At 47.6% G+C, this 141,241-nt stretch overlaps 4 protein-coding genes across 12 annotated transcripts in view; 3 read left to right on the top strand and 1 right to left on the bottom strand.

The window, feature by feature from the left end:
- The window catches only part of PPA1 (inorganic pyrophosphatase 1), a 20,301-nt gene extending 468 nt beyond the window's left edge, over positions 1–19,833 (top strand). Inside the window, exons 2-12 of one of the 2 annotated variants that reach the window (XM_077350474.1) lie at positions 5,050–5,114; positions 8,643–8,723; positions 10,932–10,985; positions 12,772–12,891; positions 14,191–14,277; positions 15,759–15,885; positions 17,041–17,168; positions 17,551–17,636; positions 17,825–17,894; positions 18,605–18,644; positions 19,454–19,833. In XM_077350474.1, coding sequence (XP_077206589.1) covers positions 5,050–5,114; positions 8,643–8,723; positions 10,932–10,985; positions 12,772–12,891; positions 14,191–14,277; positions 15,759–15,885; positions 17,041–17,168; positions 17,551–17,636; positions 17,825–17,894; positions 18,605–18,644; positions 19,454–19,485 — 890 coding nt within the window. In that variant the 3' untranslated portion in view covers positions 19,486–19,833. The remainder of the gene's footprint in view (positions 1–5,049; positions 5,115–8,642; positions 8,724–10,931; positions 10,986–12,771; positions 12,892–14,190; positions 14,278–15,758; positions 15,886–17,040; positions 17,169–17,550; positions 17,637–17,824; positions 17,895–18,604; positions 18,645–19,453) is intronic. The other variant, XM_077350475.1, reaches the window with a different exon arrangement.
- Positions 19,834–23,866: 4,033 nt separating this feature from the next.
- Positions 23,867–35,278, top strand: SAR1A (secretion associated Ras related GTPase 1A). 3 transcript variants are annotated; one of them, XM_077350471.1, is made up of 7 exons: positions 23,867–23,944; positions 25,609–25,683; positions 26,666–26,785; positions 27,919–27,984; positions 29,606–29,709; positions 31,154–31,285; positions 32,659–35,278. In XM_077350471.1, exons 2-7 carry the CDS (start codon positions 25,626–25,628, stop codon positions 32,773–32,775), a joined length of 597 nt encoding a protein of 198 aa, XP_077206586.1. In that variant the 5' UTR covers positions 23,867–23,944; positions 25,609–25,625; the 3' UTR covers positions 32,776–35,278. The 3 variants fall into 3 exon arrangements, with proteins under 3 accessions (XP_077206586.1, XP_077206588.1, XP_077206587.1); XM_077350473.1 differs by lacking the exon at positions 23,867–23,944 and adding an exon at positions 23,948–24,049; XM_077350472.1 differs by lacking the exon at positions 23,867–23,944 and adding an exon at positions 24,161–24,248.
- A 2,802-nt stretch (positions 35,279–38,080) lies between these two features.
- On the top strand, positions 38,081–43,899 carry TYSND1 (trypsin like peroxisomal matrix peptidase 1). 6 transcript variants are annotated; one of them, XM_077350469.1, is made up of 4 exons: positions 38,355–39,542; positions 40,447–40,577; positions 41,667–41,889; positions 42,760–43,899. In XM_077350469.1, the coding sequence occupies exons 1-4, from the start codon at positions 38,407–38,409 to the stop codon at positions 42,785–42,787; spliced, it is 1,518 nt and encodes a 505-aa protein (XP_077206584.1). In that variant the 5' UTR covers positions 38,355–38,406; the 3' UTR covers positions 42,788–43,899. The 6 variants fall into 6 exon arrangements, 4 of the variants coding, with proteins under 4 accessions (XP_077206584.1, XP_077206583.1, XP_077206585.1 ...); XM_077350468.1 differs by having other exon boundaries at positions 41,667–41,902; XM_077350467.1 differs by having other exon boundaries at positions 38,364–39,542; positions 41,667–41,852.
- Positions 43,900–63,111: 19,212 nt separating this feature from the next.
- SPOCK2 (SPARC (osteonectin), cwcv and kazal like domains proteoglycan 2) lies at positions 63,112–140,141 on the bottom strand. The gene is made up of 10 exons (XM_077350466.1): positions 139,661–140,141; positions 91,193–91,238; positions 88,296–88,410; positions 85,665–85,779; positions 78,119–78,233; positions 76,765–76,884; positions 72,337–72,555; positions 71,599–71,661; positions 70,631–70,768; positions 63,112–69,486 (listed from the first exon to the last, which is right to left on the bottom strand). Exons 1-10 carry the CDS (start codon positions 139,874–139,876, stop codon positions 69,341–69,343), a joined length of 1,293 nt encoding a protein of 430 aa, XP_077206581.1. The 5' UTR covers positions 139,877–140,141; the 3' UTR covers positions 63,112–69,340.
- Between the last annotated feature and the right edge of the window lie 1,100 nt (positions 140,142–141,241).

Below are 141,241 nucleotides of genomic sequence, written 5' to 3'. Positions count from 1 at the left end.
AGGTTGACTACCCCTGTTTTAGGGGAATGTCTTTCTGGGGAGAAGGGCTTGAGGGGTGTGCTCGGAAGCAGGACGCTTGGGGTCCTGCCTCTGCAATAGAGGAGGGGGAGAGTGATGTAAATATAGAGTCCCTAAATGCTGGTGTGCTGCTTGACCTTCTTTAAAATGTAAGCTTTTGAGGATGGCCTTCTTTTCTTAGACTTCAGGTGTTGTGGGCTGGGCTGGGGGCTCTGTGGCTTGCAGTTGCCTCTGTAAAGTGCTGGAATAGAAGAAGAGCCCTCTGGGATTGAGCTACTTATTTAGTTAAGAAAGATTCTTAGGACGGCTTTGCTGAAATTCTAGACTACATTTAAAAAAACACGTGACAAGTTCTGAGTCTGTGATCAATCAATAGTTTATCATTGGAGCCGAAGGCACAACAACCAACCAAACAAAAGCATAAATAGTTCTGAGTAAGTGCACAGAGGGACTTCCCATGCTCAGGACACACCACATCCTCTGAGAGTTGGCTGCATGTCGGAATATATGGCTTCCAGAACGGGCTTCATCCCTGCATCCTTAAAGATGGTGCCTATGTCATTGTTCTATTAGGCTTCTTACAAAGAGAACAAGATGCTTCATAGTGCCTGTTAGGGGAACTAGAGGGCGATGGGAGAATGGAGAAGGATGCTGGTCCTCTGGATCCCTAGGGACTTGCATCTGTAGAGCAAAGTAGTTCTTCTCTGGGATATCTGCAAGTAATGTTAAATGTGCCCAGTTGCATCTTAAAGCTGAACACAATTTATTTCAGATTATTATTATGTTTTTGTTAGTGAAAGCTCACTTTGTCTGATGGATGTGAAACTATGTGAAAAGCAGATGTACCTTATGCAGCAGGTATATCTATCCAGAGTTTTGTACCACATGAATGTGGACTTTATGCATCTGGAAAATTAAAAGCTTTCTCAACCACGGTTTCATGAAACCTTAGAGTTTTGTAATGGCCCTGGAAGAGTTTCTTCAATAGGTGGGAGTTAAGTAATATTTTATATATTTTTTAAATTTGCTAAACATTTATTGTGTGATATGACCACAAATGGTCATGTTGAGCCACCACCACCCCTCCCAAAATGGCAAGTGATGGGCCTGGAGGGCCGTATTAACCATATCAACCATATTCTGCATGATCCTGCCATTTCTGGGGTTTCTCAAAGCCTGAAGAATGTTTCAGGAGTTTCTCAACAATAAAAAAGTTGAGAAAGGCTGCTCTATCTCATGACCTTATGCTGGCTTAAAACTTTGTTGGGCTTTAAGATACTGCTGGACTCTCATTTTTTTGCTCTCACAGACTAGCACAGTTCCTTCTCTGGGGAAAAATGGAATGAACCCAGTGTGGATTGGCATATTGAACCTTTGGGGCTACATACATAAATGCATGCATTTATATCTCATATATTGCCTAACACGAGATTATGCTTGCCCTTGACTTTATGCTGTCAAATTGTAATTGTAGTGAAAAGGAAGGAGCTAAAGGGCCACACAACCATATTATGTAACCTCAGCCTTATCTTTGAGTGTTATCTTGGTATTAAAATGTCTGCTTTTATGGGAGGGCTTAGACTGGATCAGGAGTTATGCCTAGTTCTGGGGTGTTTTTAAGAAGTGGGCTAGCAGCTGCCCTTGGGGAAATAATGGGGTTGTAGTGTGGTCAATAGAGTTTTGAGGAAATGTCTTTGCTTGAGGTGCTGGGAACTGGCAAATGAACACCTGGGGAGTGGCTGTCATTCAGCTCTCCCCCACAGGACAAACAAAGCTGAGTTTAAAGTCTGCCCAAGCTGCCAGATACAGTCAGTGAATGTGGCTGTAAAACCAAAGCCTTCTACAGTATAATCCTTTAAGGCGATTTTCTTTCCTCATTCGTGATGCCCCACCCCAAAGGGTCTGTTTTCACTGCACAGGTAAAAGTGGCTTTGTACAGCAAAAAAAGGATATTGGCCAAAGTTTACTTAATTGTTCTTGTCTGATCTGGCTTGTAAACTGGCCTGCTTAAATGAAGGACAGCTTCAGACAGCCTTGCACAATCTCTCTTTCCCCCTCTTGGCATGGTGAGATGAATTAGTTACTCCCACTTCTGTCCTGCAAACCAGGATTCCCTTGGGTCTTTGAGAGAGAAGGGGGCATTAAATTGCAAGAAGTCCTGGGTTTCCTTTCCTTGAGTAATTATTCTTGGAAGGCATTCTTACCTACTCCCTTGAACAGGCAGACTGGAGGAAAATGAAGCTGACAAGCAGCTGTATTCAGAATGTGAAGGCAAGTCCTTGTATATGCTCCTCACTGTTCATCTTGTTTCGTGGTGCACATACCTGTGGGTTTTATTGAGAGCTTGGGCTCTGAGTTCCTTAAAAAAAGAAGAAGAAGACTTCACTGCCACCACATACTGAGTTATTTTCAACAAGCCACCCCCCTTATCTTTCAGTCTCGACCAGGTCCAGCTCCACCAGCATATGTTGGCAGTTTGCCTTATACTTCCTGAAGCTGAAGTTCATGTGCTGCCTTGTTGCCTACTGACCAGATTTAGAGAGAGATTCCAGGTGGCTCTTCCTAATCAGCCTTGGCTTTCTCCCCCTTTCTAAATGAGGGTATACCATAAAAGTTTCCTTATGGAGAGTCTTGGTTCTGTAGCATCCGAGTACCTGTGACATGCAGAATGCTTCACAAGGTGATCATCTTATGCTCATGGGAATTTGTAATTTAGAATTAGAAAGGATTAATAACTTTTCTGTTCTTTCTTTCTATGACTACATCCTTGAGCAGATTATTGTTATTTTTTATTTATCATATTTTTGCTTAATTTACTGTTGTCTGTTCCAAGGGATCCTGCATTCAGTTAAGCAAAAGGAAACAATCTCAGACATTTTTCTGCAGGGATAGTGACAGATTTGAACTTGGTAGGACTTCACCATTGAAAAGTATAATGCCTATTGCTAATCAAGAACTTTTTGTATTAGTTAAAAATGCAGTGGGTACAAACAAGTAATTTGAATATTCAGTATACTATGAAAGACATTGCACTCAAAGCCTCATTTTTGAAAAACAAAGCAGCTCCATCTGATAACATATCCTGACACTGTATCAACTCCCTTCCTCCTTCACTGCTACACCGGCTCAAATATTTTATTTTTTGCTATTTTTAAACACAGGTTTTGGATTGGCTTTCCAAAGCCTTTTGCTCAGAGGACTTTCACTTTCCTTATGAACTGCATGTTCCAGTAAACATGACTAAGTGAAAGGAGGAGTGGAAAGAAATGTGCACAGGGGTACTTTCTTATGAGCCAAGATGGAAGACTCTTGACAGAGCTGAGAATTCTAAAAGATAGTTATGAGCCTTACAAGTCATTGTTTTACTTGGCTGCAGAATCAGTGAAATATTCCAAGTGGCTTTATAGTGAATCAATCCATTGGTCCATCCTGAAAGGCCTACATTGGACAGATATTTCCAGGCATTAGAAATGCCAGTGATTTAAAGGATGTTTCTGCTACAGGCAGCTGAAATTCCCTTCACATGCATGAGCCACATGGGGGTGTTTTTGTCTGGTGATAACCTATGTGGTTAAATCGCCTGTGAGTTTTTTAACCGCATTGAAAGTATCAACTGCTGCGTATCTCATACCTGTTCTGTACCCTACCAGGATCCATAGTGAAAGAGTCCAGTCCCAGTCCTTAGGATGTGACTGGCAAACTCACAGTTGCTTATGGTTTTCTTGGACAGAAAAAAGGTAGTGGAATTGTGGCATGTAGTTGTGTCTACACACATCTTTAACATTTTTAACACTGTCTTCTATGTAGAAAGTCTTTCTGTAGATCTTCACGCTGTCACAGGGCTGGTGTGGTATAGTGGATAGAGTGTAGAACTAAGAGGGCAGATGTCTGGGTTTGAATCTCTTGCTTAACTGCGGAAGCCTGCCAAGTTGACCCTGGGCCTATCACAATCTTTCAGCCTAACCTACGCTTGCAGGGCTGTTGTTGTGTGGAAGAAAGGGGGTGCTGGATCAAGGAGAAAAGAGGGATATAAATGAAAAAATAAGGTGATAGCTGGCTGGAATGTTCTTGTACCAGTTTGGCCTCTGGCCTTGACATTCATCAAGATTTAGCATGTGGGTAGGTGTGTTTTATATTTGACCCTCCCTGTGGAACTCTTGAAATGCCTGGATGAACCAACCTCTGTGCCAAAAGAAGAGAAAGAAAAGGAGCAGTAGGCAGGCTTACCTTAAGCCTGACAACCGCCTAGTGTTGGGAGGCTAGGGGTCACAACTTAGGCTGTGGGTATTGGAGCTGGTCTGTCTGGAAACCATGGTGGTTATGGGAAAAGATACTTGAATATGGGTTGCAAGTCACACATAAGTGTCAAAGGACACCTGTGCTGAATTTTATCTCTGATTGGAAGGAACCTGATTTAGAAGCGGAGTCTAGAACAGATGTCCTTAAGGTGGTTGTGAGCTGTACAGCAGTACTGATTCTAGGGGTCCTGTGTAAGATGGGAAGGGCAGAGTAGAGCAGTTTATGGAAAAAATACTCTATAAACATTTGCCCTCCATAAGACATGCAATCATTGCAATAGTTTTGTTGGTGCTAGAATTCACTGATTTCATTGGTCAGGTAGAGCTTTGCCATTTCAAATTCTGTTGGCTTTCTAACCATGGTAAAGGTATCCCCTGTGCAAGCACCAGGTCATGTCTGACCCTTGGGGTGACGCCCTCTAGCGTTTTCTTGGCAGACTCAATACAGGGTGGTTTGCCATTCCCTTCCCCAGTCATTACTGTTTACCCCCCAGCAAGCTGGGCACTCATTTTACCGACCTCAGAAGTATGGAAGGCTGAGTCAACCTTGAGCCGGCTGCTGGGATTGAACTCCCAGCCTCATGGGTAGAGCTTCAAACAGCATGTATGCTGCTTTACCACTCTGCACCACATGGCTCTTCTAGCCATGGTACTTGGGTCCTATTTTACTGTTGCAATGTATGACTATAACTGAGGAATTGCTCTTGATTGCTTTTTTGTTTTTGTTTTCCAGAGGATGATAAAGGAGAATACATCTCTCCATTGCATGACATCCCAATGTATGCAGATGCTCACAAGGTAATAATTCTGTGTTTATACTAGAGCAAAATTTTGGGGTCTCTTGCAGAGTGCATACAGGGGATGTTATTAGATACGAGTTTGTTTTGGTTTACCTCTAAAGGCTGAATGCTGTTTCTCAGGTGTGTTCATACTGGCTAAATTTAAACCAACTAACAAATACATAGTCAACTCCCTGCATTTTCCTTAAGTTATGCTGCTTAAACTACAGGTGACAAAGCAATGAACAGCCTGAATACAGCTTGAGAAATTAGTCCTTTATTACTGGACTTCTAGCTGTTGGTGACTTCTTCAGCTCCAGTTTTACTTTTTACTCACTTCTTTGAACAAGCAGTTCCTACCTCACCCTGCATTTCAATGGGAGGAAATGTGGAACATTCTAACCTTCCTATAGTGCTGGGTGTTTCGTGTCCAGTTCTTACAGCTTATATTCCTCCCACACCCTCCTGTTCTTTCCTGGCCTTTCAAACTTTGGTTAAGACCTAATCAAGTTCCTGAAGGCTCCTCTCTGAGAAATTGATGTCATGCAGACTTGCAGTTACCAGGGAAATAAGGGATGAGATGGAGCCAAGCACAGGTGTAAGTGAGATCAGGTCACCTGGAGCTTCAAGGCCAGAAACCCAGAGGGAGTTTCACACTCACGTTCCATCTCATTAGCACAAGGAACCCTGTGGGCAAGTTGCTTGATTGTGAGTACCTGCTAGCTGTGGACGTATGTGGCCATGTGTCTTCGCAACACATCTAATTAGCTGAAGAGGATCAGGCCAGCAAAGGGTAGTCTGGCATTTTAAAAAAGACCATTGGTTTTAGTTCGTTCCTTTGGATATTCCATCCAGCCATCCTCTTGACTCTAGGCTGCTTCTTGGATTTGGGACTTCTTCTGTATGGACTGCCTGCCTTCATCTGACCAGGTAGCATCTGGGTCAGGGGACTAAAGCCGGAATAAGTATTCTGAGATAGTTATTTGGTTTTATTATTTTCTTCTCTGTTTTACATTGCTTCTGGATTTGTATACTGTTTCATGTTTCTTTTCAATAACCCGTATTAATTTTACTCCTGTGGTGATATTTGACATAAACCCGGGACCGTGGCCTGTTTTAGCTACAGTTCCCAAGTAGTTGTTTGTGGAACTCAACTTGCAAGGGCTTACCTCTTGATTAATACCTGGCAGAGCAGGAGGCTTGGTCCTTCGTTCTCACAGAGGAGGGTTAGCATTAGAGGGGCTGCTGGTGGCTCATGACTTTCACCCAAAGTCACCTTCTTCCTGCTCCATTTGGGTGGTCCTAATGTTACTGAGAATGAGCTCACCCTTCTCACCTGAATGGAGCAGGTTGCTAAAACCCTTTAATGGCAGGGCAAATATTTATGTACATGAGCATGTAGCTGGATTCTAAATTGTAAATGTCACAGGAATGGGATAGCTTTGGTGCCACTTTCTTCTTGTCTGTGAACATGTAGACTCAGTTACAGACCAGTAGCAAAAGAAAAATAGGACAAAAGAACTTGTATTCTAGGGTAAAAGACTGAGTGTAGGATTTAAGTGAAAACCATGAGGAAAATGGTAGGAAAGCCAGCTGGATTCAGAATCTTGACTAAGGGCAAACTCGGAAGTTCCGTCAAAACAGGAGTTGTACATCTTGTTGGAAATTAGGGCTGGGTGGAATGTAGAGAGGAAACTGAGATTCTGGCTCTTAATCTAAGACTCTGCAGGCACAGCATTTCTGCCATGGTTTTTTATTGATAATTGCACAAGAAGATGGATTTAAAAAATCCAGGCTGCATTCAGGGGTTTCAGACACTTATTCATCATGCCCTGGAGCTGTTTTAAAATGCGGAATTGTACACTCGATTGAAGGCAGCTGAGATTCTGTGTGATTGATCTGATTAGGAGTCGTGCACTGCCCCACTTTGCCTCTTCCACCTCGCTTAGTTTTCTTTATTGTGAATTTGTATGATTGCAGGTGCACATTCATTCTTCTAGGCACCCTGTCAATTTTTGTCCAGCAGTTCATTTTGGTGCAGTGAAACCTTGTTACTCCTAAAGACTATCTCAAGATTCTCCCTCTTCACCTTTATATCTGTTTTAAATATATGGGAGTAACTACGTGAACTATAAACCGGCTTCAGTGTAGTGGCAGAAAGGTGTTATGCATATCCTCCTGGGCTATGTGATTTTTAAAAATGATTTTTGCATTCAGTTCTGCCAGCAGCTGCTAGTGAGTTGGAGCAGAAGTAAGGAACCCTAACCAGGTTGTGCATTTCTTTTACTGGGAAGATGTTGGCAGCAGCATATTCCTTGTGAAGGTTTGTTAGACCCTTAAGATCTGGACTTTCTGAAACAAACCTCTGTAAATTAAATGTGTTCCTATATAATTTTATTATTATTCATTTTGAAAATGAGCCTTTAGTTAAAATAAGCACGTATGTATGTTACAAGCACCTCTTACCTGTCAGAATCCCTGTCGATTCCCTTTCCAATTAGAACATTTGGCATAATAGCAGAAATGATTTATTGAAGAAGTAGTACAAGGTTCATGATTATACTTGCTGAAACTGATTTGGTAAGCAATACATTCATTATTATAAGCCCGGGTTCCCATCCCCTACTAACATACACATTTCTCAATTAGAGCAGGTGGAACTACAATCTTTCCCAAAGAAAAGTGCATGGAACAGTGTCACGCCCAAGTGCACATTGCATCATTTGTGCCAAGATGGCCAAGGCCAGGCTCCCCGATAACATTCCACCTTCCTTTCCCCCATGGGCCCACCCCCTGTGAAGGAATTGGCTAATTAGACTACACAGTGAATGAAGCAAAACAATAAAAATGGTTGCAAGCAGTTTTCACGCCTGATCCCTGCCCCTTGTTTCACTAACTATGAACAATTGGCATCAACAGATTACCACTGATGCCTCACAGAGAACAATATCAGATGGCCATGGCAGGAGGCCAACAGGCAGATCCTGGCGTAATTTGACACAGGAGTTGGGAAGTAACATTTCTAGGCCCAGCCCAGTGATTCATCTTGATAGCAAAAAATCAGGTGAATGTGCAGGGAAAGAGCAAAGAGCAGAGTTGTTCTGTAGAGTTGCGACAGTAAGGATCATGAGTAATAGGTGCATATCAGGTATTTAGAAATGTGGTTCGTCACAGTGTGTCCAAAGTTAGATTAACTATCATCAAGATAACTTCGTTGAAAGAAATAAACTGGCTTTATAGATACATCTGGTGGCTGTGAACAATAGCCAAAGGATTTGCCAGAGCTTGCCTGCTGCAGGGGCAGCCATTGACTGCACTGGGTGCCAGAAACCTGTGTTTGAGCTGTGGGAATGAACCCAAGGGTCATCTTTCGGCAGCCGAACTGCCTCCGTGTATAAGAAGAGCTTGTTTGGAGAGACCTGCAGCTTGCTTCTCTCTTTGAGATGGGAATCTGAAAGATAATGGCTGAAAGCTAGCATTTTATTGTTCTAGGGACTAAACAGTGCACCTCAGTGCTGGATTTCATTTTTCTCTCTTTTTATTGCAGGGATGGCTCTCCAAGTCAGCTTCCAGGGTTCTGCACAACCTCAGTAGCAGCCTTGTTAGGGAGAACAGTTTAGGGCAAAAGGTTGCGTTATTCCCTCTTGTCTCTGATGGCTAATTCTGGTATTTTCAGATCCCGCGAGGATTATAAAGTATCTTGCAGTTTGCTAAATCTATCAGTACTGTGACCTTGTTTTCATTATATTTTTTAAGTATATGTGGTTATATGGTAACCTGTCATATCTTAGAATTTAGCGCTTGCCCAGAGCACAGCAAAGCTAACCTGCTTCTTGTTGTATATAGGAATGCTGATATTTGTATATTCTCGTCTGGAAGTTTCCTTTGCCTCCAAGTAACAACCACAGTCAAGACTATTTTGCCATGCATTCTTGGCTTTCCTTCCCTGCAGAATTCCCTGCATCCATATGCTAGTAGAAAGCTCATCAAGTAGATTAAACATAATTACCTATAATTAAAGCATAAACCATTAAAAGTGTGTATAACAGATAAGTCAAGCTCCTTGAGATTTAAAATTTTACCAGCCAGCTGGGGAATGTAATGCTCCAGGAACTAAAAGTAGTTCAAACTTCAGCTTGATGAGTAGCATAACACTGGGGAGGAAAGAACCTTTCTTCCTTCAGCAGGGGGAAAAAAAGACAGCATCCATAAGATTGTACAGACTCATGCCTGTGTACTCCTACAGATGCTGTCTTATTTTTTTCCCTGCTGAAGGAAGAAAGGTTACCCCCCCCCACCCACCCAATGTTATGCTATTCATACAGCTGAAGCTAGTTCACCCCTAATTCTCCTGTTTCATTCTGTGGATCCACATAGCTGACATTTGTGGCTGAACCTCTAAGAAATTAGCTGGACCTTAGTTAGATTGGAAGTCAAGGGCTGCATTTTGTTACTGAGTCTTTGTGTAGCTCAAAAGTTGTGTCTGAGGCCTAGGGTTTTTTTACCTTAAAATCTGAAAACATGGCAGCCAAAGTAGGACCAGTGTGGTAGAATTGTTAAAGCAGTGAGGCTGAGGGGCTAAACGTGGCTTGCTAGGAAGAAAACCAACTGGCTACACACAAGAAAGAGCAGAACTGTCACAACAGAGGTAGCCACCCAGGAAAAGAGCACACTGCCATGGGGTGGTGGTGGGGGTGGTGGTTTTAATTCCCTTCCTCCATTACCTGCTTGCTCTCTCCTGGGACACCCTGACAGTCTCACCCAACCTCCTGAGCTTCATGCCGCAGAGAGAGAAGCCCTTCACGGCAGATGCAAAAGGGCTGGCTAGTCAAACAGTGGGGAGGGGAGACCTTCATAGAAGTACCCTGGTCATTTAAAAGATTCTAGTTACATGTTTAATATTACAATAAAATCAGAGTCCAGTAGCACCTTTAAGACCAACAAAGATTTATTCAGGGCATGAGCTTTCGAGTGCAAGCACTCTTTGTCATGCCCTGAATAAATCTTTGTTGGTCTTAAAGGTGCTACTGATTTTATTGTGCTACTTCAGACCAACACGGCTACCCATTTGAATCTATGGTTAATATTAGCAACTGAATTTTATTGTGTGTGTGCTTGGGGTCGAACACAAGGCTTCCAATGCTCATGTGGCTCTCCTGGTTGATGGTAATAGCAAATATGGAATGAGCGGCATGGTGTTAGATGGTTGGGCTACAATCTAGGAGACCCAGGTTTGAATCCCTACTCTGCCATGGTAATTCACTGGGACACCTTGGTCCACTCACACAGTATTAGCCTAACCTAACCCACTAGGGGTTTTATGAAGTAGTAAGTCCGTGTCAGGGAGGAAGGCAGAGTATACATTGTCTGGATAATCTAAATTCCCATTATCTCTGTTAGGACTATTTCTTCTGTCACCTTTATGGCATGGTTCCTTAGGGGGTTTACTGGGGTAGCCAAACTATGGCTCTTGGCCAGCTTAAGAAGGCTAATAACAGAGTAGCTTATAGTCTGAATTTATTATGGGAGGAGCAGTAGAAACATTCTTTCTATCCCTGCTTCTGTCAACAGTATAAACTGGAAGGAACTCAAAAGCAGGATTATCCATCTATACCCCCTAGTGATCAAATAATCCAAATTTTTAAAATCCTAACCTTTACTGCTCTTGGAAGTATAACCTGTACACACTGCTTCCCTATATTCAGTTAATTACTAAATTAAATCCGTTCTACTGTGCAAAGGAAAAATATATCAATTGTATGGGATCATCATGGAATTATGTGTTCAGGTCTAGCTTGTAGTGATGGTGTATGTCTTTCTGGCTTGTCCTTTTCAGGATGTATTCAACATGGTCGTGGAAGTACCCCGATGGACAAATGCTAAGATGGAGGTAAATTTCTTGATGAAATTGTACTTTGTGCCTTGACTTTCTCTTATTCGTAATCCTCATGGAATATTTGATTTCGCTGTTCAAGGCTGCATCCACGGGGGGGGGGGGGTGTTACAAGAAAAGGGAGTCCTGCAGGAATGTGTGAGAATGGCATCTACCCCCTGGTCCTGCTTCTCTTCTCCCACTGTTGTTTAGCAAAGTGCAGGGGAGTTGGCACTTGCACCTCAACCCTTCACTGGACCCCTGAGACCCCGTGTGGCTCAGCAGGGAAGGGGAAGCCTTTTAAAGGTTGTGGGAAAGCTGCCTTACAGCACTCTGAAAGTGGAGCTTTGCTTCCAGTAGGGCAGTGAAGGGTGTGTCCACTCTATGGCCACTCTGAAGACTCCCTTTTAAACAAAGGAGAATTTTTTTTTTGATATTTTTGGCTAGCCAAAATGACCAAGTCTGATACCACCAGATAACCACAGTTGAAGTGCATTTAAAGGGCAGTCCCTTTAAATGCTTTCAGATTGAAGTCTCACCTTGGAGAAGGCATTTAAAGGGACAGAATTCACTACTGCCATTTTTGCAAAAGGTATTTAAATTTTAAAGGGACCGTGTTCCCTTTAAAGTTTAAATGCCTTTCCCCCCCTCTATTGGGCTTTTAGAATTGGAACATCTGGTCCAATCTTTTTCAAACTTGTGTGTGTGTGTTTGGAGGAGAGATTACAGCAGTATGCTGCAAATTTGGTTCCTTTACCTAACCCCCTGCCAGATAACCATGGATTATAGCCTCTATTATAGCCTAAGGCAGGGGTAGTCAAACTGCGGCCCTCCAGATGTCCATGGACTACAATTCCCAGGAGCCCCCTGCCAGCATTCGCTGGCAGGGGCTTCTGGGAATTGTAGTCCATGGACATCTGGAGGGCCGCAGTTTGACTACCCCTGGCCTAAGGGGACCATTAACTATTACTAGAACCATCCCCATAGTCTATAGTGGAGATAAGAAAACCTGGCATTACCAAATCCAAATACCATTCCCGCATTGGGCTTTGGGAATACTGGAAAATATCTATATTTTTCAGGTTCAACATACCTGAACTCCAAAAATACCCTTTTTTGGCACACCCCTTCTCCAGGTAAAAGGGAAAGTCCCTGGGAGCATCAGGGAATAAACACAAAGTCCTGTGGACATTCCCCCTTAACATGGGGTGCCTCTGCTTTCCATGCAGGGAAAAATGCCCTTGTGGAAACAGCCAAATGTGTTTGTTGGATAAAGTAGTATCCATTTTAAATCAAGATATCAGATCTTAAATGCTATGAGAAGAAGAATCGTGGACAAGCCAATCTTGCTTGCAGCCCGTCCTAACTGACCCGGGAGAGTCATATACGCTCTTTGAAGACAAGGCAGAATGAAAATATTCTAGACAAGTCAAAGTGCTAATGCTAGCAGTTTTTCTAAGGCTGTAAACATATAGGAATAAATCTGCCACACAGTGGGATTCCCTTGAGAGTAAACATGCATTGGCTTGCACTACAGGCTTGTTAATATTGGGGGAACAATACAAATAATGTAAAAGTAATGGGAGTACAAAATACGGAAGGTGTTCTTGCAGACAGATTCCTCCAACAGTCTACATTATTTGAGACAGTGACTAAATTTCATAGTTCTTGTTCATATGGCTATGCAATGTGGAAAGGATTAACTGGCACATCTGTATGAAAAGTCTCAGCCTTGGATTGATTAAATGGATTTATTTGTAGAATCTTCTGTAAGTACCACACTAAGTGAATGATTCCATTTCAGATTGGGACCAAAGATCCTTTAAACCCAATTAAGCAAGATGTGAAGAAAGGAAAGCTACGTTACGTTGCTAATGTGTTTCCTTACAAGGGATATATCTGGAATTATGGTGCTATCCCACAGGTATCTTAATACACTGTGCCTGTTCTCTGTTTTTGAAGTTGTTGAGCATTAATGTTCATTGTGCTGCCTCTAGGAAGTGTTATATTTCAGGGAATTACGTTAGTAAAATAAAGTTTTATCTACCTCTCCCCCCCCCCTTAATGCTAATGAGGGGAAATTTGTTTTTCAGCACCCAGCTAAGTAGTTTGCAGGCTGTCCAGAGAAAGGGGAGAGTGTGTTGTAAACAAGGAGATTATTGGATCCAATCACTTTATCCCCTGATGGGAGAAAGGGGTGGGGTGCCATCCAAAAGGCTGTGTTTGAGTTCACAGGATCTGCATGGATAAAAGCCATGTGGGAGTTGTAATGAGGAGCTGGCCAAGATGGGGTGAAAAAGCTGCTTGGATTCAATATACTGTGTAGTGAAAGCATTTGCACTGCGGTCTTTTCATGACAGTATTGCTGTTTTCTACCTGCTGTAAAATTCTCTAATGTTTTGTTGGAGAAAGGATTAGGGAAAAGACATTGTCAGTTACATCTTTGCCCTTGGTTGACATTGTGCTTTCCAGCTTCTGCAGGTCTCCATTAGACCTCTGTGCTTGTCTTCTAACACATGTTCTGAAGCTGCCCAAGTTTGATTGCAAAATTGCCTCTGGCTTGCTTTGCTCATGTTGATTTTGTTTTGTCTTGATCCTGTCAGGAATACTCTTGACTGCTTTCAAGCCAGTAGCCTTAGGATTCCAGTTGAATGGAGCTTGCCAGGATATTTTTTAAAATGCTATTGTGTAAAATGTTCCGGAGTTGGTGCCCTGCCAAGTTCATAATGATTCTACTTCTGACCTGGAGGGAAGTTGGGTCAGCTTCTATTAAAGCAATCATAAATGGCAGCTTCCCTCTGGCATGTGTGTCTGTGGCTTCCCTACAAGCTGCCACTCTTCTAATTGCGCCGATGTTTGACTCTCCTGGCCTCACCTTCATGAGAACAGGTCTGTGTTTGTGACACATGTGCAAACTTCAGATACAGGAAAATCAATGTTTTGTGCATTTGATTAAATGGCCTGGCACTAGTCTGAAATAATCTCCTAAATCCTTCTATTATTTCTTTTTCCTTTCAAGAGAAATTGATTCTGCCAGCTGTTCAGAATGGCTGCTAATTTTCAGCAGCCAGTTTTGAGGCTGCCTTAGAAGGCCTTAAGGAGGAAAATAAATGTCATTTATTTTTTCTTTAATAATGTAGGATCATAATTTAAGCCTTCCAATGTCAATGATGAGGCGGGACACAACTACGTATTTAAGACTTTGCTCTTTTCCTCCACATAGACATGGGAAGATCCTGACCATAGAGATGAAAATACTGGCTGCTGTGGGGATAATGACCCAGTTGATGTTTGTGAAATTGGAAGCAAGGTAAGTTATTAAACTGCAAGATAATCTGTGAACTTCGGCATCAGTGAAACTTCTGATTCATAACTGTTTAGATCAGGGGTAGTCAAGGGCATTCGCTGGCAGGGGGCTCATGGGAATTGTAGTTCATGGACATCTGGAGGGCCACAGTTTGACTACCCCTGGTTTAGATGGTGACTCTTGATTGGCTGGGATGATCCTTTCTCCTTTGCTTTCCCTGTCCTGTTTTGATTGCCTCCTTTTCTCAGCAAATGAGAGTTTCTTGATATCTGTGAGCCAGCTAAACTGTTGCTTTGCAAGAATGGGGGACTTCCAGGAAGAAGTGTAGAAGTGGGTGTGGAGGGAGAATGTCATGCAAGACTAGAGTTCTGGAACAAATGACCAAAGCAGTGATTTAAGCATTACATTACATCTGCACTCATGAGATCATATTAGTGATTGATGAGTTGATCTGTCTAGGAAACCATACTGAAAATCTCTGAATGTTTTTCTTAAGCTGCTTAAGTGAGAATTATTTGCATTGCTTTCATCATGATGGGTGATAGAACTTCTGCTCAGGGAGGTTTCTTTTACTTAACTCTGTTCGCTAATTCTTCCCTTCCATGCATGTTCTGCATTGGCTCTTTGGTACATGGTCACCGCAGCTGCCGCAGTGACTCACCACCCCTTTTGTTGTTCAAGCATACACTACCACACAATAGCAGCTTACAAATAAAATCCCTGCAGTTGTCTTGAATGCTCTCCTCCCCGTTCTTTTCCAGACAATGGGGACCAAAGCTGCCTGCATCTTTCCCTTTATATCATCACAAAGAAAGACTGCAGACGTTCATATTTAAAAAATGAAAACTGAGTTCAGAAGAATTAAAATAGAAATAGATAAGTGGTCATAGACTGTTACAATGCAGTAGTGATTTCTGTTGTTTTTTTAAAGCCCACAAACATTACAGCAGAGCTACTCCTGGCACCCTCCAACACCTTTCCAGCTTCCAGTCTGGAGAACTAGGTTTGATTTCCCTACTCCTCCCCCACACTCAGTCAGCTGGATGATCTTGAGCTAGTCACAGAGCTCTTTCAGCCACACCTACTTCACAGAGTATGTGTTGTAGGAAGAGGAAGGCAAGGCAAATGTAAGCCACTTTGAGACTCCTTTGGATAGTGAAATCGGGGTACCAAGAACAGCTCTTCTTCCTCATTCCTCTTTCCACTGTTTTTCTAAAAATTTCTACTTTTGTCCCCCGTGCTTGGGCTTCCTCTCCATGTGTGACTCCACTTCCCATGATAGCCATTTTGTGATTGCACCCACTCTATTGTGTCCGTATTTCAAAGATGCCACGCAGGCTCAGAAAGTCTGGGGACACCTGCTCAGGCAGAACTAATAACAGCTCAGCAGATTGCTGAATGATGAGCTATACTTCTCTCAGCTTTATCTACTGTAGCTTTTTCGGCTTAGGAACCTGACCTTCGGGTATGTGTGTCTCCTGTAGGTGTGCAGCAGAGGAGAAGTAATCCAGGTGAAAGTCCTTGGTACGCTGGCCTTGATTGATGAAGGCGAGACAGACTGGAAGGTCATTGCAATCAATATCGAAGACCCTGATGCTGCCAGTTACAAGAGTGAGTATCACAGAAGGAGAAGGGTTTATACATCTTTGGGTTTTGCTTTCTCCCTATTGGAAAACCCCTTTAAATCCTCACTGTGGTAGGTTGAGGGCTTTGTGCATAGCAAGGCTGGCATGATGTTTGTTTAATGAGAACAGCATATTCCCAACCGTGTAGACACTGGCAGGCAGACTGTTGCCACTGCAGGAGCGCAAATCTTATGGGAAGGGGATCACAGAAATTTTGCTGCTCTTGAATTGAATACGAATTTGCATGCATAGACCAAAGAAAGCATAAGAAAAGTCTGTTGAATCCCCATAATTGAAAACGTCAGCTCTGGAGGACTTCAGCCAAAGGGTGGTTGTAATTGAATTTTAGGTTTCGTATTTCAAAGGACAGAACCCAGATCTGGGTTGTTTGCTGCCGTCAGCATCAAGCAGTAATGCCCTGAGACTCTTCTAGAGGGAGGCCAATCAGAAAGAAGGGGCTTGGGGTATTGTCCATGGCCTCCATACCCAATTGAACAGCATTGGCAGGACTTCCAAGTACCTTTGTAAGAAGCAGCCCATTTTAAAATTATCCTTTGCTGGAGGTGCTTGCTTCTTGGGTTTCAGCACTTAAGGATATATTGATATGGATCGTGTGTGGCTGGGTGCATTATGCATGGCCTACATATGGTGCTCAAGCAGGACTGACAAATAACATGGCTACCTTAGAGTTTTACCTTCTGGGGGGCACTTTATTTGTTTTTGAAATACTTGTGCTTCCGAAGTTCTACAAAACTGTTAATCCCTTAAACCAGGGGTAGTCAATCTGTGGTCCTCAAGATGTTCATGGACTATAATTCCCATGAGCCCCTGCCAGCATTTGCTGGCAGGGGCTCATGGGAATTGTAGTCCATGAACATCTGGAGGACCACAGGTTGACCCCTGCCTTAAACACCACCAAGTTGCGGTACAAATGGCCACTCCAGAGGGTCAGGGTATAAATCTTTTTTAAAAGGGAGGTATTAAGAAACACATTTTTGGTGCGGAATGTATTTGAGTATGGGCCACATAACCTTTAGTTTACAATCTCCAGTATCGTTAGTAAGATGCTTAATGTTACATTCTTTTGGACTAGAGTCTGAGTATATGCTTCTCTCCCCCCCCCCCCCTCTCTTCCGGACAGATATTGATGATGTCAGGAGGCTTAAACCTGGATACTTGGAAGCTACAGTGGATTGGTTTAGAAGATACAAGGTGCCTGATGGGAAACCAGAGAACAAGTTTGCGTTCAATGGAGAATTTAAAGACAAGGTTTGTGTTTGTTTGTGTTCCCTAAAGTCAGTCAAAATTTGACAGGTTAAGCCTTTGCTGTTTTGCATTAGTAAAAAAATGAATACAGAATCAAAAGCATAACATATGTTTGTACATACAATCCATGAAATAATGTATGCTTCTGTGTGGGGTGCTTTCTGTACAAGCTCAGAATCCAAAAGAACAAAGCTTATATGTACATAAAACAAAGAAAGCTGGAAATTTCGGAGAGGAATTTGAATGGGACAGTGTAAAATCCTCTTTGTCCAGATGTATTTTAAGGTTTCCTTATGCTAGGAGAAATTCTTAACGCTAGGCACTGCTGGCATCTTAAGCATTTAAAAGGGGTGCTGAACTTTGTTTTCCTTTTCTAAAATCTTAGAACTTTGCATTAGACGTCATCAAAACCACTCATGAATTCTGGAAGGCTCTAATATATAAAAAGAAAGAAGGGGGAGAAATGAACTGGTAAGTTATTCTTCTTCTGCAATTGCTGCCAAAGTTGGAAATGAAATTGTGTGCACAACTGTTGCCGTACATTCTTGCATTACTCAGTACAAATATTTGATCGTGTCTTGATAAATATTATAGGCATTTTTTTCAAGATTCTCATGTTGACTAATGCACTCAAGAAATGTGGTTATTTTCTCTTCTAGCACAAATGCAACTTTATCAGACAGTCCTTTCCATCTCAATCAAGCAGCTGCTAAAGCTATAGTGGATGCAGTAAGTAACTCCAGTTAACTCAGATTCACCTGATACGTTGGGTTTCTGTTCTAATTGGCAGGGGTTGGCTCTGTTCTGTCTTCCACTGCAGTGCAGAAAATTTGCAGATTGATCATTTTTTAATAAAGCAAAGCAAGTTCTAGTTTTTATGGCTACAACAGTAGGCTTTAAGGTATATTCTCCAGATAACACCCATCTAGAGGATGTTGAGTAGAATTTTGGTGATTTAAGAAGTGGGCCTACTTATGCCCTGGAGAGAACAAACCAGGAATCCCTTAGTGCCGCAAGGATGTTCATTACAACAGTAGCTGAAAACTCTAATTTAGAATCTGGTAAGCACAAGAATCAAGAGACAATATTATGATTCTGTTGCCATTAATTTATTCTAGGAAAAAGAAAGAAAGAATCTGTCTCATGGCTTAATTAAAGAGCAAAAGTTTAAGGGTCTCTGTTATCTCTTTTATTTATTTAGACTTGGACTCTGCCAGAATGGTCTCCAGATTATATTCCATTTTCAGTGCTTCTGTCAGTGGCAGAACGAGTCCATTCTTGTTAATCACTTAAAAATATAATTAGGCTGCCGCTCTTCTGGTATGGAGAGTCAAGGCTGTAAGCTAGCTATAGTTAATGACAGATCAGTGAGAGACTAACACTGTTACCCCTTTAGAACAAGAATTCTGTATGTGACATGATCTGAATCTCGATTTCAGCTACCAGATTGTGGACCTGCCAATCCAATACCAGCTGATGGTAAGCTTCCTTAATTCAGACTCTTGAGAGTGGCATGAGAGACTGTTGTCTATGAGAAATCCTGGAATTAATGATAACCATGCCGCATCAGAACTTATGTTTGTTTATGGTATTACTTACACCAGGAATTGCCAACCGCTCAACGTTTCCCTTTTAATAAACTAAGAAACAGGGTCCAACATTAAAACACTTTATATTATTGGTCTAGGACCCAGTTTCTCTAGATTAGCGATCCCCAACCTGTGGGCCGCGGACCACATGTGGTCCTTCGACTAATTGGAGATGGGCCCCGAAGGACACCTTCCCCCCCCCCCGGCCCTTTACAACGCACTTCATTGTTGTGGTGTGTCTGTATCTTATTTTGAAGGGATGTTTAAACATTACCATAGCGATCAGAGAGCGCTAGGGCAGTGGTTGAGAGTAGAGAGGAGTAAACCACTGGGCCTCAGTAAAAGGCGTTGAGTGGTCCCCGGCATTGAGTGGTCCCCGGTAATAAAAAAGTTGGGGATTACTGTTCATGTGTTTTGGGAGGGTGTGAGGGGGGGAGTATAGCTCATAGTAATGTCAGATACAGGTTTGATGTGTGCTAAGCAAAATTTCCCTGAAACTGTTCCAGGATGGTTCTTTTTATTTTGCCACTTTATGCCTCCATGGGACACATTAATTTAACTCTCCCCTATGGGATGTAGATTAACAAGATATTTGGCTCTGCTTCTGTGAAGTCAAATTGTGGCTCGCAATACCTTACAAATGTTTACCATTGATACTAAAGGTGTTTTTCTATCTTCATTTTCCTCCGCCAACCCCAGTGGACAAGTGGTTTTACTATGAGAAACAGTGAAGTGAAGCCAGACGTTGCAGTAGCTGCTGTCCTATTACCCGGAATTCAGCTGCGCAGAACTAGATGAAGAAGGATAATATTGGTGTCAAAACTGATGTTCTAAACATGCACAGCTTACAATACAACAGATGCTGCATACTTAACAATAATGTGTGCTCAAAGTGTATCCAGGTCCTACAGAATCTGAGCAGTAATTTTGTAAAGTATTAGCTTGACAGTCTTTGGTTAAGTATCATGGCATTAATTGTGTACAAACACACTCATGTTTGTTGTTTACTGGATACGAGTAATCAGTGAAGATACCAGTGAATTCCTGAATACCAAGAAAAAAAATTATTTTGAACCCTATTTGGCGTTTTCTGTCTTCATTACGATAAATCAACATATCTAAACATGGATACCTAGGAAAATGAATCTGGATCATCTCTTCTATATTCTTTCCTTTTTCTGTAATTAAAGTATTTGTGAAACTGGGAAAGGTCAATAAAAGTGGTGTGAGTGGTAGAGCAGAACCAAGATATGCTTTCCCCCTCCCTGTATTAATGCTAAACATGCACATAGGATTTACAGGGACCCTCATCAAAAGGATTGGATCCACACTTTGTTTCTGCACTGCAACCTCCGATGCTCCTGGTTAATTTATTCAAGATAAATGTAGAGCTGAGTGACAGGTCATGGGAAAACCATTTCCATATAATCTTTAACAACTAGCTATAGTTTCTTGACTGACCATGAGATATAAAAATAGGAACTGTTTCTCACTATTTACTTCACATGGCTGAATTCTGAGTACCTGATACACATTTGCACGTGCGTGCGCACACACACACACAATCCTTAGCCATTTCTTTCAGATTTTAACAGTGATGTCTTTTAACATCCGCTTAATCTCTGCAGTCCTTGATGTGGAACTGCCCTGGGTGTCTGAGGTCTTCATAGAGTGAAGAAAAAGACTGAAGATACGGACCTCTCCAAGCTGCAGTTGAGTGGCAGGAGCCCAACACGCAGTTATTGCCTACATTTGCATAGTAAAAGTCTTAGCTGCCTGATACTGTCTGTCTGGGTAGCAACTGTGCCCAGTTTGGCAGCCAGACTCCCAATTATACAACAGTGTGTGCAGAAAGTGGCAGTTCGAGGAAGAGCATTTATATGGATGAGCATTTATAAGGAAGAGCATTTATATATCTACTTTGGAGGTTCTTGATTTTTATGTTATACTAGAAATTACAGTGGAGCTATTCAAGATAATTTTGGAATATGGGCTGAATATAATGCAGCCCACTAGTGATGGTGGAAAATGTACCCTTACTGTTTTATTCATGAGATACAAAGTTTTCTAAGGTCATCGACTCACTCAATTCCGTATTGGTACTTTCATAACCATTTTGAAATCTAGAAGTGTTCACACAAAAGACGACAGCATGGTGTGGCAAATAGAATGTTGGGATTAGAATGATCCAGGTTGAAACATGCATTTAAAAAACAAAAACAATAGGAGAGAGAAAAATCCCAAAATTGAATTATGAACCAAAAGTTTAAAGAATTCCAGATCTGGGAACCAGCATGGTATAGACTCTAATTGTGAGGATTGCCCTGTAGCCTCGTGATCTGTAGAAATCAGAATTCTTTAATGTGAAATAGCGAAGCAACAGCACACATAGTTCTTGCTTGAATTGGGAGAATGCCCTCAGTTCCGGTCTTAAATACCTTTTGGGCAGTCTATCCCCTCTCCCCCACAAAGTAACACTTTGCCTGGAATTGCAGGTGGTTGGCACAGCAATGCTGGGGGCTGGTCACTCGGTAGGAAGTAGCCCATGGGTATGTGTGGGGCTATGAATGACAAAAGGTGACTGGGAGGGTGTGGGAACTTGCAGAAGACGAACAGTGACATGCGGAGTGTGAGAGGCATGTGAAATTCATAGGGCTTAATGGCTACCTGCTTGCAAAACCAAACCGAAACAGAAATACAACATGGCAAATACCACAGGCACTAATCTGGAGAACCCAGCTTGGGTCTCAGCTCTTCCACATACAGCCAGTTGAGTGACATGGGCTAGTCACAGAGCTGTTCTTGAAGATCAGTTCTCTTCAGGCTCTTTCAGCCTCGCCTCCCTCACATGGGGGAGAGGAAGGTTAAGTCACTTTTGGACTCCTTTGGGTAGTGAAAAGTAAGATATAAAAAAAGATTTAAAAAAACAGTTTGTCATTTAAGGCAGGGGCTCATTTAAAGCAAATGCTGGCAGGGCCTCATGGGAATAGTACTCCATGAACATCTGGAGGACCACAGGTTGACTACCCCTGATTTAAGGGATCAGTAATACTGTGTCTTAATATATGTGTTATCAAATATAGGAAAATACATGTATTTATTAGTGAAATAAGTTTTTGTAATAAATACATGTATTTTCCTATATTTGATAGCACTTTTGATATACATTAAGTTGATATAACTTTACTGGGCCCTTAAGATTTTGAATTCTTTTACCCTTTTGATTCTAACCTTTATTCTGCCATCGCTGGGGGACTTTGGGGCAGCTTCTCAGTTCCAGATAGGGAAAATAATTATACTGTCCAGAACTCTGTGGACAAGATAAATATGCACTAACTAGGTAGGGGGAAAGTACTGCCTTTCTTTAATGGCTTTTATATACTCACAGCTGTAACATAGAGGTCTTACATTAGTGTAAGTGGCCACTAGTATTCTTACAAATGAAACAAATTAACCAAGACAGAATTTAGATGTACAGCGAGCAACGGGTTCAGTTTAGTAAGAAAAGTAACTGATTTCAAAGCATTTTCAGCACGTGTCCAGAGTTGCCAGTACTCTTCTGTGATTAATGGTCCTACAAGAGCAAGATAAAAGTCCACTAATGCTTTTCTCAGTTGAGAAGTCAGCAAAGTCTAATGACAGCTTCTGTAGATGAATGGAATCCACTTTCATCAGACTCTAAAGTTTTTGGGCCTAGATGTAGTTGCCAACTTGGGAAATTCCTGGAGACCTGAGATTAAAGCCTGGGAAGGAGAGGGACACCAGTGAGGTACAATGCTGTAAAATTCAAACTACAAGGCAGCCATTTTCTCAAGGAGAACTGATCACCGTAGTCTGGAGATCCACTGTCATTCTGTGACCACAAAGTGACCAGACCCCACTTTGCAGTTGAAATGAGACCAAAAACATCCACAGCTTGGGATAAGGTGTTTGCCCATGGAGGTTTTAAAGATGTAGATATTAATTTTGGACATTAGTCCTGACGAGGTTTTGGAAACTGCTATTACCAGAAGCTGGTTTGACTGCAACTGATTTATTGATTTTTCTGCATCACCTCTCCTTGGAAAAAAAGAGCAGAAAAATTTTATATTAATTTCTCACCAGATAGCTTCTCTTTCATTACAAGGTTTGGCAAGTTATGAAAATATTCACATTAGTCTTTCAGATACTATAAATACACACAATTTACACACATTCAGGTTGCTTTCTTGGATCAAATTCAGAGTTGAACTTGAATATTTCTTTTAGAGGTTCTCTTATAAGGTAAGGTAAAGGTACCCCCTGTGCAAGCACCGGGTCATGTCTGACCCTTGGGGTGACGCCCTCTAGCGTTTTCATGGCAGACTCAATACGGAGTGGTTTGCCAGTGCCTTCCCCAGTCATTACCGTTTACCCCCCAGCAAGCTGGGTACTCATTTTACCGACCTCGGAAGGATGGAAGGCTGAGTCAACCTTGAGCCGGCTGCTGGGATCAAACTCCCAGCCTCATGGGCAGACAGCTTCAGACTGCATGACTGCTGCCTTACCACTCTGCACCACAAGAGTCTTAAGCCACCTGAAATTTTCTTGGGAGTGTAGTCTAGGGTCACTCCCAGTTCATCCCAGATAAGCAGTGCCCACTTCTGTCATTATGCCTGTTGGGCCAGCCACACTCTTTGAAGACCTAATGTCGTATACCCCACTTTTCACTACCCGAAGGAGTCCCAAAACAGCTTGCAAACACCTTTCCCTTCCTCTCCTCACAACAGACAACTTATGAGGTAGGTGGGGCCGAGGGAGCTCTGCGAGAACAGCTCTAAGAGAACTGTGACTAGCTGCTGCATGTGGAGGAGGGGGGAATCAAACCCGGCTGCCCAGATAAGAGGTCGTTACTCCACACTAGTTCTCAGATTGGCCCACCTCACAGGCTTGTGGGAGTAAAATAGGACCGGGGCAAAAGGTCGACCACTCAAAAGTCACCCCCGGCTAACTGACTCCCTCCACCGAAGCCGCGGCACCAGAGACCACGTGAGTCGCCCAGGGGGCGGGGCTTGAACGTCACCGTTGTCGTCATGGCAGCGTCCGCTGGACACGTAGCGCGAGGCCCGGCGGCCAACGCAGCGGCTGCTTTGCTTGCCTCCCACCGGAAGTAGCGGCGGGAGGGGACCTACGTAGTTCCGGCGTGTCGCTGGCGGCCGAGCAGCGAGCGAGGTGAGGGGGAGACAGAACGAGCGCGAGCCAGAGGGGGGAGCAGCCGTTGGGCCGCGGTCGTCGCGTTCGTGGCTGGGAAGAGAGCGGGGGCCGTCGCGGGGGCAGGTGAGGGGGAGGCGCGGGAGGGGGCCCAGACGGAGGGCGGCGCTGATTGGCCCGGGCCTGAGCCGGTGGGAGGGGGAAGAGCAAGTGACACGCAGGCGGGGTGGGGGCGGGGAGGAGCGCCGGTGGCGGGAGGAGGGGAGCCGTGGCTGGGGGGTGCGCGCCTGACAAGAGCCGGCCTTGCCTCTTTCCCGGCTCCCTGGTGAGGGTTGACGCGCTTCCCCGGGGGGGTGGGGGAGGGAATCTCTCAGCCATGACCGCGCGACGTGGCTTTGGACTGGAGCCCTCCCCCGGTTCTGCCATGGAGGCCCGCCCGACGCAGCCCCCGCCGCCCCGGCCAGATCCAGGCTCCGGGGTCGTGTCTCCACTCCCCCCTCCTCTTCCTCGATAAGAGCCCCCTTGGGGGAGGCTGGGTTTACACCCCCCCGTCTCCTTAGCGGCCTTCCAGGGCAGGTTGTGCGTGGGGATGCCAGATCCTCACTTGGTAATATGCTTTCTGAAGGCTAGAAGTATTTCGCCACCCCAGGTTGATTTTCTGTGTCTCCAGTATTCTAGGACTACCATCTTCCCCTCCGTAGGATTTCTGTACCTTTGAAAGGTGTGGGGAAACTTTTACCAGTACTGCTTGGCCTTCGGTTGTTAGTCATCAAGGTTGTCGGCAGGGAAATAGAATGTGAATTTGCTTATTGTGGATGCATTATAACTTCCCGAAGTGTTCTGAGTTACTTATAAAAGAAAACCTATATCAGAATATGAAGCCATCTAGATTTATCATGCTTATCAGTTTCCATGCTCCAAACTTTTAAAGTGAAAACAAGCTTTGGATATGGGGAGGCTGCTTGTATTAAATTTCTGGTCCTGTTTGGTCCATTAAATAGTGTTGACGGAGGGAGGCTTCAGGTCAGCATATCCAATTCTGTCTTGAGAGAGAATGGTGGGTGGGTGCATTTTGTTGGAATTAACAAGTAGCTTTCCCTGTCAAATAAATCCATTTTGGGGTATATGAAGAAGTTGTGAGGCAAATGCCAACCAAATCACCTTCCCGATGTTAGAGTCCACCAGTGCTCTTTGATTTTTGGCTGCTTACACATTGAAAGATCTTTAGTGTTGCTATTAAAATGATAAGTAAAGCCATTTTATGTCTTTCTAATCCTTTTAATTGTAGTATGTATGGTTGTAATCAGAGTGGCTCCCCTCAGTTGCATGTAGTAAGCACACTGTTCTATAAAAAGAGTAGTGAAGTAGTCTTATTTATTTCCTTGGAACTGAATGTTTCTTTCACTTATGAGATTATTTTAGCCACCTTGCATGTAAATTATACTAGTACAGAGAATTGAGAACATAGAGGGTATTGTGTGAGCTGCTGATGGTTTTTCCTTCTTGCGTCGAGATGTGTTGATTTGTTCCTCCTATCCTTAAATCTGAGCAGAACTACGTTTCAGCTTTTTTCCTGCTGGTAGCTGGATATCAGGCTTAGCAGTGTTTTAGAATATAAGTAAATGTGATAGATAAATGTTCCAATTTACAGCAAGACACTCAACCAAATACGTTTCTTCCCCCAGGCAGTTGATCTCCCACAATGTCGTTTATATTTGAATGGATTTACAATGGATTCAGCAGTGTGCTGCAGTTTCTAGGTAAAATTTTAGAAGTTTTCCTATGAACAGATCTTGAGTTTAATATTAAGACAAAAATGTATGCTCAAATGCCTCTAATAAGAGTGTGCCTATACTGGTATTTTTATGCAGGCTGCTACTGATGGCTATGAGGAATGATGCATGTCTAATCACTGATTCCCCCATTCCTTTTTGTTTTGATTATAATCTTGCAACATCGTTTGGTCTTTCATTTATCAGTTGATTGTATGCCATTTTAACCACACGCCTAATCTGCTTTGGACGCCATGCTAAATTTTTAATACTTAAACCTGGCTAATTTATAATCCTTTCCTAAGCTTCTCTCTTCTGTTCTAAGTGTATGTTATCAAATTGAATAAGGGTAATCACGCAACCACAAAACCAAGACCTTGCAGTCTTGCAGCAGAACTCCACACAATCTAATACCAAGGAAGCAAAAAGTAAATCCTAGATAATAGAATAGGGCTCATTTGGGTACATGATAAGAGGAAATAGCAAATCCCTGTTTCCAGCCTAATCCTTCTACATGGAGCAGCATCAACAATAGCACTGGAGATGAGGCTAACAAGTTATCTTAGGAAATAATTAGTCTTCAGTTCCCCCTCTCCAACTCTTGTGATATTCTTTTTGAGTTACGGTGACCAAAACATCCAGTATTCCTCATGAGGCTGCACCGTAACATTGTACAAGGACATCACAATATTGACTGTCTGTTTTTCAGTTCGTTTCCTAGTAATTCCTAACATGGAATTTGCCCTCTTCACTGCTTTTGCACACAGCTTTCTGCTACAACCCCAAGTTCTTTTTGTCTGAATTGTTCAGACTCCATCAGCATCTATTTAAAATCAAGGTGCACATTATTTGCTATGTTGTTGCCCTCTCACCCAATTTAAAGATCATCCCATAATGCTTCACAGTCTCCCCTTGGTTGTTTTCACCATCTTGAGTAACATTTTCAGATATGTACCATTCTCTCTTGCAGGGTTATACAAGAAGTCAGGAAAGTTAGTCTTCTTGGGTTTGGATAATGCTGGCAAAACCACTCTTCTGCACATGCTAAAAGATGACAGATTGGGTCAGCATGTCCCTACACTTCATCCAAGTAAGTTTTGTCTAGTTTATTGTTACAAAGTAGAGTCCTCCTGCTTTTAAAAATTCCAATTGTGGATCAAAGGTTTAGCATAGTTCTTTACTGAAGTTGCATGATGAGAAGTCCTCATTGTCGGTGAGCACATCCAAAAAAGGATTAGAATCTTAAGCTTTTATCAGTCCTTATGTGTTGAGATAGTGCTTGCACAAGATTGTATAGAACAGTGGTCCCCAAACCCCGGTCCGGTGTCCGGGACCAGACCGTAGATCAGTCAGTACTGGGCCGCAGCTCCTCCTCGTCTTCCTCCCCGGCTGCTGCCTCGGGGGCTGCCCTGTCACTTTGCCGCCGGCTCACCTTTGGTGTTCTCTAGTGGCCGCCATGGCTGGCAGTGCCCCCCAGGGCGGCAGGAATTCAGGGGCGCCGGCGGGAAAGCAAGTGGAGCAGGGGCTCAGGTGGCGGCAACATCCCTTGGCAAAAGACTACCCCCTCCCCCATGCCTCTGTAAAATTGTCAAGCTTTGACCTGTCCCCAGTGATAAAAAAGTTGGGTACCACTGGTATAGAACATGTTCTGTTACTGCACATGGCTTTCTATATGATACTTTAAAGCCTCAAAGTTCTTAGTACAAAAATTTATTTATTTTATTATATCTATATACTGCCCTCCCTGGAGGCTCAGGGCGGTTTACATAAAACATAGAAAACAATACAAGAAACAATCTATAACATATAGATAACCATAACATTAATACTATTAACTGATAATTGTAACAATAGTAACAGTGCAACAGTTCCAGGAGCAGAACGCATTGATGGATTTCTGGGAGGGAGGCAGCAGGGGCCTTGTAGATGATGTTGGTTACGGCTGGTCTCAACCAAATGTCTAGCGGAAGAGCTCCCTTTTGCAGGCCCTGCGGAACTGTTTTAGTTCCGTCAGGGCCCTGATCTCCTCCAGGAGCTCATTCCACCAGGTGGGGGCCAGGACAGAGAATGGGTGTAATTATTCTAAATCTTGAATTATGAAATGTGGGCTGTGGTGTTGCATATTTTGAATGTCTTCTGCTTCTGGCAGCAGGAACTTTTACGTAAAACAATAATCATCAGAACCAATGTTACTGTGATTTATAAGTCATTTTCCTTCTCCAGCATCAGAAGAGTTGACCATTGCTGGAATGACATTCACAACTTTTGATCTTGGTGGCCATGAGCAAGGTAAATCTAGCAGATGCTATGCTTCTCTTTGCGTGAATTATTCTGTTAGACTAGATATCATTGGCTTGAAGTAGAACAAATGAGTCTTGGGTATGTTGATGTTCTAGAATTTGCGTCCTTCTTCCCTTTATATGTTGATGTTCTCTGATTTGTTTTAGTAGATTTCACGTATGAATTTCACTTGTGTGCTCTTTAATGAGCTAAATTTTCTTCTGCCCAGCAAGGCTTCTGGTTGACGGAGACTTGATTATCTGTGCAGATATTTTTTAATGGAGACTTAACTGGCTTTGGCACTAGCTGCCAACACATCACTATGTTATTGAACTTAAGATGTGGTAATCATTTTGTAGTTGACTCCACCTCTTTATAGCAGCCATTTTGTTGTTGCAAACACCAAACTGTCAGAATTCCAAAAAGGTTGGGGACCTCTCCTGTAACAAGATAAGGTGGTATGAGCATACAAAAACAGAGGACACATATCTGCTCCAAACAAACATACAGAGATCACATACCTGCTCCAAACAAACATACAGAACAGAGAACACATATCTGCTCCAAACAAACATACGGAACAGAGAATACATACCTGCTCCATTTGCACCATTTAGGTAGGTGTAGCAAAGAAAATATTGAAACATGAAATGTGCAAGGGAAAAAAGGGGGAGTTACTTAGCTGTTGTTCAGCCCTACAAATTTTTCTCTTTGTTGCAAATGTCAATAGTCTGCCTTTGCCGGAGCTCTTCAGTGCTTGGTCATGATTAGGGTTGTGCACGGCATCGTCTGAAGTGGCCGCTCTAGCCCGCCGTAGCCAGCACCTCACCGCGGGAGGGAGGGTGCGCATGGTGAGGTGCTGGTTACGGTGGGATGGAGTGGCCACTTCCGACGCCGCCGTGCACAACCCTAATCATAGTTCGTATTTAGATTGGAAACCACTAAGGAAGTCAAGGCTACTATGAAGAAGCAGGCAATGGTAAACCACCCGTTTGTCTCTTGCCTAGAATGTCTCATGGATGGGATAGCCATGAGTTGATTGCAACTTGACAGCACATTCTTCTTCTGAGACAAAATACTACCATATCCTGAGACAAAGTACTACATTTCTTTATTTGGATAGGGTGATCCAGTGGAATGACGTGTGTAGCACAAGCCTCGTATGAATTATGCTACTCGTGGAGACAACCCACAGATATTTCCATCATCATGGAACATGTATAAAGTGCCACTGTGGTTATGGAAATGGCTGTAGAATTCCTCCTGATAGAACTTCCTGCATATGTTAGTATTGAGTATTGCAGGAGGCATACACTGATAGACAGTAAGACAAAACCACTTACTGTCATGATGTAATCATACGAATATGAACAGTTAGTACCCAAGTGAATCCATTTGAAACTTCATTTGAAACTTGTTTCAAATTAGTGAGATAACATAAAAGAGGACAAAATTTATATTTGCCAAAAGAATAATTGTGAAATACCAGTAGCTGTTGTGGGCTTCTGTTCTGATAGCTTACTGGAGATTTTAAAAAGCTTTAAACTCACCTTGATTTCATCAAGCTTTGCTTGTGGCGTTTATATCGCTTCTTAGAATGTGGCTTTACAGGAATATTTTTCCCTTGTAGCTCGACGCGTCTGGAAGAATTATCTACCAGCAATTAATGGGATTGTCTTTTTAGTGGACTCTGCAGATAACCAACGTCTTACAGAATCCAAAGTGGAGCTTAATGTATGTACCATTTTTAACTGATGATGGAACTGCCATTACATTTTCTATTCCTAGTTATACAGAATATTTTTTCCTCAAGAAACTGTCTTAAGGCATACTATGTGTTCAAATGGGAAAAATATAGTACATTATTCCAAATAAAAACATGAGCTGAATTTTAAAAAGCTATACCATCTGTTTAGCTCAGCCTTTTTCAACCTAATGAAATATTTTTAAGGCTTCAAGGTACCAGGAAGTGATGTCAAACCGCCCTGCCATGGCCCCCTCAAGAAGTGAGAGGAGCCTCAGCTAACAAAGATTTAAATGGTCTGGGCCCCTCCCCTCCTTACTCCCTCCAAGCCCATCATTGGCCCCTTTGAGAAGGGGGGCAGGTCAAATTGGCCACCTTTTGAAACCCCCCACACTGCAGTACCATTGCAGAGCCTTTGCAGTACTATAATTAAGGATACCTGGTTTAGCTAGTTTTGGCACTAACATTGACCACTTTTGCTCCTTGCTTGTGGCCCTCTGGCCTGTTAGGAGCAAGCATATACACAGGAAAAAATTTGTACTGTTTTGGATTAGTCTCTGCTGGCTGAGAAAGCGGGGGGGGGGGGGGGCATTTAAAGGGCATGCCAAGCAGCTGATGTGTCACAATCAGCTGATTGGCAGGCCTTTTAAATGCCTACCCCCTGCCTTCTCTGACACCATCAGTGCTCTCCACTGCTAATGAGGAGGGGAAGAGGCATTTAAAAGACTTGCCAATCATGACACATCAGTTCTTGGCATGCTCCCTCTGCCTTCTCAGGTGCTGCCTGAAAAAGTGGGGGGAGGCATTTAAAAGGCAGGCCAAGCAGCTGATGTGTCATGATCAGCTGGGTGGGCCCTTTATATGCCCCTCCCCTCTCCCAAGCTTTCTCTGGCAGTGGAGAGTGTTGACTCTGCCATAGAAGGGGGGGGGAGGAATTTAAAAGACACATGATCTGCTTGATGTGCTCTGCCTCCCCACCTTCCTTTAAACTGGCCGAATTGCAATTCAGGCACAATTGATTTGAACAGTTTAAAGTGCAGCAATGAGCGATTCAGCTCGGATAGGTCAGAAAAGTACCAAAATCAGCATCTGGATTGCCCTAAAAGGCAGTTAGTATGTGGAGGATCATATTGTAGATCAGGGAGTTGATGACTTTCTAGCTCCTTCTAGTCCACAGAAAATATTTTGTTTTCCAAAATGTCCTGAGAGTTCTAACTTAGACAAGCTTTATTTTGAGATGCTGCTGCTGTAACATGAGGCCTTAATAAAGTTTGGTGAGATTCCATAATAGAAGAAATCTTGGGGCAAACTTACATATACTTTATGTCAAGAAATTACTTTCAGCAGTTCCTATTGAAAATAGGGTTATCTACAATCATGACTTGTTTGCTCCAAATGTTTTATGACAAGAGTCCTTTTCTTTTTTATCAATAGGCACTAATGACTGATGAAACAATATCCAATGTGCCAATTCTTATCTTGGGTAACAAAATTGACAGACCAGAAGCTATCAGTGAGGAGAGGCTGCGAGAAACTTTTGGACTTTATGGACAGACCACAGGAAAGGTAAGTAATAAATCTGGTTATGATATAAGACAAAATAGTGTCAAGTTACAGAATCCACATCCTTAAAAAGTTTCTCATCTCATGATCGAAGTATATTTCAAGGTCCAGGCCCATATGGTCTAGTTGTAACAGTGTAAGGTGGGACACTCGTGTCCGAATCCACACTCTGCCATGAAAGCTTGCTGGGTGACCTTGGGCTAGTCACTGACTCTCAGCCTGGCCTACGCACAGAGGTCTTATGGTAAAATGCAAGGGAGAATAACATTGTAAACTACTTTGTCTCTCTGCTGGGGACAAAAGTGGTATATTAATGCCTAAATAAATTTGAGTTTTAGTGGCTTTTAAAATACTGGAGGATTGCTACAAATATCCTCTCAATCTGTCTGTTAGATGCAGCTGTAATAAAATTACATACCTTCCAATGAGGCTTGCAAGAGCTTAATGGAAATACATCTAGCTTGCCCCTCTTGCTCTTTTGAGTAGAGGAATTAGTAAAACATGCATGTGAGGAAAGATTTTTTTCACTGATTTAAAGTCAGCACACCGTTTGTGTTACCATGCATCTGCTTCTGTCGATAAATGTTTCCCAAAAAGAATTACGCTCAGCAAATACCAACCTGTTGGTGATTTCTGGCCTCAAAGATGTCCATCTGGTCTTTACCAGAGCCAGGGCCTGTTCAGCTTTGGCTCCAGCCTGATGGAATAAGCTACCAGATACCCAGGCCCTGACAGAGCTGTCAAAGTTCTTCAGGGCTTATAAAGTGGCGCTCTTCTGCCAGGCCTACAGATGGGGCCATGGTGGCCTAAATACTAAATGGGCCTCTCCTGTCTTCTCTATGATCCCCCCTTCTTTTATGGGGGCATACTCTATTTTGTTAATACCATATGTTTTCACGTGTTTATTAAACTTTTAACATTGTGAAGTGTTATTGTTAGCTCTTGCAAACTGCCCTAGACCGCTAGCAAGGAGGGGCAGTGTAAAAGTTAAATTATAAATAAATAGATCCTGTAAGATGCAGTTCTGGAGTCCTGTCTTGTTATGCAGTTGTGGCACTTAATAGATAGGATGGTCATATGTCAAACTAGAGCAGATGAACGTTAAGCAAAAGTTGTTTGTATTTAGAAGGCAGGGACTGTGGCTCAGTGGAAGAGCCTCTGGTCTCTATGCAGCAGGTTCCAGGGTTCAAAGCCTGCATCTCCAGTTAAAAGGCGGTAGGTGATGTAAAACACCTGAGATCTTGGAGAGCTGCTGCCAGTCTGAGTAGACCTCACTGATATTGGTGGATTAGTAGTCCGATTCAGTATAAGGCAACTTCTTGTATATTCTTTGTTTTGAAAGCCAACTATAACAGAAGTCTTGCTTGACTTTCCAGGGAAATGTGCCACTGAAGGACTTGAACACGCGCCCCATGGAAGTGTTCATGTGTAGCGTACTGAAGAGACAAGGCTATGGGGAAGGTTTCCGTTGGCTATCGCAGTACATTGACTGATATTTGGAGAGATGGATCTACTTCCGGACTTATCCTATTCACAGCTTCCTTATGGACTTTTCTATTAGAACATGGAAGGCTCTCCGACCACATACTGGCAGTGACCCAGAGATTCCTGTCTTCAGTTGCCCTACATCACAGTGGTGACACAGTTCTTTTCCTCTTGCCTGGAAGATTACACTCTGTACACTGGTGCAGGTTGTCACTTCCGGTTGCCACGGCTTCCTGTGGAAGCCATGGCTTTCAGTTACAATGGGGCTGGTGAGCTGGGGTGCAAAGCTCTGCGCACGGTACTCTAGTGGCTGAAAAAGGGAATATGTCTCACCACTGTGGCCAATTGACTTCAAAGAAAGCGATTATATTTTTTAAAGAAAGTGTTTAATGTAAATGGTGTCCCTTTTAGATTTTTTTTTCTCTTTTCCAGTTAGCATTCATCTTGTTTAGGCCAGACTCGGTTATGATTTTTTTTTAAAAAAACATCTATTTAAGGGTATTTAGGTAGTTCCCAAATTATTGAACCAGCTATCATGATATTCAAACTCTTTAGTAAACAGAGTGGGGCTTAATTACCTGTTGAGATGGTTGTGCCGTGTCATACTGCTTGATCATGAAGACTGTGCTATTGGGACTGAACTTGTGCAATGATTTTGTTTTTTCCTTTTTAATTTACTGGGATTTTAGTTGGGGGTGGGGTGGGGGGACCTGAGCACGCACACAGACACACTTGTTCATGTTTTCCATGTCCTCATGGGGTTGGGAGTCTGAAACGGTTACTCACCTTTGCCCACCTCTGCACATTACGATCACTTTCTCACCAGCCATCTCTTTTGCCGCAGCAGCATTCTCAGACTTGTTCTACCTTGCGAGCTATTGCTGCACGCTGCAGTAGGAATCATGAATTTGTTTTATCGGGTTCCTATAGCATTAAAGCGTTCCAACATAATGCATATCATAATGCTATTAATGTAAACTAACCCCTTTTTATATTCAACAGAGCTTGTGTTTGAATTTCCATTCCTGTCTCCACATCTTCATTTTTAGTTAAAAAAAAAAGTTTAAAAAGTAAGACTTCTTTCTCAAAGTGGCTTAGTGGTCTGGAAGCATCTTGGCTTAGATCTTGACTCTGTTACGAAACATGAAATGCAACACAGCAACGTAGCAGGTGGAACGTAGGCTGCGATGCTTCAGGCACTTGTTCTGCAGACAGATATATCGAAGCTGTGAATTGTGTATTGTAATTTGATTGGCTGCCGTGGTCCTGTACCCTTTGTCTTAACAATTAATTCACTGAAAGAGAGGTTTAAGATCCTTGACAATTGGAAGCCCTCCCCCCCCCCCCAAAAAAAAAGTTTCTTGTGCTGGGGGTGATTGCCTGTTACCTGCAAGTGTGGAAAATGCAGTTACTTCAACCATGGAATCTGTCAGTTTTGCCTAATGCTCTGGCATGTCAGCTCGTTCCAACTTAACCTAAAGCTGCATAAACCCTTGAGTGCCAAGTGGTCCCCTGGAGAATGCTCTCTTGCCATCTGTAATGCAGCTGTCCTTTGCTGTCAGTGTGATGAGTTGACTGTACTGCAGAAATGAAACACTTAAGTTATACATGTTCATAGGTCTGGCTTGCAAAGCGCAAAATGGTAGGTCCCCCAAGACAGTAATACTGAACCTTGATTGGAAGAACCGTGAAATAGCAGACTGTTCCTGAAATTGGTAACTAGACAGAAGTCTGACTACAGGATCAAGACTGCTCCTACTTCTAGAATGTTAGTCATTTTGTACCTGTTTGCCTGTGTCTTCACCACCCAAATGGCAGCATATATCGCCATGGAAGTTTGAGTTCTTTTAATCCTGTCTCTCTGAAGTCTGTGGGTTTTCTGTAGTAGGATCGTCACTCATCTATCCGTGACACTCACTTGGGCCAAAGTGCCTATGAGTTTGGTGCCAAGGAGGTGTTAGAGAACCACACCAAACTATAGTGACCCAGTCAATACTCTTGACTTTGATGATCAGACCCTGTCTCCAGTACCGAGCACCTAAAGTTCTCGGTTGTTCTGGGCTGTTACAATCAAGGAATGCAAAAGGGAGGTTCCTGTTAAATCAACACGAGACTTGCTAACCCTTCCCTGAAATGGCACGTTCTGGTTCCAAGCTTAAAAAAGACATTGTCAGCAGAGCCATAAGATGGGTGCCCAGTCAGAGCACAGCCTTCTATGAAGGTGGCCATCCTGGCCACTGGAGAAAGTGACTGTGAATGGCTCCGCCCATTCCCTCCCCCCCTCTGCCTGCCATGTACTGTCAGTAGACAAGTCTTAACACCTTGATGTATGGATATAAAGTTTTAATATATACGTTAGAAATTGGACTACAGATTGGACAGTCTAGAGAACATCATTCTGTTAGCAAAATGTTTTAACTTCCCATTCCTGGAAACGTGAAACATGTTTGCAGAGAGATTTGTCTGTATCCAAAAACATTTTAATAAAGGTTTTTTTTTTACAAAAAGAAATCACTTTCACACTCAGTGGACTGAATGTGGCCATAATAGTGATTTAAACATTGGCTGGGGGAGGAGGTTAAGAAGCACAACAGCGTTCTCAATATTTTTATGGCTGTCGGAACAATCTGCTTTCGGTTTTCTGTTAAATTGAAAAATATTAAGATTAAATTTTTCCCTTTAGCCATTCTTTCAGTATATCAAGGGATCAAGTGTTCTGCTTCAGGTGTCAAAGTAGTTATGGAAAGGAAGAAAACCATTTTGGATGAGGAGGTACCTTGAAAAGAGTGAGTGAACATCGGAATTCATTGTAACCAGAGCCTAATTTGCAGATGTGATTCAGTTGTATCCTGTTTGTGCTGCAACATCGCCTGGTGCCCTTCCTACCTAAAATTTAAAAAATGGTAGATTCTGCATGGGATGCTGTGAAACACAGCTGCATTTTCAGTATTTATTCCATTCCAGAACTGAACTATCTGTAACATAAATAAAGCCTGATGGGTGGTGGGAGGAGTTAGGACTCATGACCTACATGACTGGCTGTCCAGTGAACGGCCAGTCAAGTAGGCTGTCCCACCCCTGGCTTGCATCCCCCTCCAACTTCTTCCATGTGGAAGAAGTGCCAGCCTGTTGTAAGCCAGACAGCCAGTGGGACTTGGGGAGGGCGGGGGGGGGGGGAAGGCTGGGACTGACGTGATATACAGCACGACAGTATTTTTGTTTTGTTTCCATATAAAAATGACTACACGAGTATCTATTTAAAACGATCTCAACCCGACTTTCACCTGGTCCCATGCAAGGTGCTTTACCACTGAACTATGAGGCCCCCATTTTTGGTAAGCTCTGTGGGGTCGGCATGGCAGTTGGTAGTGAACCTTCATGAAGCTCCCAGATTCAATCCCAGGTACCTCCAGCCAAAAGGTTTCGGTAGAAGGAGATGTGAAAGACCTCCATCCAAAATCCCAGAGAAGCACCACCATCCGCAATAGATACTGCTGCCCCATACAGATCTAATGCACGGCGGTGTGCTTGAATGTGTTGTGATACATTGTTTTTATAATGCCTCTTCCACGAATTCTGGAATGTTTTAAGAGCAAGCAAAACCAGACCTGCCAGCATTATTGGAAGAAGAGGCAGTAACGTATTATGTGGAGGGGGGAATCGAGGTCACGATTATTTCAGAAGAGAGCAACTAGCCCTCCTTGGGGGGGGGGGGTCATATTCTTCTGCATTTCTACCTTTGTTGCCACTCGCTGAGGGATTCTACTCGGAACCTTAAGAGAGGTGGGAGCGCAACGTCTCTTTTCATTCATCTCTATGGCCTCAACGAGGAAGGAAGGGGCGGAAGTTGGCAGCCTTTTTTTTGTAAGGCGGCGGCATACAATTGCGCCTGCGCGATAGAAGCGCCGCAAGCCCTTGTACGTCCGTTGCCACCGGAAGTCGGGGCGAGGGCGCTACCTGGCTGTTGCCATGGCGATGCAAGCGGCGGGGAGTGCGGCCCACCCCAGCTCGCGCCCCTGGTCCGGGATGGCCATTTTGTCTGGGCTCCTCTTTCCGCAGAGTCTCGGGGCTCTCGGAGGCTGCCTCACTGCGCGGATCTGATGGGAGAGGATGGAGCTGGCTGCCACTGGAGGCGCGGTGCGTGGGGATGTGTTTCCATCGAGTGAGCCACCTGTACACGTGTACAAGCCTCCCCCGTGTTGCATGGGGAGTAGGGATGCCAGTCCTCATCCCCTGGTTTTATAGCTCAATTTCAGGGGACAGAGATCAGTTCCCCTGGAGAAAATGGCTGCTTTGGAGGGTGGACCCCTCCGTGCCCCAAGTCCTTCCCATCCCGGCTCCCCCCTACCATAGTCTCCATATATTTCACAGGCCAAAGTTGGCAGACCTAAAACGGAGCCCCATCTAGCTGCCATCTGATGGCTGAGCATTTAACCTGATTGTCCTCTGCCATGAAGGCTTGGGCCAGTCACATACCCCTCAGCATAACCTACCTCTCAAGGCTGTTGTGAGGATAGCCACTTCGGGTCCCTGTTGAGGGGGAAGGTGGGGTGTGAATGAAGTAAATTAATTTGGTACAAGGAATTGTGATACCAAGAATATGCCACTATATGTAAATCTCTGTGCATGTGTCCTTTTTAAAAGCAATACAATAGTTGCTGGAGTTTTATCCCACCAGTTCTCAAAGAAGCTCAGGGCAACAGTGTACATGTTTCTGTACTCCACATATTATTCCCACAATATGCCTGCGAGGATGTTGGAGGTCAAAGGGGCTTCCTGTTTGCTTTCCTTTAGAAACGTCTCCCAGTTGTAGCGATCTGTTATCAGAACCCTGCTCAGAGAAAAGTATTGGCAGCAATGGATTGTTGGAGTAAGAATTGTAGAAAGACAACAAATTTGACACAAACACCAGTTGTGTAGCCCTTTAAATTTTTATCTTCTTCTCTGGATATAGTTCAGATTTTACAGCCTGGTTGTATGTAAATAGACACTGATTGTATTTAAATAGGCTCATTCAAACCAGGGAGCCTATATGTGCTTAGCTATCCATATAATTGCAATATTGTCAATCAATTAAAAGTGTATACATCTTCCTCCCAGGTTTGTGTTTGATTTCTGTCTTAAGGGTATCTGTACCTGGCTGGCACTGAAGGGGCAGTATGTGGGGATGTGTTTCCAGCTGGTGAGCCATGTGTACACGTGTATAAGCATCCCTAGGTACTTTCCACTTCCAGAATGTTCTATGTTACTTTGAGTGGTGTGAACAGGATGGTTTTAAAAAGAGTAGGAAATGAGATGTGGAGGTGGTAAGGGACCACTGTTCTCCATATGTCCACTTTTGGTGCTGAAGTTCGATTTCCTCATCAGTCACCAAATGTGGTTGGTGTTAAAGGCGCCCCTGGAGTCACAGCGAGACCCTCCACCTGTCAAACTCTGTCGACCAGATCCCCATCCCGGTCCCAAGGCAGCCAATCAGAGAGCCCTTCCGCAGGAGCGGCCGAGTCACCCAATCGCAGCCCTCTTTTGCAGGGAGCAGCCAATAGCGACGCGTCCGTCTGGCCGGCCCTCCGGCTCCCTCGGCAGCTGGCTGGCTGGTTGGGGCGAGCGGGTGCCCTTCCTCGCTCGCTGCCCGGGCCGGCATGGCGGAGGCTTGGCGGCGGGCGGGCGAGGCGGCGGGCTGCGTGGTGGCCGTCGAGGCGCCCGGCTCGGTGGGCGGCGGTCCGTGGAGCGGCAGCGGCGTGGTGCTGCCGCAGAGCGCGGGCGTGGTGGTGTGCCACGCGGGGATCTTCGCGCCCTTCCTGCTGGCCGACGGGCCCCGGCGCCCGGCGCTGCTGCTCCCCGACGACTTCTCGCCGGGCCTCCGCATCCGGGTGCTCCGGCCCGCCGCCTCCGCCCGCACGCCCGGCTCCCGGAGGGCCGTCGAGGAGTCGGCGGGCCGCCTGCCGGCGCTGAAGTTCCGCCCGCTCTCCGGCGGCGCCCAGGCCCCTCCGGGCGGCCTGGCGAGCCACGAAGCCGCGCTCGTGCTGCTGGTGCCCTGCCGCCGCTTCCAGGAGGCCTTCGCCGGGCCCTTCGCGCCCTCCGACCACTGGCACTTCGGCGGCGGCGGCGAGGAGGAGGGCGAGGCGGAGCTCCTGCGCTTCCTGCCCTGGTTCGCCGTGCTGCGGCTCCTGGACGGCGACTGTCGCGGGGCGGCCCCCGGGAGCTGCATGCCGGCGGCGCGCCTGAGGCAAGGGGACCCGCTCTTGGCCTGCGGCTCCCCCTTCGGCGCCTTCTGCCCGGACATCTTCCTCAACACCCTCAGCAGGGGCATCGTGAGCAACCTGGCCGGGGAAGGCAACGCCCTCATCCTGACCGACGCCCGCTGCCTGCCCGGCACCGAAGGCGGCGCCGTCTTCGCCATCTCCGCCGCCGCCGCCGGCCCGCAACTGGTGGGGCTCATCGTGGCGCCGCTGTGCTGGAAGTCCAACGAGTGGGTGGGCCTCACCCTGGTGTGCGCCCTGGACTGCGTCCTGGAGAGCATCCGCAACGCCCTCTCGGAGCCCGGCTTGTTTCCGAACATCCCGTTACCCGCGCTGCCGCCGGTGGCCACGGATCGGAAGAGGGCCCTGGCCACAGATGGGCCCCTCCGGCAGATGCTGGCCGCTGTCGTTCTGGTGGAGTGTGGACAGTCCTGGGGGTCTGGGGTGATGGTGCGCTCCAGGGTTGTACTGACCTGTCGCCATGTGGTCAGCGGAGCGTCAAGGGTCCGAGTGAGGATTCGGCCCAGCTCTGGGCGGTAAGTCTGGATTCTCTCGTTGGTGGTGAGATTCCCAATCCTTGGGCCTATGGTTGCTTGGCCTTTACGAGTCAGCCAGATTGTTAAGCTTCTTCATATCCTCAAGCTCATTTCGGATGTCCCTCACATGCAGGCCTTTGAGGAGGTCAAAGGGCTTAGATGAGAGGATGGAGTCCCCATGTTAACCTCTGACCTGAGCAAATAAGTTCCTGTAAGGAGTACAGAGATAATACACAAGGCGCACACTTAGAAAGGGGAGGTTTTTGAACTCTGGCCGAGACACTCATTGAAATCTAAAATAACTTTCTGGGTAGCTTTCTTGTCATGTAGTTATGGTTGAATTTGATTTGAAGAAAATGAAAAGTAAATTGGGGCCTGCTTTAGACATTACTTTTTTGTTGGCTTTTCTTGTGCCCCTCAAAACTGTGAAGAGCGCCCACAGCTGAGTTCTGGGACTTGCTCCCAGTCTAACTTGGCCTTCAGGTTCAAGATCAGTAGTGCTTCTGCAGGTTGGGTGAAATCAGTGGATCCTGGTCTGAAGGCAACATTCCCGGCATCAGAGTGTCGTTCACTCTTCAGAGATACCAGGGGAACACACAAGACCCTTTTTTGGTGGGTTACACCCTTTGTTCATGTGTCTTACTCCTGTCAGTTGAGCGACTGCAAAACAGTTTCACAAGTGTGAAGAGAAGAATGTGTGACCCTGTCTAATCCCTCCTCCCTTTGTTTCCCCCATGTATATTTGGGGGGGGGGCATGGCAGGCTGCATCAAGAGAAGTGAGGCAGGTTTACTCTTTTCTACAGGTGCAGCTTTGCTTGCAGGAGGTAGGACCCACTGCGGGATCATGTTGCTGTCATCATCTGCACCTGTGGCCCCTGACAGCTTGCCTCTGGTTGCTCCTAGGGCCTTGGTGACAAGAGGGAAAGTGGTGTTTGCGACACAGGATGCTTCTCCCTATGACATCGCCCTACTAGAACTGGAAGATGGCTTATCCACGTTTGTAGATCCCGTTCTAGCATCCAGTTTCTATGAAGGTAGGTGCTTGCGGATCTAGAAGGGTAATGTTTCTGGAAATTTCTAAGCCATCGGCAAACTGTCCACCCCACTCCATGGGGTGTTGTGTATAAGGAATAGACATTTCGGGCAAAAGAGAAGCTTGCTATGAAACCTAAACTTATTTTGTTGCTTCAGCTTGTTGTTTAGTTATTGTATTCATTGACATATTTTTGGAATGCAAAAGCCTAAATTGGTTTTGGCAAGCCAGATTAAACAGAGCAAGAGAGAACTGCAAAAGACACCTAACGTTGCCTTAGAAAACTTCACTTATTCCAAAAGAAAAAAGTTAGATGGAATAGCGTGTTCTGCCAAAGTTCCTAATGTTTCCAATCAAAGAACTGGGAAAACAGGTCTTTGGAATTTTGAATGTTACACTTTTTGAGTGAGTAAAAGCTTATTATAAAGAGCATTTAACTAATTCCATAATAAAAATAATAAAATTTGAGTGTTTAGTGCTGTCCAAAATTTCCAGGTGCCTCTACTCAAAAAATTGAAAGTGCTTGAGGGTGGGGGCTAGTATATTTCTGGGGCCTTTTATCTGGGCTCTAAAGTGATTACTCAGCTTCTCCGTCCTTATTTGTAATTCTTTTAATGTTCCTGCTATTAAAACAACCCTTCCCCCTGAATATTCTTTGAAGAGTAAGTGTGAAGTTGAAATTGTGGAGCAATCTGGAGGATGTGTTGGGAGTCCATGGTAATGAGGGGTTTGTCATGAGCAGCATGTGGTGGGGTAGCCAAGAGCTTCCACCTGGCCCCCAAACAAAGTTTTAATCTTGTCTCCTCATTATATGCACCGAAACATCCATCCAGACCGGACCTTAACTACTTCACAGGGTGCTTGTTATCGGGAAAAGAAGGGAAGGCGAAAGTAAGCTGCTTTGAGACTCATGAAGCCTGCAGGGTGTTCCCGGACAGGTTACAGTTCTCTCAGAGCTCTCTCAGCCCCACCTACCTCAGAATGGGCCTGTTGTGGGGAGAGGAACTCATTTGGATTAGTCAATGGAAAGTGGAGTACAAAAACCAGCTCTTCTTGTTTGACTTTGGCAGTATGTCTTTTCTTCTCCCAGGGGAAGATGTCAGCATGGTGGGGTTTGGTGCCTTTGGCCAGGCCTGTGGCCCGTCGGTCACTTCAGGGATCCTGTCGGCCGTGATCATGGCGGAGGAGAAGCCTGTGATGCTTCAGGCCACCTGTGCTGTTCAGGGCGGCTCCAGCGGAGGGGCTCTCTTTGCCACACGCAGCGGGGAACTGCTGGGTAGGCAGCCGCTTCCTCTTCTCCCTTCCCTGGACAGGTGTGGAAATCAGGTGCTGATGCAGAACTTCTTGTTTGCCGATGTGCTGTTTTCTTTTCAAGAAGACTCATTCCTAGCTCTTAACATGTAACAGAAGTAATTTGCGCCGCTTGGCAACGCTAGGCCATGTTCCCAGCAGGGGCTGGTTCCTCTCTACGTATCATACAACATAAATACATTTGACCCAAAAAACAGTTTAAAATGCCAAACTCGATCCCTTCAATGCTAGCTGCCCTGTTTGATACTATGCAGCCAAAGTTCTACCTGCACATTTGTTTCTCCCCTGTACAAAGGGAGGGTAATAATGTGTCTCTGCTGAGGTGTTTCAGGCAGCTGACCCTCATTTGACAGCTGCTCTGCTCCTGTACAAACCACCTCCAAGATGTCACAGAAGAGCCAGTGGTTTGTTTTCCCAGATGCAATTCCACTGCCCCATTTTGGGCAGATTTCCTGGCATCTCTTGCGGGTCTCACTATTCATTGTACAGCGGATGCTGTACATCTTAGCAGCCTTCTGTTGTTCAGATCTTGAATGCAAGCGGAGCATTAAATGCAGTGTCGAAGGCTTTCATGGCTGGAGTCAGCTGGCTGTTGGGGATCCTTCGGGCTGTCTGCACGTGGGTCTGGTAGTTTTAGTCCCTGACATTTTGCCAGCAACTGTGGCTGGCATCTTCAAAAGCAAGACACGGCGAGATGGCAATCTCTCTGTGCTAACGTGTGAAATTCCCATGTTGCTGTGTTCTACCTCTGGAGATGCCAGCCACAATTACTGGCGAAATGTCAGGGACTACAATTACCAGACCCACGGCCACACAGCCCAGAAAACCCACAACAACCAGGAGCATTAAAACTTTGTTTCCCCCCACTTCAGGGATTGTGGCCAGCAACACGAGGGATAACAGCATTGGCGCCACCTACCCCCACCTGAACTTCAGCATCCCCATCACAGTCTTGCAGCCGGCTCTCTCGGCCTACATCCGAAGCAGGGATCTGAGCGGCTTCCAGGAACTGGACCGGGTGTCTGGCAGGGTTGAGGTGGTCTGGAGGCTCCAGAGAGAACCTGGGGAGGTACCACTCAGCAAGCTCTGAAGACTTGCGGCCGGGAGAAGAAAAGGAAGAGCTCACAATCATGGAGGAGAAATTTGCAGTGGAGACTGCTTTGTATTACTGGGCAGTCTACTGGGCTTAGAGTTACACTTGAAAGTTTTGAATGAGAAGGCAAAGGGGTGGATTTTCAATGGGATGCTTTGTTTTTGCCCTTATTTCCCATCATGCCTCTCTTCTGTACTCCCAGCCAGCCAGTCAGAACATCCTCTGCTCCTCTCCCAGCATTCCTTGTGGTTTCTCACACCTGGAACTGTTCCAGAATTTGTTCTGTCACCTTAAAACCCCACTTTTTCTACAGAGCCTTTGGCTAAGCCCCTTTTCACTAATACATCTTCATCCTCTGTTTTTCAGTCTGCTTATGTTGCCATAAGATACTGATGAAATCTAATGTTTCTTAGGCAGGGACCTCTTTTTATATTTGGGTCACTTTCTATGCATTGGCCAGCTCACTGGCCAAACATACTGTGTTTTGGAAATGGCAGAGCGAAAGGCATTTCCATGCCCTTTTAAAACCAGTGCCCCACCTTATAGCAATATTGTACTTAAAGAGCCAGTAGTTAGGAGCAGCAGCCTCTCATCTGGAGAACGAGGTATGATTCCCCACTCCTCCTCCACGTGCAGCCAGCTGGGTGACCTTGGGCATGTCACAGTTTTCTCAGAGTTCCAATCACAGTTCTCTCAGCTGTCTCAGCCTCACCTACCTCACAGGGCATCTGTTGTGGGGAGAGGAAGGGAAGGCAACGGTAAGCCACTTTGAGACTCTTTCAGGTCGTAAAAAGCAGGGTACCAAAAACCAGCTCTTAATCATTGCTAGTTTGCCTTTTTCATAGTGAGACAAATCATGCAAGAGATTTTCAGAATTAATGTCACTTGGATGAACCATAAAATGATTGCAAGAAAAGAACTGGGGAGTTTCCTCTGTTCATATTGCGGGGGTGGGTGCTGCAGAACTTGTTTGGATTTGCAATAATAAAGTACTAAGGCTGGGCGCCTAACAGAACGAGGCCAACCTCTACCCTTGTTCCTGGGCTGTCTGCCCAAGGGGAGGGACCATTGCTGCTTTCGGCTTGTGTTCCTGGTAGAAGTAGCACAGCTGCACGAACAGCCTCATTGATCTAATCAGAAAGCCAGGGCCGTGTAAAATGTAGAGTGTCTACTAGCACCTGCCACGGAGCTCACTGGATCAGCCACCCCTCCCTCACTGCGCTGTTGCGAGGCTACAAAGAGGAGGTGATAAAGCCCTTTACCATTCCCACGGGATCGAACCAAATGGAACAACTGTTCTCCATGGCACACAATCGGACATTCCTGACTCCACAGTCCTGTTCCCACTGACTTGGGGGTGGGGTAGGCTCTAGCAGAACAACAGGACTGGTTGCTAAGGATGCATGTGTGGTTCTAAGTCGGGGCCATTTGCCCCTTAGGCAAATTAGTAGCCTAAGTCAGGATGCCCAGGGAAGCCCTGCTGGAATCAGTGCGACTCAGTGGCTGAGTAAACACATCTCACATCAGGCTGTGAAGTGTCCCCCTTTGTGCAGACTGCCCTCCTTTTCTTTGGCAAGTAGCAACATGTGTGGCTCTTCCATCCAGGAAGATCTCCCCTGCCCCCCCCCCCCGCCCCCCTGCAAAGAGGCCATTTGGGCAAGGTGGTTAAGCAAGCGGAGATGGGTGAGGGAGCAGTCCGTGACTGCTAATCTGCATTCATTTCTCTCCCTCCCCCCCCCTCCCTCCATAGGCTTCCAAAGTCCTTGGTAGATCTTGGCACACTCCCTTTCTTCAGCACCACAGCCAATCACGGGCAGCGGCTACCTGTGGACCAAGTGGGTAATGTGAGTGTGCTGAGGAAAATGGTCAATCGTTGGGGGTCGGGGGCAGGGGGAGACATTCAAAGAAAAGATGCCTGACATACGTACGGGCTTTAGGGCCTGTTTGCTTGCAAGCTGCACTTTGCCTGTCAAATATTCTTCTTGAGCACCTGAGCAGGGGTTTGGCCACCCCTGAAACAGGTTGAGGAACCTTTGCAGTGCTTTTCATCGTCACTAGATGGCACTGGTGTTTCAAACGATGGGTGTTGGCATCCCTTGCCTAGGAATGGTGCTCCTTCCCTTTCAGATTGTTCTGATTTGTGTGTGTGTGTGTGTGTGGGGGGGTTAAATGTTTCAATACTGCTTGATGATTCCAGAAAAATGTCCCAAAAGAGACTAGAATTTCAGCCAATCTTCTGCGTTTGTACTCCTTTTTACATTTACGTCCTGAATTTTGACTCCCTGGGGGTCCTTTTGATTCTCCAGCCCTCTTTCAGGTCAGCTTGGTTTCCAACCCTGACTCTGGAAAATCAGCTGAAGGAAGACAGAAGAAAGGAATCCAGGGTGAGCCAGCAGAGAGCAAGTGCTTGAAGATCGGGGATCAATAAACAGGTGGCGTCTGTGGATCTTACAAAGTCCCTCTTTCCCCAGCAATGCTGTTCAAACCCTGCCTCTTCCGATCTGGAGTGGATATGACACAGTCTTCTGCACCTTTGAGCATGTGTGGGGTGCTGATCTCCACTTGCCTTAAAGAGAACAGTTTTGTTCCTGCACAGATGCTACAGATGCCTTGAATAAATTTGCCACCCTACAGTCTCCCCCAAAATAGTGAGGGGGGGCCTTTCACTGCTGTCTCTAAGCCAGGGTTGGTCCTGCAGCTGGAAATAATGATTGGCCAACACTGATATGAATGGGGGGGGGGGGAGAAGGAGCCTATATCTATGGACAGGCCTTTGTCAGCAGTGGAATTGGCTGCCTAAGGAGGTGGTGATATTCTTCAAGCAGCAGCTGAACAGATACTTATCCTGGATGCTTTAGGTTGATCCTGCATTGAGAAGGGGGTTGAACTAGATGGCCTGCATGGCCCCTTCCAACTCTATGGTTCTGTGATTTTAACTCCAAACCCTCCTCTGTCTTACTGGTATCCTGGGCCCATCTTCTTGCTCTGCTCAAGGTAGAGAGATGGTTTCTTTCAAGGAAGCCATTGCAATTTTGACAGTTCAACCGTTCAAGGAGACAAGAGTGTTGTGCCTATTTCTCTCTATACACAGGGGTATCGTTTTGTATTAATAGGACCATGTACCTATTTTCTGGTTTCCATTCATACAGCCAGCGGCCCAGTTTTTCAAGGAAACAGATTTGCACATACTGAAGCCAGGTGAGGCACATGTTGCCCTAGTCTCACAAAACGGTGACCAGGTGTATTGGGAGGGCCACAATAATCCTGTGGTGCTGGAAAGCCAAAATCGTAAACACAGAAGGCAAAAGCCAGAACTGTAACAACTGAACAGGTCTTCTGGCATCTGTCACATTTCCATCCATAGGTTTGTCTGCTTCATTTCCTGAGAAGGTGAGGTGAAAGTCAAATTAAATTGGGCTGCCTTTGTTTCTGAAGAGCTTAATACCTCATCGAAACAATTTCCTGAGTTGAGAGCTAATAAGTAAATTATTAGCCTTTCTCCATTAAACAAGAGATGCATAGAGGCCCTGGTATATCTCTTCCCTGTGCTGAGGAACTCCTGGTTTTCAGAAATATTGGAGTAATATTTCCCTTTAATTAGCAGAGTGCTCAGGGCTAAGTTACAGCATCAGCCACATGCTCCATTGTGAGAGCTCAGGTGAGGGGGAAATGAACAAAATAAGCAAGCTTCTTCAATCTAATATATCTTCCGTATTACAAGAACTATGTTCCTGAATAGCACAGTGAAGAGAGAGAGTCCTAATCTAGCTAGTTAGGGCGGAGAGGCATAATGGGATGCCTCCTCCTCTCCTGTTGCCAAAATGGAGACAAGAGGTGTGGGTGAGAGACAGCGATGCAAAAAGGAGGCAGGAAGTGTTGGTCTTAAAGGTGCTACTGGACTCTGATTTTATTGTGCTACTTTAGACCAACACGGCTACCCATTTGAATCAAACATCAACATAAAGTGAGAGGGAGGAGGATACTAGGGCACTGACCTATCTAGCACTCAAGCTCTCTGGTAGCCCCCTCTGTAGTCTGAGGCTGAGAGACACTACACTGTCCTCTTATCATTCAGCTACTCCCTAGCTTCTTTCCTGTTGGTTCAGAGAGGTTTCTTTATGCAATTTTAAATTCCACCCCCCCCCCAAAAAAAAGAAAAAGATCTGGTTCTTTTTAAGCATTGCATCTTAGCCATAAATAGGCAGTAAATTTTATAGCGCCTATTCTTTCCTGGAGTCTTTTAGTACAATTAAAAAACAAACAAGCCTGCCCAAGCTCTCGTGTCTAGCATATCGTCCTGTGCCTTCCTTAATCGCTCTGTTAAGGGGACAGTGTTTTCTCTTTTGTGCAACGCTGAGGGGTATTGCATGGCTATTCATGTCACTTTTTTAAAAGGAATGGGAAAACGCAGGGCTGCCTTTCTCAGATTGATTCAAGTGGGTACCGATGTTGGTCTGAAGCAGCAGAACAAGGTGTCAGTCGAGCAGCACCTTTGAGACCAACCGAGTTTTATTCAGGGTGTGAGCTTTCCTGTGCAAGCACACTTCTTCAAAAATCTGGAAAAGTGTGCTTTTCTAAAGTTTCTCATCCACAGCCTGTTACCACACAATCATCCCTCGGTTTCCCTGAACCGAATATTGTCTCGTCAATTTCATTCCTCGGATTTTGCCCTGGGAAGGGTCTGCCTGAGCTATGTGGTGTCGAACGGACTGGTTTGAATCTGGCTTGTCGTTGCTATAGTTAAAGGGTTTATCGGTACTTGCTGCTGTATCAGATCATCTGCACACAGCCTGTGGGATGGCAATAAAGCCAGGTATGTGGGGTTCTGGCTCATTCATGCTGTTCTAGGGAGCTTAAGTCTATGGCAGCGGTCTCCAACCCCCAGTTCAGGGACCGATACCGGTCCGTAGATCAGTCGGTACCGGGCCATGGCTCCTCCTCGTCCTCCTCCCTGGCTGTTGCCTTGGGGGCTGCCCTGCCTCTCTGCCACCGGCTCAACTTTGGTGCTCTCCAGCGGCCGCCAAGGCTGGGGTTCCCCTTCGGCATGGCACTGCAAAGCTGCTGCTGGCAGCGCCCCCCAGTGGGTGGTGGGAAGTCAGGGGCGCCGGTGGGAAAGCAAGTGGAGCAGGGGCTCAGGTGGTGGTGGCAACTTCCCTCAGTGAAAGACTATCCCCCCCCCCCGGGCTTCAGTAAAATCAAGCGTTGACCGGTCCCTGGTGATAAAAAGGTTGGGGACCACTGGTCTGTGGTATGGGAGTCTTGCCCCCTGTGGTTTGTTGGCTATAGGTAACCTCCTCCTCTTTATTTATTTATCGTGTCACATGAGTGTAACATGGCCAAGAGATCCTAAGAGACAGTCAGAGGTGGTTTGCCTTGCCTGCAGCCGTGTTATGGTCCTGGCATTCCTTGGAGGAACTATAAGGTCTCCCATCCATATCCAAGCCAGAGTCCGCCCCGCTTAACGTTCGAGATCTGAAGGGAGTGGGCTTGCCTGGGCTCCCCCATTTGTAGGAGATGTTCTCAGTCACCACCACAGACCCATTTTTCACACTGGCTGGCAGAGCTCTGCTGAAACTCTGGCTTGCAGAAGACAAAGTCTCAAAGTGCCCTGGTCAGTGGTGCTAAAAGGAGATGTGGCCTAAGGATGGGGGTTGGCAAGGTCATGGCCATTTCTCTCCCAGGTTTCCAGCATCACCGCGACAAACGATCACAAAGAACTTGGAGGAAAATGAAGAGCCCTTCAAGCCAATCTCTTGGTTCCTTGAGCCGTGAATATCCTTGGTGTGGAAACGGCATTTGGATTTTGTGTGTGTTTTAAGAATACTTTTTTTAGTGGGAATAAATGCCTCTCCCCTGGCCACAGAATACTAGTAAAGTCTATATAGCTTCCAAGTATGTTATAGGACAGGGGTCCCCAACATGGTGCCCGCTAAGACCTTTTTAAAAAAATGTTTCTTTGGCAGCAGCGTTACTGAAATGAAAATGTGGCAACCATTTTGTGGCTGGCTCCGCCTCCTGCAGCAGCCATTTTGTGGCAGCCGTTTTGTTGCTGTGCCCACTGTGCCATGTCAGAATTCCAAATGTGCCCAAAGGCTCTACAAGATTGGGGATTTCTGGTATAGACATTAACTTGATGACTCTTCCTCCAAAGATGCTTTTTAAAGAAAGGAAGGTCATTTTTTTCAAGACAGAAGGTAGATACAGGGGCAGAATTGCTTCCAGAGTCAAATGGAAAACAGCTGCTGTTAAATTTCCATTGTTGTGGGTGGGATATCAGTTGTGTTTTTAAACAGATGCACTATTAAATATTTATTTGTACTCCGCTTTTTCCCTGCAGCAGTTCCTGAAGCAGCTTGCACAATTCTCCTTTCTTCCATTTTATCCTCAGCATGACGAATGAGCTTTCATGGCAGAGAAGGGATTCGAACCTGAGTCTCCCACATCCCACACTGACTACTACCCTGTAGTGCTACGGTGTTGGGATGTTTGGCATAAGTATGGCATTAATTATTAACCCCAAACTGTCCTGTCCTGAGCTTTTTTTTTTTTTTTAAGACAAGTTTCTAGCCCACAAGATTTCTCTGTAGAAGGAGACTTGATAGCTTGGTTTGTTCTTGGAATGAGGGCAAGTTCAGTTTCTGATGGTGGGACATCATGTCCCTGTTTAGATCTTAGCAATTCCTCACCCTCGTATCTTGAAGAAGCAGAATACAAGATTGTGCAAATAGGCTTGATTTCAATGTTGGTTCCCTGGAGAGATTTATGCCCTGCCAGCGTAGTGTGGTAGTTGTACAGTTAAGAGCAACAGACTGTAATCTGGAGAACTGAGTTTAAATCCCAACTCCTCCTCCACGTGCAAACAACTGGGTGACCTTGGGCTAGTCATGGTTCTCTCTCTCAGAGCTCTCTCAGCCCCACCTACCTCACAGGGTGTCTGTTGTGGGGAGAGGAAGGGAAGGTGATTGTATGTCACTTTGAGACACATGAGTTCTGCTGGGTGACCTTGGGTTGGTTATTGTTCTCTCAAAGCTCTCTCAGACCCACCTACCTCACAAGGTGCTTGTTGTGGGGAGAAGAAGGGAAAGGCAATTGTAAACCGCTTTGAGACTCCTTACAGTAAAGAAAAACTCTTCTTCTGCCTTTTGATCAAATGACCCCAAAGGTAGCTAGCAAACAGCAGATTAAAATGCAGTGCCTGCTTCTTCTCTTCACCCAGAAGGAAGGAAGGAAGGAAGGAAGGAAGGAAGGAAGGAAGGAAGGAAGGAAGGAAGGAAGGAAGGAAGGAAGGAAGGAAGGAAGGAAGGAAGGAAGGAAGGAAGGAAGGAAGGAAGGAAGGAAGGAAGGAAGGAAGGAAGATTGGACAGTAAATTGGGACCCCCCACTAGGGTTACTCTGGCGGTTGCTATTCCTTCCCCCTAATTAGGTCAAGTTGTATACTCCCGCTGCCACTTGGACCAAGTGGGTTGATTGGGCTTGTTATTTTATGAGGATTTTATTGTACTAGGGGTTTTATGTGTTTTATTGTATGTAACCCGCCATGAGCCTTGAGGGAACGGCGGGCTGTAAGTCCAAACAACAACAACAACAATAATAATAATAAAGGGAGGGGGGAGAGAGAGAGAGAGAGAGAGAGAGAGAGAGAGAGAGCAAGCAAGCAAGCTCCTTTGTAACCATTAGGGCCGGTGGCTTAGGCTGCAGGGTCTTGTATCTGTGGCCTTTGGTTAACAAAGTTCCTTGAAGTAGCTGAAGCCAGGCTGCCAACCAGTTCCACCCTGTGATGCTCTATAAGGCCAGGCAGGTAGCAGGAACCAAAGCAAAAACTCCTTCCCACTCCCACCTGCAGTCCTGCACCAGGGGGAGCAGAATTCAGTTTATTGGTTCGGAAAGTGAGTTGGCAGGGGAAAGTGTTTTGATTTGTTTTTACACAGGCATCCTTATCCCACTAAGAAGCTTTGCACAGGCATAGCATATGCTGAACCAGGAACAGGAGGCAAAAACGGGATTTTAGGGCAAGCTTTGGAGTGAGTGTGCAGTCTGTCTCTGGCTGCTGTTGCCTGGAATGGATTAAGGATTGTACCTCCCTCCCACCCCATTCTCATGCAAGCAGCACCACCCTCAGGGCTTATTTATAGGCTGCTGAAGGCTGCCCTGGCACAGGTACTTTGACCTCATCAGATCTCAGAAGCTAAATGGGGTCAGCTCTAGCGAGAATTCGGATGGGAGACCTCCAAGGAGTCCCAGATTCATTATATGAAGCCAAACTATCTCTGGACATCTCTTGTTTTGAAAACCCAACGGGGTCTCCAGAAGGCTTTATTTATGTATTAAATTTATATACCACTATCCCATACGGCCCAGAATTGGGCTTGACTGAGGCCATTGTGCAGGCAACCTGACTGGAGCTCTGTTGTCACTCTTGAAAATATTGAGATTTTCTCATGGGGGGAGGAGGAGGAGGGTGACTTTCATACAGTGCCCCCCCCCATGCAGGCAAGTCAAAGGACAACTTGGTGCCCAGTTTGGAAAGTGTGTGTACTTTCAGTATGGCTCTGGTGATGCCTGCCTCCCCACCCCCTGGTCCTACTTCGTGGTTGGTTTTCAGAAAACAAAATCCCAACACCGCAAAAGAAGAATTGGTTCTGGGCCAATAGGGCCTGTGCACGAAACCAACTGGATGACCTCCTGGATGACTAAGTGGAAAAATCATCCCACATTACACAGATTTTTAAATTTATTATTTAGTGTGGACCGGCAAGATGGTTACCCCGTCTTTTCTCTTTTCTTGTCATGGTCATTCTCCCCACCAGCATGGCTTTTCTTGTTTCCTGTATGTTTGGTTTGGCCAGCATGGCTTGGGGGCTGCCTGTGAGTCTGGGCTGAGCGGCTGTTCTCAGCAGCTCTTCTTCATTGCCCCCTAAAATGGATCCTAAACAGGGACGAATTAGTTAGCCAAGTTGGTCTCCTTATACCTCGGTGGCCCATGAGCTACCTGAACATACCACCAGGGGGAGATCTAGTCCTCTCAATATGGCTGTCCCATCAGACCCCTTTAGCAGCAGAGCCTCATTTTAACTCAGTGGGGGAATGAAGGGACAGCTAGTGTTGCCCTCACCCTTTCACTGTGAACACTACCTAGCCGCATAGGGATGCTAGCCTTCAGGTCGGACCTGGGAACCCCCCAGTATTACAGCTCATCTACAGAGATCAGTTCCTCTGGAGAAAATGGATGTTTTAGAGCAGTGGCCCCCAACTGGCACCGGGCCGCGGCTCCCTCTCCCCACCCCCCCCACCCCGCAGTAAGAAACATCCCAGGCCGCAAGCTTGTGGTCCGGCAAGCTTCTTACTGTGGGAGGTGGGGAGAGGGAAGCAGGGCCGTGCACGTGCAATGCGCATGCGCAGCCGCCATGCACTGCATGCGCGGCCGGGCAATCGCCCTCCCTGCTGCCACTGGTCCCCAGCCCGAACCCCCCCTTCCATCCTCAAATCTCCAAAAGTTTCCCAGGCTGGATATGGCAACCATACCCACACATCTCCCACCAGTGGTCAGGGGGGACAAAAATGTAGGGCTCCCTCTCAATTTTGTAAACTCCCAACAGTTTTTCCGTTCTATAAACAAAGGTGTGTCCTAATTTCTCCTTTTAAAGGACTTTTAGGGGTGACTCTGGCAGGTGTCTGCAAATTTGGGATGCCAGCCTCCAGTAGGAACTGCAGCTCATCTTCAGACTGGAGAACAGGAATGCTTTAGAGCAGGGGTAGTCAACCTGTGGTCCTCCAGATGTTCATGGACTACAATTCCGATGAGCCCCTGCCAGCAAATTGTAGTCCATGAACATCTGGAGGACCACAGGTTGACTACCCCTGCTTTAGAGGGTGGATTCTGTGGGATTGTGTCTCACCGAGGCCCCTGCTCCCCCTCAGGCTCCATCCCCAAATCTCCCAGCCTGGGTCTCATGACCCTCCCCCTGCATCCCCCGCTGGTGGCCAGGGGGAACCTGGTAACCCTACTACCAGTTGCCATTCTGTTTTTATTCTCCTCCCCCAGATTCTAAATCTCAAAATGGGGGGAGGGCAGAAGCAGGCAGAGATGTGAACACAGAATCTCTCCTTTCTCGGGGACATAGCAGACACTAGATTATAGATCTCAGATTATAGGTGTGAGGTCACTTTGTGTTCTAATGATCCCCTATGTGTCAGAAAACCTTCCCTGAAAGTAAAAATAAGAATAGTGCGGAAAAGGCAGGGCTGCCCCTCTCCTCTGTAAACGGTAGGTTTTTTTTAACTTGTCGAGAAGTTTTCTCATGGAAGAGCAGCCAAAAGAAGACACCTGCTCTTTCCACTTGAAGTGCGACAGTCCACCCTCCAGGTGTGAACCAGACCTAAATTTTAACTGCTCTCAACACTCTGTACCTCCTGGATCCTGTGTAATCCTCATTAGACTGTTTTGAAGCTTTTTTATTTTCAAACTGGTTAAGTTACCAAATTGCAGGTTATGGCATATCGAGGGAGTCCTCTGGGGAGGCAGAAAACCCAACAACTTTGTGGTTTGTGGTTAGCCCTGTTCTTCGTCCAGGAACCCTGTTATGCATAAAGGAATCCATACAGCCCCGCTTGCTATTAAAGAGATGTTTTCCCCTCGTGTATCTTTAAATCTGAGACAAAGCCAGCTTTGGCAAAGCCAGCCAATATAGAACAGGTGGGAAAGAGCTTTCAGCAATGAGTTGTTGGGGGAAAGGCAGGTGTGAGATAAGGATGCTATAAGTGGCCCTACTTTTCACCTGTGCGATGCTGGAGGTGTTGCTGCCCCAGTTCTTGGCACGCAGGGCCCTCTGCCCCATCAACCTGCATTCCAAGGCCTCTTCCTCCTGACTCTTTACTGCCTTGTCCAATGTGTTGACTGTCAGGCACTAAGATGCTCGAGCGGGCTGCGTTTCGCTTAGGCCATTTGAGACGAGGGAGAGGATTTGTTTTGCTTTTTAAATGAAAACCAACAGTAATATTTTAAGGTCAAGATAATAATGGAAGGCTCTAGTTTCCAACCATTCTGAATCTGATTTGGGTGGGGGGTTTAAAGAACAGATCAATACCAGAAAGGAAACCAAGTTCTCAAAGCAGTGTGGGACTTCCTTTTGTACTTTGAGCTCCAGCCTATTCTCAGGACAATTAAGGTGGCTGTTTTGCCAGTGGCCTCTCATACTCTTTTGGGAAGGGTTGCCAGCTCTGGATTGGGAGTGGAGATCTGGGCGAGTGGAGTCTGAGGAGGGCAGGATATGGGGCGGGAAGAGACTTCAGCCGGATCTCATGTCAGAGAGTTCAGCTTACAAAGTGGCCACTCCCTGCAGGTGAACCCATCTGTGCTGGCAGAGACCAGTCATAATCCCAGGAGCTCTCCAGTCACCACCTGGAGTTGGGAACCCTAGGAGATCCCACTGTTTTTCAAAGCCCGTGCAAAGTGATCGCAGACCCCATTCAACTGGCAACAGTTCCTAACTAACCCTTCCCGGTTGCAAACGTGTCGCCAGCCTCTTGCAGAAGCTGGGAAAAGATTCCTCTGCTGAGCAGCCCACAGTGAAGAGCTCAAGAGAGCCAGTGAGGCTCTGGCTGGGTGTGCTTCCCCGTTGGCGGCCCTAGGAAGGAAAGGCCGCCTCTGACCTCTGCAAGGAAGGCGTCACCATGGCAGCAAGCCTGGATCCTGCCTCTTTCCCTTCCGCAAAGCCAGAGATCACCTTCCGTCAGCGGAGGTAACAGGCTCCCTCCCCCCTTCCCACAGAGCTCTCTTTTCTTGGACAAAGAGATTTAAGGCTTCTGCGGCCATGAAATCCCAGGGCGGACCACTTTCCTTGCCCCTCCTGGGTTTACGGCACTGATTTTGGGGGGGGGGCTCTCCACCTTTGCCCACCGACCCATATTTTAGGCCTGCGCAGCTTGTACAGTCATGGGGTGGGGGGAGGAAATTGTAGCCGGAGGAAAGAAAGGAGGACAGTATTTATTTGGCTGGCAGGGTGCTATTTTCCATTTAGGTTTGTGCATGAATGTCCCATTTGTGAGTGGAGCCATTATCCCAGCCCATGTGCTTGTGAGCGTCCTCCGTCAATGAGACGTACAGCTGCCAAACACCTCTGGAGAGGTCTGTGTGGCTGGGCTCCCCCCCCCTCCCTGCGAACTAGGCCAGAAGGAAATGGAGGGAAGAAGGACTTGTTTGTCCTTTGCAGGTGCCCGGCGTGGTGGGCTGCTCTCCTCTCACTGCTGGCAGTCAGACCTCGTGGGCTTCTTTTCTCGAGCCGAACAAGATTGTTATTAATATTGATGCAGGAGACAGAAAATAGCTACTGACGAGAGAGGGGAGGCTGAGGAATGACATGGCGGGTAGCGTTTGGTAGCAGATAATTATCCTGCCCCTGCACAGACAGTCACGTGGAGCAGTCTGGCCTGGAGGGGCAAAGGTATGTAGGTGGTGGGAGCGAATTGTACGGGCCGGCCCATAACGGTGGTGAGCTCCCACTCAGTGGAGGTCTCCAAGCAGCAGCTGGGCAGATACTTATCCTGGGTGCTTCAGGCTGCTCCTGCACTGAGCAGGGGGTTGGACTAGATGCCCTGTATGATCCTTTCCAACTCTATGGTTCTATATAACAGTTTTCTGATGACAGCCCAGAGCAGGGGGAGTCAAACTGCGGCCCTCCAGAGGTCCATGGACTACAATTCCCATAAGTCCCTGCCAGCATTTGCACAATGTGAATTGTAGTCCATGGACCTCTGGAGGGCCGCAGTTTGACTCCCCCTGGCCCAGAGGATGGTGCCTAACAAGATCACAAAGAGCCCCCTAACTTCTCCGGATTCCCTGCGCCTGCCCTGCATGTTCTGATTGACGTGTGTCAAACCATTGATGTCAACAGCAGCAGGATTTCACTGCCTTTCTGCAGCTCTGTGGGCCTCTACTCCCAGTGCATTTCAGCTGCAACACCTAAGAGCAAGAGAGCAGAACATTCAAACGCTGTCTCATGGCGCTCGCCCAGGAAACCCAGTCCCCTCTCAGTTCTCCTTGTCCCGCTAAGAGGCCTGGGTGCCAGTGCAGAGACTCATGTCTGATCTGCATTAGGGTGGCTTTTTGAAAATCAACTGTGTTTTGTTTTTGCCTGGCCCATTGCCCAGAAAGCGGCTCAGAGCGCCAGGGCCCTGCAGGCCAGCTAGTGAGCTCTTGGTGGTTTTCACCTTGCCGGCTCAATGTTAGGCAGCGGAGAGGGCTGGCCTCCTGCCAGCCGGGTGGACATGTCAGGCAGTGACAGGCTGCCGTGGCTGGAGGGATGTGCACGCTGCCACTGGCTCGCTCCCCTCTTGCCCGGCTGGTTTCCCAGGGAGCAGACTCAGGAGCCGACACGAACGCTGCCTCCTGGAAAGGCACGGCTAGCAGTTGGCAGGGGCATGTGTGTGCATGAGTGTGTGCTTTGCCATCATGAAGTTACAGCCAGCTAGCAAAAATGCCTTTCTTTCCTCACCATCATTGCATTCTGAACGTCCTTGGACAGCTTGGGAGACTGGGAGCACAACTGAGCCTACCTGCTTGGTAGGCTTCGTAGCCCCTCCATCCCAGCCTTTGTTAACTGTGCAATGGGCCCATGACCTAAGGTTGCCAACTCTGAGTCGAAAAATACCTGGAGACTTTGGGGGTTGAGTCGGGAGTGGCCGGGATTTGGGCCGGGAGGGACCTCAGTGGAATTGAATGCTGTGGAGTCCACCCTCCAAAGCTGCCATTTTCTCTTGGGGAACTGATCTCTTTAGTCTGGAGAGGAGCTCTCAACCCAGGGGATCCCCAGGCCCCACCTGGGGACTGGCATCCCTACCTGACTGCCTCTCTTGATTGGGCAGGCAACCCTCTTGGTAGGCTTTGTAGCCCCTCCTGGGTGCCCTTGGGGTCATCCTGGCCTACAGAGGTTTCCCCTTTTAGAAGCAAACAAACACCTTTACCAAGGAGCTGCTGCTGCTGCTGTCAAGGTGTTGGGAGCTCTCACCCTGGAGGAACAGCAGGACTTCAATCAAACAGGCAAATTGCTGTAGGTTGCAGCTGCACACCTGTGGCTCTTCCACAAAGCCCCATTAATGGGCTGAGCTGGAATGAGCTTTGACCTTTCCCTGGGGATGGGGAGGAAGCCAAACGGAACCCCAGGGCTTAAAACACTAGGGCCCAGGAACGGTTCTTTTTGTGGTGCTGAGCTCATGAACAGTCTCGATTTAGCCTGATTCATACTTTGGGCTTGGGCAGAACTCTTGCTGTTTGTTTTGTTCCACTCCTGTTGCATTTGCCCAGAGTATTCTTCCCATGTTTGGCTAAATGTAGAATGCAGCATCAAAAAACCCCACCCCCTGAATTGCTCTATGCTTATTTTGAGCGAATGCTCCCTGGCCAATAATTAGCAGCAGCCCTTCTAGCAGGTATCTAGAGAAATGCAGCCTGTCTCTTGGTGTGACAATTAAGAGGTGTTGTCTAATGAGGAGGCTATCCTACATCTTTGCTGTTCTCTCTGGGTCTCTGAGAGCCAGTTTGGTGTAGTGGTTAGGAGTATGGATTTCTAATCTGGCACGCCAGGTTCGATTCTGCACTCCCCCACATGCAGCCAGCTGGGTGACCTTAGGCTCGCCCCAGCACTGATAAAACTGTTCTGACCAAGCAGTAATATCAGGGATCTCTCAGCCTCACCCACCTCACAGGGTGTCTGTTGTAAAGGGAAGGCAACTGTAAGCCACTTTGAGACTCCTTCGAGTAGGGAAAAGCGGGATGTAAGAACCAAGTCTTCTTCTTCTTCTTCTGGGCATTATGAGCACCCGAGGTCTACAAAAAAGGGGGAGCATTGCGAAATTCTACTGCTTCTGACTACAGGGCTGTGTCACGTTCAGCATTACATTTTCATATGAGGCTGCCTTACACCCTTGGTCCATCAGGACCAGTACATCCACTCGACTGGCAGCAACTCTCCAGCATCTCAGATGGAGGCCTTTCACATACCTAACCTTTTTAACTGGAGAAGCCAGGAATTGAACCTGGGACCTTCTGCATGCTCTACAACTGGACCGTGGTCCCTCCCAAATGTTTCCCTCTGTGAAAAGACTATCTGCCAGTAGAACACTTGCACATGGGAGGATGTATGCGAACAAGAAAAAACATACATGGCTCTATAAATCCTGCAGATTACAGAAGAATTTGTACATTCCACCTGGAGGGCAACATTAAGCACGAATAAAAGTTCTTGTCTTCAGAATCTTTAATAATAATCATCAAAACAACCATAAACTAGTATCCTAGTAATATCTAGTTTCGTTGTTAGACTTTCTCAGTTGGGCAATAGTAATTGTACGCAACCCAAAAACTGAAGCAGGTCTCTTGGAAACAGAATAGAGGTTGTGCAACTTAGTGAGCTATTGGTGGCCAAGACCAAGTGGAAAGGACCTTGAGTGTCTGCTGTTCTGGACAAGAACCACGGGCTGAGGCTGACCTGCTTGCTCTGCCTTTGAATCCATGCCAGGAAGAAGAGGGTGCTGCAATATTCAACCAACCAGTGACTGGTCCCCAAGCCTCTATTGTTCCAATCTCCCAAAGGCTGTAGATGTTGTGTGGAACTGGTCCCAACTGTGTGGGTGGACCATGGGTCGTCCCTGATCCTTGGGGAGGACCTCTAATTCCCAGCTGCCATCTGTGAGAATCTGAAACATTTTCTTACTGCCTTGTTATGAACTGTGATATTCTGTTGTATGGATTCCAGTATGTGCCATTACCTAATAACCTGCTTTTTATTGCTTATGGTTATCTTTTTGTACTTTGTAAAGGCCTATGGCTGTACAATAAACTTGATTCTTCTTGAGTCTACTGCCTTGTTAAAAGGATCAGGATTTTAGTGGCATTTCCCCCAAGAGTTGAGGACTATTTAAACAAAGGAGAACATGTGCCACGGGAAGAGGTGCTGCAAAATATCCACCCTAGGAATCCTGAGGGATGCTTTTGGGTTTGCAACTGGAGATATTGAGTAGTCCTGTTGGTGTGCTTGTCGCAGATCTCTCCTTTTATCTGCCTGCAGACTTTAGTGATAGTGTTGGAGACATGCAAGCCCAACTGTTGGTTTGAATGGCCCCTAAGCTCTACTGGAAGAGTGTCCTCTGCCTGAGAAGGATAGGACCAGCTATGCAACCCAAGACAGGTGTCACCTGTTTGTGTTGTAATACCGCAACACATCCTTGAAAAGAACTTGCTGAGGTCAGTTTGGTCATCAAACAGAGGCCAGAGACCCCATAAAACAGCCTCTTCAGATTTTTTGAAGATATACTTCCATCTCCATGAGAACATAAAGGAAGCCAAGTTGCATCAGGTCAGTGGACCATCTGGTCCAACATTATGTGTCACACAGTGGCCAAAACCCAGGTGCTGCCAGGAGGTCCTCCAGCCGAGCCAGAACTCCAGAAGTCCTCCCACTGCTGCTCCACGAGCACCAAGAATTTAGCGCATCACTGCCCAATACCTTGTGGCTCATAGACACTGATAGATGTCTGCTCCATATCTTTATCCGGTCCCCTCTTGAAGGTGTCTGTGCTTGTTGCTGCCATCACTCCCTGCAGCAGCGAATTCCGTGTGTTAATTACTCTTTGGATGAGGGAGTACATTTCTTTCTCACCTCCATAACTGTGTCACAACCACCTGGATGCTGGCCAGGGGAAACCACGGCCGTTCTGCACAGCCCTAAAGCCCTTGGATCAGGGTATTCCTCAGAGCAGCTGCGAAACTTTCAACGGGATTATGATGAGCATCTGTTGCCTTGGGCTGATGCCCTGAAGTCACTGAGGCCCAGAAACGTTCTCTTTGGAACAATGTGAAGCGTACAAGCGCACACGTCAACATGGCTGTTCTCAGCAAACCTGCATGGTAACCAAAGCGCTATTGTTCATTTTTTCAATTGTTAAATGTACCTTTATGTGCATGTTTCCCTCTTTTTCTAAAAGAAATGCAAAACTATGTGTGTCCCTCCAGCTCCAATGATATCTTCAGTGTCAGACAACAGGCAATCACATCATGGTGTGAGTAGTCAGACTGCGGCACTCCAGATGACCATGGACTACAATTCCCATGAGCCCCTGCCAGCATTTGCTGGCAGGGGCTCATGGGAATTGTAGTCCATGGACATCTGGAGAGCCGCTGTTTGACTACCCCTGCGGTTGATTCGTGGGATCTGGGAGACCCAGATTCGAGTCTCCCCTCTCCCCAAGAAGCCTGCTGGGTGACCTTGGGCCAGCATTGCTCTTTTGGCCTAACCTACGTCACTGGGGAGAAAAGCCGGCTGTAAATAGTTAAATAGTGCAACAGTTGAATCCACCCTTTTATATTTTTAAACCTAAAAATGAAAAAAAACATCTTTCATAATATTCCTTTTTAAAGATTCTTCAGATCTGCCGAGAGTCCCCGCAATAACTTTTTAAAGTGCGGAATTCCCTGCTGCTGGATGCAATAACATGGCTTTAAAACAATTAGCAGTTACGGATGCAAGGAGGAGAATTCATCAACGGCTACCAGCCATGATGAATTAAGGAAACCACCATGTATAAAGGCTGCACACCTCTGAATTCCAGGGCTAGGAGGCAGCTGCAGGGGGAAGACTTTGGTCCCTGTGACCTGTTTATTGGCTCTCCAGGGAAACTGCTAGGCTACTGTATGAACCAGGATGCAGGACTGGCTGACAGACATTATTAGTCTAATTCAGCATGGCCACTCTTGTGTTAAGTAGGAATGTATTTTGGGAGGAGCAGGGCCTTCATGGTGGTTGCCCCCAGCATGTGAAGGGTCAGTCTCATCACACCCAAGTCTCCTGACCTTTACACAGAACTGAAAGCACATCCTTTTGGTACTAGATTTTGCTTGAATGCTGATAATACCGGTTATTATTTTTTTTAACTTATATTTTATTTGGCAATTTTTGTTATCCAACACCTTGGGGATTTACATTGCTGACAAATGCTGCCAGGGGGAGGGGGGGGGGTGACGATGACAGGAGGTTTCCCCTGGAAGCATGATTGTTAGGGAAAGCAGAGCCAAATTCACCTTCTGTTTCTGCCTGGAAGGTTTTGTATGGCTTTGAGAGGCAGAGCAACCTCTGGATAGGTCACCTGGGAGCTCTACTGGAATTTATCCCTGCACCCATCAAGCTCCTCACTTGTAGTCGAGTACTCAAGGAAGAATGTTCCAGTCCTGCCCCAGATGGCCCAGCCTCATCAGATTTCAGAAGCTAACCACGGTCGATCCTGGCTGGCATTTGGGTGGGAGACCACCAAGGAAACCCAGGGTGGTTGCAAAGAAGCATGCAATGGCAAACCACAACAATCTCTTGTCTTGACAGCCCTACTGGGTGGACATAAGTCAGCTGTGACTCGAGGACACTTCCCACCCCCAAGAATGATCCAAGAGATCCTCAGATGGAAAATCCATAGGGTATCCCACATCCCTGCTCTCATTCGCACTGGGGGCTCACACAACTCGGACAGGGCCCCCCTGCGGTGCCATGTTTGTGTCCAGCTCCTGTTCTACTCGATGGTGCTGGTCTGATTTGTTTCTTTTAGCAGCACCGCAGACTGGCTCTCTGAGATGGCCCCCTGAGGCCCTAGAACCGTCTCTAACCAAGGCCGGCGAAGGGCTGGTTGTGGCCAGGAGGGAGTGGAGGGCGGCCTCCTCCAGCCGTGTTTTGTCTGGAGAATCTGCCTTGCAGGGCTCCAACTCCCCAGGGCTGGTACTCCAGAGGAGGGGGACTGTGAGGAAGAAGCCCACAGGTGCTCATCTAAGCGCTTCCTCTGTCGCTGGGCAACCTTGGCGTGCCAGCGCAAAACGTAAAGTGAGAAGAGGTCCTAAGAATCCCGAGGATGAAATCCCCCCGCAGGTGCTGTGCGCACAAAGCCCTCACAAACAGGCCCACTATTGTCAGGCTCTGGAAGGGAGCCGAGGAATGCAGGCAGCTGAAGGGACAGCTGGAGCTCGCAGCGCCTTGGCAAACGCCCGTCCCACAGGGATGCCCTGACAACCACGGGAAAGGGGGAAAGCATAATCTCTGAATCGTTGGCTCCCTCAGCGGACTACTCCCAGCACAGAGCAACAGTGTGCGAGGTCCATGTCACAACAGGAAGGGGGCTTGGGCAGGCTGCAGAGGCCCCATCCCTCCCACTCCCTGCTGGCAGGGCTCCCTTCCCCCACGGTCCAGAGGACGGGTGCTCTCTGGCAAACCAGCAGGACTGCCCTTCTCACTCCGGTTCTCCACAGTAAGGCAGGCAGGCAGGGTCTTCCTAAGGAGAAGAAGCACCATGAAGGCCCTGAGGGCCCCACTCCAAACCAGAGTTGGTAAACTTTGGTGAAAGATCTCTGGTGGGGGTTGGAAGGGCCTTCAAGTCACAGCCTAATAAGAGAGGAAGGGCTGGTTTTTAAGACCCAAAGCGGCTTACAGTCACCTTTCCCTTCCTCTCCCCATGACAGACACCCTGTGAGGTAGGTGGGGTTGAGAGAGCTCTAACAGAACTGCCTATCAAAACAGCCCTAAGAGAACTGTGAGTAGCCCAAGGTCACCCAGCCAGCTGCATGTGGAGGAGTGGGGAATTAAACACGGTTCTCCATCCTAGAAGCCGCCACTTTTAACCACTATGTCACGCTGGCCCTGTAGGTTTTTCAAGGCAAGAGATGAACAGAGATGGTTTGCCCTTGCTGGCCTCTGCGTAGCAACCTTGGATGTCCAACAAACTGCTAAGCAGGGTGACCCTGCTTTGTTTCTGAGGTTGGGCTTCACTGGGCTTCACTTTGGGCTTCACTTTGTCCTGCATTGTGCAGGGGGTTGGAATAGGTGACCCATGAGTTCCCTTCCAACTCTGTTATTCTATGATTCTATGACCATCTGGGTCCAGCTTTCTAAGTGAAGAGAAACCCCACCATTAACCACGTGGATTCCTTCCCAGTTGAAATTTCCTGACACTCAGCAATGTTCAAATGACCTCCCTTTAATAAAGGCTCCTCCATATCCGAGAATTCTAACCCAGACCTCTTATGGCCTCTGTAATCTCAGGACCCCCACGTTTTTATAAAACCATAACTGAAAGAAGAGAGAGAGAGAGAGAGGAAAAAAAAAGAGAGTGTTTATAAATTTTTATTTCTTTTTTTAAAAATAACGTCGTATTTCATTTCTTGGAATGGTGTATGTGTGTACCTGTTTCCTTAGGTTAAGTAAGTAAGTATTAGGCAGAGACCGACAATGTGAAACAGATTTCCAGGAAGCTATAGGGAAGCCATAGAGGAGTGTCACAGCTGGGGTGGGGGGGAGAGGGGGTCCCTAGGAACAGAAAAGCGTGGGGGCAAGATCCAAGCAAAGTTGTGGGTCACACTGGTTTCAGTGGGCCAGTCTGGAGCCCACTGAGAGTGACGGTGTGCCCCTTTTAAGTGCTTAACTTTGGCTGGACTGTACCCTTGGTGATCGAGCGCCCGTCAAATGCACACGTACATCCTAACACTTGGTTTTGTTTTCAACATCTAGAATTACCGAGATACAATTGCAGCACTTAAATATACAAACTGAAATCGAAGCACTTGAACACGATTTTTAACTCTAAATTTCAAAAGTTATTATTGCACATAAGACTCTTTAAATATGTTTTCAGGCTATAGGCAGGTGTCTGCTTCTCTCTCAGTTCTGGCTGTTAAGCATATTATTCTGTAGTTGTTGTGTTTAAAAAAACAAACAAATCTAAACCATTTATTTCAACACCTTGGAAATACTTGTCCACCGGTGGCTTTTAATATACACAGTCTTTCCATCAACATTGAGCTAGAATCCAGGGCAGAGGAGATAAAAGGGATTAAGTAATAGAATGGAGCATACAGATCTACCTGTACTTATTTAGAGGTAGGCAGATCTGGAAGCCTGTAATAAAATATATTTTAAAAAATCATTTGCATTCAGTGCACAAAAATGAAGAAGAGGTGCGTGTGGGTTTATATATGGATATATTTTGAAAGCGTCACATTAGTTAACCTATCATCCCAATTGTAAACGCAAACCTCCTAATCCAGAGAAGGAAGCAGGTATGCAGAAGGTGGCTCCCCAGGGCAGTCTGTGCAGGTGAGCACTTGCCTCAGTACTGCAGTGCTTCTCTGGGCCTCCCTGAACTACTGAGATCCCATCTTTTGTCACAGGTTGGGATGTGCACCCTGGTCCCATAGTGACCAGTGATGGAACAGGGCACAGACACTGACTCTAATCCATTTTGCGCATGCTTAGAACGGACTACCTTCGTTTGTTTGCAATCCACAAAACCACCTGCTCTGGAATAGCTGCCATCCCTGTGATGTTGTTTCCTGTAGCCGTCCAACCCAGCGTCAAGGGGTAACTTTTGAGAAAGAGTTTCAAGAACATTTACAGTTTAAAATGAGCGCAAATCATTTTTGAGCCCGGGACTCAGCACCTTTTGGGGAATACACCAGTCGAGGTGATTTACTGTAGTTTTAGCATCTCACCACAGAAACTACCAGCAATTATTCCCCTCCATACATGGACATTCCTCCTCTGCATCTTTCCTGAGTTTCCCATGGAAAGGAGGAAAGGTCCATGTTCTTGGAGAAGACTTGGAAAGAATGGAGATCAGGGAAGGGATATCCTTGCAGACTTCAAAGAAGGAAGAAACTGATCTAATAGCTCTTTGTCTTCTCTCCATTTCTGCTGGGCTCAACAAAAGCAAAATATCCCCTCTGAGGTCTGAACGAGCTGTTTTCTAGTTCTTGCCATAAGAAAAATTAGAGAACAGAATCAGGCAGTTCTGATCTTCAGAATCCAAAAGAGGTGGGTGGGAAATGTGTTGCTGGAACACTACAAGGCTCTGACCCATACAGCCATTTCACACGTTGTGCTAAGCTAAGCCAACAGTGAACAGTATGGCTCACACAGGTGTTTGCAGATGCATCCCTCACTCACATTTTCCCATGGACGCATGAAGATGAGCAAAGAAGAGAGCTGTTTAAGTTTGCCAACTGGACCAATTTGCAACAGTAAGAAAAGAGGAAACGTTGTTCCTTGCGGGCACCGCGCTCATTGAAATGCACGCGTCGCATTCAAGACAGAGCGCCTATTGTGTTTTTCAAGGCTTCCTGGCAACGCAATCTGGGCTCCAGGGGTTGGAGGGATGCTAAGAGGTTGATAAGAGGCATCCCCTCCTATCTCTCCTTCCGCTCGGCTGGCACAAAGAAGGCATAGCAGGTGTGGCTGTCACCGACGCCTGAGAAATGCTGCTACAGTGATGGAAACTGATGCCTGATATGGAGACGGCGATGGGAGATGATATCCCGGCCTGTTCTCTTGAGGAAGGGGAGCCAAATTCAAGTCGTATGTATAGCATGGAGCTGCCAGCCTTGGCAGAGAGTTTGCTGAAAACACGGCACTGAGGAGAGGAATTGGCAGTGCAAAGCCAAGCCGAGGGAAAGGGGGAGGCAGCAAGCATGTCTGAAAATGCAGTTTCCACACTGACAGATTGAAAGTACAAAGAAAAAGGAGGGGGGACTCCAATAGCTGTGTTAACAATCAGTCTCCATTCAATCTTAGGCGAGATCCAAGCTGCTGGCTTTTCTATGCAATGAAATCCTCGGGAAGGGATGTGTTTCCAGAACGAGAAGGCCCTGGGTTCCGAGAGGCCCCCAAAGCCTGCCTTCTGACCCAAAAGGTCAACAGTCACCTCAGATATGCAAGAGACCCAGCTCTGTGGTTATTCAGTAGCAAGAGGCACCCTCTGCAGGGCATGCTCCAAGACCCTGTGGGTCTTCTGCATTATACTGTGGGTCTGTGGTAGACGTATCATGGGGGATAAGAGTACTGACTGACCGCCTGGTGCTGGGGTTCTTGGGATGGGGCTGCCTGCCCCTATAGAATTACTTCTGCCCCTGCTGTTTGGTAAGCAGGGGGAAAAGCAGGGCATCCTTAGCCGGAAAGCTGGGGCCCCTTGTTAAAGAGAACCCCAGAGGGATGAGCGAGAGTTTCTCTCTTGGAGCTTCAACAGGATGAATTCTGTTCTGCTCTGGACACCAAAGAAGAAGAAGTAGAAAGAATGTGTAATAGAATAGCACCTGTCAGTGGAACAGATGTTACAGCAGGCCTCTCTTAATTTTGGCTAAGGCAGGAGGCAGCGTGGGCCTGCTTCTTGCCATGGGCCTGCCGTCCCTTCTCCCCAGACTGGCCCTGATATAAGTTTCAAAATCTTGTTTGATGAGAGGCACTAGTGGGAAGGGGAACCAAATGGGAGCCCATCAAGGGCTCCCTCAAGTCTCCTGACCTCGTGCCAGAGAAATAAGTTTGCTTTTGAGTCAGCTGAATATGCTTTTTGTTCTGTATGTTTTTTGTTTATTTGTTTTCTCAAAGGGTTGACTGGATTTTGCTTATAAAGCCCAGCCAAACTTCTGAGCACCACGAGGCCTCCATGCACCATCTTCAACTCCTCAGGGGGAGGGGAAAAGACTGTCCATCCCCTAGGCACAGTGTCAATGAAACTGAAAGAAGGAAAGGCAATTATAAATCTCAGGACTTGTTCATGCAGCTGGAACAATACAATATTGTACTGTAAAGAAGGAGAGATGAAATTTCCCCACTTGTAGCGCTTGTGCTCAAGACTATCGGGATGTGGTATCACAGGTAATTACTTCACAGACAGGTCAGGTATTTCCACGTACACCAGATACATGATTATTCAATTATGCAGACTTTGTACTCGAGAGATTATGTGAATTGGTTCTAAATGCTATTACAGCTACACCATTGGTCTTTGCGCGAGACTGGCAAAAACAGGCAGTGCCATGGAAGAGGAGCTGGACAGAAAGACTGAAAGACGTGCATAAATTGATCAGATGGCTAACCTAACTGAAATATAAAAAACAAAGGTGGTTTGATAAGGTCCGGATTTCTGTTAAAGATGCAACATAGTTTTATATGTCAGACGTTGTGTAAAAGAAGAATGCGTTGAGTATTTATCTGTTTCAATGTCTTTGAAAGTAGCAACAGATTTTTTTTTTAAGAGTGCAGCCAAAACAAACGCTTTTGCCCATATTTTCCAGATCTATTGGTCAATTCTCTTCTTTTGCACTAAATTTCAGGATGCTGCCCCCCTACAGAGCAGAATTGGATTCTTTGATTCAAAAGTGTATTTACAGGTTATTAAAACATGCATAACTGGGAAACCAAACCCAGTAGTACCAGACACACGGGTGTGATGCAGATCAAAGAGGAAAAGCCCAAAGGCAACACTGAAAGAAAAGGGTTTTTTCCCCCCTTCCAGAAATCAAAGACTGGGTACATAGTAAAAGGATGCTCGCTGATTCTTAGTAGGAAAAAGGGAAGAGGAGGACGATATAAAACCACAGTCCCTTGTGGGGAGAGAAAAATTCCCGTAGGGCATTGACTGAGGAGGTCACTAGCTTCCAGTAGCAACACATTTGAGTATTCCTTGGGCACAGTCTGTTATTCTGTCTGCAGGCGATGTAGCTGAATAAAGGAGGGAGGCAAAATGTGCGCGCACGCATGTGTCTTTAGACAGAGACCTATACAAAGAGTAAGCCTGGGCAAGAAGGCAGGTAGAGACTTTTAACACAGCAAGGCGCATTTATTAACACAGCTGGGCCATGTAGCGTTCTCGATTATGGTCCCGCTGAAAGCCAGTGGCTGGGCTGACTGCGAAGAATAGCTTGCTTAGAAGAGATGAGTGTTTTTGTGTACTTTACGGAGGTGCAGTGGGGCACGCCAAGCGTAAACAGAAGTACCGGAAGCTCGGGTTTTTGCTAAGCTCTGGAATGCTCAATGTCAGCCAAGCCGGCTACCCCTGTTCTCCACGTACACACACACACACACATGCACACACACAAATGTGCACAGCCTGCACATAAGCGCACGCCATCAGTTTACACACTAGGGCATACATGTCAGCAAGCACACATTATACCGTTGCAATCATACCGTTCTGACAACACACCCTTCCACAAAGCAGGGAGAATATCCAAAGGTGGAGGAAGTGCAGACGCAAGCCCTTCCAAACGAGAGTTTAGTTTGTCAAGGCGACTCAACAAAACAGGCTGTCCGGAAGAACAACCCCCATTCCACCGAACTGGAAAACAAACGCTCAAGGAGAGCAGCCGTGGCTCCCCTAGTACCTCTAGCTAGAAACAAATCAATGCATTGCAGACGCACAGGACAATTCTGGGATCGCTACTGTGCTGTCAGCAGGAAGGGGGGGGGATGGTTTTGCTTCTCTTACAACGATGTCATTTCTGGTTAGGGACAGCCTTCATGCCCAGTTAGCCATCTGCTCTGCTGATTGGTCCTCCACCACCCATGATCTTATTCATTTAACTGATGAGTGATGCCAGCTCTGTTTCAGAACTCCTCAGCCTCCCTATCAGCAAAACAGGCATTAGGAGGTGAATAAGGAGAGCCGTCATTCCACAGCTGCGGCTGGCACACCAGTTAAGTGAACGATCCAGTTGAGAAGTTTGAAAGAACATTGCAAAGTCCTTCCCCAGAGCGCTCTAATGGGCAAGTGTGAGCTTATCAGAGGAGACCACAAGCCAGCAATTAACTCCACACTGGGATGCAGATGAAGTATGCCAGGAAGACCAAGATCTTGAGATTGCCTCCAGGGGCCTTAAAAGACCTTTGATATGATAACTGTTGAGCAAAATTTGGAGCCAGTGATGTGTAGCCTGGCCTTTCACAACACAGTCCTGATTCTCACATTTAGCCAAAGGAGAAAAGGGCTGTTCCCAGTCATTCCCACTCAATTCCTGGCGATCCCGCCTCTTCCACTGTAATGAAAGCTCAGGAGTTCCCAGCAGATCTCCCGGCTGTCTCCACAGGGAGACTGCAAAATGTCACACATGGGTATTTATATCTAACTGTGCATCAGTGACTGGAGGGAACTGTTAGGTTACCACGGCTAGAGATATGAGGGAGGCAGGTGTGTGTTTTTCACATCCGGCTGGGAGGCGAAATCTGCCGTCAACAATTCAAAAATAAAATGGAACGAAAGGCCCCCTGACCTGGACTGCAGTATCCTGTGCCCCCTCTTCCCCACTTGCTTTAGGAAAGCTCTGATCTCTGCCGAGCTGGGGGAGAGCAGATTGTCCCTCCCAGCAGGGTCCAGAGAACTGGCTCATCCAGATACACACACAGACACACACGCACACACCCCTCTCACACAACATGTTCTGCCATAGTGGGTTACATTCAACTGTGTTTCCTGATCTTCTTGTTAAGCTGTTCCTCTCCATGGAGTTTTGGCGGCCGTCTCCCAGCCCTTCAGCCAGCATCCCAGCCACACTGTGCTTGTCGCCGCTTCTACCAGATGTAGCCTCCGTCATCAGCCTCCCCTGCCTCTCCTTCCTCTTCCTCGGCCTCCTCGCCCGTTTCTTCCATCTCTTTCTCTTCCTCGTCTTCCCAACCAACACCACTCCCAAAGTCCCCTGAGAACCCAACTATGTCATCTGCAGCAGAGAGAGAGAGAGGAGAGAGAGAGAGTCATTGCTAGGAAAATATTCACTTAACTTACTTTTTTCTCCCAGTTGCAATCCCACATTAGGATGAAACCAAGTTTTGCCTGACATGACTAACAATTATGGCAGCATTTCTCAACTTTATTACCATTGAGAACTCCTTGAAACATTCTCTAAGCTTTGAGAAACCCCAGAAGTGGTGAGATGTTGCAGAATATGGTTGGGAAGCAGAGCTGTGGACACGCCCACTTGGGGCTCCTGCCCTTCCAGCCCCATCCAGGCCCATCATTGGCCATTTTGGGAGGGGGTGGGTAGGTTGATATGATGACCGTATATGGCCTTTTATGGTCATACACACACTATTAATTAACTCCCATCCATTTGGGAAACCCTTATGGGGCCAAATTCCAGTGGCATCTTTAAGACCAACTAAATTTTATTCAAGGCATGAACTTTTGTGTGCATGTACGCTTCCTCAGATACAATAGTAGCACCACTGGACTCTAAATGTATTCTGCTGCTTCAGACTAACACAGCTACGTGAACCTATCTTCCAGGGCCAACAAGAAACCCCGAATTATGGACAGGAATTGCTTTGTGGATTCTAGAGGGCTGAGGCTCTTTTGGCCCACAAGCAATGCCTGCCTGTGTAGGGACTGCTGCACCTCTGCACACCCTCTGCTTTGAAGACAAGCAGGTCACAAGGAGGCTATGAAGTCTCTAGAGCTCCACCCCACAAAGGAATTGTAGGCTGTAGGGCTGCCTTGAATCTCCTGTTGACCACAGAACACAGGATGCTGCTTTACACTGTTAGGCCAACACTCTATCAAGGTCAGTGCTGTTGACTCTGAATGCAGCCCCTCCCCAGGGTTTTTCACATCGCCCACTATCTGACTGAACCTGCAACTGTCCACATGCAAAGTGAATGTTCTCCTGCTAAGCCACAAAAGGGAGGGTGCAGATCACAAAGCAAAACAATGATTGGTTGCTACAGCAAACCTTTGTGGCCAAACTTACAGCCAAAGGAATGGGACGTTTCTGTGCTTTCCCCTCCACTGCCGTTTCCCTCCCTTGCTTTCCCCCATGGCCTGTGAAAGCGCCTGCTATCCCCTCCTCTTCTCTGCATTTTCCTTACCGCAATCTGGAGTCCCATGCATCCGTGTCCCTGTTAGCTCCATGCCAAGATGGTCAACACACCAACACTCCCCGCTGGCTGGATCACACTGCATCTTCCGGTAGTAGCCGTCCTCATCGCAGCTGGGAATGAAAACCCCTGCGGGGAAAACACGGTCACCAGCAGGGCACCCCTGGAGCTACGGCCAAGCAAGCTCGACTTGGAGGGAAGGCAACAGCAGTGGTTTCCAATGTGGAAGATTAACTGGCCAAGTGGTTTTTATGTTCAGCCATGTTTTGAACGACTTAGGAAGCTAATCTTCTATGCCCGGTTAAAGACGAACTGATCCCATAGGGGTGCCTTCGCATATAAACGTTCACAAAACGGCAGTGGGAAAGTCCACTTACAGCTGTATTTTTCCTAGCAACACTAGTTGCGTAAAAACTTAACATGACTGGACAAGTCTATAAACACACAAACATCCAGTTCAAATCACTTCCTTCCTGTTTCCTTGAAAAAGGAATTGTCGCATTGGTGGGCTTAAAGTCTGCCCAAAGTACAAAGCGAAAGGATTAAGAACCCCTCCCCCAGCACCAGAGTCACTGAGGATCTCAATCACAGATCTCCTTAGTGGTAAGTTGTTTTGGTTCTCACCATCAATTTAGGTGAAGCTGCTACTATTCATCTTTGGCCCGCTTTCTGCAAAATGGGAAGAATTACACGGGGCTATGTCACAGGAGGGGTACACAGATGACTGGAATGACTCATTACGGATAAGCACGAACATTTGAAACATGCCGTTCAAAACAAGTCATATTTAATACATAATTTCTTAATAACCCAAGATTTCTAAATTGGGGAGGCAACGGTGGTGCTATGACCTGCAACAGCTCTCTGAAATGTCACAGGGAAACCAGAGCTCCTTCCACTTCTCTGGAAAAACAATGCCACCAAATATTTATCTCGGCTCTTCTTATTCCATGACTCACCAGGTTTCTTTTTCGCTGCTTCCTGGATCTGAATCCTCTCCAGCTCCACAAGACAGGGGGGCTCTGTAAGACATGCAGAGTGCTCCTTCCAGCATTTGTCAAACTAGTTCCGAGATCTCTCGGGCTGCATCCAGGTGCGGGTGTGTGTGTGTGTGTGTGTGTGTGAAGATAGGGCCCCTCCCACAATTGGACCGGCACCCCACTACCCCTCTCTTCACCCTGCAAGCTGTTCCTTTCCTTACCCTTGACCCGGTTTATCTCCTTCCTGGGGGTTCCCACTGCCCGTGAGGAAGCAGCCCCTCCCCCCGCCATCTCTGTCTCACACAGACTCCCACCCCCTCCCCCATCTTGAATCCAGGGACGGATTGCTTAAAACTTTTTGTTGCCCTGCCTTTCATTACGAAGCATTTCCCAGGTGCTATCCCAAAAGCATCAAAACCCACCATGAAACACTACGTACATACTGGGCATCCTAGTCTACTCTCATTTCGATAAATCAGCTTTGACGAAACATGATCACAACACCCAGGCTGAGAAGCTCTTTGCGGAGCTGCCTGAAATGTGCCAGCAGAGATGCCAGAACTGATGGGGCGAGAGAAGCCCTTGGCTGATTGGTCAGTGCGTGACTTTGAGGGTCTCTGTACTGATTAGTGCTCCATATGGAACGGCAGCACTGCTGACAGAGAGCAGCAAACACAAGGCAACGGTGGCTCTCTAGGAACCCTGGCAGTGACGTACTTTCTCTCCAGAAGCAGAAGCACCACTCCGCGGTGGAGACGCGGCCGTCCTTATAGGTGTCGCAGGAGTTGAAGAAAGGCCGGATGCAAATCTCGTACTTGTCCAGGTTGATGGCTGCCAGCTCCGACTGGTCCAGGAACAGGTCCCCGTTGGTGTCCAGTTTGGAAAACATCCAGCCAATGGAGTCCTTGCAACTGGCTACCAGGCTCTTGTCCAGCACTGCAAACAGATGGCATAATAAAGGGGGGGAGGGGGAGGAGAGGCATCAACAGGGTGCTTTTGTTCTTTCCAGCAAAGGCTGGCGGGAAAATAAGGGCTGTCACATTCCAAAATGTCATTATCATAGAATTTGCAAAATTCAGCATCTGGAGGTCTCAGCCTGCATTCTGGGAAGGAGCTATCTAGCCGCTGGTATTCAAGTCTGGATGAAGATAAGCCTCAAAATAAATGGGAAAAAATGCATATGAAGCTGAATGGGAGAGATGAGCAGAAGCAGGACTTCTTTAGGACAACCGATGTTCCCTCCCACTCACAAGGCTAAATGGACCAAGTGTTGAATGTTGTGTTAATGGCAATTGTTGGCAATGGGACTGCCTTGTCCACACCGGGAAATCCGTTTGACTGGTCAGTAGAGGAGCAACACAGTGTTCAGGATATGTAAACGGAGCCCCAGGCATGAGAAAAACATGCACGTTTGCACAACTCATGCAGGCATAATTTTTTAATGCAGTGTATCGAATGGGTCAAAGTAAAACCCACTGGAAAATGGACGGAAGCTAAAACAGACAGTATGAACGTGGCTCAGGAAACCTGCCACCAGAATCCTGCAAACAGAATACATTATGCATGTAGTCAGAGACTGAAGTCAAGAAGAGGAAGAAGAAGGGCTGGGGGTTTTGTACCCTGCTTTTTACTACCTAAAGGAGTCTCAAAGCATCTTACAAGTGCTCTAAGACAACTATGACTGGGCCAAGGTCACCCAGCTGGCTGCCTGTGGAGGTGGAGTGGGGAATCAAACCCAGTTCTCCAGATTAGAGGCCACCGCTCCTAACCACTGCATCACACTGGCTCTCACACCAAGTGGCAGCCTGGCCAAATCTTGTTCCCCTGCAGGGATGCATCACAGCCAATTGCTCCCATTTTGGAAGTTGAAGGAGGGAAGCTTGCAGAGCAGGGTGGCAGAGAAGCCTCAGTGTGAAAGCCAAGTGCTGCTGATTTCATCCAGTGCAATCCCTCTGGGAGGAGCATTCAGCTCAGAGGTTCTTGCTCGATGACATTTAAAATAACGATCATCTTCCTGACTGATCACACTGGAGACCAGTCTGCAGACTCTGCTCGGGGACCGGGGACTTATTTTTAATGAGTGTCCAAAAATGTTTGCTTTGTGTGCACTCACGCGGCAACCAGCCATGGGGGTGGACCACACAGAAAGCGCTCCTTCTTCCCTCTGACCCACGAGCAAGCATGCCCCTGCCCTGCCTCGATGCAGAAACGCATACGGGCCAGCCACAACCCCCTGGCGAGATTTTCTGAAACATTCCACAACTCCACCTGGCTGAAACACATCACTTAGTCTTCAAAGCCCGTGAGAGCCCGGCAAACGGCACACACCAAATCTACTTTACCGGTGTCGGTCCCAGTGGATTAAAGTGGCTGTGGCTCAAAAATTCTTTAATGCCGTGGAAAGGAACGCAGTCGCATGACACATCAAGCCGCTTCCAGGGTAGGAACCTGGAAAGCTCCACAAGCCAAAGCGCAGGCATTTAAGACTTGCAAGGGAAAATAAAAGCTGGAGCGAAGACTGGCAGACCGGGCACAAGCTGTGTACGCAGGCTCCATTGAGATAAATGAGTCTCGTGCGAAAGAGGGAGCAGCTGGGCTCTTGCGCGCACCCATTCATTTCAACAGGGCCGTCTGTCTCAAAGAGAATCGTCGGAGGAAGCTGCTGAGTCAGGGCTCCCCACTTAGCGTGGGAAATATATGGCTTATCAGTTGCAGGCCTTTGGGCTTCATTCCAGCTTAGTGCAAAGCTTATTCTTATGCTTCCTGCATAGTTGAAACATTTCAAGTACTCCTACTCTACTTGCAGGCCCACTTTCTGGAGGAGAGCACAGGCTCCTCTGCACGAGGACACTGAAAGCAGCAGAGAACCTGATTGCGCTCCGGTAATGGAAAGCCAGCTTGTTTGTTTGTTTGTTTGTTTGTTCATTCATTATTAGATTTTTATACTGCCCTCCCATACAGCTCAGGGCAGTTTACATATTACATTGTGGGCTAGTATATGGAACGATTTGTACGTTCGTTCGTTCGTTCGTTCATTCATTCATTCATTCTTGTGGGATAGTACATGGAACAACTTCTGCTGAAAGTCTGGCCCAGGCTTTGCTCTGGCCTGCTCCTATAGGCCTATTCTATGACGTGCCTTTCTTGGTGACCACTCCCCAAAGCCCTTTGTTTGGGGTCTTCCGTACAGGGTTTTTTCTCCATTTTGGCTCCAGAAGTTCAGTACTTTTTTGACGGGAGTGGGTGGAGGGCAGCATCCACATAATGTCATCTTCTATACGTCCTTTCCTTGTCCTTGGAATGCCCTTTCCCAAACTTGCTTTGCTCTGGTCCTTTTAGAAAGTTCTCAACCTATGTATGCTATTATGTCATCTGGAGGGGGGGGGAACGTAGGCTTTTTCTTGCCCTGTAAAAGTCCCACGCACCCCGGTGTCATTTTCCTACCACCACCCACTTACTGCTGACATTTCCCCTGACACACCACCGGATGGCTTTCTGGAGGCGTCTTTTAAAAATTGCAGCTTGCTATCGTGCTAACCCTCCTCTGGTGTTGTGGCCAGGAAAAATGGATGGGAAATGGCAGCTGCAGGAGAAGAACGCAAAGAAAACAGCTGTGTGGAAACTCCGCTGCCAATGTGCACGCCTCTGCATTTGGGACACCGATCAAAGCATGGAAAGACAGCTGCCGTAAGTTTTTTCCTAGCCCACTGACTGGCCTTATGAACCTTCTTGTTGCAGTTCAATCACTCCCAGAACAACCTAGAACATGACGGGTAAAACTTGGATCCTTGACAGTAAGACATTCCGTGTGTGCTTCACTACTCCTGTCGCATGAATCCCAAATAACTCTCCTGCAGGAGTGCTTGAACCCCGCTTGCCTAGTTCAGTTTTATGTTCAACGATCCACGTGCATACCTGTTGGGGGGTCCCTGCCATGAAAGCCAATTCACGCAAGCAGCGGCCGCTAGCATACATTTACACTCTTCTGCATGAGTCCCGGTGGATTCACAAAAAGCCACTGGCTTCTATCCTCAGCCTACTTCCAGACTTGCAGTCACACCGAAAGCTACACTCACAAGTACTTGTGTGAATGAACTGCCTCACCATCGAGTCAAAAAAGGCAAGTCTGCCTTTGATGGGGAGCCTGAGGAGTTGTCCTTTGCTGTTGAAATTGCACAACATTATCCCTTCTCATTCAGATGTGCATCAAAGGGCCTGGGCTCCCTGGTTAACTTCAGGAGGGAAGGAGAGGCTACACAGTCAAAATCATTACATATTTGAAGTACTGTGTGCTCCCTTGCAGACTGGCCCATCAGCTAAGATCACCTACGGGAGCCATTCTGTTGTTTATGCTGCCATTTTCATAAGTGAAGAAATGTCAAGAAGAGGCAGGGTCTTCTCTGTAGCAGCACCTCAGTTGTGGTACTCAGGCATTTTGCTGATGTGAGTATTCCCCCTTCCTTAGGTTTTAATGTTAAAGTAAATGGGTTTAGATTTTACTACCTTGATTTAAACACCATTCAATACCTTGGTTTCTTTGTCTGGCTGCAGTCTAAGTATCTTTATAGGCTGGTTTTGGTGTAGATTTCATTTTTTTAAAAAATAAAACAGCGTTTGGGAACGACTTTGAGCCCTTTCAGTGGGAGGATGGATGTAAATATTTCAAAGAAAGAAAGAAAGCTATTTCTGTACAATATCAGGCTGGAGGTTCAGGGGCATGTGTGTGATTGTTCTGCCACAAACCTGAAATCAAAATAATAAACCAAACTTGCCACACATGGGAAATGAGTCTGCAAGGAAGAAGTGTAGCTTAGAACCCTTTCCCCTAATATGTAAGCGTTCCATAGAGGGGGGATTTCTGACATGGGGCTGCATTCACTGATGCAGCTCACAATCTGCCCTCTGAAGTGGTACAGTCCTAGCAGAGTGATGCTGCAGGATACTCCTTGAAGGCACGGTTTGCCTCCTAGGTTTTCCATTCCCTTAGGAAGAACAGAGCTCAGGGGTACAAATATTAGTAAACTAACTATGCATAGACTATTCCAGGGCACTACACGGCTCCGTGTCAGTCTTTCTGAGACAGAGCTACGGATGTTGCGAGGATGTACGTGCGGATGTATACCACAAGGGAAGCAGTCTGCATACCATTCACTGGGCTGGCCCCTGCGCTCCCGGAGCTGTTCTGCTTGCCATTCTCATGAAGCAGCTGGAACCAGTCACGGAGCCGATCACCCAAGTCTGCCAGGTCTTGCCCAGTGCAGGTTTCTGAAAAACCAAAGGCTGTGCATGAGCAGAAAGAGCAGAGGCATGAAGAGATGAAACATCGAAATCATTGCAGGAAGGGGGTGTGCTCTGTGTGTCAGATGCAATGCATGCATCTCAGGGGTTTCTCACAATGTTCCATCCCTTTGCAATAAACTTGGCAGGAGAAGATATAGCAGAGCCGAATCCGTTCTGGAACTGCGCTGGACCAAATGCTGAACTGTTTCTGGTCCAACAGAAACTGACCTGTTCTGGAGCTGAATGTTTTGGTCTCCTTGCTTTACATTTTCCTGCCCTTCAGAACAGGACAGCTATTCCTAAAGAGGGGATATGGGAGGCAGCAGACATGTTGGCAGCTGTTAGGAGACACAACCTGCTGTCCACCTTCCCAGCACAATTCTACACTTAGGGCTGCCAGGCCCACTGGATCAGGGAATGGGGGAAACTTACAAGAAGCTAGAAGGGAAGAACCAGGAAGTAAACACGATGTTCCTGCGACACCCAGAGTGATGTAGTATGTCACAGATGTTACGGGTGACACTCCCGTTTGTGGGCAAAACCTCCATGGTAATTAGCTTCTTACCATAGAGTTTCATCCAAAAAACAGAGCGTCTTTCTGCCATGCCAATGGTGTCCCTACATTGCTTCCAGGTGACACAGGGACATTGTGTTTACTTTCTGGTTATGTTCCTTCCCCATGTCTAATTAATTCCCCCAGTTTCTTAGAGCCTTCAAATAGAGGGAGAGGCTCCAAAGTGGGATATCCCCTGACCCCAACTGGGGGCCATATCTACAATATGGGCTGGATCCAGGCCGAACTGGCCATTTCCGCTTCCGGATGCAACCCCCACTCCCACATCTTTCCTCAGTGTCCCACCAGGAGTAGCATTTTGTAGACATGGTGAGTGGGTTGCAGAGTGTGTGTGTGTGGGGGGGGGGCGCACAGGAAAGCTCCAGTCTGCTGCTGGAAAATTTAGCCTGGAGCCAAGCCTATGACGTGTCATTTGTGACCGGAGGGTCCAGAGTGGTGGCCAAGCTGTGGCTCTCCAAATGTCCATGCTGGCAGGGGCTCCTGGTAACTGTAGTCCATGCCATCCTAGAGAGCCACAAATTGGCCACCCCTGCCCTAGAACGGGTGGAAATGCCCCTCTCACAGCCACTTCTGTTCACTTGCATTTATCTCTGCAAGGGAAGCTGAGGACACAAGCCACTGTATTTGCAAAAGATTCTTGCTGACCTTGCTTGACATCTGTGGCTGAGGTCGGGCTGTGCTCAGTTGCGCACGGACACTGCCCCTCGCACTTGACTGTCAGCTGCTTGCTGGTCAGGCAGGCCTGCTGCTCCAGTTTACACTACAAGACAGAGAATGAGAAATACTCAGAGGAGGGTGCCAGAAGCGCGGCCTAAGCACCTGCTGATCGAGTTAAACACATCTTCTGATGCTGCAGCTCTGCTGGCTCTGGCCTCATCTTGCTCGCTCTTCTCCTGTCCTTGACATGCCCCTCCTCATGTTGCAGCCCCCATTTAACCTGCCCAACAAAGGGCACATGCCCTCAGGCAAGAGAGAGTGCCACCCCTAAACTATGAACCAAGAAAAACATTCATCTGAAATTCTAAGTGGCAGACGAATAGTCACATGCTCATTTTAGCTATCCCAAATGCCATGAACAATGTTTCCTAATTGCTCCCTGATGGCAGCTGATCCATCAACCAGGTTCAGAACAATAGGGATGCATAACATTTTTCAAACATTTTCCATGCATGAAACATTTTCCATGTATGATTTATCATTTGCAGAGTCACTGAGGAAGACAGATTATGTTCTTGAAAATGGGCTTATTAGAAGCCGGGGCTTGTTTTGACTCTGCTTTGCCTTAAATAAATTCCACAGAATTCTTTGAAGGCACAGCCCTCGTCAGCTTGCTTCATTTTCTTTCCTCTCTTTTGCATAAGCCTGGTCTCCAACTCATTACGGACACCCAACTCTGAGGTCAGTAGCAGCCCTGTGACCGGCTTCTTAAGTGCTATTGAAGCAATGCACAATACCACTGCCTTCTGCTTCGTCCTCAAAAAACAAAACCTCTCCCTTGGTCCAGCGCACTAGTCGGAGGGATCTACATCCTAGCAACAAGTCCTCTTCTGCTTATCCTGACAAAATCCAAGGGCAGATTGCGACAGAAGGGCTTTGTGGCAAGCCAGGGTTGTTGATCCTGTTAGTTTTGTTTGTTTTTTAAACGTTAACTCTTCAGGCAGCGAGAAAGGAAACAAATAACAATGAATCGTCTTAGTGCTAATCTCCCTGAATGAAATTTCCTGCTGTGTCCTGGTTTTGAAGTAATCGGGCTACGGCTATGCTTTGTAACAGGCTACAGAATGGCAGCCTGTATCCTGCAAGCGATGAAGGTTCCCTCCCAGCCACTGACTTGACCTGCTGTGATTTCACAGGATGTACATCAGCCTTTTTGACCATGGAGGAACCCCTGAAATATTTTTCAGGCTCCAAGGTACCCCAGAAGTGGTGAGCCAGCCTATCAATCGAACCTTTACCATTCCCATTGTGGAGAAAGAGACTAGGCCTAGAACAACAGGGGAAGTAGGCTCCAGTGATACCAGGGGCCCTCTGAACTTCACAGAAATGCCATGTATCCCCTGGGGAGCTCTCATGTAACCCCAGAGTTCCCCAGAACCCTGGTTGGAAATCCCTGATGTACACAAACATTCTAATAACTGATGGGTGTGTGTGTGTCAGGCATGGGTAGATGAGAATCCTAGTAAAGAAACTCTTAAAAAGGTAAAGGTATTCCCTGTGCAAGCACTGGGTCATGTCTGACCCTTGGGGTGACGCCCTCCAGCGTTTTCATAGCAGACTCAATACAGAGTGGTTTGCCAGTGCCTTCCCCAGTCATTACAGGAGCTTAAAAGGACAGAATGGTCTGGGCTTTCTTGGTGGGAAAATGAAGGGCAGATTTACAGGTCTCCTAACAGTCCAGAGAGGGTGGTAAATTCAAAACTGTGCAAAAACTGTAGAGTTGCCTGCTTTGGGTTGGGCAATACCTGGAGGTTTTGGGGGTGGAGCCTGAGGAAGATGGGGTTTAGGTAGGGGAGGGAGTAAAATTGGGTATAATGTCATAAGGTCCACCTTCTAAAGCAGCCATGTTCTTCAGGCGTGCTGATCTTTGCTGCCCGGAGAATAATTGTAATAGCAGGAGATCTCCAGTCACCACCTGCAGGCTGGCAACCCTTTAAACGTGGTCAGGCTTGAATGCTCCACACCAGAGTTCAGCATGCAATGGAGGGAAGTCTAAGTCCTAATGATCTTCCCTCCCTGTTAAAAACTCTCCCAGCTGCTCTGCAGAGCAATCTGACAATTATTCTGCCTCCTGGCCAGCTTTGATTTCTTTGCATGCTCCCAGCTGACTTTAGGGCTATATGAAATTATATCTAATTTTCCAAAGGGGACTGAAAACTCAACAAGGTTCTTGAGGTAAGTCTCTGAGTACCTTTACCCTGGGGGCGGGGGGGGGCGAGGAGAGGGCATTTCTTCACAAAGTTCACTCCCTGTTTAGTGAGAGTCAAATGCAAATGTACATGTGAAAAAGCAGGAGGCTGTGCTGAGACAGGCTCCCTGGTTCCAATAGCCAGAAGGCAGGAAAAGTAGGTCAGCGGAGCTCAACAGGAGCTACACAAATGAGTTTGGTGAGTCACACTGGCCTGTAGAGCTTCACTGTACTGTGTTGTAATGTCACACAGACGACACCCACAGCTCATCATTATAGCACTGCAGCAAAGTCAGCTGACCTCTGACCTAACTTTTATTACTACCGTCAGCTGTTTTTACAGTCAAACATATTCACAATGTAAGAATCAATGGCATGCCACCTCAGCATAGTAACATGCATAATCAAGAACAGAGATAAAGAATAATATAGTGTGGAAAGTGGTTTGAAAGAATTGTTGCTCTAGAGATGAGCACAAACCAGTTCATGAGCCAAAATTCAGCACAAACCTGGCCTGATTTGGAGAAGGTGCCTTATCTAAACATTTGTTATTATTAGTAGTATTTATTTGACTGATCAGTACAGCTGTCTGGGCCATTTAAAGCTATCAGCTGAGCAGTGTGGGTCTGTAGCTGACCTGTTAGGCTTAAATGGCTGTGAGTAATTTCACCAGTCGGTTTAATTTCCCCCTGCTTCCAAGTGTGGAAAGCAAAATTGACCAGTGAAATGGCTACCAGCCATTTAAACCTAACAGTGAGGTGGGTCTGCCTATCAGCTGTTACATTTAAATGGCTGCAAGCTGATGGGCACACTCATTCCGTTGTTAAGCTGAAATGGCTGCAAGACTGGTTTCACTTTCCTCTGTGGTTGGGAGAGAGGGGGATCCAAATTGACTGGTTTGGGGCATTTTTGTTTGGTTCAGGGGGCCCCAAGCCACAGTTTTTAGGTTTCTGTGCATCTTTATGCTGCTCACAGTGTGTATATTTACCCTACTTTCACCTTACTTTCACCTCTAACAGATACTGCAGATTTGCATATTGTTTCAAAACTCTGCACACTCTGTTTTGCTAGTAGTAACAGAGAGACAAAACAAGTTCATATTCATTCTACAGGAACTGAAGCCTCTCAGACCAATTTCAGGGGTCTTCAAAATTACTGTCTTTCTTCAGCTTTAACTTCATATTTTTTCTTTTTCCGTTTAACCATAGCTGCATTAGTGGGAGCTGTACAAATTTCTGTCTAGCAATGAACACTGTAACTGTTCTCAAGAAATTAAAAGTACTAGCTCATAATTACCCAATATTATCTTTAAAAATCACCTAATTATACTTCCACAAGTGTTTCTACTAATTGGCTGTATATAATTATACAATTTCTTTAGAAGTCCATGTGGTTATGCATTAGCAGGAATACCAAAGGTGTTATTATTGGGCTATTATCCTTGGTATCACTCGGCAAGATCACCTCTGGTGCTTCCGCTAAGATATAAATGATCATTTACTTAATTCTGTTGATGCGTAAAAGTGCTCCCTCAGTTTTTGGACAATTTATGCTTACTATTCTTGAGCTAATTCGGTGCTGTATCTGAATCCCAAGCCAAGGTTTAGCTACAGAGGTTTGGGGCTCAGTGGTGGCTTAGGGTGTCTAGCCACCGAGGTAGAGGCAAAAGCCCGTTGCTATACTCTGCCCCAAGGAGATTACTCTCCTTGCCCCTTTGCTTGGGCTTCCTGACCTCTCAGAAATTTGCTTCGTCTCACAAATATGTCTCACGAGAGCAGGGACACCATTTTAGTTATCCTGGCAGCAACCAACCACAAATGGCAGCTAAACTCATGAGAAAATGGCAGCTTGTAAGAGGCTGGACACCAGCATGCATGGCTTGCCATGCCGCTTTTAAAGGAGGTTGGGAAAACGAGAAAGCAATAAGGAGGGCTGATTCCTCTGGCTTGCTGGGCAGGTGGCGGCTGGTTCGTAACTGGAGACAAAGTTGCCAGGTTGTCTCTGACCACTGGTGGGGATTGGGGGTAGAATTGCCAGGTCCAGGTTGGAAAACTCCTGGAGATTTGGGGATGGAGCCTGGAGAGGATAGAAGCATCAGTGGGGAACAACGCCAGAGCCCACCCTCCAAAGCATCCATTTTCTCCAGGGAAACTGATCTCTGAACTCTGGAGATGAGTTGTAATTCCAGGGATCCCCATGTCCCACCTGCAGGCTGGCATCCTTCGGAAATTCCATATCCACAAAATCTGCCACCTGGGGCAGCTATTTCAGGTTACCTGTCAGGGCTATCCTGAACGTTTGTGTGCCCAGGGCATGATTCAGGTCCTACTTGGACACTCGCTAACCACTACAGCCCACTAGCTCTTGTCCTGCGGCTTCTTCCTACATTTCCAAATCTGCGTACAAGAAACCAGAGCCAGATGAGCCGGAAATTGGAACGGGCAGCAGCATCAATTGGACCAGACCACAGATTCAAATGGGTAGCCATGTTGGTCTGAAGTAGTGTTCAGTGGCACCTTTAAGACCAACAAAGTTGTATTCCAGTTGTAAGCTTCTGTGTGCACACAAAGGCTTACAATTGGAATAAAACTGTGTTGGTTTTAAAGGTGCCACTTGACTCAAAATTTGTTCTGGATCAGCCCACATCAGAGTAGCAGGGCAGTTTCATTCAAACTGGTTTCCAGTCTTATACCTGAGCCTATTTCCATGCACTCTGCCTTCTCCATAACATCTACGGGAGCTGGATCAGTCAAATGAAACTGGTCACCTTAGCCCTACCTCATGGATACCAGAAAACAGATGACTGCAGGGCTGGCTCTGCGAAAGACAATCTCTGCCGCTTCGGCTCCCTCAGCACATGGAAGAATGAGTCCCATTTCACAAGTATCCTCTCAGGTGTGATGGAGACCATTCACAAGGGCAGCTAACTTGGTTGCTGATTTGGATTCATAAGGTCTGACCTACCCTTTTTGTTAGGTTAACGGCTCAGAATGGTTGGATGATGTTTCCTCAGCACTGATTGTTAGGAGAAGGTTCCCTTGACAGCGCTGTTCAAGTACCCATGAAAGGATGCATAATAATAACCCCCCAGGGGTAGCCCAGTTAAATCTGCTGCAGCAAAAACAAACCAGAGTCTGGGGGCACCTCAAAGACGACCAGGATTTTATTCCAGCACAAGCGTCTGTGGACAAGAGCCCACTAATCGGTCTGTATGTAATTCTTGCAAGTTTACACTGGAACAAACTGCTTCAAGGTCACGTTTATATTTTGCTGCCAACACACCCAACCTTCTGGCACAGGAAACCTTAGAAAAGGGGATCTCCCTCAGCTGAGAGGGAAGAGGCAGTTTCCTGCGTGAGAAACAGAGTGAAGGAGAAGAAAAACAGAATCACAGTTCTGGAACAGGCAGAAGAAGAAGCAGGCAGAGGGCCGGGAATTGAAGTACTTTACAGAATCTCTCTCTCCCTCTCTGGGAATCTGAGGTGGGAGTCACAGATCTCCTGCCCTGCAGGAGTGCCTCCACTGAGGCTGTACTTGTATATTTGTAAAAACAGCAAATAGTGGGGAAATGCCTTCAGCCTCCAGTGTTGTGAAGAGAATGAAAAACACAAGCAGGGTTTCCCACAGAACTTCTCGGTGCTTGGAGAAATGGGGAAATGTAACTCTGTGTGTTTGTGTGTATGAGCTAAGGGTGAAGGGCATCTGAGCATGTACAGAGAGCCTTTCTCCTTATGACAGGAAGCAGCTGTTAAAAAATAAAACCCTTCAAGAGCCATAAAGCATGTAGAGAATGTCTCCTCCCCTAAAATAGAAAATGGAGGGGGGGGAATGAAAACCGTTTATTCTGCATGCTCCTCTTTCTGAGATGGGCAGGGGGAGTTCATTCTGACTAGTTGTTTGCTTTTGGACTAAGCGAAAGTAGGACTAGACTGCGAGGCAGTTTGCATGAGGGCTAGCTAAAGCCAAGAGGGCCATTGTGGGTGGTGCTGTGCCCCCCACTACTTGAGAAAGGAAGGGGCTGCTGAGGAAACAGGAATTCTGAGGTAAAAGTGCCTCCCCAGTCATCATAGTTCCTATAGCAGCCCCTTGGGCCGCAAACTGGCTCTGATGTGCATCCGTCAGGTAGCACCTTTTTATCCTGCCCTTCCCCCAAGGAGCTGAGAACTCTTCCTTTCTCTATTTTATCCTCACAACAGCTCTGTGAAGTGTGAAGCAGCGCCTTTAGGAGCCACAAACTTTTATTCAAGATAGAAGCTTTTGTGTGCAAGCACACTTCTTCAGATATAAGGGAACAGAATTTTCTCAGAGAAAGGGTGGCCAGGGTACGTGTGTGTGTGTTAATTGCCAGGATAGTTTAGCTGGAGTTCAGATGCATAACTGACAGAACAAGAAAGGACTAAGGCAGTTATCAGAGTCTTCCAAATGGCCCTCAACCAGCATACACATTCAAGAATAATGGGACAGAGGTCTGAGTTCAGTGGCAGCCCCAAAGTCAACACGATCAATCCTGGGGGCAAATAGGAACTGAGAGGCTAGTTTGACTCCAAGGGCCATTCTGCATCAAGATCTATGTAGCAAATTGGTTGTGGAATGAAAAAATGCCATTTTAAATAGTGGAATTCGTCGTTATGCATGCCTGCCTTTGTAGTGGAATCCAGTTGCGTTTCTACCGTTTCCCACAGGTTTCCGGTCTCGGCAAAAATCGCTAGCCAGGAAGCCATATTGCCGAGCTTTGTCCTGCCCCTGGCTGTCAATCAAACGAGCAGCCAATGGGAGGCCGTTATCATGCTCCCATAAAGCCCCTTTCCCTTTAAGGAAGGTTAAAAAAAAAACATGTTGCAACGAATCTGAGTTGATTCGTTGCAACGGAGAGACCCATCTAGCTAGCAGGTAGTGTTTGAGCTGCCGTTTCATCGTTGAGTAGCAAATTCAATTTGCAACCATTGTGCAATTTTGAATGAGTGCGGAATGGCCCCAAGTTTATTCAACACGGCTTCACACCTCACACCTGTGAGGTGAGTGAGGCTCAGACAAAACGACTAGCTCGAGGGTCACTCCACAAGCTCCTGACCCGGTCTAACAAACCAGTTCCTGCTCGGACACTCACTAATCACTACAGCCTACTAGCTCTCGTCCTGCTGCTTCTTCCTACATTTCCAAATCTGTGTACAAGTAGCCGGAGCCAGAAATTGGAATGGACGGCAGCTTCTTTCCCTCGGAATAGAGCCCCACGTATCCCCCTTGTTTTGAGTGTACATGGCTGTTATTTTCTGTTTCCTCCCTCACCACAGAGCTGTAAGTGTGTCCATCAGAGCCACAGACAGATGCGAGCTGGGTCATGTGACAGGGCTTGCAAAAGCTGTCCTTGTTTCCATGGAGCTTCAAGGCCGGCTGCTTGATTCTGCGGGAGGCAAGGGAGAAAGGAAGAAAGAAAGGGGTGCACGTCAAAGGGGAACGAGGCTCACAGCAAACTGCAAAATGTAGTGCTCTCAGCATTTAGGAGATGGGAAGCAGCCCATCGATCCGCCTGACTTTTCAGTTTCCGTTTTAAAAAACAGCTGTAGGAAATGAGCGTATGATGTTTTCACCAGCCATGTCTCCTGGTTGGTCACAGAGGCGTGTTATGAAGTCCGGCACTTCCCAGGCACTGCCATCATGACTCATGGAGAGTGGGGCTTCAGCCTTCCCCCTGTGCTTCCCCCCAACCCAAAACAGCCTGAGGGGATACGATTTGCCCCACTGGGATCTCCGTAGCTACTAACAAGCTACCTATTATCTTCCACAGTGAGGCAAATATTGCCCCCCAGGGCTGTTTCAGATCAAGAAAGGAGCACAAAGGGGAAGGCTTGAGGCCCTCTCTCCACGCACCACTTTCCCAGTCCAAATTGGGCCTGTGCATACCTGGGAAGTGTGGTATTTCAAAACACATCTATTCATTCGAGGCAGGAACCCCCTGGGGAATTTGTAAGTTGCGGGGGGACCTTTTAGCTACACTTCCACATATGTTGTAATCCCTCCTTGTACAGGGTGCTGCCTTTGTTTTCCAGTCTCTCCCAGGAACAAGTCCATTTTTTGTAGGGTTGCCAGCTCTGGGTGGAGAAATACCTGGAAACTGGGGGCGGGGGAGCCCAGGGAGGGGATTGACTTCACTGGGGTATACTGCCATAGAGTCCAACTTCCACAAGAGATTTTCTCTAGGTGAACCATCCCTGTTGCCTGGAAATCAGTTGTAATAGTGGGAGATTTCCAACCACCCCTAGAGGTTGGCAACCCTGCTGATTTGCTGGGATTCGGGCTGCTGCTATTTTACAGACAGAAACACTGTGCCTTTGGCAGGGAAAGCTACTCCCAGAAATGGTTTATCCTAGTAGCATGTGGCTCAAGGGGCCCCACTGAGCTGTACGGTTAGGGGGCCTTCACACTGTGATTTTTAGGGGGGGTCTTCATACTCATGTGGCTTGCAGACTGTGAAAATAAAAAAGGGTGATATGCACGCTCTGTTAGTCAACTGAGCATGCACATTGCTTACTGAGCATGGGTGCCTAAGTGCGAGGGCCCCCTTGGCTATTGGGGCATTGTGCTTGCACAAATTGTGCTCCCCTAAGGGCCCACAAATCCTTAAACTGGCTCTGATGTTACAGGCCTCGCAAATCCTTAAACTGGGACTCATGGAGTCGGAAGGGGCCATACAGACTATCTAGTCCATCTCCCTGCTCAATGCAGGATCAGCTGAAAGCATCCATGATCTTGATGAGACGAAAAGCCATATAAGTTGAGTTACCCGCCTAATGTTTTCTCCAGTCATTCCTTCAAGAAGTTCAGGGGGCCATACAAAATTCCTCCCTCAAGTCAGTTCTGTGAGGTCACTGAGGCCCAGAGTGACTGGAATGTTTAGGAGCTGGTCCCCGACCCTTTTATTTACTAGTATTTTATTTCAAGAAGAGTTGGTTCTTATATGCTGCTTTTCTCTACCCGAAGGAGTCTCAAAGCAGCTTACAATTACCTTCCCTTTCCTCTCCCTACAACACTCTGTGAGGTGGGTGAGGCTGAGAGAGCCCTGATGATATTCCTTCTTTGGTCAGTTTTCTCAGTGCTGTGGCGAGCCCAAGGTCACCCAGCTGATTGCGTGTGGGGAAGCATAGATTCAAACTCAGCTCGCCAGATTAGAAGTCTGCACTCCTAACAACTACACCAAGCTGGCTCTCAAGTCAACATATTAATAATGAGAACACCAATACCAGAATAAATAATAATAAATTAAGATAAAGGGAAAGATGAAGGAGTCAGGATGAAAATATTATTATTATGTATGTATTATTATATTTTCCAGTCTTAGGTTAATTGGTGGGGATTTGACCCTGGGTCCCCCAGCTCCTAGTAGAATACACTAACCTCTAAACTTTATGTACAGAGACACAACAGGGAATACGTGTGCGAAGGCAGCATAGTGCAGCCTGATCTCCTCAGATCTTGGCAGCGAAGCAGGGTCGGTGCTTGGGTGGGAGACCCCCAAGGAAGACTCTGCAGAGGAGGGCAATGGCCAACCATCTCTGCTTCTCACTTGCCTTGGGAGCCCCTTGCTGAAGTTGCCAAAACTTGGTTGCGACTTGACCACAATTATGTACATAAGGGAAATACACAGTAGTATGAAATAAACCTGGTCTTAGTTTCCAGAGTTCCGACCAATAAATGAAAAGACACTGAGATGGATGACCTGCATCTTTTCAGCTGAATGGATTAAAGTTTGTTCATAATTGGAAACGTGGCAATTTGGAACTTTGCTACTGTTCTGCACTGACAGGATCCCCTCCCTGCCCAGCGTTCCATCAAGCCTACCCCACCACTAATATCTAGTTATGAGTCTAAAGCAAAAGCAGTCATCTCAGCACACACAAGACTGTCTCCAGCATTCCTTACCTGTGCTCCAGTTTTTTCCGGCTAATACACATGGCCCGCTGGTAGCCCTGGGCAATGCACACTTTATGACGGCTGCATTTAACTTTCTGGCAGGGATCCTTGGTGGTATCCACACCTGAAGACAATGGTAAAGGACCATAACTGATTAGATTCTAAGTGCTAACTGTTTTCCACTTTCTGATCAGTGAACACTGGTGTACACTCCTACCAACAGCAAGGGATCATATACATCTGTATCTGCCTTACATAGAGATGCATGACCACATGTATTGACTTGCCCCCCTGCTCATGTGAATATGCAAACATATTCTTTGCCAATCCCTCAAACCAACATCTGCTCAGGTTGGTCTGCTTATCCATGTATACCACCAACCAGAGTTGACTGACACAGAGTAAGCTCTTTGTAGCTGTCCTTTCCCTCTGCATGTAACAACATCTAATGTTTATTTTCACATGAAAACTACTGTTTAGTACAAGCTAAGAACTTACATCTATTTGGAGACAATAGGGTGTGATGCTATTATGTAATGACATTCATTCATTCATTCATTCATTCATTTATTCATTCATTCATATTGATTTTGATAGTGTTCTATGTAAATGTTCCAAAATGTTTTATGTAAACCACCCAGAGCCGTAGGGAAGGGCGGTATAAAAATACAAATAAATTCATTCATGCATTCAAGCAATTTATATACCACCCCTCTCAGACACTGCTGTCTCAGAACAGTGAACAACAATTTAGATAAATAGTAATAAAACCAATTAAAATGTACATAAAAATAGAATCTAATCAGTGAACTTTAAAAGCACAGATAAAACCATTGTCAGAACCAAAAATAATTACTGAGATTGATAGTAATTCCAGCCAGCAAAGATGTTAAGGTAGAGAGGAACAGGAATGAGAGGGAGACCAGGAGTTTAGATGTGTTTTCTGACTGCCTTCAACCATAAGACTGGCAGAAGAGCTCCTTCTTACAGGCCCTGCGGAACTTAACAAGTTGAGACAGGGCCCAGATCTCCCCAGGGAGCTCATGATTACTTGCATCTGTTTTCCAATCATTTTCCCAAATTGAGCGAGCTAGCTCCCATTTCTCATACTTAAACATACATTGGTGTTCAGATGTTTAAAAAATTATGGAAGTCCACGGCTTGTGGGTACCCATACACAGCAATTTTATGCACAATTATACACATCTAAGTCCCAGATCTATGAGATTCATGCATATACAGAGGACCATGAGATTTTAACCACAGTGAATAATTTACTATGCTACAACTAGAAGAAGAGAGGAGTTTCAAGTAAAGTAATACTTTAAGTAAAGTAATACCTCATGATCCAATCGGAAAAATCTGTGGGCAAATAAAACCTCTCATGCACACTGTGATAAAAAGTTCTACATCTGGATGCACAGCTTTGTGGCATTTATCCAAAATCTACTATGTTGGCTCACTGAATCTTCTGATGTGGAGATGAGTGTTGCTATTCAGGGTTACCAAGTATATATAACTGGTTGCCCATGGTTACAGGTGGGTCATGAGCTAGAATCCCAGATTAGGGCACCTTAAGCATTCAGATTTCAATGGTGGTTCTGCACTGCAATACAGTTCGTAAACATTATGGAAATCCAGCCCACAGCAAGGCAGCCTAAAAATTGCTCTTGCACTGTTTTTGAAGGTCAGCGTATCAGTATTCTTCCCGAGCGAGAGAGGTCAAGGCATTCTTGACATGGAATTAAAGTTATTCAACAAAAGCAAGAGTGAGGACTAATTACCTGTTCCATTTCTTACTGGCAAAGAAGAGGTATTTGGGGTTTTTTCTTGTAAAAAAACAAATCTGCTATGTCTTGAGTGGGCAATGACTGGAAATCAAGTTGTCAGGACTGTATGTTGGTAACTAATCAACACCTCTACCCCGAGGGTCACACAGCCCGAAAATGTTACCTTATGTGTGTTTTGTATTGTACTCTTGAATGGTCAACGCTTCGCAAGCAACACAAGTTGCAATAATGCAGGGACTGTGAGCCTTTGAGGAGCAAATCCAAATTCTGCTAAGCTTTTAAGACTAGAGTGTCCAACTCAGCAGGACTAGTAAGCAACTCTGCCCAATCTCCTTCCCTTTGTCTTGTACCTGGGCCTTCCCTTGTAACCAGTATCATTTTCCCCTTTCTCTTCTCCATCAAACTCCTCTTCCAAGCCCTCCTTTCCCTTAAATCAGTCTGACAAGCCCGCTGCAATTGTATTGATCAGCATGTTTGGGGAAGGGGAACTGGACTGAGGTTCTCCCCCACAACCCTCCCCCACTAATACTCCATTGTCTTCATTACACTATGCAGCTGGACATGCATGTACAACAATAGATGCTGTGCATGAGCACAGCTGGGATAGAGGGTAAACAAAGTAGGCAACCTCACAGAAGGTACCGAATCCATATATTACTCCCCAAAAGATTACTTATACTAAGTAAGAAGCCCCTGTAATAACGTGAAATCCTTTATAGTACATTTAAAATTAACAAATGAAGAGAAGAAAGGAACTGTTCTTTTTTTTACCGCTTTTTTCACTACCTGAAGGAGTTGCATAGTGGCTTACTAACACCTTTCCCTTCCTCTCCTACAACAGACAACCTGTGAGGTGGGTGGGGCTGAGAGAGCTCTGAGAGAACTTCTCTGAGAGAACGGCTCTAACAAAACTGCAACTAGCCCAAGGTCACCAATCTGGCTGCATGGGGAGGAGTGGGGAATCAAACCTGGGTCTCCAGATTAGAGTCTGCTGCTCTTTTACCACTACACCATGCTGGTTCTCTTGATCCTATGAAAAAGTGACTAGCACAATATTCTTCTGCAGTAGGTAAGCATCCTTTAAAAGGCAAGCAAAGTAAGAAAGAGAGAAATTACCTTCATCGACTGGCTGATTATCTTCCCAGCTCTTGATGTAGTCATCCTGGTGTGAAGAAGAAAAGGATAAAACAATAGCTTAGACAAAGGAAATGTCTGCTATGAAAAAAATCCAGATGCTCACAACTCCTGACTAATCAATCCTTATAACATATTATTATATTAATACTATGTAGAGAATGCATCAGTGATGGCCCTGGGGTGGCCAGCTCCAGGTTAGGAAATACCTGGAGGTGGAGTCCAGAGTGGGCGGGATTTGCAGCAGGGAGGGACTGGTCCAGAGTATAATGCTATGGAGTCCAACCTCCAAAGGGCTTTTGGTCTTTTCTGGTCTTTTTTGTCTGGATATGAGCTATGCTTCCTGGAGATCCCCAGGTCCCACCTGGGAACTGATCCATATTCCAGGAAATGTATTAATTAATTAATTGTATGGAATGCATGTAATAGAACCAGAAGCTCCTAAGATTGTCAGGCTGCCAGGCAAGAGAAGTTTAGAGGTGGTTTGCTATTGCCTGTCCCCACGTCACAACCCTAGTCTTCCTTGGAGGTTGCCCTTACTAGTGCTAGCCAGGGTCGATGCTGCCTGATGGGATCAGGCTTGCCTGGGCTATCATGGTCAGGTTATTCCTGCAAGTAATGTAGGAATTCTTCTTGGCTTCACTGTTTGCTGTGTTCCTAAGTTGAATAGCTGAATTGCTAAATTATTCAGCCTTTAAAAACTCCATCTTTAAAACACCTGTTAAAAGGTATGGTCCAGGTTCTGTCTTTTGTTTAGTTTGCAGAAGAACTGGTATCAAAATTTAGGAATGACAGCTCTTCCTGATGCCAACTTCTTTTTGAGAGTTCTCCGTCCTGGCAAGCAACCCACAATTAGCAGTCCACAGCAATCAATGGCACCATTTTCCTGCTTTCAAGCGTTATACAAGCCCAAATAAATGTACCCTAGGAATCAGGAAAACAAAGCAAATACAGTTTGATGCGAGGGCCCTCACAGAACAAAATGGCTGTCCTGCGGTATTAAAACAAGGCTGTCCTGCGTTATCAAAACTACCCAACATTTGGCTATCCTCATTTTAAAAAAATGTTTCTGCATTATTTCTGTGTATCAGAACAAAATTCACATTGCTGTTTTTGAGGCAGAGGTCAGTAACAATGAGGTGGCTTTCCCTTCAGCTTTTTCATAGATACCATAGTAAAATTACACAGAATACTCCTTGGTAAAATTTCAAATAACCACCTTCTCAAACTGTTCGTTTCCTAGAGTATGGGAACTGACGATCTTATCACGGCTGGTAACAGTGCTCCTGTTTTGGTCGGTCAGGTGGTAGAAGGAAAAACCAATCTGTCAAGCAGAAAATGGGCCTGTTTTCCCCTTTGACAGGGATTTCTCAAGTGAGCTAAGGCCTGGGCCTGACCAGGCAGGAGGAGGGCTAGTGTGAGGGGCCTGTGTGGGGAGGCAGTTGCCAGGACCTCAAAAGGGCCCATCACCAACCCCTAACAGCCATGGTAGAGGTCCACAACACCATTCTTTGACCAATTCAGGGAGAAGGCTTGAAGGAACACATGGGAAATCACTGCAGGGTCTTAACCTTCGAGTTGACCTCCATTTTTGGCTGAGAGGGTTACTCAAGGAAGGAATCAGTTATTTTGCCCTCCTTCAAGCTGTATCAGTGCTGAAGAAGACAGCTATTGTTTGAGGAAGGGTGTGGGAGTGTACTCATGTGTAAATGTTAGGGATGCCAGGCTCCAGATGGGACCTGGGGATCCCCGGAATTACGGTTTATCTTCAGACCTTAGAGCTCAGTTCTCCTGGAGAAAATTGATGCTTTAGAACAAGAAGAGTTGTTTTTTATACCCTGCTTTTCCCTAGCCGAAGGAACCTCAAAGCAGTTTACAACCATCTTCCTTTCCTCTCCCCACAACTTCCCTCTGAGATGGGTGGGGCTGAGAGAGCTCTGACAGAACCACTCTGTGCAAAGAGCTCTAACAGGACTGTCAGCCAGCTGGCTGCATATTGAGGAAGACTGGGGAATCAAACCTGGATCTACAGGTTAAAGGCTGCCACTCTTAACCACTGCACCAAGCTGGCTCTATAGCATTATCCCCCACTTAAGTCCCTGTGCTCCTCAGATTCCATCCCCCAATTTGGCAGGTGTTTACACAAGCGGAATCTGGCAATTCTAGCAAATCTATACAAGAATGCACCTCAGAAGGTCCATATGAGGCTGCCAATCTCCAGGTGGGGATCGTAAATTTCCCAGAACTACAACTGAGCCTAAAATGACAGAGATCTGTTCCCTGGAGAAAACAGCTACCCCGCTGAAAACAGCTACCCTTCCCAAACCCCGGCCTCCCCAAGCCCTTCCCCCAAAATCTCCAGGAACATCCCAACCCAGAGTTGGGAACTCTAGGTCTGTGGGAAGTCATTTTGCCCACCCCAACACCCAAATGGAAGGATATTTCAAAATTGCTGAGCAGCCACCAAGTGCATCTTTCTTCTCACAGTTAAAGCCCTTATTTCAAACAATACCAATTAAAATGAGATGGATTTTGCGGAAGCAATTAATATCTAAATTTATTCAGAATGGAAAAAGGCCAAGGATGAGCAAAAACAGTGCTTGATGATTATAGACTAAAGGGAAGATTAAACGTTCTAAATATAAAACTATATTATCATGCAAACTGTCTGTTATAGTTAACAGAACGGCTGCTTGGTGTTGAAAAAATTATGATACAGAATTAATAAAGTCTCAGTGATTTATGCTCATGGGCTGCCGTGTGAAATAATATACCTGAATTAAAAAGCGACTACATGAACATTATGTGATCAAAAATCGCTTGATGAGTTGGAATCACTATGAATTGGGATTTAAATCATATACAACACAATATCTGAAACCCCTTCAGGCTCCCAGGTTTTATGGGAACGTGCCAGTGCACTCATAGGACGGGTCCCTACAGTAGCCAAGTCCCCATCATAGTAAGCCCCAGACTCACTAGCTGGAGCCTGATGATGTCACGGGCAGGGTTTAGTGATGTCATGGAGTGGGACTTGGTGATGTCACACCGAAAAATTCCATTTGCCTACTACTGGCTGTATTGCACATGGCAGTGTGCAGTTGCAATCCTGAAGAGCTTTGAAGAGATGGGCCATTTACTAAACTGAATATATTTCTTTTTAAAAAGAAAGAAACACCTGTGAGTGTAACTCAGCTTTTAGTGCCAATTACTGTCCCCATTTACAGTTTACACACGTAGTGGTTGTATCAAGTAGGCATGCAAAGAAGTTTTAGGAAAAGCCACATGTCTATCCAGGGAAACAGAATTTACTTGTGAGCATTCGCGGAGTCCTTAGTGGATGTAATCAGTGCACCTGCAGTCTCCTCCCAAAGATTTTGGAGTGCGAAAGACTGTGGTGTAGGTTTAAAAGTTGTGTTGGGGAAATGTAGGGTGGTGGGAGGAGATGGCTATTAAGCAGTACCATAAATGCTGAAATAGAAAATTCTCTTACTCTTGCCTGCAATTCATCTCTAGGATAGACCTCCATCACAATTCCAGGCAGCTGAGATATGATGACTACTGTGTGATGAAGGGAAGGTATTCTGCACATGTGCAGAGGCTTTGCAGTCTTGGCATTCAAAGAAGAGATATTTCTTGCCCCAGATTGATTTAGATCTTTCCAGACACCTTCCTTTCCTATACTGAGAGATGGCAGGGTTTAGGATGGCTCAGATCTTGGGCTCCCTTAGCTCTTTGGCCTTCCCTGGAACAATACTTTGTTTGCCATGGTGAGAGGTGCTGGGGTTTAACCTGCCTTAGCATTACACCTCTCCAGTCCTTCAGCCCGAATTCCACATATTTAAGGGGGGGGGGGTGTGAGAGCAAGACCAGGAGCTGGACAGTGGCTGTTGACTGATATAGAAGCATGTTTATTTACACAGGCAAGTCACACCAAGGCAATTTCTAATTAGTGATTCAAACCAGATACCAGGCAGAGTGAAACTGCCTCCAGCAGTCCCGAGGCAAATTCCCCACCTCAGACACCCCTAATATGGTGTCTCTATCTAATTTTCTGCTCACTGATTTGCCTGCTCCTCACTCTGGTCATGAAAGAGGGCTGGAAGAAACAAAGGGAGCAGGGAGAAAAGCTGGGGGGAGACAGCAGGTGAAGAAAGTATTCAGACAGGAACCAGTTAACTAGCTCCAGCAATTTTTGCCTCTTCCCCTCCCCGCCTTCCTTCACAGGCCAGGGATTAATTTTAAATTTTAATTTTAAGAAAACTGGGAATTTGGAGGTGGAACCAGACTTATAGCTATGGACCTGCATCTCTTCATCACAAAAACTAACAGCACCAGTGTGGTGTACAGCCATCGTGATGTAGTGCTTAGGAGTGGTGGTTTCTAATCTGGAGAACTGGGTTTGATTCCCCACTGCTCCACATGCAGCCAGCTGGGTGACCTTGGGCTAATCTCTTAGAGGAGTTCTTGCAGAGCAGTTTTCTTAGAGCTCACAGTCTGTCTGCTGCGGGGAGAGGAACGGAAAGGACACGATATCCCGAAATTGAGTCTGGCTGTCCATCCTTACAACTACAAGCAGGAGAAAGGGCAGAAGTGGCATTTTGCTCTGTTAAAATTAGCTTCCAGGAGGGCCCATGCTACTGCACTGGCCTCGCCTCCTGTGCAGGGGGTCTCCCGCCATCTCAGGCCTGTGCTGGGACAGTCCTTTCCCTCCGCTCGTAACACCATGTGGGCTGGTTTTGTGTAAGAGGAGGCTCAGCCATGTGGAAGATGCTGTTTGTGGGAGGGGATTGGAGTCTCATTGGGGGAGTCTCATTGTTTTCTTCCTGCTCTACATATAAGGCTCTATGAAGGTTGATTGTAGCTCAACTTCTAAATGTAGGATATTCCAGTGTGCAGATGCCTCCCCCACGGCTGCCGTTGAAAACTGGCCTGGTCTCAGAGTTTGGCCCTAAATTCAGTGATGACTTATTCTGTTCTTGATATGGCTATGAACAGCCTTTTGAAGAAAAGCTGGCTATTATACCCTCCTTAAAGAGTTCCAAAGTGGTTTACAATCACCTTCCCTTCCTCTCCCCATCTTTGAAGTAGGTGGGGCTGAGATAGCTCTGACAGAACTGTGACTTGCCCAAGGTCACGCAACAGGCCTCATGAGTCTCAAAGCGGCTTACATTCGCCTTCCCTTCCTCCCCCCACAACAGGCGCCCTGCAAGGTAGGCACCCTGTGAGAGAGTTCTGAGAAAACTGTGACTGGCCCAAGGTCACCCAGCTGGCTGGAGAAGGGAATCAAACCCTCTAGTTTAGAGGCTGCTGCTCTTCACCACATGCTGGCTCTTTTGATTATGAAGGTGTGTTTAGTCAGCATAATATCTAAGCAAGACCAACGTTTTCTCTCAGCAACAGGAGCCCCTCAAGGGGCATCGATTTACACATACATGATGTATGTCTGGCCATGTGCACCCTCTCGATTTTCTTTGAAATAAATAAACCATTCCCAAAACAAAGGACCTGTAGTGGAGGGGACCACAAAGCAGATGGTATAGGGGCTTTGTCACAACAAAAATGAAACCAGAGGTTTTTAAAAAACAAAAAACAGTACTAACCTCTACCTCCTGGAGAAGGCAGCCCACAGTAGAAGAGAGCAGCAGAAATAAGAAGGGAGAGAAAAAGAGAAGTAAACAACCCACATGCATAAAGAGGCAGCCCAGAGCCAGTAGACAAGGCAGAACAACCACTGTATAAATTCCCAGTAATGTCAGAATTCATTTCCAAGAAATGATCTGTTTTATTAACCATTCTGCTAATGCTCTTTTTTTTTCCTTTTGGTTTTTTTCCAGTTCGCAACCATTAAAGTCATTTGCCTGTAATAATGGCAACAGCAGATCTGGTTTGCAAGGGATATAAATCAAGACGAGGGCTGATAATTCAGGGCATTTATTAAGCGGCGACGTCTCCCTCCAGAGGTTTCTCTTGCCTATGGGGCATGAACAGCAGTGTCTCAGCAAGCGATGCTGGGGCTCCGCATCATATTTCATGCGCTGACGTTCCCAGCAAGATGTACACTTGATTATGCTCCGTTTGCCTCTGCAAATAAAACCTGAAACAAGAACATGATTAAGACTATTTGTAGGCCGTTGTCGTTATGGCAGCAGCCTGGGGGTCCAATTCCCCTAAAAGGCACCGCAAAGAGAATCTATTAGAATACAGACTAGGGGAAACAGGGTCGCGATCCGTATCGGAAAAATGTCCATAGATTGGATGTCCATCCTAAATCTTTCCCAAAAGGCTTTCACTGCCGCCGGTCACCCAACCAAGTGACATAGACAGAAAGGGAAAGAAAACAAACGCACTCTCAAGCTGATGTTCACAAACTTCTTTCTTCTCTGGTCCCCGAGCCCTTCCTCCTGAACCTGCTGACATCCTCACTGGCCTTTCGTTTTCACTTTTGGCTTACTCTACAAAATGTAGCCCAGTGCTACTCTGGAACCCCAAGGACACGATTGTTTCCTGAGTCTGGGAGGGCTACAGAAAAGTGTTGACAACCCTTCTTCTCACTCAGTCTTGTCTTCAATTTCTGCCCCCAGAAGTGAACTTGCAGGCAAAACTTATGAAATGTATAGAGCTGCTTAAAGAGGAGCAAGTGGCCCAGGATTGCAGGTCTCTCTGAGGAGACCAAAAGCAGCACTCTGAAGTCTCCAGTCATCCAGCGGCTTAAGATCCCCATGGCCTTACCTGGAACAGAAGACTGCTTTCTTAGTGGGCAGCTGATCTTTGATCAGACCTTGATTAAAATTTGGCATCAGCTGGCTAAAATTTGCTATGTGGGTTGGATGCCCCCCCCAGGGGGGGGCTGTCTTAAATGAAGAATTGTATGAAAATCAGCAGTGCCCACCCGCTGGCCCCACCCCCTTCCAGGAAACACCATGTGACACCAGCACTGTGTCTTCCATCCCTGTCAATCCTTCCACATTCTGGCATGCTCTTCCTTGCCTCCTCCTTGGGCTCTCTCTCTCTCTGTCAAAACATTCCTCCCTGTTGTCTCCCTTTTAAAAGACATCCCAGCTTCCTCTCCAGCCTCTCCCCCATCCTGTGTATGATCTCAGCACAGCTGGGCCTCCGAGCGATGGAACAAGGGTCCCCAAAGCTTGCAGCTTGGCTCCGAGTCAAAGGCATTGTGCGGCCCCCATCTGCCACGCGGGCTTCTTTGTGGGGCCAGCAATTCTGAGCCAGCCCTATTTGTCCTCTGCGGAAGTCCCGCTCAAGACTTCCCACCCTGTCAGAGTTTGCAATCACACAGAGCGGGACAATGCCTCCCCGCCTCCCCCTGCTCAACGCAAAGGAAGTGGCACCCGGTGTCGGAACGGGCACCCTGCCACCCTGCTGAGGGAGCAAATGAGGCGTCACACTGAAGATGGGGGTGTCACTGCACTGTGTGGGACCACCTGCTGCCACTGTGGGATTGCTCCAGGAAGAAGAGGAGGGGGAGGCTCCTGGGAAAAGGCCTAATGCTCTGCTGTTTGGAGAGCCCGTGGATCTGGACTGGGGTCAGCCTGGGTCCAAATGCCCTCCCCTGCAGCTGGGGGATTCACTCATTCAGGCGAATGCACCCTGTTAAGGTCCTGGGGGCTTGAAATGGAGTGCTGCCCTTGGCTTCCTGGAAGAAAGCTGGCAGATGAATTAGAGATATGATTATTTTGTAGTGACGAGCCAGATGCCTTGGGGCCGACACAGGGCACAGGGGAAGTACTGAAAAGGGTAGCCTAAGAGTGCTCTGTGCTCCAGCAAGTAAGGCTCAGCCCCTCCCTGGCCATTTGCAAGAGGGGCTTCCCCCCCTGCTTTAAATTCAGACATCACACAAAGAAATGGCAATTTCAAAATGGCATACATTAAAATCAATAACACATGCAAACAGCTATTCTTATCTCTCTGCTAGAGACAGTAACAACACCAGAAGTCATGCGGTAGATGTAGATTTATGCTGGCAGTAAAAGGAAGAGCTGGGGGTGGGGGAACAGAGCTAAGGGAATGTGGGATTCTGGTTTGATGCCAACATGCCCACTTGGCCTGCGGCTCAGGCACTTCACCAACAGGGGGAGCCAGGCAGAGAAATTTCGGAAACAACATTTGTGAACATTACAATCATAGCTGTATGGAGGGGGGAGATGAAGTTGCATATGCACAATAATCTGTCCATGACTACAGCATCAAGTGGCAATATGCATGGGTGACACTCTCACCACAGACTTCGTGGGAAGGGCAGTGGGGTGCATGCACACATATACCCACATCAAGGTTCTACGCAGGAGTCTTCTTCGGGGGAACCTACATCTCTGCCTATCAGGAGGAATGAAAATGTTCTCTGGGAGTCCAACGGCCTTTCTGCTGGAAAATCCACTGCATGGTCTAGAATCCTCCTTCAGCCTCATGCATTGATCCACCCCCTGCCCAGGATCCACCTCCCCTGGACGAGGCCCTCTTGGGCTCCCACACCGGTCTCACAGCAGCACTCAAAGGCACATCTGGACACAGAGAGCACTGAATTTCATGCTGCTGCATTTCCCCCTGCAGGCCCACCCTCCTGAAGGCACGGCCAGAATGGAGTAAGAAAACAGCTTCGTTGCTTTATTTATTGCCACTGGATCTCCAAATGACCCTGGAGGACTCTTTTCAGTCTTCTGCTCCCTCGAGCCCTCCCGCGTAGCAAAGGCCCTCTCACACAGCCTTGCAGAAAACGGCTGCTTTGGACTCCACTGAAGTCCCTCCCTGCTCTAAATCCCACCCACTCCTGGGTCCACCCCCAAACTCTCCAGGTATTTCCCAATCCAGAGCTGGCAACGCTGCTTCCAGCATGGCACTGTTTGCAGATCCAGCCATTTGTTTATTGTGTGGTGTGCATGTGCAGTGTCAGGCAGATCCAAGGATTGCCAGGCAGCCAGACAAGGGACGTTTGGAGGCGGTTTGCCATTGCCTGCCTCTGCATCAGGACCCCTTGGGTTCCTTGTACTCAAATCATTGGAGGGTCTCCGATCCAAATACTAGCCAGGATTGGGCTTGCCGGGACCACCCAGGCCAGGGCAGCATATTCAGCTGTCATGGCAAGTTGGTGACTGAGGCTCTGCCTGTGGGTCTCAGCCCCAACTCACATGCTGCAAAGGGGCTCTCTCTATTGTGTTCTCATCCCACCCTTCCTTCCAAGGGCAGCCCACAGGAGTCCTTCACTTGCTCCTCACAGCAACTCCTTGCAGAAAGTCAGGCCAAGACACTGACTGGTGCAAGGTCAACCAGCGAGCCTTGTGGCTAAGTAGGGATTTGAACCCGGGTCTCTCCAATTCCCAGTTGAACACATTAACCAAAGCACTGCACCAGCCCTGTGTCCTCCTTGGAAGGGAGGGTTACCTTCTGGGCTGTTCGATACACCATTTAAGTCAGCACTTTTCCCTCTGTGGCACACTCTTTGCGGAAGGAACGAGGGAGGGAAAGAGGATTGTTGACAGTGTGGTTCACCTGAGACAGCGCCTCCCCGGAAGGTCAAACTACTGAAGGAGATTGTGCCCGACCTTGAGGCGATGGAAGAAAAGGCTGCTTGCTGAGCAAGAGTTACTGAGAGCATCCGAGAAGCGAAATCTCTTTTCAAGCTTTGTATTCCGGGTCGACTGCTGAACCACAATGACATCAAAGTGGAGACGGATGGAGGTGTGCAGGCTGAGATTAGGTAAACACAAGGCCCTTAAAATAACTCACTCAGACAGCAGCTATGTGCCTGACCCTCAAAGTCCTACTTCAGCAATGCTGGGAAGGCAGCCGAGGCAGATATTCCAGCAATGGGAAACAGAATTCCATCTAGTCTTGTACCCTCAATAGTGAAATGTATCCCATGATGCACTGCCATCACATGGTGGGAATTTTCCCACCCTCACTGCTGGCAGCCAATGAGCTCTTGCTCAGTGAAATACCTTATGGCAGGGGTGGCCAAACTCTGGCTCTCCAGAGGTCCATGAACTACAATTCCCATGAGTTCCTCTGCTGGCAGGGGCTCGTGGGAATTGTAGTCCACAGACCTCTGGAGAGCCACAGTGGGGCCACTTCTCCCTTGTGGCTTTGGCTCATGCAAATCCTATGATTCTCAACATAGTCTTTTTGACCCTTCCTCCCTTTGTGGATACACCGGCTGGAGGTGAAGCAGGGGAGGAAAAATTCACTACATGACCATTTCATGTAACATCATGGTTACCCAAATTTCTCCAAATGTTACAGAGGAAACTAGACATGTCTTCTTGGTGGCAGCCCCATATATGCTGGTTTGTTTTGTTTGTTCTTTGCTACCTCATCACAGCTGACTACGGCAACCTCTTGTTCAAGGCAAGAGATGTTCAGAGGTGGTTGGCCATGGCCTACCTCTGCATCACGAGCCTGGACTTCTTTGGCAGTCCCCCATCCAAGACAGGCTGTGCTCAGCCTCTGAGACCTGCTGCAGTGGGGCTAGCCTTGGCCATCCAGGTCAGAGATATATGCTGTCACATTCAGTTAACAAATGCAAGTCCCAGGTCACTGTAGATTTATTTTCCACTTGGAAACTCAGAGTATTGGAATACATGTTGTTAGGCTATCCCTATAAAATCAGAGTCCAGTAGGACCTTTAAGACCAACAAAGATTTATTCAAGGTGTGAGCTTTAGGGTGCAAGCACTCGAAAGCTTATGCCTTGAATAAATCTTTATTGGTCTTAAAGATGCTACTGGACCCTGATTTTATTGTGCTATTTCAGACCAACACGGCAACCCTAGGCTCTCTCTGTCAGTCTTTACCTTCTCTAGGCGACGTTAGACCACTTCCTTACTCACTCCCAACTTCAGCACCTCCTCTTATGCTATATGAATCTCACCCACATACCTTACAAGGCGGTTGTGACAATTCCTGAGCACATATATGTTTTGCAAAATGAATGTTCCAAAGACATATGTCTTCCCCCATCTCCAAAACATTTTGGAGCAGGCGTGCCCTAAAAATAAAAGCATTTGATTTCTTTCTCAGTGAGAAACCAAACAGCAAGTGCTGCCGATATCCGTGCTGCTATAAATAAAAGGCAATTAACCAAAAGGCCAGAGAAAAATGTCCCTTCGTAGTCAGTCAAGAGCTAGGCTCTTCAAGAAACTGGTAGCTAAAAGGCCTTAATGTAACAGGTGCTTGGAAAGAACGCCAACAAGGATTGAGAGAGAGAGAGAGAGAGAGAGAGAGAGAGAGAGAGAGAGAGAGAGAGAGAGAGAGAGAGAGAGAGAGAGAGAGAGAAGGCCTTTGGCACAAGATTAGAGGAAGAAGAGTTGACTTTTCTGCCCCACTTTTCTCTGCTCAGAGTCTTAAAGCAGCTTACCACTGCATTCCTTTCTTCTCCCCACAACAGACACCCTGTGAGGTAGGAAGGGCTGAGAGAGCTCTGACAGAAATGTTCTGCAAGAACAGCTCAAATAGGACAGAATTTTCCCCAAAATAATTATTAATAAATTGCCCTGTTAGATCTGTACCAGGCCAAAAAGCTTCCAAATGGCAGTGTTGTCACACATGAGGTGAGAAATCACTTGAGGTCAGTATGTTCTCTTCTGGCTAGGGTCCATTAGGGGTTCACAAGAAGCTGACAGCCAGAACATGGCACCAGATTCATCCCTGGGTTGTCTGAACCATTGAGTCTGTGTGCCGTCTGCAAAGGTCAGTCTCTCGTGCTGAGAGGGAAGTATTGGCACACATGTGCTGGATTCCCAGGATCTGTTCATCCCTTTGGCAGAAGAATGATGGGAGTGGTACTAGTACAGACCCACTTCACACGTGACATTATATGCATGTGGTGGGTGCATGTGGACAAATGTGCAAAGTGAGTTGCTACACCCCAGCCTTTCTCAATGTTTTTATTGTTGAAAAAACCCTGAAACATTCTTCAGGCTTCACAAAACCCCAGAAGTGGCACAATCATGCAGAATAGGGTTGAGAAGCATAGCTGTGGACACGCCCACCCAGGGCCCCTCCCCTTCCCACTCACCCCCAGGCCCATCACCAGCCATTTTGGGAGGGGAGCGACAGGTCAACATGACCATATATGGTCATAACACCCAATGCATGTTCATGTAAAAATATGTTAAAATTAATTAACTCCCACCTGTTCAAGACACTCCAGGGTTGAATGACAGCCTGCACTAGGCAATAGTGAACAAACCAGCCCTATCCACTATGACAGTTCAATGCAGCGCAACCAAGGAGCTGTCCAGCAAAAATACCTCCTGAATTGCAGTTCTTTGGGCAGGAAAGGGCTGGGCGTTGGATCTGCCCCAGCTTTGGCAATGTTTCTGCCCATTCAGAAGTATCTGGGATGCTTAGCCAGAGGCAGAAGACTTCACGATGCATTACTGGCCATCTTGACAATCCCTGGGAAGTGATGAGTTGCAGCCATGCTACACACAACACAGCAGCAAAACCAGTATTGCCAACTGAGGTGGTATTCCCAAACTGGCCCAAATAAGTATCTGAAGAAGTGTGCTTGCACACAAAAGTTTACAGCCAGAATTAAACTTTGTTGGCCTCCAAGGTGCCCCTGGACTCGAACTCTTGGCCCAAAAGTGGGAGGGCCTCTTACAGTTGAGTGGCTTCCTAGCATCGGAGGAAATCTTTCCACGACCTCAAGGTTTCCCCAGGGGGGGGGAGGAAGACCCCCCCCCGCAAAAGGCCACCCTCACACACAGTTGGGACACTGAACTTTTTTCTCAGCTAAAACGGAACCGGTCCTATGTGTGGCTCCATGAGGTTGTGAGAACATATTAAGAGTAGGTGCTTGATGGGGAGCCCCAGGCAGTCCTGGCCTCCTTTGCACATTCAGGTATTTCAGTTTTGCTTATAACTACACCACAGAGATTAAGGAGTCCAAGGCAGTGCTCCCAGGAGACTGCCCATCTGGCCACATCCAGACCTCCCTCGCTTCTGAAGAAGTGGCTGAATTGTGTGCCTTCAGGCCACACCCTTGGACCAACACACCTCCAAAACATGTTGTGCTCACAGATACATCTTTGCCATACAAACAACTTGAATGTTTATATCCTTGACATAAGATGCAAGAAGCAGCAGCAGCTATGAAATAATCTTCATATTGCATTAAGAAGCCGTCTAAAGTTTAGGTCGGCCTTTTCCAACCTTTGGACCCTGGAGATACGGCCAAAATACTTTTCAGGCTTCGAGTTACCAGGGAGTGATGTCCTCTGACCACACCTCTCTGCCACACCCCTGGAAGTCAGAGGAGCCTCAGTCGGCAAAGGCTTCAATGGCCAAGGCCCATCACTGGCCACTTTGGGAGGGAGCGGCTCAACTACAATAAGGGTAGAATTAAAAATGGGTTGAATTTTTAAAAATTAAAACCCCTTTCTTTCGCCTTTGCTCAGAGCTGGAAACAGCAGGCAGAGGGTGGGGCTTCTGAGGAGCCTTCGTGGAACCAAATGCTCCTGTGATTGGAAATCCCTAGTCTAGGGGTGGATCTTGAAAGCTCTGCAGTTACCATATGGAAAGAAGGGACTCGCTCCCAGTCTTCTATTGTTTGTTATTTCCCTTACTGGGCCAGTTCCCAATACCACCTCCACTGATCTAGAGAAGTGTCTTCAATTCCCCTCTACTGAACCCATCAGCTCCTTTATGCAAGAGTGGCTTCCAAATAGCCTGATGGTACCTTTCTTTGGTCACTTCTAAGCATCCTCCTCATCAGCGTCCATGTGGCATGACTCAGAGGCCAAACATATGGCTTAAAAGCAATTAAGAATCGGCCTAATGAGGAGGTGGGATGTCTCCACAGTGGGAGAGGCAAGACTGTGATGTCAGAGAGCCTTTCATCCGTCACTCATTCCAATTCACGGCAGTTCAGTGGCGACCACGTCTGTTTTCCCACATTGCTTCTGCCCAGTACAAAGGCACAGCACAGCACCCTGCAGTGTTTCCGAGATGACTTCCCTTTCAGGCGGGGCAAAAACTGTTATCTGGAATTTTAATTAGGAGGAGAACGCAAAAGCTTGGCTTGATACCACCCTGCAGGGAGCGAAGGCATTTTGAAAGGAGGCGGGCAGCATACAGGGAGAGAGTCAGATAACGTACTTCAATCACAGGTGGTGAGTTAGTTTCCATGCATGGGTCTCCTGCTCCCCAAAAACGACCAATCCAGCAAGGGAGACCCATGCACACAAGTCATGTGTAGGAGTGCATCACGTAGGCATTCACACGGCCATGTATATCTGGGGTCCAAATGATACCCAGATGCACATCGATATCCGCATGCAGCCCAGTTAACAACCATAATGCTTAACAGGTTGATCTTGTGTATGTTTGGAATGGAGAGCAATAAAATCAGAGTCCAGTAGCACCTTTAAGACCAACAAAGATTTATTCAAGGCGTGAGCATTTGAGTGCAAGCACCCTTCGTCATTCCACCTTCGTGGAATTGAGAGAGTTGACAAAGAGATGTTTTTTCTCCTTCTCCCAAAGTGCTAGAACTTGAGGGCATCCAATAAGGCTGTAGGGTCCTTCACACCAGCAAGCATGACAGTTACTTTTTACAAGCCTGTTATGAAATAATAGTGAAGAGTTCCTAAAGTGCTGTCCCCCTCCCTCTCCTGGGAGTCCGGGGGAAAGACCACCACACCAAAGACGATGGGCTCAGGCAGGCTCATTTCAGCCAAGATTCCCCCTCCCTCCCTGCCATGCTTGCTTTCCAAAATTTCCCAAACTGGAAGTAAAAAAGAACAAACGCTTTCTCCGTACTCTCTCTTTACTGCCTCAGAAGCCAAAAGGGAAAAAACGCAAACAAACAGAGGCATAAATCACCGTGAGCTGGGGCCACACCTTCGTATAAAAACATCCTGACATTTCTATTGTGCTTCCGTAGCACCATAACATATTTCTTGGCATGAGCGTCTCCCGCCGCTGAAGAGCTTGGAGGAAACACATCATTTCTACTGCAGCGGAAACCATCTGTAGGAGGCGTTAAAGCTGAGGCTGAGGATGTAGGTCGGGAATCTCAAGTATATTAATCCTCTTGACCCATTTAACCCCACAGCCAACAAGACACATCACCCCAGCCTGCAGGCCCCTCTTGAGCTTCATCATCATTATCCTCAGCTCTTCCCCCACCCCATGGACAAGAAACAGGGGCCTGTTACTGGTGAGAGGTATGGCTTTAGGATTCTCTCTGCTTGACCCATTCACCTGGTATATAGAGCCAAACGAGAGGTTGACTTTTTTAAAGAGTTTGGTTCTGGTTCTCTGGAGCCACACAGAAGCAGCTGCAGGGAACAGATTTTTAAAAATAAAGCCAAACCCATTTGGGCTCAGAGCGCCGTTGCAGCGGGCAAAAGGGTTCCTGCCTTGCCCCATTTTCCACCCCAGAACAGAACTGGGGGGGGTCCCATTTCTGTCGCTCCAGATGGAGTATTCTGTGCCAAAATGGGAAAATAACCCTCACCCGCTTATTTTGGCCTTATGTGGATAAGCTTCATGAAAACATGGTCTTGGGGGTGGGGGGTGATATGCGTTGTTAACCTTTATGCTGATTTTTAGCAAACGCTTGTTGATTTTGTTTGTGATTTTGTGTTAGCCTCCTGTGTATTTCTTTAAAGCTCTTGTAAGCCACCTAGATAACCTTCAGGTGAACAAGTATGTTTTAAACAAATAAAGGTTTTAAGTCCAATGTCTACAAACCCCACAGAGAGAGCGAGAGAGTTGAATACTGTTGCTTAGCCCATGGATTTCTGATACTTTCATTGATGCTAATAAAAAGCATGGCATGATTCTCATTTCTGGTTTACAACAGTGCAAAGTGTCTATGGTGACCCCGTCTGTTTCTTTCCTTTGACTGACTGAGTTAGCCTTGTAATGAGTTTTCTTCTTTGTTGAAGAACTCTGGCTGTCCCACCCTGTCACAATATATTTTGGCTGTTGGCTCAGCATAGGAACCTGAGGGAAGGATCAGGAGCCCTCTCAAATGACATTCAAGGGGCTTTGAAATTCAAAAATAACAAAATATTTTATTATTTAACCTAGAAGGGAAAGGTCAGGTGAAATCAGGGGTTGAAATTTCTGGGGTAAAAGCAGTACATGCACAGACTTTAGTTCTTATGTTCCAGGCTAAGCTTTTCACAGCAACTTAAATCTTGATGCTGAGAGACTTTTGTTCCAGTGTTTCTCCAAACACTCCAGTACACTTTCTTTGAGTATTCTCTGACTTCTCATTTTCCAGAAGGCTGGTGCACTCTCCAGTACCCAACCCCCTTCTCTTGAAACATCAGCACTTTTGAGTTTTTAACTTACTCTTAATGTCTCTACTGATGATTTCTAACCAGACTAGACCAGAGGGATCTCTGCCCTCTTCAGATCTAACTCTCTGTTTGACTAGGTAGGCCAGTATTCCTCGCACTACAAGATGTATCCCCTTTCTTTAGCACAAATGAAGGTCTTTGCCTACAACCAACTCATCCTTGCCAACTCTCACCCAGGTCTCCTGTCTGTGTTAAACTGCTCTCAATCAGGGATGAATTCTGAAATTGTCAATACGCCACTCTTTTCAGCTAGGGCTGAAATCAGACAGAATTCTTCTCAGCATTCAGCTTTAAACCAGTTCAGCTCTCTAACCAATCAAATCTCTTGGATCAGTTTGTCACTCAAGGTTCTCCGGCTCTATGAAGAATTAACCATTCAGATTCCTTTATCTGTTTACCCTGCACTTCTAAGCTTTTAAAAGTGTAGTCTGTCACAGGATCTTTCTTCTGCTGATGCCTAGTAATGTGAATAACCAAGTGGGGAGAAATCACATGATCTGGAAACATTCAGAAGAGTACTCCTTAGAGTATCCCCACACTTTTGCAATCCCCCATATGGAATTTTCAAGTTTCTCAGCACAGAAAAAGAAATCCAGATATTTTGAGGAAAATGAGCCACAAACATATGCATCTGTACGCATTATTAATACTCCAATGGCTTCTCTTCAGACACTAATTTCTTTTCTATATCAGCATGACAATATCAGGGAAAGTCTATTTGGGGAGGCTGTTTCAGAGCCTGGAGAATATAACCAACATTGCTATGGATATTTGGGAGAATGCTGCAATTATTCCAGTTTTTCTCCAGACTGCAATTCTGTGTGAGAGCAGGAGAAAGGGGAAAAAGACACATCTTAAGCTATTTCTGAGTCCTTCTGTTTTGGGGGTTGGGGAGGGGGCATCCCTCCCTCTATAACTGTAGCAAATCTGCCACTGCAGACAACCCCCGAGAATTAAGGCAGGTTGTTGGTACAATACGGAAACAATCGCGTCCCACTCTCCGAGAGCGGCAATAAGCTGCAGCTTGGAATCCGCACATGGACCTGGCAGCTTTTTCAATCGCTTCCTTGCCCATCCCATTCTTCCTACAACAAAGGCTTTCTTAACAAGTCCTTTAGCGTTTTTCCATTCCGTGCAGGGGAAACGGTGGTGAACAGCAGGGAGCTAATCCCGACCCCTGTCAGGATAAACAGTCTAGATCTGGGAGGCAACATTTACATTAGGAGCTGAAATCAAAAGATTCATTTATGGAAATGCTGACGAAGACTGCAGAGGGGATCAGCTGCCGCATACTGCTGCTGCATTCAGACATATGGCTCATTCAGAAAACGGAGGGTGGGGGCGGGGGGGGCGAGCTTTTCCATGAAGGTAATCCTAACGGCAACCGTACAGACACAAGCACCCCAAAGCAGAGGTCTATCATCCCTCTACGATCAAAGGGCTGCCCTTCAAGGCCACTGAAACTCAATGTTCCATTCTTCTCTCCTCGTTGTCTTTCCAAATCGACATTGTCTCTCCTCATTGGCTGTAAGGGTGAATTAAGACAGGGCTCAGCGGTACAGCTAGGCTTGGGCAAAACCTGGATACTCTGTGTGGGGGGGGGAGTCTGCAGTGTTTGGGGAGGGGAGGGACTTCAACGGAGCATCATACCCTACAGTCCACCTTCAGGGGAACCGATCTCTGTTGCCTGGAGATGAGCTGGAATTCTAGGGGATCCCCAGGTCCCACCTGGAGGCTGGCATCCCTAGGTACAGCATCTGCTTGGCATGCAGAAGGCCCTGGGTTTAGCAGTTTAAGAGCTGCTGGCGGTTGGTGATCTGCAAGGTCTCTGCAGAGGACCCTGTGGCCAGTCTGACCCTGGGGGCAAAGAACAGAGTAAAGCACAATTCTATACTGTGCCCCGGAGTCACACTTTGGACTTTCCTTAGTAGTAGTAGTAGAAGTGACCAAAGGCCAGGGGTAGTCAAACTGCGGCTCTCCAGATGTCCATGGACTACAATTCCCATGAGCCCCTGCCAGCGAGGGCCACAGTTTGACTACCCCTGGCCTAGGCATTAGTGGAGCAACGAATGGCGGAATCAACACACGTCACTAAAGGACAACACCCCTCCCCCACATGCTTTCAGAGGAACCCAGAAGAGAGGCAAGACTTTCACTTTCTTGTCCTGCTGCTGATTTTAAAAAGGAGCAAAAAAGGAAAGAAAAGACACTCTTCAGGGTGTTGGGCCATATTGTTGACATATCGCTCCTTCTCGGCAAGGTGCTTATTAGCTCTAATCTTAACGTCGGCCTTATTATCTCTCATTCCCAAAATGCCACGGTTCACTGATCGGTACAAGGCAGAACCAACCCACCGCTGCCCTCCCATGGAAAGAGCCGGCTTGCAATTTGCTTCCGGCAGCGAAGATCTCCTCTCTTCCTTCGCTCCTCCAGGCTCCGCACTCCAGCATTTGATGGGCAGCCATGGGAAAAGAGTGTCTCTTCTGTTCCTTCTTGCAGAATGTAATTTGGCTGCTCAAGGACAGCAGGAAGAAGCTTGAACAACAGACGTCATGATGGGCCCGGGAGTACTCAACACTGTAGCTCTGCTCAAGGGGAGGGGGCATGATCACGGACCAGCTGGCGGACCATGGAGAAGTCCTCCAGGCTGCTGAGAACCTCCAAGTCTCCAAACAGAGATGCTCTCAGGGCCTCCCCCTCATACGCTGCACACCCTTCCCAAACATTACATGAGTGGGCCTCTGCACAAGTAGGCCTGTTGTAGCTACATGCATTTCCCCACCCATGCTCCTTGTATTTACACTCGTATTTACTCCTTTCTCCAAAGGAACTCAAGGCATGGTACTTGGTATCCCACCTCTATTTTATGCTCACAACAACCCTTTGAAGGTGGCAATGGACCAAAGCCACACTTCTCTTGCCCTAAATAAAAGGGCTACTGAATTTCGGGCCTAGCTCCCTCAGTCCCCAAGACAATGACTTTCTAATTCTGCCCTCCCCCCAAAAGACATGGGGCCCTGGAGCCTGCATGATGTAGTAGTTAAGAGTGGCAGCCTCTAATCTGGAGAACCAGGCTTGGTTCCCCACTCCTCCCCATGCAGCCAGCTGGGTGACCTTGGGCCAGTCCTCTCAGAGTGCTCTCAGCCTCACCTACCTCACAGGAGGTGTGTTGTGGAGAAAGGAAGTGAAAGGCGTTTGTAAGCTGCTTTGGGACTTTTTTGGGTGATGGAAAGCAGAGAATAAAATAGCAGGTCTTATCATTCCAAGAGGAGGGCAAGATGTAGAGGCGATAACTAAATTAAGATGGAGAACATCATGCTAGAGGGAGGCATACATACACACACACACACCCTCCACAAGCCTCCAATAAAGGTGAAATGGGCAGGAGGTGAATGAGGAACCTTGGGAGCCAGCAGTGAGCCGTAGCTGATCCACAAAGCTCTTGAAAAGAAGAAGAAGAAGAAGAAGAAGAAGAAGAAGAAGAAGAAGAAGAAGAAGAAGAAGAAGAAGAAGAAGAAGAAGAAGAAGAAGAAGAAGAAGAAGAAGAAGAAGAAGAAGAAGAAGAAGAAGAAGAAGACGACAACGATGACTTGGTTCTTATATAATGCACTTCTCTACCTAAAGGAGTCTCAAAGTGGCTTACACAGTGCCTTCCCCTCCGCCCCCCCAGAACAAACACCCTGTGAGGTAAGTGGGGCTGAGAGAGCTCTGAGAACTGTGCCTGGCCCCAGCTGACTGCATGCTGAAGGAGCCACAAATTAAACCTGGCTTGCCAGATCAGAAGCTGCTGATCTTAACCACTAAATCAAGCTAACCACAGTTTGCTAAGAGACATTAGAGAGGAGTCACGCTAGGGACCTTGGCCACAGACTGTGTCCTAGCTGAAGCCCGATCTGGGAGATGGATTAATTTTTCATGGATGCAGAAAGAGATTGGTCCTAAGCAGGCCTACTGAGAAGACCTGTTTTATGTTCCTAAGAGGGTAGCCTAAGCCCCTCTAGGCTGTGGTCACAGGATGAACGTTCCAGTCCTTCACTAAAAATGTATCTGAGGCCGATTTGACCCTCTTGGGGCAGACTACCCTTTCTACCCATTATTGTAGCCATCTCAAGAATAAAACAGAAATCGTTGTCCTTCCCAGAACAGGCATAGCCGTCTCCGGCAGACTCCAAAGACACAGCAACCTCCTACTTGGCAGACATAACATTCTAATCCATGATTTCTTTGGAGGGGCCGTTAAGCCAAATATACAGAATGTCATTCTTGGGAGGTTTTTTTTGTCATGAGCGCGTTCTGAACCGTCAAGGAGGCAAATGATCAGGAAAATAAAAGGGGAGAAGAGGTTTTGGGGTCAGATGACAGAAGAGCGGCTGTCATCTCGGAGCAGCTACCCTTTCCCAGCTAATAAATATAAATTAGTTTATACTTGGCCCGATGTCACAGCCTGGCAGCTCCTGCTTTCAGCGAATTGTCAGCCGCTGAGAAAACGGCTGCCAGGAGAGGTGACAATGCCCCCAGCCTCACTCAGCTCTGGACACGGACACATTCACAGGGCCCTGGGGAATCAGCAGATACTCCCCACGAGGGGTGAATGAAACCCCTGCATGCAGAGTCACTAAACCTTTGGTTATCATGGTGGGATTCAGCCCATGAGCTGAGACCCTCAGGTGGGTCACAGTGCCCCATCTCTGGGTCAGGAAGCAGCCATTGAATCAGAGAATCATAGAGTTGGAAGGGACCTCCTGGGTCATCTAGTCCAACCCCCTGCACTGTGCAGGACACTGACAACCCTCTCGCTCATCCACTCTAACCTGCCACCCCCTTGAACCTTCACAGAATCAGCCTCTCCATCAGATGGCTACCCAGCCTATGTTTAAAAATTTCCAAAGATGGAGAACCCACCACCTCCCGAGGAAGCCTGTTCCACTGAGAAACCGCTCTAACTGTCAGGAACTTCTTCCGGATGTTTATACGGAATTTCTTTTGAATTAATTTCATCTCATTCATTCTGGTCCGTCCATTTTTAAAAATGTGTTTTGGAATGATCTGTTCCTAAGGCATGTGTCTAGGGAGTGAGAGCACCATGCGCCTTCCTTCTTGTTGAGAGAAGCAGCCAGAGATTAAGATGAAGTCATTTGAAGTAGAAGAGGAGAGAGAAGAGCTGGGTTGTTTTGTTTTTTTTTAATCCCCTACTTTTCATTGCCCAATGGAGTCTCAAAGCGGCTTTCAAAGTCCTTTCCCTTCCTCTCCTTATAACAGACACCCTGTAAACTAGGTGGGGATGAGAGAGCTCTAAGAGAACTGCTCTATGAGAACAGCTCTGCAAGAACTGGGACTGGTCACTCAGCTGGCTGCAGAGGAGCGGGGAATCAACCCTGGCTCTCCAGATTAGACTGCTGCTCTTTAACCACTACACCATGTTGGCAGCAGAAAAAGATTATCTCTTCCACTAGCAGGTTCTGAGACACAGACCTCCTTCCCACAAAAGCCCCTCCTTGTCTCCCTTCTCTTCCACTGACCCGGTTCAGCTTGGGTCCCACTTGCTCCTCCAAAGTTATGGGCACCCTTGTGGTACACGGTGCCCCTTCCCCACCCAGGAGGTCTTGACGCTCCTCCTCCTCCTCTCCCCCTCATGCAGCTCTGAGGCCACGTGGCTTCCTGTGACATGCTCGGCTGGCAGTAGTTAGTGGTTCAAGGGTGCCATCTGGTCATGAAATGCGGGTTTCATGCTGGGAAAGGCTGGAGTCCATTGGGTGAACAGATGCAGAGGTTGAGCCCCCCACTTGGGAGCTTCTGGGTCTGGTCTCATGGTGCTTTTATGCTTGCGTCTCTGCACGGATGCTCACCACAGCCTCTAAGGAGCGCAGGGTGGCGTCCTTCACCCTCCTCTCCTCCCTTTCACCTGTGAGATAGGTTGGGCTGGCAGAGAGCGCCTCACCAAAGGCAGGTTTTATGCCGGAGATTTGAACCCACAGGCCTGCTAGTCCACTCACTTAACCCAGGGGCCGACCCTGGGGGCACCTTCGGAATTCTGAGCACGGGAGCTCGGATAAACCTAAAACGACTGCTGCAGACGGGGTTTTGTACCCATTTGTTTGTTTGTTTATTTATTTATTTAATTTTGACTTCTATACCACCGGTTCCACTAGCGGAGTCTCAAAGTGGCTCACTTTCACCTTCCCTTCCTCTCATTACAACAGCCCTTGTGAGGCAGGTGGGGCTGAGAGAGCTCTGAGAGAAGTGGCTGACAATTCCCTACCTTTCCTGTCCCCACAGCTGGCGTTCTGCTGAGAGAGCCCCCAGAGAACTGATCTGCAGGAACAGCTCTGAGAGAACTGCGACTAGCCCAAGGTCACACAGCTGGCTGCACAGGGAGGAGTGGGGAATCCAAACCAGTTCTCCAGATTAGAATCTACCGCACTTAGCCACTATACCAAACTGGCTCCCTAAACCGTGAGGTGGCCATTTTTTAAAACATGTTTTGGAATGACCTGTTGGAGATGGAGGCACGCACACAGAGGAAGCCCACGTGCAGGGGAGAAGAGGGGTTTTTAAAAACACACTGGCAAATAGGGGTGAGAGAGCATGCAAAGAAAAACCGTGGTATTATAATTTGCACAGCTGATCAGGTCTTCAGTGGCCAGTCACAGTCCAGGAGGGCATAACTCCCCCCCCCACTTTCTAAGAATGGGGTGGGGGCACCACAGCACCTACCGGCAACATGCTGGGGACCCCTGCTCTAACCCCTGGGTTTGCACCATAGTGCAAATCAAAAACCGATTTGTTCTAGAAGCAGAGAATGACACAGCAGGTTTTCTCTGAACATGGGCTATAAAGCTGGGGAATAGATTTGCCCTTCCTGTTCCAGGAAAGAACAGAGTGACCTAAGTCTTGGTCTGAGGGGCGGACTAAATCGTGCATCAAACGAGAGGAGACAAGATGGGACGAGGCTCTTAGATCCTTCCTCTCCTTGCAGGGGGAGAACCGAACAATTACATCCCTTTTCCTGCAAGAGGGGAAACCGACCTCGTCATCCCAGGCTTGATTCTCAGGCAGCAAGAGAACCCCACCCCCCAACCCCTGCAGCCGCCAAAGCGCCCTCCCTGCCCCCTTGGAGGTTCATAATGGAGGGAGAGATTGCAAACAAGGGCACCCTGGCTCCCTGCATTCGCTCTCAGCCGACAATCCCAGTTCGGGGAAAGCAATTAACCCCGCTGCCTCCACCCATGGCGGCCTGCTCTGCTGGAGTGAGGTCATTCCACTCTGCATATCCATTACAACTGTGCTCTGCCAGGCGCATTAGAGGAAACATGAATACATTGACTTTGAGAGAGGGTGTAGGCAAGGGGTTGTGCATGTGTGTGTGTGAGAGAGAGACAGGGAGAGAAAGGAGGCGAGCAAAGTGCAGAGCGTAGCTTCATTGCTCACCGATCCCCAGACAGGGTCTCCAGAGGACCTTCCCCCATTTCCTCAGCGTCCCCATTAACAAAGGGAAGAAAGGGGGGGAGCTGAAATAATTGCCCGAGTAGGGTGGGGCAGCAGATCATCTGCCAGTGAATTTCATGGTGCACGGCATGAGAGCAGGAGCCATCTCCCCTGTGCAGCAGAGAAGACAAATATGGCTTCGGTAAATTTAGTCTCGCAGTATTAGGCTCGGGAGCACAATGGGGCATGGAGACCAGTCACAGCTGTTGTCTTCGGCTGGTAGCAGGCCCAGCATCACCAGCAGTGGGTCTGCCTCTCAGCCCAGCAGTTGCCTTGGGCTACTTCTGAACTGGATTTGATTTATTTACATCCCAACTTTCTCCCCAGTGGGGGACCTGACCGTCTGACATCATTCTCCTCTCCTCCATTTTACCCTCATAATAGCCCTGCGAGGTAGGTCAGGCTGAGCGTGGGCGACTGGCCCAAGGTCACCCAGCAAACTTCCAGGGCAGAGCAGAGATTCTGTTGAAATTGAAGTCGGCAAGCAGCGTAGTGACTTCAACTCTGAGGATATGGCTGGGATTCCCTTTGTTTAAGCTGGGCTCCCACCTGCTTCCTCTTTCTTCAGGAAGAGAAAGAGCAGCTCAGTGTGCTCTGGAGAAGCAAGCCTCTTCCACTGCTCCCCCCACCCTCCTGGGCATGAGTGAGTTCTCTTGTGGTTTCTGCGCCTTGAGGGGGTGAAGCCGGCACACCTACTCCGGCCTTAAACCACCTCCGGCCTCCCTCCACCAGTCCTCCGGGAACCTGCCTATTAATGGTGGTGATATCACTTCCCTCTGCTCCAGTGGTGCTAGACAAGGAAGGGACTCCCTGCAGCCTTTCCTGGGGATCTTTCCTCCGTTTTGTGGTTCTCAGTGTGAATCTCAAAGAAATGCCATAAACTGCCCTGAGCCTCTGATGAAGGGTGGCATATAGATTCGAAAGTAAATAAATAATAAATCAAATATAATGCAGGGACAAGGGCTGAATCACGTCCTGATAAAAGACATTAGCTTTCCCACTCTAACAACAGACAGGGAATTTTCTTAGGTTTTTAAACTGTAACATTTTTTTAATATCCAGATTAATAGCCTCACGGGCAAAGCCCCGGGTCCCATCTCTGCATCAGAGATACGCCATAGGATCCCATAAGACCAGAATAGTCACGTCATTATAATTCTGCAGTGTAATGTGTCTGGCTTAGTAAGGGTGTGGAGGAGCAATGAATGTTTGGTCAAACCTTATCTCTTCATGGAGCCTCAGTGAAGAAGAAATGGGATGAGGAGATTGTAATGTGCGGGGGGGGGGGGGGAATTGGCCAGGGAGGGGAAAGCCATTTTTTAAAAAGGAAAAGAATTCTAACACTCAGAGACTATGAATCTCCGATTTTAATGACATAAGTTTAGGAGAACAGAACGGCTTGGTCTGGCAAGTTGGCAAGGTATTGCTGTGATCATGCCCCAGGTCCTTCCACTATGACCATCATCCCAAGCCAAAGTCATTTCACTTTGGCATCTCTGAGCCCCCAAATTCTCCAGACAGCTAATACAAGGCAGCTCCTTACAGACCTTTCCAAGGAAGTTGGGTCTAATTGCAGAAACAGCAGGGCAAACCTTTCTCAACCAACCAGCCAGCCAGCCAGCCAGCCAGCCAATCAGGACTATTTACTCCTCTACAGGTTCCAACTGGAGAAGAAAGAACTCCGTGGGGTCAACCTGCCCAGTCCAGTCCAAGCCAGAGCCCTGCACCTTTAAATATTCTGTTGCTTCCCTTGAGGGGGCAGGTCTCTTGCAGCCATTTGGCAAAAAGGAACTAACTGTTGCCATCTCAGGTAACAGCAGCATCTGATGGGCTCTTCATGACCTGCTTTTGTCACTAATTGCTCGGTCCCTCTGGCAGGATCCCCCTGGCTGAAAGGACAGGTTCTATCCAGAGAGAGAAACTGAAATTGCAGCCCAACAAAGCCAAACTGTACCAGGCTCAACTTATTGTGTTATTTCAAACCACCTGACCAGATAACAGAAGCCCTGCCCCTTTCCACCCTTCACCTGTGCAGCCAGGTGAGGTGGGGCTCAACTATCCTGAGCAGATCCTCACGCTTGCTTACTGAATTGGCAGTGCTCACCTCTTAGCCAGCAGAAGACTAATGGGACAGATAGATATCAAGTCATTACATGCTGGCAAACCTAACCATGACCTATTCCGAGAAACACTTATCAGATGGCAGGTTTGAAAAGTCACAGGCTTTGTGCATAATTGAAACGGTACACCACAGCATTGCCTGGATTCTTTTTTGCTTTCCGGTTTCCGACCTGGCACTGCTTCTTTTAGTTGTGCAATGTTCTGGCCGGTGTCCATTTTGATCGTATCTAACCACGGCATTCTTTGTCAGCCTGGTTTCCTTTTCCCCCTGACCAATCCTAGCATAAGTGCTTTCTTCAGTGAGTTGGATCACTTGATATGGCCAAAGTAAGTGAACCGGAGTTTCCTGATTTTGCCTACCAGTGATAGATGCACTTTATGCACTGAAGTATTTCCTTGATCATGACTTTTGCTGTCCATGGAACTTGCAGAAGCCTTCTCCAAAACCAGAGTTCAAACAAATCTATTCTTCTCTTGTCTGATTTTTTCATTGTCCAACTTTCACAGCCATAAGTGGCTACTGGAAATAGGATAGATCTAACTAATCCACATTTGGTAGTCAGGCTTATGGCCTTGCTTTCCCATGTTCATTTCAAGCCCATCATTGCTGAGCATCCCAGAGCAATTAAATGCTTTATTTCCATACTGCAATCACCACTCTCATCAATCTGTGATCCAAGAAAAATGATTTCTTCGATGTCTTCACCATCAGTTGTTATTGTGACACACCTGGTTTTTGCAGAGGTCAATTATTTTTGTCTTTTTAGTGTTTAAGAAGAGGCCAAATTTCTTGCTTACTTCATTGACCTTTGTAATCAGTTGTTCTAGGCCTTCCTTAGTTTCTGATAGAAGGGGAATGTCATCAGCATACCGAAGAATACTTATATTCCTTCCTCCAATCTTAATTCCAGTATTTGATTCTTTGAGCTCAATCTCTCTCATATTATCTCAACATATAAATTAAACTAGAAGGGGGAAGAATAAAACCTCTATTTTGAACGAGGCTGTGTCACCAAATGGTGTATGTATGCTTCTTGGTTTGCGTAGAGCGGCTGCATCAGTTTGATCAAATGCACTGGCACCCCCAGATGCTACAGGGCTTCCCACAATTTGTTGTGATTCACACAATCAAAAGCTTTCTTGTAGTCAATAAAGCAGATGTAGAAAATACAAAGATAAGCACAAAGAAGCAGCGTTTAAATAAGCTGAACGAATCCAGATAACTGTTCCTAGGAAGAATTTGCTCTAAACTCTGTCCTTTCATATAATTTTTGTTCCTGTATGTACCCATAATAAAAACTGTTGTTGTTGTTGTTGTTGTTGTTTTACGTTCCTCTTCTTTGCCTCCATTAAAATCATTCCGGTCTCACCCTTTAAAATCCATCCCTTTCAAATCTCCACAGCCTGGGTGGCTTCAGCAGCAGTGAAGAAAAGCAGAAGGAGGGCCAGATGGCCAATGGCAGAAGTACATCAACATTTGGGGAGGCCCACAATAAACTCACCCAATTTAATTACATGCAGCTAACCTAATTTGCATGTGATCTTTACAAGCCTGGCAGATACAAATTATGGACATGTTGCCTTTATTCACTGAAATTAGTATTCCAAAATTGGTACCCTCATGTGTGTAATCATGATCTGGTCTTTCAAATATCTGGATAGATGGACCTTAGGCAAAGTCTGTACAATCATTTTGTGTGCGGATCTCATGGTAAGTGAGAAATCCTTATGATTCTCCACATTTTAACTTGCTCTGAGCAATGTTTCCCCATGTGGAGAGAGAGGCAACCACAGGGACAGAAACAGTTCTTTAGAAAAGCAAGAGCTTTACTTCTACTGCCAACTTGTCCTCTTAAATGACATGGGATGAAAACAGACAATTATTCTGAATTGCTTCCTTGGTTTCATCTCCTTGCAGCCATCATTGGAAAAGGGTAGGCCTCTCTCAGCCCCAGCTACCTCACAGGCTGTCTATTGAGGGGAGGGGAGGGGAGGGGAAGGGAAGATGACTATAAGCGCTTTGGGACACATGAGGCTTGCTGGGTGACCTTGGGCCAATCAAAGTTCTCTCAGAGCTCTCAGGGTGGCTGTTGCAGGGAAAGGAAGTGAAGGTGAAGGTTTGAGACTCCTCTTTGAGACTCCTCTGTATAGTGAACAGTGAGGTCCCCCCCCCCAAAAAAAACAGCTCTTCTTCTTCCATTTCATTACTTGATCTCACCAAGCTGACAGAGTCATGAAAGCCCCGCACACCATGAAAACCATCCTGATGAAGGATGGCCCCAAATGTGAGGAAAGCAAATGCTGGGCATCTATGTGCACACTAGATGAACCAAACTTTCGGAGGTCAGCACCCTGTGCAAGCACTGTGTGGCCATTAAAGGGTCAGAAGGGGAATCTGAGAGACAAAGGTCTTGAGCCAGTCACGTTCTCTCAGCCTGACATACCTCACAGGCTTGTTGTGAAGAAAAAAGGGAGGAGAGGAAAACAAGGTCAGCTCTTCTGGGCCCCCACTGGGGTGAAAGGCCGGGTGCAAAAGAACTAAATAAATAATGCAGTGTAAATATCCTGGAGAAATAATCCCAGGGCTACTTGTGTCCTTAGAATAATTCACAGGAGATGCCAGCAAGATTGCCTGGTGTGGGTGGGGAGACAACCAAACTTGCAGCTCCTGTCTTGGCCCCAAACGATGGGGGTTACCAAGCTCCGGTCTCTGAGCAAATGTTGAGGTTTCCAGATCACGAATCCAATCACCACCAACCCCAGGACTGGCCAGGAAGTGGCTTGTTGTCCAGGGCTTAAGGAGCAAATTTCTTAATTCAGGCTCCTTTGCCCGATCATTCTTTTAAAAACGCCACCTCATTAACTTACATTTAAGCATTCCCTTTCCCTTTGAAGCCTTTTGATCTGGAGGCCTTAACAAGAAGCCTTTGGGTTTCTGTGTCAAATCAAAGCTCAAGAGAGCCGATTCCGCGGTTACTAGGGTGATGCCAAGTGTATGCATTTGTCTTTGGCCAGGGAAGGCACACGCGAGCACTGATCTTTCAAAGACCATCTCTGGGAGAAAAGAGAGCAAACATTCCAGTCCCCAATCCGCTTGTTCGCTTGCCTGCAAGCCAGCCAGCCAGAGCAGATGCTGCCCATGAGGGTCTAGGGAGCAAAGGAAGAGAGGAGATTGCCCGGGGCTGCAAACAGGAGCTAATAAAGCAAAATTGTAACATAGCATTTATCTCATGCCTTTGGAGAGCAGCAATAAAGTCCAGACAAACAAGCACGTCCCCTATGTCACGGGGGCAGAGAACCTGCCAGAGTACAGTTTGTACAGGAGCAAGCTTGGTGTAGTGGTTAGGAGCATGGACTGCTAATCTGGCGAGCTGAATTTGATTCCTTGCTCCTCCACATGCAGCCAGCTGGGTGACCTTGGGCTCACCACAGCACTGATCAAATTGTTCTGACCGAGCAGTAATATCAGGGCTCACCCACCTCACAGGGTGTCTGTTGTGGGGAGAGGAAAGGGAAGGCAAATGTAAGCCGCTTTGAGACTCCTTTGGGTAGAGAAAAGCAGCATATAAGAACCAACTCTTCTTCTTCTTCTTCTTCCTTCTTCCTTCTTCCTCTTTTTCTTCTTCTTCTACTTCTTGAACAGTGTCATACAATGGTGACACACTCTCTTATTCTCCCTTTCAGCTGGTGAAAGAAGGGAGACCGCAATCCCCGTGTGCAGCTTTATTCTATAGCTGCTTTGAGAACCGAGAGTAGCTCTCACAGAGCTGCCCCCAGGTTTTCATGGACAGCAGCACTATGGGAAGTGCATGAAAGAGGGACTCATTTTCCCTTTGGGCTTAAGACTTCTAAGGGAGAAAGGACTGCACAGAGCACAAACTTCCTACTGATGCCCTGCCTGACACCCCAGCAGCACTTTGGAGACTGCACACGACTCTGTCCCCTCTGCCAGGTCCAAGGTGGGACTGCTGGGAGCATTAGCATGGAGAGGGAGAGGAGGGGACCTGACCCACAGCCTGTACCTGCACCCACTGAGGAGCAAAGCAGAACTCACTCCTGTTTCCAGATTCACTGCCATAAAGATACATCACCCTCCTTCAGAAATACGTCCTTCCTTGCTTGTGCCATGATTTCTATGGAAGACTTTCCTTTGACGGCAAGCGCCATTGATTCCCACGCTGTCTTGCTCGAGGCCTGGCCCTCAGGGAGGAGCCCCAGGGACTGCTGACCAGGCTCCTGACAACAGTTTTACTAGACCCAACCGTAAAGCTCCAGCAGCTGAGAAATGTCTCCTGAGTCTTTGTATCACGGTCGGATTCAGGGCAGGAAGATGCTCTGCCATTAAGTCATGACTTGGGTGACCAGGGAGGAGAAAAGCAGGTCTGCTCTTTGCATCGTTGCCAGGGTTGCCAGCTCTGGGATAGGAAATACCTGGAGACTTTGAGGGTGGAGCCGGGAGTGGGAGGGATTCGGGGCAGGGAGCGACCTCAATGGAGTACAATGGAGTCCAGCCTCCAATCAGCCCTTTTTTCCAGGGGAACGGATCTCTGTCACCCGGAGATGAGCAGTAATTCCAGGCATCCCCAGGTCCCACCTGGGGATTGGCATCCCTAATCATTGCAAATGGCTACGCAAATGTCCCCAGCCATCTCACTGTTTCTGATCTGGTCTCCTCTCTGCCTCTTCCCCTCACTGTGTCCCTTGTTCTCTTCCCTTTGTTCTCCTCTTCCCACCCTCATTTCTTATCTCTCCTCCTGTGGGGACTTCCCTCCTCAGGCCACCACTTATTATGCCTCTCCCAGTTCCTTCTGCCTGCCTGTGACAGGAGGGCATCTCAGCCAATCGCTGTCAGAGGTCCCCCCAACATCACTGCCACTCCCACAGGACGCAGTCGAGACGGATGCCAAGGACAGCCCAACCTGGCCTCCTGCATTAAAACAAAACTGAGCCAGCAACAGACATTGGCCACCAAGAGCCGAGCCAGGCCGGGGAGTGCCAGGCACCTCAAGCCCCATCGCTGACACTCCTGTGCCACTGTCCCCGACATGAATGCCCTTCTAGAGTATGGACCAGACTCAACGCTGCAGCTTCCCAGCATCCTTCTCAGAGCAGCGCTCAGGGCAGCCCTGCAGATGAGGTTGCCCAGCACTGAGGGGAATGCAGCCTTCTGGGCCTTGAGAAGGACCACGGAATTTGCCTCTTCGCTTGCCACCATCAGGCCTGGTCCCTCCGTGTGCTGAATGTTCTTTTAAAAAAATTATTTGGAGATGCATCTTTCTCAAAAACAAGCCAACGAAAAGGTTACGCCAATGAAATACACTGTCTGCACAGCTTCTGATTTTGAATACTGTGTCTCCGTCGACCGCCAGCCCTTCCAGGATCAGATTAAATAACAGAGGTGGCAATGGGCACCCCTGCCTAATCCCTTGAGATATTGCAATATTCTCTTCCATAACCATGCTGTTCCCTAAGACCCTGGCCTCTTCTATGTGCAATAAAACTGTTGTTTCTGCTTCAGAAAATGTCCTCCACATTCCATTGCTTGTAATGTATTCTTAAGAAAGAGACATTATCATATGCCTTTTCAGCACTCCCCCCTCCAAAAAAACACCCTCTCAATCATTTTTGAAGGAACCACAACAAATATATATTTTAAAGGATTTCCCGATGCCTGATTTTACACCAAACTTTTTGGTTTGGGGGGAGGAGGATGGTAAGAGTGGAAGAAGGACTTAATAGCTATTTTAGCTTCTGTTGCAAGCACAATTAACAGGGCGATTTTCAAAAACAAACAAATTATTTGGCTCAGCCAGGCTCCCTGGAGTCTCAGCTGCACTACGGTTGGGCCCATGTCGCCAGTAGTGATGGCAGGGTCAGCGCATTCATGCGTCTTGGGTTGATGCAAGGAAAACAGAGTAGGGAGGCTGCAGGCAGAACTCTGTATGCAACGTGCATAAGCTCATTGCTTAGGGATGCAGCTAGAGCTGTGCACAGGCATGCCTGGCCTTGTCTTTGTTGGAAGAGAAGGACCTTGCGATGACTCTTAGTCTCTCAGCTTTTGGAGGGGACTATGAGAGAGTTTTAGGGATAGGTAGGCTGGTGCTCTAGCACCCTCCTTGTCCCCTTGTCAATGGAGACTCTCACATTCTGCCCCTTTCAGATAATGCAGTTTCAAAGCACCTTAGAAGCAGATTTTCCTGTTTCACACAGGAAAATCCAGCTGCAAAAGCACATTGAAAGTGCATTATCCAAAGGGTGCAGAATGGAATATTTCTTCCTTCTTGCTTCTTTCACAGCCCTCTCTCAGATATGTAACCAGTGGACTCTGACTGCATATTGCATACAGAGTTCTGCCTGCAGCCTCCCTATTTCTTCTGTTTTCCTTGCATCTTTGGCAACTGGAGAGCAGGCCAGGGTTCCTATATCTCTCCGCATCCTAGTTAGTTAGACCAGATTACGGCTCTCTCTGACCGATACCATGCATGGATGGCACGAGTCCAGGTCTGTCCTGGGCCTGTCCCGCTTCAGGCCCTCTGTTGCCCCATAGCCAGGCATTCCCTTTTTTTGCCCCAGGTGCCAACAGGACCTACGTCAGGGCAGGGGAAGAGTCGGGCCATCCAGACCCGGCATGCAGCATCCCATGAACTACAGCATCCCAGAAGGGACAAAAAATGCCCCAGTTGGCATTTGTTTAATTTTTAAGAAGGTGGGAATACATTGTAACACAGTCCCAACTTCTTAAAAATGAAAAAAAATGCTCCATGTTGGCTGCAGAGCATAGTGGAACCTCTCTGCCCTGGCTGCCTCATCCGGAGGCCCAAATCTGGAGTGGAGCAGGTCCGGCAGGGAAATGCGCCCCCATTTGGACCCAGGAAGAGCTGGGGCCAGCTGCCCCATGGCAAACACCCAGCAGCAGCCCATCATAGCACCGCCGGTGTAGAAAAGGTATCTCTCTCTCTCCTCGCATATATAGAATCATCATTCCACTGATAAACTGCCTGTATAACTTTGAATAGATGAAGAAGTCTCAGATTGTCATTGTTTCCTTGCCTCCATGCACCAAAGAGCACAGGGCTACTTCTGTTGCTGCTTAAGCCATTAGAGCTCTCTGCTAGCTTTGGGGATACAGCCCAGAGAACATAAACAGCCCTTAGAATTCTGGGTCCATGAAATCTGGACCTAATGGTCACCATGTCCCTTGTCTTGACCCCAAGGTCCACCCTGTAGTCACTCCTTCTGCACGTACACTGAGACCAGGAGATGCTCCTTCATTTAGGCCCCTTCGCCTGGTGCCTTTACTGCACAGCCAAGCTGGCGTCCAAGCCAGGAGCTCCCAGCAGCAGATGAATGAATGCAGATCTCTTTTAGCTGAGATTTGGTCCAGGGTGAGGAGTGAGCCTGCATTCTAGCAGGCACTGGGGTGGTTCCTCCATGCACAGGCCTCCTCCTTCGTGCAGGGAACATGAGTGGTGCAACTGCAACGGAGGCAGGGGTGCATTTGGACTTCTCACTTCCTGGGGAAGCTCCTGGTGGGTTGCAGCCCTAAAGGCCCCCAGGCATCCAGCTGTGAGAAGACTCAAGCACCCCTACAGAGTTGAACCCGGATTGTAGGAATGGGGGTAAGAGCACTGCATGTGGCCACTGCTGTCATGGCCCAAGGAGCAACAGCAGAAGAGGAGGAGGAGGAGAAATATAGAGGGAAGAAGAGGCGGAGGAGGAAAGAAGAGATATTTTTTGTACTCCACTTTTTCCCACCCAAAGGAGTCTCAAAGCAGCTTGCAATAGCCCATCCTTCCTCTTCCCACAACACACACCCTGTGAGGTAGGTGAGGCTGAGAGAGCTCTGACAGAACTGCAACTGACTCAAAGTCACCCAGCTGGCTGCATGTGGAGGAGGAGGGCGGCATCAAACCTGGTTCTCCAGATAGGAGGCTGCCGCTCTTCACCACTACACTAAGCTGGCTCTCAAGAGACCCTGTGGCCCCACTGGGCAGTCAGCAGTCCTTGGGGTCAGGATGCTCCAGAGATGCATCAATGCATCAGTCCAGGCTTGCAGGGACCAAGGGTTAAGAAGCCCCAGGCAGGATGTTCTCTGAGGAAATAAACCCTGTTCATGCTGCCCTTCCCATTTCAGGAATGCAAAGGAGGCCAGGATGGATGCTGAGCAGTGGCCTAAAAGACAAAATGCCTCTCTGCATCTGGGGGTGGAGAGCAAAGCTGCACCTGCTGAACATTCCCTCCCCTTCACCTCTATTTAAAGGGGCAGGAACCTCCTCCTCCTCTGCATCCTTTTGCAGAGGATCCTCTAGCAACGCCCCACCCTCTTTGCACCGCATTTAGCCCTGCGGAGGTCAAGGAGAGACAGGTGGCCTCCAGACCCTCCCTCTCCCCAGATCAAGAGCTAAGCCTGCTTAGAGAGCCTGGGGATCCAGAGGAGCAGAGAAAATGACAGCCGTAGACAATGCAACCAAGAATCATTTCACCTGGCTGTCCATCCCTAGGCCCCTCCTTGTTTATCGTGCTGAACTGGGCAACTTTGGGGAGGCCCGATGCCTCCTGGGCAAGATGCCTTTCAGAGCAAGGAGACAGAGATCTGCAGGGTGTCTAACCAGCTCCCCCCCCACACACACACAGAGAGGCACTGCATGAACAATAGGGCTGGTGCTGAAGCAGAGGCTTCAGAGCAACCACGGTCCCTGCCTGAGCTCTCTGCATGGCTCCTCTCCCCTCTCCTTTGTATCCCGCACTGCAGAGGACAAGGGCAAGGCACACCACTCAGCTTAGCCCGGATTCTCCCCCCTCCCCCCGGCCGTGCCACAAAAATGGCTCTCGGTGACACAGCTAATTGTGACTCACCGAGCACAACAGCACACTCCTCGGCGGAGAAGCACGTTCCCAAAGACTTGCTTTATTAATCCCGCATTACTGGAGCGAGTGCTTCCGGGCCGCATTGTCCCAAGAGCTCAGCCGGCCACCAATCGGGTCCTTAAAGGTCAGAACTGCCCACACAGGAGGCCTCCTCTCTCTCCCCTGGAGCAGGAAGCCAGGCACCCTCGGGCATGCGTCTGTGTTGAAGAACCGCTGAAGCCAACCCATCCCCCCCCCGGGCGCCCTGGCCTGCTGCAAGAGCGAACACTGACAGGCAGCCATCACACTGGCGTGTCAAATGAGAGGTACTGCTGCTTTGTTTAATTTCCTCCCCCTTTGTCCATGGGAGAAGTGCAAACATGCAGTGAAAGCAATGGGGCGGGGGGGGAATGAAAATCAGCCCAACACACATTTGAAAGAAGTCCAACAGTTAAGAAATAAAAATAGTCACCTTTGCCTCTTGCCAGAGGTGGCCCAAAACTGTGGCTCTCCAGGCGTCCATGGACTACAATTCCCATAAGCCCCTGCCAGCAGCATGCCTTGTCCTAAGGCTGCACAGAAATTATGACTTTGGTCCCCTCACTGCAAGTGTGGCCCTGCCCCTGCCTCAGCAGCTGAACAAGGGCAGAGAAAGAGGATCTCTGCTACAGGAGGGGAGGGAAGAGAGAAGCACAGCTGTGTTTTATACCCCGCTTTTCACTACCCGAAGGAGTCTCAAAGCAGCTGAGAATCGCCTTCCCTTCCTCCCCCCACAACAGACATCCTGAGAGGCTAAGAGGTGAGGCTAAGAGAGCTCTGAGAGAACCATGATTGGCCCAAGGTCACCCAGCATGGGGAGGAGAGGGGAATCAAACCTGGCTCACCAGGTTAGCCTGCTGCCCTTAACTTCTACACCACACTGGCTCTCTGTTTGCACCATTTTATTAAACTCCCCAGTTGCAGCTGCTCTGGATAAGAAAGGCAGGGGGGAATTGACTAGACCAGGAGTAGTCAACTTGTGGTCCTCCAGATGGTCATGGACTACAATTCCCATGAGCCCCTGCCAGCATTTGCTGGCAGGGGCTCATGGGAATTGTAGTCCATGACCATCTGGAGGACCACAGGTTGACTACCCCTGGACTAGACCACATGTAGACTCCCTTGTGGTTTAGTTAATTTCACAGACCAGAAACCTAAAAGAAAAAAAATCTTCAAAGCCAAGACCTTTCTAAGCATGGTAGCTTTGCATCATCCCCTCCTTCCACCCCCTCCTCAAAAAAACAAAAAATCTAACTGAGCATCTGTGGGAATGCAGATCCTTTCTTTCAAACACAGATAGCGTATCAGAACTTTTAGAAATCCCAAAGTATCTCCAGACGTAGGAGAGAGGAATGGCCTTGTTCTCCCCCCCAGGCACTGTCTAATAGGGTGATGTAACAGAAGGACACCCACCTCAACTCGGTGTTATCAATTCAATCATATCAAGAAATAATAAATGGGCTTGCAATAACAGTAAAAATTTGGAGTATCACCTCTGAATCCCTTCTTTAAATCACTGTGGGTGAAAATAGCTTAACGGAATGGGAAGAGGCTTAACAGGGATTTTCATAGCCGGCTCAGCAATAGAGCACCCAGGATCAGCAGAAAGATCTGGGCAGCCTTGGAGCAGTGCTGCCAATCAGAGCAGAGAACGCTGGGAGAGGAAGATCCAGGTGACCCAGTGAGAGCCAGTAGGGCATAGTAGTTAAGGGTGGCAGCCTCTAATCTGGAGAATCGGGTTTGGTTCCCCACTCCTTTTCTACATGAAGCTTGCTGGGTGGCCTTGGGACAATCCCAGATCTACTCAGGGCTCTCTCAATCTCACCTACCTCGCCGGGTGTCTGTTGGGGGCGAGGAAGAGAAGGCAATTGTAAGCTCTGAGACCCCTTTGAGTAATAAAAAGCAGGGTACAAAAACCCAGTTCTTCTCCTTCTGCTAGAGAGCTCCATACATTCTCAATGGGGTGGTAACCTGTTCCCACAAGATCCAATCCCTACAACACCAGGCTAATGAGCTTTTGGTAAGCTTTACTTTAAGCCAGGGGTAGTCAACCTGTGGTCCTCCAGATGTCCATGGACTAAAATTCCCATGAGCCCCTGCCAGCAAATGCTGGCAGGGGCTCATGGGAATTGTAGTCCATGGACATCTGGAGGACCACAGGTTGACTACCCCTGCTTTAAGCTACAGTTTTATGCTGCCCCATCTCCTTCTGGAACAAGGCGGGTATTTATGAGCAGTGAGGACCTTCTCTGAGTTGGCCCCTCATCTTTGGGGTGCTTTTCTTCAGGCAATCACTTGGTGCCTTAACTTCTTAGCTTCAGGCTCGGGGTTAAACCATACTTATCTGGTCAGGCTCTTGACTGATTTTGTTACTCTTCAGTTTCCTGCTCCATTTCAGGCATTCAGTTCCCAATGAGGTACATCCCACTAAAAATCTAGAATGGGTGCCTATTCAGTAAGCCCCACTTCAGGCTAGGGGTCAGGCCCTACATGTCCCTCTCTCGACTAACACAAACACTGCCCTGACGTCATGAACCAGAGAGAGACAGGAGCCTTCAGTGACGCCCCTCTGGTTATCCCAGCTGACCATCTGACTTTCTTTTGGCCTCACAAATCACCACGGTACAGCTCTCCCCAGGCCCAAACCCTCAGGGGCATCTCTCTCAGGCCAAGAAATCCCCAGGAGAGGTCGAAAGGGTGAGGAATGCCAGGGAATGTTGACAGGCTCAGTTTCTGTGCCCTTGAGCAGGGCAAACAAAGGAAGGGATCCGGGTGAGCCTTCAAGGGGGAAGCTAGACTTGGCTGCACCTCTGCCACTGCAAGAACAGGCTTCGGGGCCAATTAAAAAGGATACAGGCTCCTCTTTTGAATTGATTCTCCTTGCGTGAACCAGCATGGGGCAGTGATTAGCGTCGGACACAGATCCAGGAGGCCCCAGTTCAAATCCTGACCCCATCAGCGAAACTCACCTTGGGCCAATCGCTCTCTCAGTCTAGCCTACCTCGCAGGGTGTTCGTTGTGTGGGGGGAAATAGAGGAGAGGAGAACAATGTAAGCTGCTTAGGATCCCCACTAGGGTGAAAAGCAGGAAAGGCTGCTGGTCCTCTCTCCAAGGTCCACCTTTCCACTCCAGCGGGGAAAAGACCTTCCTCAGAGAAAAGGGTCCCACATGTCCCTTATTCTGTACGTGAACCTTGAGTGAACCACACAAGGGTAGGACACAAACCAGACATTGATCCTAAGGGGGGCGAGGAGAGAAGGATGCTTCTTATGCCTGGAGAGGGAGGGAAGGCCGGAACTTTCCTTCCTCTTCAGTGACCTGCGGCCACTGCCAAAATCCAACCTGCACAGCCGCGGAGAGGCCTGGAGCTCTCTCTCCCTCTCTCCCTCTCTCCCTCTCTCCCTGTGCACCTCCCCAGTCAAGGACTTCTGTCAACATCTGAGAATCTGCTGAAGAAGGTGCACTCCTGGCGCAAACCAGATTGGCTCCATTGGCGTTCTATGGGACTCATAATAAGTCCCCAGCGGAGAGTCTTAAATAGGGGGCCTCCCCCCATCCCGATTGCTTTTATCCTCGCCCTTTATCTATTAAACTAATTGGTTTATTTAACAGAGAGAGAATTACAGCCCACCCTCAGCAGCTCCCTGAGAGCGCTGATCCATTCATATTCATGAAGGCACACTCTAGCTGGAGCAGCCTGGCTGTCAAGATGGATATTTCGGAAAGGGGTGGGGGGGTGGGCTGCTGGGCATCTGGGAACCGTTCTGGGCTGTGGTTCCCCCTCCCTTTGAGGAAGATGGAAACTGTCCTGCAAGTGCTGCTAACTGACAGACCGTCAGCAGACAACGGCCGGGCGGCCGAGGGGAGAAAGAACCAGCTGTGTCCACCAGCTCTTGGCCCATAGGAGAAACCCATGGATGAGATCTTGAGGAAACAGCAGATCTTAAAAGGTAGGAGGACCCCCAGCTGGTCCTTCCTTAGTACTTTTGGGGGGGAGGGGGCTGAGATAAAATAAAATGAAAACTAACTTGGGGAGAAGATGCAGAGGGCTCAGAGGTCCCTGTGAAGTGAAGTGTTAGGTGCCCAGTGTTAGGTGGCTTGCCTCTTTGGTGTGTCAAGAGGCTTGCCTCTTCAGCAGTGCAAAGCAAAGACAATGGTGGTGTGGGTCACAGATGTCCTCTGCTGCAAACAAAGTTCTTCCCTACACAAGCATCGTATCACATCACTGTCCTAGAGGATAAGATTCCCAGCTGAGAGCGTGCTTAGAGGACAGTATCTCAGAGCGTGGTTGTAGGCTCTAGGCCGGCCTCTTTCTTCTGTTTCGGCACGGAGCCATGGCTCCGTGGCAGAACTGCTGCTGTGCACACAGAAGGTCTCGGGTTCAATCCCTAACAGGTATCAAGATCAGGCAATAGGTGCTAAGAAAGTGACTTCTGTCTAAGATCCTGGAGAGCTGCCACCCATCAGAGAAGACTAGGCATATCTTGTTGGCAGAGCCAAGGTCTTACTTGGTACAAGGCAGCTTCTGGGATTCAGGCCAAATGTGTTGGCTGAGTTTAATCTTCTAAGGTCCTCTCTGCTTGGTGATGTCAAGGAAGAGTGTCCTCAGAGGAGCTCGGTCCGCAGGACAACAACAAGAACCAACAAGCAAGGCTGTGCCATTTCATGCACAGCTGTGTTGCCGCATAACACTGCGATAAAGGGAACGAAGAGCTACACGCAATGTGGATGGACAGTGCTTGACAAAACTTTTTCTGGAACTCATGGGACGCACTCTTGATGGAGAGCTAGGCAACAGCTGAGAGTGGTGGTCTCAGATGGTACATGTTTTAGAAGGTGGGCTCCAAATCAGATACTTTAGAAAGACTAGTTGGATTTTTCTTTGCCAACCCAGCAAGGCTTTAGATTTTGACCTTGTGCAAGAGAGCATTCCACACAATCATTTGACCACTGAGGAAGACCCTTTGGGGTCCAAATGCATTTGGTCTATTCTGTCATGTGCAGTTAGATATATGTTAGATACAGATGCAGACAGATACAGAAGCCTTTATTGGCATAATCAGCAATACAAGTAGGGAGATACAAAGTAATAAAATTAAAAAATCAAACGGAGTTACTCAGTTTCATTAAAAACAAGGAATTAATTCTAAAAGCCTTGCCTAAAAATGCTGCAATACAGGAGATCCGAGCAGGATCCTTGCTGTCAAGTAATTTATTGGATATTACAGTTTCATCAAAATGGAATTGAAAGGAGGACAGAATGTCAGATATCACATAGCGGAATAAAGAGAACCGGGGGCAAAACAAAATAATATGAGGAAGAAGGCCAGGGGCCATACAACCATGAAAACATAATCTCTCTGCTAAGTGAATATGGTTAAATTTCCCTAAGAGAACATTAGATGTATGTATGTTGTTTTTACTATGTTTTAAATATACTGAATCAGTAAACTTTGTTTAATAAATATTTGTAAAGATTATTTAAAATATTGTTGTTGCACCTCAACCTTGGGGTTCCTGACTTTCTGTTCAGGTTGGGTTTTGGTTTCCTTTTTTGGTTTTGTATTGGAACAGGGGAAGGAATGACCCGATCACTATTTTTGACTGGGGTCAAGCTGGTTCGAGGACGCCGTTTTATTGGCGCAGCCAACTATGCACACCTTGACACCTGTTTTCTGAACCAAGCTAATGAGAGGCAGGAGGCCGGTATGTTCATGGACATCTTTCAAGATTAAGCTGCAGGAGAATAAATTAAATTGGCAACAGACATTGGATGCATCCAATTTTGGTCATTTCTGAGGATGCATCCAATTTTGGCCATTTCGCTAACCTTTTGCAGGCTGCTTTGCTGATGCCAACATCAGACAGGCATCTGTGACCACTTTGAGGAGAAGCATCCATAAATGCACCCAGTATCCATTCCCAGAGTCAGTTATAACCCAGCATCTATAGCAGGGGTAGTCAAACTGCGGCCCTCCAGATGTCCATGGACTACAATTCCCAGAAGCCTTTGCCAGCGAATGCTGTCCATGGACATCTGGAGGGCCGCAGTTTGACTGCCCCTGATCTATAGGAATGCAATGCTCAGCAGAAAGAAGTACATGGACCCCACCTCCCTCCACAACATGAACAGCACAGAGAAAGAGAAAAAGAAATCTCTTCTCAGGGCTGCTGGTTTTGTAGCTCCCTCCTTCCTCTTTACCCACAGCCAGTTAACACACCAGATACTCCTGTCTCCCTCTGCTCGTCCTCTGAATCAGCATGTGTATGTCCAAAAGTAAAGCACCTCTAAGCATATTGCAACTGATCCCCCAATATGAAGCAAGATACTGTGGTTGGCGGATGCTGCTGCTACCCCTCGGGGACGCATGAGCGGTCTTAAGGGAACAAAGCGCAACTTCATTCCCAAACCCCAAGGAAATCAAGGCCTAACAGAGGTCTTTGTAATCACTGGCCTCGCCAGCCTGCCTGGAGCCTCAAGTCATGATACCTGGTCTGGAACCATTCCCGAGTTTGGTACCTTCAAACTGTGATAAAATATTAAATGGATTTCCAAGTATTCAGACCTGGAATGGGGAGACTCCATTTCAAATCTTTGTCCTGCCATGAAGCTGACTGAATGACCAATCTCTCTCTCTCTCTCTCTCTCTCTCTCTCTCTCTCTCCCCCCCCCCTCTCCCCCCCAAACCAAAGTGAGAATTGCGCAGTGGTTAAGAGCAGCGGCCTCTAATCTGGAGAACCGGATTTGATCCCCCACTCCTCCTCCACATGCAGCCAGCTGGGTGTCCTTGGGCCAGTCACAGTTCTATCAGAGCTCTCTCAGCCCCACCTACCTCACAGGGTGCCTGTTGCGGGGAAAAGAAGGCAATTGCAAGCTGCTCTGAGACTCCTTTGGGTAATAAAAAGCAGAGCACAAAAAAAAACAGCTCTTCTTCTTCTAAATCACTGGAGCTCATGCCTCCAACCCTGGGCGAGGGAACAATGAGATGGAGAACTGCAGATCAGGTCTTGTTTCCAGGGCAAACGGCTCCTTTAATCTTGACCTTCCGGTGGTCCGTCTCCACATCAGAAGGCTGCCTGCTTTCCAGCATTCTGACAGCCCAGCAAGGAACCGTTCTTCTACCTTTGCTCCTGTCTCACTGAAAAGCCTCTGGCGGTGATTCCAGAGAGACCCCAGACTGCAGACCTGTCAGTAACCTGCTCGCTTCCCCCCCTGCCTGTCTCAGAGCCAAGAGCGCTTTTTCCAAAAGCAAAAATGCTCCTGGCAGCAAATGCACAACGGAAAGCTTGCGAAGAGAAGGGAAGCCCCTGCAGGGCCATGCCGAGGATTGCAGTGTGGCCCGGTCCTTCTGCAGTTTCACAAATCCAGCAACAGGCAGGAGGGGCAGGTGGCATCACCGGAATTCGGACCCAGACAGCAAATTGTCTCACCATAAAAGGCCCAGACAGGCAAATCCATCCAGTGGGCCACTTTTTATATTTTTAGGGATGATCGTCTTATTGCATCGAGAAAACGGAAAGCTTTCCTCAAACACAGCTCATTTTAATATGGCCATACTTTTAAATTGGACCATCAATGTTCTGCTTTTTATCGGGTAATGATCAAATGTATTTTGTTTTCTGATATCTGAGCATCTTAGTAAATTTGATCCTATTCCAACTTTGAGAGCCTGCATGGTATAGCGGGTCAAGCGACGGACTAGGATCTAGGAGACCCGGGTTTGAATCCCTGTTAGTGCCACAGAAGCTGGTCACATGCGCTCAGCCTGAACTACCTCACAGGGCTGTTTGCGAAGACAATATGGAAGAGAGGGAAAAGATGTAAGCCACTTTGGGGCCCCATTGGGGAGAAAGGCAGAATAAAAATTAAGTAGCTACAATAGGAGAAGGATACCAGTGAACACACAAAGTGCCTTCTGCTGTGCCAAACCACTGGCCCATCAAGGTCAAAAAGGTCTACTCAGACAAGCAGCCACTCTCCAGAGTCCTGGGCAGGGGGCTTTTGCATCCCCTCCTCCTCCTTGAGCATTTCAACTGGAAATGCCAGGGCCTGAGCCCAGGAGATGCTCTCCCTCCGAGCCACATCTCCTGCCATCCTGAAGAGCCTACCCCAAATGCCAGCTCAATCCTGAACCCTTCTCAAGTCCTCTCCTCTAATTTTTAAACACAAGGCACCGTATTCATTGGAGGAGGAGGAGGAGACCCGTGGATGCCGTTAGGAGTGCTGCCCTTTTAGCATCTTCTGCTTCAGACCTGCTGCTCAGCGCAAGGGCCCCAGTGTAGTCGATACGCGGCGCAAATGCCCAGATCCTCTGGCGAGTCGATCAAGTGTGTGCTGACAGGGGAAGCCACTCCTTCCTTTGGAGCCAGAAGTCGGGTGCCACCCACAGCCTCTGGCAGAAGCAACTCTGCATCGAAGTCCCAACTGCAGGTTTGGTCTCAATGCACTCCATGTGCATCTCCCCATCTCATCCCAAGCTTGTAATTGTGCTTCCCCCCCCCTCACATGGAAAAGGGGCCATGGATGGGTCACAGAGCGTTTGCTTGGCACACAGAAGGCTTCAGGTTCAAGCCCCAGCACTTCCAGGTCAAAGGTCATAGATGAGGTGAAAGACCCCAGCCCAAGACCCTAGAGGGCTGCGGCCCAATGGTCTGATTGACGAAAAGACCGCTTCAAGGGTTCACATTTGTTCTTTCCCTCTTCTCAATGGCGGGCCCTTCTGAAGATATTTTGCTCGTTTCATCATTTTTAATTTCTGTTCTTGTTTTTCCACGGAAGTGGCAAACTCAGCTGGGCTTTGGTATTTTACACCCTTGTCCTTGTTCCCTGTTCTTGCTGCTAAACCTTGCTGCTTCAAAACGTTTATGCTTTGAGGGATGATTTACTCCTCGCTTGGGAGACGGGCCATTTCCTAGGGTGGTGGGTTTCCAAAAAAATAAAAGAAGATTCCTGCTAGCTGCTTTATGACCATTTATATTTTGGGCTGTCATTTTTAATGCACGCTGTAAGCGGCCTCGTGAATCAAGGTTTGCTGTATAAAAATGGGTTTCTGTTTAGACGAGGGAAGAACCAGAGTTGCTTGTCATCAGAGAATCTCAGCCTTGAAATTCTGCACAAGTTATGAGTCGGCTTGGTGTGCCAAAGGAAGAAAACCCACATGACTCATGCAGAGCTTATGTTTGTATTTATTTTAATAATTTCTAACCCCCTCTGTCCAATGAATTTGCTCGAGGCAGCTCGCAGGCAATTAAAACGTAACATAGACAATAATCACTTATTAAAATCACATTCTTAAAAAAAAAATAACCAAGATAAAGTCACTAAGCCTTCCCTGAGAATGGGGGGATGTCTGCATTGCAGAGGGCCGAGTCATCCAGTCTCCTGATACAGGCAAAGCAGAAAGACCAGTTCGGAGCAGAGGCCATCCGGAAAGGGGTGCCAGAACTAAGCCCAAATACTAAATCATACAGAGAGGCACAGGGCAGCCTCCTCTGTGTTCCCAGCGATCTCTGATTCCTCATTGGTCACAGCCTCCTAACAGTTCTTTCAGAATGTGAATCACTTCTCTGGTTGCTGGGTGCTCTCATCTGGCCAGCTGCAAATGCCGCCCTTCCAGCATTCCCTTCTAGGCATTCAAAGTACCTTTTCCCTGCCCACCTTGTTTGAGAGCAAATACAGAATTTCTACCAGGTTAAAAAAAAAAAACAGCTTTCAGTATCTATCCCCCCTCTGGGCTGCTTTATAAGCATTTATAGGTTAAGAGCGAGCATTTGGAATGTTTCATTAAAATCGCAATGGGCTCCGTTTACACTCAAATTAAAGTCAATGGGGCGGGGGATGCAGCCCAGACCGCCTGAAGTCCTGAGCAGGCACATCCATATTGGGGAACAGGCACAAAGGGAGGTACAGAAAAAGGCAACTTTACAACCCCACACATGGCAAATCGAGGCAGCTAGCGTCTGAATGCCACCAAGGGCTCAGCCGAGATTTGTGAGCTGGATTGCCATACCTGCTGTGGAATTTTCCAGTCATCATAAAACTTAGAATTACTATGAAACCGAAAGTCCTGTAATCTTTGCAACAACCCTGCAAGGTAGAGCTGTATTATGATGGGGGGGGGTGCATGTGTGAGAGAGATGGTACTATGCCTAAGGTCACCTCTCAGAAGCTGCCTGGTGGACATTCACAGTGCAACCCGATGCCCCGCCTCCTCAGAAATAAGTCCTGCAACATGCAATGGCATTGACTCCCTGGTAAGTGGGCTGCGTTTGCACTCCAGTCTAAGTCCACAGATCTCAACTAGGGGCTTAGAGGAGAGAAGCTCTGCACAGGCTTGTCCTCTTACGCTTAAGTGACTCCCACCGTGCATAACAGGATTTACTCCCGAGTAAGCCTGCAGAAGAGGGCAGCTTTGCCCTCTTCATTACAGCCCACTCCTCTTCATTGCTTCGGCCTCTCCCAGCTGGGGTGCCAGGAGGAAAGATCACCTAAAGCGATTCTCGACTTTGCCAAACTACATCTTTTTCACAGGCATCACTGCCCAGTACAAAATCCTGAAATCAGATGAGTCTCCTCTCAGTGGGCGTCCTGTTCCCCCAGTGCAGCCAGTCAGAAGCCCCCAAGCGGGCCATGCAGGCTTGTCCCCCCCCCAATAAAAAGAGGTTCCATTGAGCTATCTCAGCTAATAACCGCTGGCAGCCTAATGTGTGCTTAAAGCCCGGGGGGGGGGGTGACCACAGCCATTCTCCTGAGGCTCTGGGACACGTTTCCTTTTGTCTGCCTGGATTCTGCCCATCAGTAATATTTAGGTGACTCCAAATCCTACAGTCCCCCCCCCCCACATAGGCACTTGCAGAGAGAGTGGCCAGAACAAAATCCAGTGGGAAAGCATTGTTCCTGGCCCCAGCTTGCCAATCTGGTCAGATGGAGGTATTTTTGGAGGCAGGGGGTGCGTGCCTCTCTTTTATTTAATGCCTTTGCTAGTAAATCGTACAAAGGCGCCGGCAGAAAGAACTAAGTAGCTCGTCAGATGATGTCCCGAGGGCAAAAGCCAGCCTTTCTGGAGTTTTATTGCTGACCGAAATTGCTTTTCCTGCTGACGGAACAGCCATTAGGTAGGTTGAACCCGATTGCCATTTCCTTCACGCCCCCCCCCACTGTCCGCACATCTTCTTAGGTGCATCAAAGTAGATGTTGGGACTGTGTCATAAAAAGCCTGGCCCCGCCCACACAAGCGCATAGCCTTCTCCTCTGGATTGCCTCCCTCCTCAGATTACAGACCCAAAATTGCCAGCACCCCCATAAAATCCCCACTCAGATCCCCACTGCACCCATAAGAACACTCCGAACTCATGCTCGCCTGTACCGTGAGGGAAGTGGGAGTATCCATCATTTCCCATCTCAGGTAAAAAGAGAAGGGATGACTCATGACAGTGATCTGCATGGAAAACTCTTGACTCCTTCTCTGCTCGGCTCTACAGGTGTGGCCTTTCAAGGCGGAGGCTCCCCGGATCAAGCCCTGGCTCAGCAGCTCTGCTCAGGAGCCTTTCACAGCAGCAACACACAGAAACCCAGCAGGAGAGTCTTGCCTGGGTGAGGGGGCAGGAGAAGAGCCCCCAGCTACACTTCCACAAGTGGGGAACAGAAGGGAGAGGGCTTCACACCATGCCACACTTCGCCCTCGTAACTCTGACATCTGTTTCCAAGGACACTAGCATGGTTTGATTGCATGTACAAATATCTTGCTTAGGCTGGGAAATTGCTTAGAGTGGAAAAGTTGGGGGGGGGCAATTTGGTCTGATCTTTCTGCAATTACTCTGAATAATTTTTTTAAACCTTCCCTAAGACTGTTAGACAGACCCATCCTTTTTTCGCCAGACAGCCCTGCCTCTGCATTACTTGCAGTATAAACGTGTCTGTCTAAGGAATGCATCTGAGGAAGTGAGCCCTGCCTCACCAAAACTCAGGCTGGAACAAATTCTGTGCCGTCTTTAAGGTTACCCCATATACTGGTCAAATTCTGCTGCAAGCACAGCTATTCCCTAGAATTGTTTCTCTTTAGGTCTTCCAGTGGCTGGTTTGATCTCTACTAAAGTAGATCCCATAAAATAAACCTTCAGGGGGAGCAGGGAGAAGAAGTACCACAATCACGGTTTCCCTGAGGCTGAGCCAGCCTTCTCTGGTCCCAACAAGAACAAGAAGAGAAGCCCTCCAAAGACAGACGCATTTACTCCAGTGCAGTAACGGCACAAAAGCATGCAAAGTCCAAGCTGATTTCAAAGGACGCAGAAGGGTGGAACTCTGCTTCTGAATATGCTGGTCTGGTGAGCCAAACCTCGCAAATTACCCTAAAGCATCCTAAGGGCTGAGACTGCAAGTAAGGAAGGGCAGGCCATTTAATTCTGAGTCAACATGCACAAGTCATCCAGCTGTGCCAGGCAATGACAGGGCAGAGAACAAAAAGCGCCTTGTGGCACCAAAAAGATGGCCAGATTGGCTGGCTTATCTTGCAGATGCCAGAGACCGCTCCTCCAACTGAGCGGCCCCCTCCTCTGCCCGTCCTCCTCGGGAGGGGGGCAGATGCGAGACTCACGGAGAAGCGGCTTCCTCCAAACATCTCCCCACAGCAGAATGGGCAGGGGCAGGGGCCACGGTGGGCCAGGGAGGAGAGGGCAACTTGTCCTCAATCCCGCCAGGGGGGTGGGCAGGTGCCATTTTCCCTCCCTTCCTAGGGTAGGGAAGGGCCAGATGCCCCTGCCCAAAGGGATTTGCATTCTGCACAAATACAGAAAAGTACAAAAATCCCGCATGGAGTCACCCTCTCCATCATTCCCGGGAATCTCTCTCTCTCTCTCTCTCTATCTCTCTCTCTCGGGAATGCCATCCCCCCCCCCATTTTTTTTCCAAGTCTCCTGATTTTCGGGGGGGGGCACCCTTGGAGACCCCCTCCCCCTCCCCCTCCCTGCGCACAGTCGGGCAGCCACGGAACCAGCCCTGCCGCCGCTCCGCGGGTCCAGCCCCATCCCGGCAGGGGCACAGGCGACCCTTCCCTTCCCCTCCGCTCGGCGCCCCCGGCCCCGGCTTCTCTCCCGGCGCTGCAGCATTTCTCGGGCCGCTCCGATTCCCCCGGGGACCGACGGGGAAGCCCCTCGCCAAGCGGGCGCGCAGCAGCGGCCAGGCTGCGGCAACGAGTCGCGCAAGAAGGTGCAGCTTTTCCGCAACCCCCCCCTTTACCCCCCCCCCGGTTTGGGGAAACCTCAAAGGCAGGCATTTCTCATGGGCGGGGGGGGGGGCGAATCCCGGCGCTGGGGACTCCTCGGCGCTTGCCAGCCGCACCCCCCCCCCAGCCCCGCAGCCCCCTCTGGCGATCGGGGAGGCTGGCTCTGTCCCGCCCCGCCCCGTCCCTCCGCAGCCCGGGCTGCCTTCGCCTTGGCTGGCTGGGCGGCACCTGCCCGGGGCGCGCACTCCCGAGAGCCGCGGCGCCTGCAGGCGGCAGCGGCAGCAGCAACTCCCCCCCCCCCCGGGCGCTGCCACCCCCACCCCGTCCCGTCCCTTCCCTTCCCTCGCCGTCCCTGCCGCTCCCCGGGAGATGGGAGATGGGGGGGGGGGGGCGCCGAGGGCGACTCACGTCTCGGAAGCGGTTCCAGTGCTTGATCTTGCCGCTGTACTGGGCGATGGAGGAGAGCCACTGCTCGTCCTCCATGAAATTGCCCGCGCTCTCGCCCTCCTTGCCGCCGCCGCGGCCGTCCCCTTCGGCCCGCGCCACCAGCGCCACCAGCAGCAGCGCCAGCAGCGGCAGCAACGGCGGACGCGCCGCCGCCAGCCGCCCGCCCGGGCCTCGCATCGTCGGCCTGCTGCGCTCCCGCCGCCCGCTCCTGCGCTCCGGCGCTCCTGCGCTCGCCCTGCCGGCCGGCTGTGTGGCGGGCTGTGGCGGGCTGTGGGCGAAGCAAGGGCTCGTCCGGGGCGGGCGGCGATGTGAGCGCAGGAGCAGCCGCGCTTCGCCCTAAGCCAGCGGCCGCGAGCACCGGCGGCGCACGGAGTCTGCGCCAAAGGAGGCCGGCCCCGCTCGGGCACGCCAGCAGCAGCGCAAGCAGCACAAGCAGCAGCGCCGCCGCCGCCTCGTCTCCGCACCTGCCAGCGGGCGGGAGGGGGAGGGGAGCGCGGTGCCTCGAGGGGGCCGGGCAAGGGGAGCGGGGCGGGGCGGGACCTGCAGCCGGGGGGGGGGGGGGCCCTGGCGGGGCTCCTGAGCGGGCGGCACGTGCGCGCCGAGGCCAGGGACCGACCGTCGGAGGGGGCTGCCTCCGCGCCATGACGACCCCTCGTGCCCCCCGGGGGGGGGGTTGAGGCCCGCAGGACTCCTTTCTGGGCGCCGTCTTCACAGGGAGGTGCAGGATGGACAGATCTCCCCCCACCCTGATCAAACCGCGCTCTCCCCTCGCATGCTCCCGAACAGCCCTCAAACGAAGGTTGCCAACCTCCAGGAGGCAACTGGAGTCCACCCAGGATTAAAACTGGCCTCCAGGCGGTGGAGGTCAATTCATCCGGGAGGAATGTCTCCTTTGGAAGGTGGACTCCATGACATGAGACCCCATCCCCTAGACCTCCAGGCTGGCAACCCTGCCTCCTGTCTGACTCCAGCAAAAGGACTCCGAGATCTCCATTTCTGATGCCTGAAGAAGGGAGCTTTGCCTCTCAAAAGCGCCTACCCTGAAACTCAGGTGGGTCTCTTAAGGAGTTCCTGGACTCCCTTCCAAAGGGGCACCTTGAAGACCAACCATGTTTTGTTCAAGGTGGAAACTTTGGTGGGCACACATTCCTCGCCCATATCAGGTATGTGCACGAAATTTCACACCTGGAATGAAACTTGGTTGGTCTTCAAGGTGCCCCTGGACTCAAACTTTGCTCTGCAGCTTCAGAGCAACACTGTGACCCACCTGCGTCTATCCAAAAGGCTGACTTGTTGCCCCAGGAGGTCTGTGCTGGTCCACAGAATGGGTTTCTCTGTTTTGCAGTCTGCTTGGAGTCTGTTAGAAAGGCTTCTCAGGTAGAGTTAAGAGTGGTCACTTTTTGGGAGGACATGTCCTCCTTTTTTCATTTTTGGTGCCCATCCTCTATTGCAGTGGTCCCCAACCTTTTTATCACCGGGGAGCACTCAACGCGGGGGACCACTCACCGGGGACCACTCAACGCCTTTTACTGAGGCCCGGTG

This window comes from Paroedura picta, chromosome 8 (genome assembly GCF_049243985.1).
Source record: "Paroedura picta isolate Pp20150507F chromosome 8, Ppicta_v3.0, whole genome shotgun sequence".
Lineage (NCBI taxonomy): Eukaryota > Metazoa > Chordata > Lepidosauria > Squamata > Gekkonidae > Paroedura > Paroedura picta.
The sequence above is the reverse complement of the archived record's forward strand: the minus strand, read 5'-3'. Positions and strand labels throughout refer to the sequence as shown.

Bases quoted from the DNA above. Each gene is read 5' to 3' on its own strand.
- TYSND1 (XM_077350467.1), top strand. From the start codon at position 38,407: ATGGCGGAGGCTTGGCGGCGGGCGGGCGAGGCGGCGGGCTGCGTGGTG. The intron at 39,543-40,446 runs GTAAGTCTGGAT...GGTTGCTCCTAG, and splicing joins ATTCGGCCCAGCTCTGGGCG to GGCCTTGGTGACAAGAGGGA. The intron at 40,578-41,666 runs GTAGGTGCTTGC...TTCTTCTCCCAG, and splicing joins AGCATCCAGTTTCTATGAAG to GGGAAGATGTCAGCATGGTG.
- SAR1A (XM_077350471.1), top strand. From the start codon at position 25,626: ATGTCGTTTATATTTGAATGGATTTACAATGGATTCAGCAGTGTGCTG. The intron at 26,786-27,918 runs GTAAGTTTTGTC...TTCCTTCTCCAG, and splicing joins TGTCCCTACACTTCATCCAA to CATCAGAAGAGTTGACCATT. The intron at 31,286-32,658 runs GTAAGTAATAAA...TTGACTTTCCAG, and splicing joins ATGGACAGACCACAGGAAAG to GGAAATGTGCCACTGAAGGA.
- SPOCK2 (XM_077350466.1), bottom strand. From the start codon at position 139,876: ATGCGAGGCCCGGGCGGGCGGCTGGCGGCGGCGCGTCCGCCGTTGCTG. The intron at 76,885-78,118 runs GTCAGCAAGAAT...TTGGTTTTTCAG, and splicing joins AGCCACAGATGTCAAGCAAG to AAACCTGCACTGGGCAAGAC. The intron at 72,556-76,764 runs GTATGCAGACTG...ATCTGTTTGCAG, and splicing joins AGGGGCCAGCCCAGTGAATG to TGCTGGACAAGAGCCTGGTA.